This window comes from Rhinopithecus roxellana, chromosome 4, assembly GCF_007565055.1.
Source record: "Rhinopithecus roxellana isolate Shanxi Qingling chromosome 4, ASM756505v1, whole genome shotgun sequence".
NCBI lineage: Eukaryota > Metazoa > Chordata > Mammalia > Primates > Cercopithecidae > Rhinopithecus > Rhinopithecus roxellana.
The window spans coordinates 104,635,358-104,779,536 of NC_044552.1; the positions used below are offsets into that span (position 1 = coordinate 104,635,358).

At 38.8% G+C, this 144,179-nt stretch overlaps 1 pseudogene across 1 annotated transcript; it reads right to left on the minus strand.

Moving 5' to 3' along the window:
• Positions 1-55,079: 55,079 nt before the first annotated feature.
• Positions 55,080-55,587, minus strand: LOC104680810 (annotated as a pseudogene). The gene has a single exon (XR_750509.2). The product of XR_750509.2 is annotated as a 40S ribosomal protein S17 pseudogene (transcript).
• Between the last annotated feature and the right edge of the window lie 88,592 nt (positions 55,588-144,179).

A 144,179-nucleotide genomic window follows, 5' to 3' on the forward strand; every position in this document is an offset into this window, starting at 1 on the left:
TTTAGTTTGCTTCCACTTGTGCCTGTCAGTCTGCTTGGTCCTGGGCACATAAAAACAAATACTTCAAGGAGTTCGTGTTCAGTGGTAGAGATGAAGATAAAAACAGAGATTGAAAACCCTGTATTACGATGACAGAGGTAAACACAGGAACCAACTCAGGAACCACCAAGAAGGAAAAAGGGAAAAGAAAAAAGAGAGGGAAGCCTTCCCCAAAGCCTTCTTTCCTCCCTAGGCTGTTCTTTGGAAGGACAAGACATTGGCCCAGTGTAGAAGTTGTTGCCAGGCATTCTCAGTGAAACAACTGTTTTCAGACATTGGGCAACAGGTAGCACAGGGCTGTAGTCATTGAGAGAAGGAAAACTCCACATTCACCCTGGCTTCTGCCTGGACTTCCCAAACTGCATCACAGGAAAATGGGGCCCAACGACAGAGGAGCCTGTGGTATTGGCATTAAAGTAGATAAACAAATTAATAGAACAGAATAGTGAGTACAGAGTTAGACCCACGCACATATGGTCAATTAATTTTTGGCAAGGTGACAAACCCAATGAAGAAAGGAAAATCTTTTTAATCAATGGTGTTGTCATAACTAAATATCCATAGGGAAAAAAAGAACCTTGACCCCTATTTCACACTGTATGACACAATTAATTTGAGATGAATCATAAACCTAAACATAAAAGCTATAACTAGAAGGCTTCTAGAAGCAAACAGAATAGACTATGTTCATGACCTTGGGACATGCAGAGATTTCCTAGGGCATAGGATTTCTAACATTACAGGAAAATATTGATAAACTGGATTTTATCAAAATTAAATGTCCTGTTCATTAGCAGACACAATTAAGAAATGAACAGGTAAATCACACACTGAGAGAAAAGGTTTACAATACACATATTTTTCAAGGGATGTGTATCTAGAATATATAAATAACTGCTAAAATTTACTTGTACAAAGACAAAATATCTGATTTTTTCAAAAATAGGAAAATATTTACACAAAAACTTAACAATAGGAAAATATACAAATTGCCAGTAATTGCACAGAAAAGTGCTCAATATTGTTGTTCATTAAAGAAATGCAAGAAAGAGCCAAATGAATATCACTGTGAAAACACTAGAATGGCTAAAATTAAAAAGACTAATAGCATCAAATTTTTGCAAGGATGTGGAACAACTGGAGCTCTCATAAATTGCCTGTAGGAGTGAAAATGGTACCGCCAATTTGGAAAGTAGTATAGTAGTTTCTTATAAAGTTAGACACGCATTTACCCTATGACTCAGCAGTTCCACCCCCGGGTAGAAAGAGAAGAAAGGAGAACCTATGTTCACAGAAGATTTGTGAAAGAATCTTTGTAGCACCATTATTCATAAGCCTAAAACTAAAAACAAGCCAAATGTCCATAAGAGAATGTATAAGCAAATTGCAGTATAGTCATATAATAAAGTACTTAACAATAAAAACAAATTAAAGTACCAGCACACACAACACAAAGACAACTCAAACACATGCTGAGTGGAAGAAATCAGATACAAGTGTATAGACCATAAGACTCCATTGATACAAAGTTCTACAGTGAGCAATATGACACAGTTTTTAATGGACTTTACATGGATAATTGCCTTTTGTGGGCAAGGGGCACCATTTGACCAGGAAAGGGCATGAAGGAATTTTCTGAGGGTGTTTATATGTTGACTGGTTGTGTATCACACAAATGTAGCATTTGCTAAAATTCCTCAAACTGTGCACTTCAGATCTGTACATTTCACTGTATATAAATCATATTTCAATTTGAAAATCAGTAAATGTTGACAAATGGACCTACACTAAATACTTCTTTTCTCTATAAAATCTAAGAATTTTGACCTTCCTTTCTGTGTGTGTGTGTGTGTTTTACATAGATCATGTTGAGTAAGCTACTATATAAATTATATAGGTTGTATATGTTTCTTCATTGATTCTCACACAGACCTTTGAATTTTTTTTTTTCCTACCAAATTCAGTCGTTTAAAAGATCCTGATCATTCCATTTGTAAAACATGTCTGCAATTCACTCCCTCACCTCTGCCCTTTGTTCAGCCATCGTCATCTCTTGCCTGGACATCACATTGGTCTCCTACACAATGTTCCTGCCTCTAGTCAGTTCTTTCATCTCTCTTCCTTCATGCTAAAGACTTATTCTAAAATCCTAGTATGATATTCACTTGATTAGAAACTTTCGGTAGTTACCGCTGTCCACATGCCCATGTCTTATAGCACATAATTACACTTAAAATGAAGGTAATCTTAGAATGTGGTAGACAGCATGTCTTATGTTTATAATCCCATATTATCTGTGTAACAGCCTCATGCAGTGAGTGCACTCACCTCCAGCATATAGACGAGACATTTGACCCATCTGTTAAGCAGCTTGCCCAAAGACACATGACTGGCAAGTAGCAAAGTCAGGATTTAAAGCTATGCTCTCTGATTCCAGAGCCCAGATATACATGTGCTATGTACAGTGCCTCTTTTTAGGGTCTGCCTCCAGACTTTGTTACCCAAACTTGTCTCCTCCAGCCCTGGGTATCCACCCTCCATCCACAGCCGGCTCCTCTGTGTTCTTTGACACTTCCATCCTTTGGCTCCCATGGCTTTCTCTGAAGCTCCTGTTCCTTCTCACCTTGCAGACTCTCCATTGTTCAAGTTCCCAGTTAGGTGCTACTTCCTTGGGAAAGCTTTTTCCAGACTCCTCCAGGTCACCCATAGGTCTGTTCAGCCACAGCATGTTGGCCATGGGCCCATTCTTGTCTTTGCTATTTTTTCTTATTTTGAATATATCTTTTTTTTTTCTTTTTTGAGAAAGTCTTGCTGTCAGCCAGGCTGGAGTGCAGTAGCACAATCTCGGCTCACTGCAACTTCCACCTCTCAAGTTCAAGCGATTCTCCTGCCTCAGCCTCCTGAGTAGCTGGGACTACAGGTGTGCACCACCACGCCCAGCTAATTTTTTTTTTTCTATTTTTAGTAGAGATGCGGTTTCACCATGTTGGCCAGGCTGGTCTCAATCTCCTGACCTCGTGATCCGCCTGCCTTGGCCTCCCAAAGTGCTGGGATTATAGGCGTGAACCACCGCGCCCAGCCTGAAGATATCTTTATGTGTTTTTCTCCCCTCACTGGAGCACCTCCAGAACGAAGACTTCCCCATCTTTGCTGTTCCCAGCCTTTAACGTACAGAGAAGGCAGCTCATAACAACTGCTTGTTTAATGAATGTTTTACCACCAGGTAATCTAGCATCAAAGTTTCTTTTGCCTAATTTTGACCTGCCATTGTAACTTATTTAGCAGACAGTTATAAAACAGTTTAAAGCTCAACTGAAAAGTGCAAACAAATCAAAAAGAGGAAAAAAGGGAGGGGTAGTATCTTGTTTCTTAGGCTGGGTAACATTATGAGGTTACTCTTTAAGAGCACTAGAGAATGTTTAATTTTTTAGAGCTTAAAATGATTGGCTGAGATATTAAGCTGCTTTGCCAGCTGTTCAAAAATGGATTGCTCCCAGCATATAAATAACTACTGTTATGTCTCTATAAAATTCTAGACCTTGAATGGCGTATTTGATTAGAGTGAAATGAAAACGAAAGAATTGTTACAAACAAGAAGCTGAGATTAAAAAGGTGTATTCAGTAACTACCTATGGTGAGTTAAAATCATCTTTCCATGAGTGAACATAGAAAATTAAATAAAATACTTGCAATCTTGAGGGAACTGAAACATAGACCTTAGTGAAGTTTAATCATACCCATGGCAATCTCTTTCTTTCATCCTCTTCAAATAGGGTTTATTGCACAGGAGAATCAATTATATGTAGTTTAACAATTTCTAGCCCAGTTACATAAGTCTAACACCTTTAGTGTCTGCTTATGTGATATTTATTAAGAATTTTCTTTTGCTTATGTTAATATTAATTACAGACCAGATGCATCAGATGTGAATAGCAGCAGCTTGGAAATGCCCAAGTGCAGCATGAGTCTTCCATTTCCATTGTAAATATTGACAGTGGGTGTCTTTTTCAGTGTCACCCATTGCCCCATCTGATCTCAGCTATGTTTACATACAGGATGTTACTCAGTTCTATTCATTATGTTACATCATAGTAATGGAAATCCAACTTCCTTTATTGAAATGATGACAACTGATTTGAAAAGACCTAGTGTAGGGGAAATTGGCCAATAATAATGGACGTGTGAGAAGAATAAGAGAAAAGAAAAAACAACTTTGAAATAAATGTATTGTTTCAAGCTAGCAAGCATTTATTGAACACTGAATTGTGTGTCCTGCTCTATGTTAGATCCTGAAGATTCCATCCTGAAGACACAAATTCACAGATGAAAATATAGGATCTTCCAATAATCTCAGCAAGATAGAGTAAAAGCTGCAACGCATCGGAAATTAAGGAAGAGTATTGGCCGAGATCTAAAAATGTTTAGGAATTTCTTACCAGGTACAGTGCAAATGGAACAAAATTAAAAATATTGAAGAGGCATTCACAATTCACTGACCTGAGGTTGATCAACTTCATCAATGGGAGGAAGTAAGAGATATAAGGTAACAGATCCACTTTAAGTTCTGAAATTTGTAAGGAAAAGAATGAGCTTGCAATGCTGTTGGGTAGCATACCCTTCACTCTAGGTTTCATTATTATGGTCAGCTGCATCAGAACAGTTTCAGAGTTCACTTGGGTACCACGGCAAGCAGGAAACCATTTGTGTGCTGGAGACTTGACAGCAGCCAAGGGGAGGAACCAGGAAGACTCACAAGAAGTGTATGGCCTGGAGCCGTATCCATGAGAAAGACAGCTACAGAAATGGGGCTGATGCGTGGTATCTTCCAGGGCTACTTAGTGGGCTGGTGGATGAATCCGTGGGATATGTTTGTGCTAATGAGACATCCTTGGCAAGAGTAATAATCTATGCAGCTAGATCAACAGAGACACTAAGGGAAATCCACTTCAGAAATGAGTGCACGCGCACACACAAACACACACACTCATTGTGATGCATTTTCTGCTACTTCCAGTCACCTCCCTCACACCTTATCTTTGGTCTTGTCAGAGTAAAAACACAATAGATGTGTCAATTGCGTGAGTCACATCTTTCTGGCAGAGCCATGTACCTGTTTTGACTCATTGCCATGGTTTTCGGAACCAACTCCCGCATACCTGCTGGGACTGAGACTTCCTGGCATGCTCTGACCTCTAGCACATGCATGGTTCATCATTTCTAAACATTTGCCTGCCTATACCACTGAACTAGAACCCTCTTGATTGTCGGCTTCTGGCCAAATTTTTCTTTTGCCACATTTCTTGCTCTTAATGTTTTTTGCACCTCTTGCCTGCATTAAGTTTTGAGATCCTTCCCTGCCAAGCACCATGAAATCCTCTCAGCAACTTTGAAAGTGCTATGGATTGAATTATATCCCCCCAAATTCATATGTTAAAGCCCTCAAATCTAATAGAATCATATTTGAAGATTGTATTTGGGAGGTAACTAGGCTTAGATGAGGTCATGAGGGTGGGGCCCTCATAATGGGATTAGTGGCCTTGTAAGAGACGCCAAAGCACTTGCTTGCTCTCTCTTTCCACCATGAGAGGACACAGTGAGAAGGTGTCCATCTGCAGGGGAATACAAGAGTCCCCACCAGAAACCAAATCAGCCAGCATTTGATCTTGTACTTCACAGCCTCCAGAACTGCAAGAAATAAATTTCTGTTGTTTAAGCCACACAGTTTGTGGTAATTTTTAAGGGCAACCCAAGCAGATGAATACAGAGAGGAACTTTCAAATGAGAAAAACAAGACTCAGAGAAATGAAGAACTCTTAGAAGTTATTAAGTACTCCATTTTACTGAAAAAAAAACAAAAACAAAACTTTGCTCTTTTCACCACACAGTACTGCATTAAAAATTGGATAGTTTGCCCCACCCTCATACTAAACATATCATTACTAAAATAGAGCTAAGGTTTAAATTATCCATCATCCTTATGAGTAAGATGTTGAGGACCACAAGCTTAGACAATGGTTATACATCCCATATTTAGAACGTTTTGTGTGTCTTACTTGCATTTCTACCCAGGACTTACCTTTTTTCAATGTATTTGCATAAGGGCATGTGTATCCAAGTTGCTTCTATATCATTAGACTGTAGAACTTAGTCTGTTGACTTTCAATAATATGGCACTTAGCTAAACACCAGACACGTGGCTTCTGTTAGACAGTATCTAATTGTAATACATTTTTATCATATTTTAGTGATGTATATAAAGGTAAGCAGAAAAATATAAATAAAAATCTGATCCTCATTTCCTCCTCAGCCATACTGAATGTTTTCTGAAAGAAGAGACACTACTTTTGAGAGGCCTCAAAATGAGAGTCTAGACAGGCTGTTAGCATCATCCTTAGGAGAAACCTGTTGAGGTCTAGGGTCAATTTCATGAAAGGCAACCTATGGGAGGCCAACCACTGAACAACTTGTGGCTATAAACTTGGTCTTGCATTTTTGCATTTATTATTATTTTTTTGGAGACTGGGTCTCACTCTGTTACCCAGGCTGGAGTGCAGTGATGCAATCATAGCTCACTGCAGCCTTGAATTTCTGGGATCAGGTGATCCTCCCAGTTCAGCCTCTTGAGTAGCTAGGACTACAGATACATGCTGCCATGCCTAGCTAATTTTTTTAAGTGTTTTTTTTTTTTTTTTTTTTTTTTTTTTGTAGAGACAGAGTCTCACTATGTTGCCCAGGCTGTTCTGGAACTCCTGGCCCCAAGTGATCCTTCCACCTTGGCCTCCCAAAGTGGTGGGATTGCATATGTGAGCCACTGCACCCAACCTGGTTCAGCACTTTCTGTGGCCTCTAGGTGACTCGGTCTTAGCTTGTCGTGACACTAGAAGTAAGAGGGTGTTATATTTCCAAGGAATTATAAGAATTAACTTTGTATCTTTAGGATTGGATCTGTTTTAGGAAAAATATCTTGTTTAAAGTTTTGTTCTAGGCAAAAGTTCAGCTATTTTATTTTCCCAGTTTAAAAAAATGAATTGAATGTATAATATATTGAATCCTCGTAGTTCTGTTAATGTTATTTCATCAGCTGTATATGAAACCCATTCATCTCTGAGTTTAAGGCAGCTCTGCTTGCGTCAGCAGTTTAAAAGCAGAGCTGTGGATTTACAGACATACAAGGGCAGCGAGGCACCACAATAATCCATTTCCTTTTAGAATGTTTGTGGCCTAAACTGAAGCCCAATTTCCTCATATTAAGCGATCCTTTTGAAAGAAGATGATAATTCCATCTAATAATTATGCTGTACATTTATAAACAGACAGAAGCGAAGTTTATGACGTTAGGGCTTAATTTAATGGATTTGGAATTGCATGTATAGTGAGTTATGGGAAAAAGTAGAATTTAACATTTTATAGTAAAACAAGCGTTCATTGCCAGAATCACTCCTCCGTCCTGGAGACCTGTGCTTATCTTTTTTGCCATTTGTCAAAAGGAGGCTCTTTTTTTTTCCTTCTACATATTTTCTCTGTGTTCATTTCTCTACAGTAGATGGTATTTCCACAGTTTAAAAATATCAGTGCTTTTCCTTTATGTGGAAATTTAGATCTTATCCAGAAAGACAGTTCTGAGACAGAGTACAGATTTCTAGCTGCTGTAGCCTGGGCGTGGTGACACCACCTCCTCCCCAGCTTAAAAGAAGAGAGCACAAAGTGGCACTGTGGAGAACGGACCACACAGCTGTACCTTTCAGCCATGGACACTCCATGAAACAGGCTTTGTAAAGCTATTGTCACTTGGAAAATTAAAAGAAAAAAAAACCTCAGGGAGAATAATGTTTCAAATTATTTTCTTTTTAAAGAACAAATGCAATTAATGCAAACATGAAGGTAAAAGATTCAGGGAATTTATCAATGATTGGGTGGAATAACAGAAAGTTAAATGTGGAGCAGTGTTCTTCGTTTCTTCCATTGGCAATGGCCTTGTAGATGTTGATTTCACCTTCAGGTTTGGATACAGATTATCAGGAGTAAGTTTTCAACACCCTAAGTCTGTATCAGAGTTTCTTAACCTTGACATTATTGACATTTGTAGCTGGATCATTCTTGGTTGTGAGGGCTGTCCTGTGTACTATAAAATGTTTAGCAGCCTTGCTGGACTCCATCCCCCAAGATAGCTAAAAATGTCTCCAGAAAGTGCCAAATGTTCCCTGGAGGCAAAAATCCCCCTACTCTGATTAAGAAGCAGTGGATGTATTTCATCTTTCATCTTTGTACCACTGGTCCTCAGCCATGTCTAGCTCTAGCATTTACTTAGTAAATGTCAATTGAATGACTGAAAAGATGAAACTGGTGCATCTATGTATGTAACCTTTTTTCTTTGGTATCTGAATATGTCAATATGTATGGAGTTTATTTTAAAATGATAGGTATTTTGGGTTGTTTTTCTAGAAGACCTTTTATTATGATGATGATAAGTTTAATATAATTATTAATTCCCTTTTCTTCATTAGTTATAATCACATAATACATTTATATTGCACAGGTATATTCCTGTGAATTTCAGAGAGATTAGTATCAGTTTCTTTATTATTCTTTCCTCATGGCGTAGTGTTCTGGGGATGCCATGGTCCTAATAAAGTCTGGTTCTATTAAAGGGATGTCATGTGTCTTCCAGAAAGGCCGGTTAAAGGACATTGGTCCTTTCGGTTCCAACTGGCCCTCAGGAGCCTGTGACCCAGGAGCACCTTGGCTGTGTGTGGTGCGGGCTTGACCTTGCCCCAATGAGGCAACACAATAGTGGGCTGGTCCTGGTACCTCCTGGAGAATGTGACAGTTCTGAGTCACCTGTGGAGGAAATAGAGGCAGCAAATAGAGACAGTGGAAAAGCCAGGAAAGGAATGAAACATAGTGCTGAAGTGTTTCTTTTCTTAAGGCTGACACTTTCACCCTTGGCCTTTTAAGAGGAGCAAATAGGCAGCCATCAACATGGTTCACTCTTGGCCTTTTAAGAGGAGCAAATAGGCAGCCATCAACGTGGCAGCTCTTAACATAATTAGCATTTAGGTAGCACTGGCAACAGGGCCAGGCACTGTTCTGAGAACTCTGTTGGATTTACTCATTTAATTCTAATGGTACAAAGAATGCACTATTATTGTCCCCATTTTACAGAAAATAGTGGCACAGAGAGGTTCATCGATAAATTCAATAGACATCATTGGAGTGCACTCCCTGCCCTGGGTGTTGTGTATAGAATACAGTGTATTCATATATGACATTCTCCCTGACCTCAAGAAGCTGATATCTAACTGGTAGAGGAGATAATTAATACACAAAGTAGCAAGTGGAAACATGTTAAATGCCATAGAAGAAGAAAGACAAGGTGCTCTGCGTTGCTTGCTGTGCAACATTGGGCAAGGTATTTAACTTACCTAAACTTGTTTTCTCAAAAATAATAACACCTACCTGTGGGGTTGCTGTGAGTACAATGTTTGGCGTATAGTAAGTACTTAACTAATGTCATAGAGTAGTAGAGTAATAGCAGAATGAGACATTTGTTTACTTGGGTGTACCAGAGAGTTCTTGGAGGTATGATTTTAACTGAAGCTTGAAGGACTGGCAACACTTAAACATCTGGTAACAGGAAACCCATTCTCAAGGAAATAATATAAATAAAAGTATAGTACAGGGGAGCTCATGAAATAGGAAAATCCTAAGGTTTATTTATGGCAAGAAAGAGTATAGCAGAAGAAAAGGTAAAAAGGTAAGTTCTGAGGTCACATCATGACATTAGCCTCAGGTTAAGGAATTTGGAGCTTTTCATTAGGCAATGTGGACCCATGGATAGCTTTTGAACAGAAGAGTAGCAGTGCTTTAGGGAGATTTGTCTGCCATTCATATATGTGGGATGGATTTGATTGGGGGAGAGAGGCTTCCAGGGCATAACCAGGAGGCAATTGCATTGGAGAACATAGGCAGGGCTGATGGTGCTGATGACCCACCAGAGTGCCAGAGGAGAGGGGAGAGGGGGTCATATTGATGATGGAATTGACTGATCCAGTGGTGGTAGAGGAGGGAGTTGTCTCAAGACAAAAAAATATCAACAATGAACTTTAGATGCTGAGAATGAGTCCCTGGAAGGATTGTGTAGCAACAATGAAGATCCAGAAAACTCAAACATAAGCTGCAGGGGTGGCTAATGAGTTCACTTTTGACATCTTGAGTTAGAGGTGCCATCTGTTTGGGGCGTGCAACAAACATCTCCTTTCCAGAACAGAAATCTGAGCTAGAGACAAAAAACCAAAAGGTGTTTAGGTTGATGTGGTAGAAGGAACTGGAGAAAGGATATAAAGGACTTCACTTTTGGGGAGAGAGGGGAGTGGATCAACAAGCAGCCCTGCCTGAAGAGGCAGAGGAGGGCAGAAGGGAGGTAGCCGAGAACCAAGGAGAGTCTCAGAAGCCCAGGACAGAGTGACTCCAGGAAGCAGCGCTGATGAATGGATTCAGCTATTTCAGAGAGGCTGAGGAGGACCAATTAGGCTAGTCATGGGACTTGACAATCAGAGTATTTTTTTGTTAAGAGAAGATGTTTTGTTCTGTGATGGAGTAGGAAATACTGTGGTAAGGAATGAATGTTGGAAGAAAAGTCTCCAGTGCTTATATGGAAAAGGCTCGGCAAATTCACTTGCCCACCTTGGAAATTTCCAGTCTCGTGTCAGTTTTTGAAAAAAAGAGTGTGTTTGTTTGTGTGTGAGTGGGTGTGTCTCTCTGTGTGTAGTATGTGCATAGAGGAAGGGTATGGGGAGTGGCAGGGCTCAGGCATTCTTTCAGCCCTAATTAATTGTTGCCATACGGAAATGTGAGCCCAATCATACCAGCAGTTTTGATTTTTCAAATGAAGTAGGCAATCTGTTTTTTTTTTTCTTTTTAAGTGGGATCTGTATATTTAAAAATCTTAGCCCAAATTTTTAAAACCCCTGTCCAAGCCAAATAAAGCCTGTCTGCAGGTGAGACACAGCCCGTGAGGTTGTAGCTTGCTTCTCTGGAACAGGTAATGGACTCAAGAGACAGCAGCTCTAGAAAGGTGCCAGGCTTACCACAGGCATTAGATAGCTCTTTGTTGAATGAGGAACAAGATTGTGGGGAGATTATTTTTAGACAGGCAGAAACACAGGTCTTTAATTTGATATAGTTATGATAGTATATGTTGTGGATATAAATGACAATTTAAAATGCTGGTAAATTAAGCTATGAAACATTTCCATTCAAGAGTATTATTTTTAATTCCTTTGTCAATATTGGCCTCTCATTACCTATTAAAATGATTGGCTTCACACCACTGATAATGGTGACAGAACGCAGATCCATTTGCAGTATTGTTATTGTATCAGCACCACTGAAAATTAGTAGTGATTAGAACTTCAAGAGTAACTCCACTAAATCAGGAGACAAGTACTCCTTATCTGTTCTTTGTAATGTATTTTAAAATTGTCAAATTTCTCTGCTTGTGTTAAATTAAAACCAGGCCATGGACTTTCCACAAGACGCAGGTCGATAGGAAAGGAGGGAGGTAGAAATGTACATGAGTAGGTGCATCGGAGATGTTCCAGTTCAGGGTTCTCTGTAATTTCTTCAACTTTCTGCAGGTTGTTTACTTATCAGATTCAGATTTCTCCAAAGTACCTTCGTTCTGCTCAAACTCAAATAGAATTGAGACCACAAATAGTTTAATTCTAGATACACAGACTGGTTGATTGCTGAAAGTATTTTGTGACTACCAAGTTGGGAAATTGTAGTAAAACCTATCTATGGATTTGTCTGTGTTTTCATTCCCTCTTCAAATGCAAGAGCTATATAAGTATATATATCTTTAAGATAAGTAATGTTGCCCTTTGACAGATGAGAAAACTGAGGCTCAGAAAGGTCACATAGCCTACTAAACATCAGATGTTTACTTAGTTATACAGCTGGAATGTAATAGAGTCTGACCCCAATGCCTGTGTCTTGAGGCAGCTTTAGCCAAATTAAGGTCTGAGTAACTTGCTCCATTGACTTTCAGGAATAAAGCTCATGTTTTCTTCTTAAAGTAACAATATGCCTTCCTTTGCTCTAGCCTATGGGGACAGCTAGTTTTCTGTTCTTCTAAAAGTAATGGCAGGAGTAACTCTTTGAACTGAGTACCTGTGATTTCCAAGGGGAAGCTTATGGTTGCCCATCCATGTCTATATTTTAATTGTGAAGGCTATGGGACTTTTAATGTTTTACCTCTTTCTTTCTTTGTTAGACGATTTTGTTAAATTACCATTTCCTTATTGGAGTTGACCATGTGTGAATTCCTAGAAAGAGAAGTTGTGTTTACTCTATTCTTTGCTCCGTCGTTTTTCTTTGTAGTTAAAGCTGTCACATGGCTCATATTTTTCAGGATCTATGCAACTGAGAGGGAGATTTTTAAGACTATGTATAGTTCATCTATCCTTGTAGGAAGACTTCAGAAAGATACCTACATAGGCATAGGATCCAATGGAAAGCATTAGTATGCTTCATTTTTTGCTTCCAGAAACTCAGATGTGTCTCTATTCTTTGTCACAGTTTATTTATTTATTTATTTATTTATTTATTTATTTATTTTATTTTTTTTTTTTTTATTATACTTTAAGTTCTAGGGTACATGTGCATAACGTGCAGGTTTGTTACATATGTATACTTATGCCATGTTGGTGTGCTGCACCCATCAACTCGTCAGCACCCATCAATTCATCATTTATATCATGTATAACTCCCCAATGCAATCCCTCCCTCCTCCCCCCTCCCCCCTCCCCATGATAGACCCCAGTGTGTGATGTTCCCCTTCCCGAGTCCAAGTGATCTCATTGTTCAGTTCCCACCTATGAGTGAGAACATGCGGTGTTTGGTTTTCTGTTCTTGTGATAGTTTGCTAAGAATGATGGTTTCCAGCTGCATCCATGTCCCTACAAAGGACGCAAACTCATCCTTTTTTATGGCTGCATAGTATTCCATGGTGTATATGTGCCACATTTTCTTAATCCAGTCTGTCACAGATGGACATTTGGGTTGATTCCAAGTCTTTGCTATTGTGAATAGTGCCGCAATAAACATACGTGTACATGTGTCTTTGTAGTAGACTAATTTATAAACCTTTGGGTATATACCCAGTAGTGGGATGGCTGGGTCATATGGTACATCTAGTTCTAGATCCTTGAGGAATTGCCATACTGTTTTCCATAATGGTTGAACTAGTTTACAATCCCACCAACAGTGTAAAAGTGTTCCTATTTCTCCACATCCTCTCCAACACCTGTTGTTTCCTGACTTCTTAATGATTGCCATTCTAACTGGTGTGAGATGGTATCTCATTGTGGTTTTGATTTGCATTTCTCTGATGGCCAGTGATGATGAGCATTTTTTCATGTGTCTGTTGGCTGTATGAATATCTTCTTTTGAGAAATGTCTGTTCATATCCTTTCCCCACTTTTTGATGGGGTTGTTTGTTTTTTTCTCGTATATTTGTTTGGGTTCTTTGTAGATTCTGGAAATTAGCCCTTTGTCAGATGAGTAGGTTGCAAAAATTTTCTCCCATTCTGTAGGTTGCCTGTTCACTCTGATGGTAGTTTCTTTTGCTGTGCAAAAGCTCTTTAGTTTAATTAGATCCCATTTGTCAATTATGGCTTTTGCTGCCGTTGCTTTTGGTGTTTTAGACATGAAGTCCTTGCCCATGCCTATGTCCTGAATGGTACTACCTAGATTTTCTTCTAGGGTTTTTATGGTATTAGGTCTAACATTTAAGTCTCTAATCCATCTTGAATTAATCTTCGTATAAGGGGTAAGGAAAGGATCCAGTTTCAGCTTTCTACTTATGGCTAGCCAATTTTCCCAGCACCATTTATTAAATAGGGAATCCTTTCCCCATTTCTTGTTTCTCTCAGGTTTGTCAAAGATCAGATGGCTGTAGATGTGCGGTATTATTTCTGAGGACTCTGTTCTGTTCCATTGGTCTATATCTCTGTTTTGGTACCAGTACCATGCTGTTTTGGTTACTGTAGCCTTGTAGTATAGTTTGAAGTCAGGTAGCGTGACGCCTCCAGCTTTGTCCTTTTGACTTAGGATTGTCTTGGCAATGCGGGCTCTTTTTTGGTTCCATATGAACTTTAAAGCAGTTTTTTCCAATTCTGTGAAGAAAGTCATTGGTAGCTTGATGGGGATGGCATTGAATCTATAAATAACCTTGGGGAGTATGGCCATTTTCACGATATTGATTCTTCCTATCCATGAGCATGGTATGTTCTTCCATTTGTTTGTGTCCTCTTTGATTTCACTGAGCAGTGGTTTGTAGTTCTCCTTGAAGAGGTCCTTTACATCCCTTGTAAGCTGGATTCCTAGGTATTTTATTCTCTTTGAAGCAATTGTGAATGGAAGTTCATTCCTGATTTGGCTCTCTGCTTGTCTGTTGCTGGTGTATAAGAATGCTTGTGATTTTTGCACATTAATTTTGTATCCTGAGACTTTGCTGAAGTTGCTTATCAGCTTAAGGAGATTTTGGGCTGAGACGATGGGGTTTTCTAAATATACAATCATGTCATCTGCAAACAGGGACAATTTGACTTCTTCTTTTCCTAACTGGATACCCTTGATTTCTTTCTCTTGCCTGATTGCCCTAGCCAGAACTTCCAACACTATGTTGAATAGGAGTGGTGAGAGAGGGCATCCCTGTCTTGTGCCAGTTTTCAAAGGGAATTTTTCCAGTTTTTGCCCATTCAGTATGATATTAGCTGTGGGTTTGTCATAAATAGCTCTTATTATTTTGAGGTACGTTCCATCAATACCGAATTTATTGAGCGTTTTTAGCATGAAGGGCTGTTGAATTTTGTCAAAAGCCTTTTCTGCATCTATTGAGACAATCATGTGGTTCTTGTCTTTGGTTCTGTTTATATGCTGGATTACGTTTATTGATTTGCGAATGTTGAACCAGCCTTGCATCCCAGGGATGAAGCCCACTTGATCATGGTGGATAAGCTTTTTGATGTGCTGCTGAATCCGGTTTGCCAGTATTTTATTGAGGATTTTTGCATCAATGTTCATCAGGGATATTGGTCTAAAATTCTCTTTTTTTGTTGTGTCTCTGCCAGGCTTTGGTATCAGGATGATGTTGGCCTCATAAAATGAGTTAGGGAGGATTCCCTCTTTTTCTATTGATTGGAATAGTTTCAGAAGGAATGGTACCAGCTCCTCCTTGTACCTCTGGTAGAATTCAGCTGTGAATCCATCTGGTCCTGGACTTTTTTTGGTGGGTAGGCTATTAATTGTTGCCTCAATTTCAGAGCCTGCTATTGGTCTATTCAGGGATTCAACTTCTTCCTGGTTTAGCCTTGGGAGAGTGTAAGTGTCCAGGAAATTATCCATTTCTTCTAGATTTTCTAGTTGATTTGCGTAGAGGCGTTTATAGTATTCTCTGATGGTAGTTTGTATTTCTGTGGGGTCAGTGGTGATATCCCCTTTATCATTTTTTATTGCATCTATTTGATTCCTCTCTCTTTTTTTCTTTATTAGCCTTGCTAGCGGTCTGTCAATTTTGTTGATCTTTTCAAAAACCAACTCCTGGATTCATTGATTTTTTGGAGGGTTTTTTGTGTCTCTATCTCCTTCAGTTCTGCTCTGATCTTAGTTATTTCTTGCCTTCTGCTAGCTTTTGAATGTGATTGCTCTTGCCTCTCTAGTTCTTTTAATTGTGATGTTAGAGTGTCAATTTTAGATCTTTCCTGCTTTCTCTTGTGGGCATTTAGTGCTATAAATTTCCCTCTACACACTGCTTTAAATGTGTCCCAGAGATTCTGGTATGTTGTATCTTTGTTCTCATTGGTATCAAAGAACATCTTTATTTCCGCTTTCATTTCGTTATGTACCCAATAGTCATTCAGGAGCAGGTTGTTCAGTTTCCATGTAGTTGAGCGGTTTTGATTGAGTTTCTTAGTCCTGAGTTCTAGTTTGATTGCACTGTGGTCTGAGAGACAGTTTGTTATAATTTCTGTTCTTTTACATTTGCTGAGGAGTGCTTTACTTCCAATTATGTGGTCAATTTTGGAATAAGTGCGATGTGGTGCTGAGAAGAATGTATATTCTGTTGATTTGGGGTGGAGAGTTCTATAGATGTCTATTAGGTCCGCTTGGTGCAGAGATGAGTTCAATTCCTGGATATCCTTGTTAACTTTCTGTCTCGTTGATCTGTCTAATGTTGACAGCGGAGTGTTGAAGTCCCCCATTATTATTGTATGGGAGTCTAAGTCTCTTTGTAAGTCTCTAAGGACTTGCTTTATGAATCTGGGTGCTCCTGTATTGGGTGCATATATATTTAGGAGAGTTAGCTCTTCCTGTTGAATTGATCCCTTTACCATTATGTAATGGCCTTCTTTGTCTCTTTTGATCTTTGATGGTTTAAAGTCTGTTTTATCGGAGACTAGGATTGCAACCCCTGCTTTTTTTTGTTCTCCATTTGCTTGGTAGATCTTCCTCCATCCCTTTATTTTGAGCCTATGTATGTCTCTGCATGTGAGATGGGTCTCCTGAATACAGCAGACTGATGGGTCTTGACTCTTTATCCAGTTTGCCAGTCTGTGTCTTTTAATTGGAGCATTTAGTCCATTAACATTTAAGGTTAATATTGTTATGTGTGAACTTGATCCTGCCATTATGATATTAACTGGTTATTTTGCTCGTTAGTTGATGCAGTTTCTTCCTAGCCTCGATGGTCTTTACATTTTGCCAAGTTTTTGCGATGGCTGGTACCGGTTGTTCCTTTCCATGTTTAGGGCTTCCTTCAGGGTCTCTTGTAAGGCAGGCCTGGTGGTGACAAAATCTCTAAGCATTTGCTTATCTGTAAAGGATTTTATTTCTCCTTCACTTATGAAACTTAGTTTGGCTGGATATGAAATTCTGGGTTTAAAATTCTTTTCTTTAAGAACGTTGAATATTGGCCCCCACTCTCTTCTGGCTTGTAGAGTTTCTGCCGAGAGATCTGCTGTTAGTCTGATGGGCTTCCCTTTGTGGGTGACCCGACCTTTCTCTCTGGCTGCCCTTAAGATTTTTTCCTTCATTTCAACTTTGGTGAATCTGGCAATGATGTGTCTTGGAGTTGCTCTTCTGGAGGAGTATCTTTGTGGCGTTCTCTGTATTTCCTGAATTTGAATGTTGGCCTGCCCTACTAGGTTGGGGAAGTTCTCCTGGATGATATCCTGAAGAGTGTTTTCCAACTTGGTTCCATTTTCCCCCTCACTTTCAGGCACCCCAATCAGACGTAGATTTGGTCTTTTTACGTAATCCCATACTTCTTGCAGGCTTTGCTCATTTCTTTTTCTTCTTTTTTCTTTTGGTTTCTCTTCTCGCTTCATTTCATTCATTTGATCTTCAATCGCTGATACTCTTTCTTCCAGTTGATCGAGTCGGTTACTGAAGCTTGTGCATTTGTCACGTATTTCTCGTGTCATGGTTTTCATCTCTGTCATTTCGTTTATGATCTTCTCTGCATTAATGAGTCTAGCTGTCAATTCTTCCACTCTTTTTTCAAGATTTTTAGTTTCTTTGCGCTGGGTACGTAATTCCTCCTTTAGCTCTGATAAGTTTGATGGACTGAAGCCTTCTTCTCTCCTCTCGTCCAAGTCATTCTCTGACCAGCTTTGATCCGTTGCTGGTGATGGGCTGCGCTCCTTTGCAGGGGGAGATGCGCTCTTATTTTTTGAATTTCCAGCTTTTCTGCCCTGCTTCTTCCCCATCTTTGTGGTTTTATCTGTCTCTGGTCTTTGATGGTGGTGACGAACTGATGGGGTTTTGGTATAGGTGTCCTTCCTGTTTGATAGTTTTCCTTCTGACAGTCAGAAGGACTCTCTGTTGGTCTGTTGGAGATTGCTTGAGGTCCACTCCAGACCCTGTTTGCCTGGGTATCAGCAGCAGAGGTTGCCGAAGATAGAATATTGCTGAACAGCGAGTGTACCTGTCTGATTCTTCCTTTGGAAGTGTCCTCTCAGGGGTGTACTCCACCCTGTGAGGTGTGGGGTGTCAGACTGCCCCTAGTGGGGGATTTCTCCCAGCTAGGCTACTCAGGGGTCAGGGACACACCTGAGCAGGCAGTCTGTCCGTTCTCAGATCTCAACCTCCGCGTTGGGAGATCCGCGGCTCTCCCCAAAGCTGTCAGACAGAGTCGTTCGCGTCTGCACCGGCTCCCGCTACTTCCCCTGTTGTGTCACAGTTTAAAATAAGCATCTAGGGCATTGTTTTTTAAGTAAATGTATGTGTGTATTTGAATGAAAAGACAAAAATATTTAAATATATATTATATAAGTATATTCACGCATATTCAAATGCAATCGATGTTTCCCTTTAGACAGATGTTAATGAGATGATAAATATTGATATACGTTACAGGTATACAACTTTGTAAGATTCTCTATTTTTTAGGCAAAAAATATGTTCCTCTGCAACCATACCACACAGACTTAACATCTGTTTTAAAGTGTGTTAAAATCCTGCAACTCAATGTCAATTGGATCTGGCTTTACGGTATGCTTCCTTCATTATGGCTCTCACTGGGGGAGGAGAGCTTTCCGCTACCATCCAAACCTCCAGAGCACCATTGAAAGCAGCTGGTATTCTATATATTACATAATTATGAAGCACACCGTGTAGTTTAGAATACTTAAGAGGCACTAGGGGCCCACTTCTCAAAATATTTACAGCCTTTTATTCTTCCAAAAACAATCATTTGCATGCCTAAAATGATTTGTGTACCTTTGCCATGCAAATTTCCTTTAGCCTCTTTTTTCTGTTAAACCTTGCTCTGAAAATATCAATGTTTAGTAGTAAATAGGCCAGAGGGAAATGTAATTGGCAAGAATGGAGGTTTTAAATGTTTCCCCCAAATTTTGGGTATTCAAGGGGAAATGGGAGAAATCATGGAAAAAAGAAGGGCTGAGGGAAGGACCCCTGCTGAGAACAGGTACCAGATCTAAGGAGAGGCTCTAGGACAGGGGCCAGGCTTTGCATTGAAAGGGACAATGAGGGGCTGAGTGCCATCCAACAGGCCGGTTTTGGGGACAGTTACTGATTTAGAAGAACATTAAGAAAATGGTTTGGCTTTTTAATGATTGCCATTCTAACTGGTGTGAGATGGTATCTCATTGTGGTTTTGATTTGCATTTCTCTGATGGCCAGTGATGACGAGCATTTTTTCATGTGTCTGTTGGCTGTATGCACGTCTTCTTTTGAGAAATGTCTGTTCATATCCTTTGCCCACTTTTTGATGGGGTTGCTTGTTTTTTTCTCATAAATTTGTTTGAGTTCAATCCCAAAGTAAGGCAGTAAAGCAAGATCTCATGCCAAGGGTTGTTAAAGAGATCATTCTTGGAGCTCAGTGACTCTGATCACACAGAGGGTCTCCCCTTACCAGCCTTGTTCACTGCCCTCTTTCCAAATCTTGTCCACCCTTTAGAACTTTGCTCAATCAGCCATTCATTCGACAAACATGAGTTGCACATTCCATGTGCCAGGCGCTATGCTGGACAATGGGAATAGGAAAATAAATGTGATAGTGTAACCCTTTAGAGACTCTGTTGTCGAAGAGCAGAAAGGCATAAAACCCAATGAGTGTGCCCAGGTGTCTGTGGCATGGTAGTAAAACCAAGTATAGGAATAGAGGGCACCAAGGAGGAAGTGCTGTGTTCTACCTTATATAGCATTAGAGGTCAGGAAGGATTTTACTGTGGGAGTGATTCCTGAGGCAGACACAGCAGGGACAAGTGTTCTAGAAAGGATCTGGAGGCATGACAGGCCTGGGGGCCACTTGACATGCTCTAATGCTTTCTTTGTTTAATAACGTTGTCTTTCAACAGAGCACTTTGGAGCTTTTCTAAGCTTTCTCATTTCTTCTGAGTTATCTGTGTCTATTAGGGAGCAGGAGCTTGGTATTTGGTATTTACAGAAAATGTCCCAGATGGAAATATTGCCATCTTGGTGGAATGAGTCCCCTCCCAGGAGTCAGATGGGTCAGCGTCCTGTGAGTTATTCTCCAAATGGAAACTGTAACAGAGCATTCAATCTGGCTTCAATTTCATTTTGAAATAGATGATTCCAAAAATGAGTATACTTGATACTGGATTAAAACAAAACGAGCCCCTTTTGGAATTTAAGCTTACTATGCTTCTCTTGTTTATGGGACTATTCTAATAAAAATATATCAGAAAGAAGGCTGGGCACGGTGGCTCATGCCTATAATCCCAGCACTCTGGGAGGCCGAGCGGGTGGATGACCTGAGGTCAGGAGTTTGAGACCAGCCTGGCTAACATGGTGAAACCCTGTTTCTACTAAAAATACAAAAACTTAGCCAGGCATGGTGGCACGCACCTGTAATCTCAGCTACTCAGGGGGCTGAGGCAGGAGAATCGCTTGAACCTAGGAGGTGGAGGTTGCAGTGAGCCAAGATCATGCCATTGAATTCTAGCTTGGGCAACAAGAGTGAAACTCCATCTCAAAAAAAAAAATATATATATATATATATATATATATACACATATATATTTAGAAAGAAAAATTACTGAATCAGAGTATTGGTTAAATATACATCTTTAGAAGTGGTATTAAATATTAAACATGTACAGACTATATCTTGAGTGTAGACTATTAAGTATCTACAGAGTACTTATGTAATATTATCACATACAAAAGGCAGGCAGATAGGCCAGTATCTTAGTGATGGTTATTTTGGATACTGTATTACAAAAAGATCATTATTTATTTTTTATGATTTTCTGTGTGTTTACAAAACTATACAATGAAGCTGCATTCATTATATAAACAGAAAATATTCTTTTTTCCTATAATAAATTTTGGAGGTAACAAATTGTAAAAAGTCCTCCTTCAGGAAAGAACAATAGGGATACTGTTAGCCATCCCTAGAGGACCATCTTCTAAGATGAGGCTGCCCTCAAACTGTTGCACAGAAAATGATCCAATCTCTACTGTGTTCATTCATTCACCAACAAGACAGCCTCGTATGTGCTGATACCAAGCTATAAAAGATAAGTTTATCCATGGCCTCGAAGGTTCTGTAGTCTAGTTCAGATAAGAGACATGTAGAAAAAACAGGCAAAGATACATTACAAGTATAATAAAAGGTATCTGATCAGGTTACTAAGAGAAAGTGGTTAATTAAAATGGAGACATTACCTGGTTCATCATGAATTTTCTTGGGTCTGAAAGCCTTTGCTCTGAAAGCCTTTGCTCTATTCCTGCCAGGCTTCCCTTTTTTCATCATCATCAGACTTAAATGTTCTCTTGAGTGCCATATGCATTTCTGCCATGATGTAGATTCCCCAAGGGTCACATTATGTCATATTCATATTTATGTACCTCACAATACCTTGCATGTTGTAGAAATTCAGTACATATTCATGGGAAAGTGAATGGTCCAGCTATGCATACAGCAGTATTGTAATAGAAATAGTTCATTTCAGGCTCAAGCAAGCTATTTTATAAATCTGACAACTTCCTGATAGTGAAGGAAAATGACTACATCTGATTTCAGCAAGTACTGATTGATGCTTCTTCCTAATGCCATGTGGCAAAGGAAGAGGTTTCTTCATAAAGTTAGTAGCCTCTGACATGCATCACAGTGTCTTTTTCCTTAACAAACAGTCCTTTCTATCATGAGTTCATGCACCTGTTAGGCAGGAAAATAATATCACTCTTAGAAACATGGAAAGACAGACGTTTCCCTTTATTAAACCACAGCTCTATGGTTTGTTAAAAAAAAAAAAAAAAAAAAAAAAAAAAGATGCAACACAGAAAACAGTTGTTTGTGGAGGGTTTGGCTCAATTATTACAATCTCCATGGGAGCCTGAGTTTTATGTGGGATCCAGGAACTGCATGGGTGGCAGCGTCCACACTTGGTTCACAGAGCCCCATGCCCCCATCGTGAGTGTTATCATTCAATTTTCACACAGCAAGAGCGACAGGAGCTAATTCTTTGGATCCTGTTTGTGTCCTTCTAACCCCATGCAGTTGAGTACTTTATCCTCATCTGAATGGCCAGTTGGAGTTCTAATAATAGAGTGTCTAAGCTTGTATCTAGACTGTGCCAGAAAGGTTGGTTCCATATGGTGAAAAGAAGACACATTTCAGTGAAAAGAAATCTTTCTGAAAATTTACTTTATTTAAAAGGGTAGCTTATTTTTTTTGGAAGAAATCACTACTTCTAGTACATATCACATTAAGGTGTATTCTGAAGGTATGTACACATGTGAACACATTCACATCCACACACATGCATGCTGTCATGCACCTTCTTCAATGGAATAAGCTAAACCATTTTGAGCCTTGGACAATTGGAAACTTGAGTTCTAGGGACTTCCAGTGGATGGTTATGCCATATAGAATTGAACTGATGGTATTACTTGTGGTCCCTTTTGGAAAATGAAGCTGACAGTTTCTTCCATTGCAAGAATACTCAAAATTTTAGTGTGCTGATCAAAGGAGCACGAGGAAACTTTTGGGAAAGATGCATATGCTTACTGTCTTGATTGTGGTGATGGTTTCGCAGGGACATGCACGTGTCAAAACTTAGCAAATTGTATACTTTAAATATAAATGTATGCAGTTATTGTATATACTTATTACTTAAATAATTAAAAAGACAATTTTAATGTGCAGGACTGGAAGGCCCCTCCACATACCTCACAGGAAGAAGTTTGGTAGTGAACTAACACAAATGCCAATGTGTTAACCTGGCAAATGCCCACATGCATTATTTCTGTAATCATCCAACACTCCTTCCAGGATGTAGGAAAATGACTAATAGTAGGTGAGTTTTGTGCTAAACACGTGTGTATCCATTCAATATCTAGAATACCCATGGCCTGGACCTGTCTCTGGTCTGGAAAGAGACAGCAAGTTGTCTCATCACTGGTGAAGTTAGGAAATAATTATAATCCAGAATGCACAATAAGGACTGTGACACCAGCATGTTACAGTTATCCCTTGTGACCCTTCAATCCTACGTGGTTAATTTTATGTCTTAATGCATTTAATTGTCAGATTCAACCATTACATTTACATGTGGAAAGCAGTGTGGCGATTCCTTGAAGAGCTGATAACAGAAGTACCATCCAACCCAGCAATCTCATTACTAGGTATATACCCCCCAAAATATAAATTGTTCTACCTTAAAGACACATGCATGCGTATGTTCATCACAGCACAATTCACAATAGCAAAGACATGAAATCACCCTAAATGCCAATCAATGGTAGACTGGATAAAGAAAATATGGTACATATGCACCATGGAATACTATGCAGCCATAAAAAAGCCAAAAAAAAAAAAAAGAGATCACGTCCTTCTCAGGGACATAGATGGAGCTGGAGGCCATCCTTAGCAAACTAACACAGGAAAAGAAAACTAAATACTGCATGTTCTCACTTATAAGTACGAGCTAAACGATGAGAACACAGGGACACAAAGAGGGGAACAACAGACACGGGGGCCTACTTGAGGGTGGAGGGTGAGAGGAGGGAGAGGAGCAGAAAAAAAAACAACTGTTGGGTACTAGGTTGTGACACAAATTCACCTGTATAACAAAGCTGCATATATACCCGTGAACCTAAAATAAAAGTTAAAAAACACACAAAAAAATCAGATTAATTTACTTTTAGCTGCTTCCTGAATATATTCTTTTCTTGCTACCCACTGCAAGAAATATAGACAAAATTGTGGAAATAGAGTAAAAAAGAAAGAGTTTGCAAATTCCAAGTGAGTTTTAACAAAGGACAATGACTTGTGTGTGGAGAAGCCTCTTAGCAGTAGAAAAAGACAAATTCCAGTCCCAGCTTTCCCCACATGGAGACTGGAATGTGTCTTCAAGTTACCCAGCCCTGGACCACGGATAGGGGCTCCCCATATCTGTACCTGTTAGGTCCAAGCCTGAGAGCCGAGGCAGGGATTGGGACTCAAGGAGGTGACAATAAAAATTGCTAGAGTTGAGAAGAATGTGGGAAAAGAGAGGGCCTGAGAAACAGGCAGCTAAGGAGAGGTAGGGTGTCAGCAGGTATACACATAATTCTCATGGTCATGGGGCAACACCACACATCTTGGCACATGAGTAGGAGAGAAAGGAGGAACCAGGAGGCTGAGTGGGTCAGAAACATGGGATTTGAATGGAGAGGACAGAAGAGAAAAGGTGTGGCAGCAGCATTTCCAAAGTCTGTGGGAGGTTGGGTGTGGGGGATTAGGTGGCCTCTGTGCCTACTGAGAGTGGATCAGAATTTATTTGATTTTATACTTCGAGTTGGAGAAATTAGGTACTCCTGGAGTTTTTCTATATCCCTTCCTTTATCTCCATTATTTCTTATTCACCTGCTTTAAACGTGTTTCTGCTTCAAGCTGGAATCAACTTTTTAAGTTCAGACCTAGGTTTTAGAGGTGAATACTTGACAAACCAACACCCTGATATCCAAACGTTAAAAAGAACTTAAAAATTAAATGATGATATCTATTTTTCTGATCATCTGAAAAAGAAAGCCCAATTATTCTTTATTGTTGGAATATCCTATTATAATTAACTTTAATCCATACTAAATGAGCTTTAAGAAAACAGGCTTTTCTCACCTCAGTTCAATTTCATTTTTCAGTCTTAATGATTTGAGGTAGCTCCTGCTAATTTTTGTTAGCCATGCACAAATGCAAATGGTAATGAGGCTTTTGTGTATGTGTGTGAAATTCAAAATCCATCCCTACTCTATTAACTCTGTAAAGAAAGCTACACCGTAGGAGACCATAGTAGTCTGAACAAAAGGGCTTCTATTGTACAAAACCAATTTCCATGTAATCAAGTTGGGCGACAGAGTGTTTGCTCTTGAATGATATTTGTGCGGTGTTAGAGATGTCTGACCTGTGCTCTGTGCCCGGGAGTTCTATCACTTTGCCGGGTGAAAAGGTCAAAGGAAAGGATGTCTCCTGAGCGTCGGAGCTGAAATTGGGAAGCTTCACAATGGGCTCGCTCTGTGGCCACCTCAATTATTACTTTTGTCAACTAAAATCTGGCAAAGCTTGGGCATCTTTTAACTGATTTGGTTAGGAAACAGCAAGAGATTTCTGTAACTAAAAAAGTATCTCATTTGGAATTAGGACTCTTCTTTTTCTTAATGTGTGAAGTTTTATTAAAGTTCTAGTTATCAGTTAATGCATTTTTCCATGTTGTGCATCTAACTGCAGTGCCAGGTACACAGTAGGGACTCAGTAAATATGCATTTTTATTAAAGAATGAATGAGTAACAAATGAACCAAATGTCTCTTAAGCAACAGATGCAATATTGTATGACTTAATCATACCAGTCTAGGAAGCTTGACATATTTGATCTAAAAACATTTATATTCTGTAATTTTCTTGTAATGTAAAAATTAACACATAGTCTTCTTCTGTGGATGTGATATAAAGTTACTTTTTGTTTTTGAGTAGATGTCTTTGTAAGACTGGAAATACCATTTTGCAATGTAGGCAGCCGTTAGATGATGTTACACCCTTAACGGCATTTTAGCTCAGTGAAGAACCCCAGTGTCCTGCAAGACCCCTCCACATGGTTCTGCAGTGAAACCTCTGAAGGCTCCAAGCAGCAGCCTGGTTGTCACAAAGGCAGCAAACAAAAGCTCTCACGGTTTTGCCCCAGAATCAAATAGGAGAGCCAAGTGCTACTTTTAAGAAGCAGCACCACACTGACATGCTGCGGGGTTCTGCCTTATAAATCGATGCTGATACAATTCTGCAAGTCTGCAATCAGTTTGAGATTATGCTCTGGTGTGTTCTACAGCAGACGGATTGCAATTTTCACTTTAGTTTTCTAGTAAAACAGAAGATGATTGGGCAAGTTACCCTGCAGTATACTTGTTAGTGGCTTTAAAAACGGCATTAACTTTTGTTCATTTGGTTGCTACAAAACTGAAAAAGGCTCTGTGAGACTCTGACTTTTTCCTACCACGTCGTATTTTATAAGTATGTCCCCATTCCCAGCCTCAGACCACATGTTCCTCCAGAGAAGAGTCTGTTCAGGTATTAGATGTCTTTATATCCCTAGGGACTAGTGCAATGTCTAGATGTTTTTTCAGAATGAAGTAATAGAAACATATTTTTTAAAGTTAAAGAAGAAAAAAATTGAGCATCTTTACTGTTAACTCAAAAATGCATTATCTGATATTATTGGTTTGCACCATGTCTATAACCTTAAACTAACTAGGTATGAATGCCTATAGATAAACTCTTCTACAGTGAGACCAGACCAAATATACATGTTAAGTGCATACCAATTTATATGATCAATCCAGTTGGCACTGACATTATTGTAACGTGACAGGTGATGTTTTGTCCAAACTGGTGTAATTCTTACAGTGTTTAACAATCTGTTTCCACTTGCCAATTTGGGTCTTCCAATTTTGAGTATTATTATTATTTGACAATTATTCACAATTATTTGAACCATCATCGTTGTCTTGGTTATTATTCCTTTAATGGTGAATGGGAATTTAAATCACCATTTGTTTTGATATGCTAATTTAATAGATCACCTCAAAATATAATATTTATTTAAAAATACCAGATGTGGAATATTCTCAATTGCATGTTTATTTCTATACCTGCTATAAATTAAGTATATAAAGTTGGTATATCCGAGTCACAACATAAATATGGTGCTCATGACCATTGCAGGGTGTTCTGAATTTCTCAATGCTATGCCACCCTGTCAGAATTCAACACTCTTGGGAGTTTTCTCTCTAAAAACTTTGGATAATTTTATTTATGTGTCAACCCTTGGTTATAAGAAGTCATTTGGGTGATGCAGAATTTTAAATATTTCCCAGGATTTGCAAAACCAGTAATTATCCCTCTCATCCTTCGTGCCCCCAGGTTTAAGAAACACTGCAGTGAATGTACTCCAAGTGAGTGACTGAATGCAAAGCCATTAATGTGGCCTGATTTAGAATATTATTTATTTTATTTATTTATTTATTGAGACAGAGTCTCACTCTGTCAACAAGGCTGGAGTGCAGTGGCATGATCTCAGCTCACCGTAACATCCGCCTCCCGGGTTCAAGCAATTCTCCTGCCTCAGTCTCCCTAGCAGCTGGGCTTACAGGTGCCCACCACCGCACCTGGCTAATGTTTTATATTTTTGGTAGAGACGGGGTTTCACCATGTTGGCCAGGCTGGTCTCGAACTCCTGACCTCAAGTGATCCACCTGCCTTGGTCTCCCAAAGTGCCGGGATTTACAGGCATGAGCCACCAAGCCCGGCCTAGAATATTATTTAAATACAAGTCAGCATATATCCTTGTGTGCTTGACTTATTTATATTTTGCTATTTTTTGATTTGATGGAAATAATAAAGTTGGATTTCTTTAACAACTTAATATTTCTTTGGCAGGTTTCTGAAAAATACTACAAGTATTTGCCTGTAGTAAGCTTTGGGAGAACTTTAAGTTTCCTAACTACTCCTCCAAGGGTATCATGTCACCCCCAACAAAATTCTCCCAGGACTTAAGAGATTCCTAAAATTAAGAACTATTGGAATTGCTTTAACTCTTTAGTAATGCTGCATTTTAACTCCAGTGGCATAAAAAAACACAAAATCTAAAAATATAATTACAACTCTTTAGGGTTTAAATACCAGGAACAGAACCTGCAGTCTCATACCTGGATACCTACCTTTTAGAAAATAATTACAGCAAACCACCATGGCATACGTATACCTATGTAACAAACCTGCACATTCTGCACATGTATGCCGGAACTTAAAGTAAAATAAAATAAAGTAATTAAATTTAAAAAGTACCAAAAAATAAAGAAGAGAATTAGGCACTACAAGAACTGAATGTGAGGCTAAGGAGAAACAGATGTAAGCTAACGCTAAATGCTATTTTATCTCTTCTTTTTCCACCATGAGCATTTAATTATTTCTTAGCTTATTTAATTTTTAGGAGCTTTTAATAAAACAGTAATGCCAACAACATTAACTTACATTTATATATTTAGAGGTAAATACAATTCCAGGGTATACTTTTTACGTGCCTCATCTCATTTGATTCTCATCAAACCTGTCTTCATTGAGAGTTACTGTTTCCATTTGAAATCATGAATTTCCATTTGAATTATGGAATTATGAAATTATGAAGAGTTTAGGCTCAGAAAGGACTCTGACTTACCCAAGACCTCTCAGTGAAGCAGAGATGGAGGGGAATGCAGACCATCCCCTGAGCCAAATGGATTTCCTCCGTGCTCAGAGCCTGGCCATCTTCAACACTTGGGTACCTGGAAGTGTTTAGCAACTTGGAGTAGTCTACCAGCTTTTGAATTCTATCTTCAAGCTGCAGCTGGCATATTGCTTTGGAAAGCTGTGATAAACTGATCTCTCTTAAGAACCTAATTCTAATGCATGAAATTGTGGGCATAAATTTGATAACTGTGGTCACATTCTAAAGACTAAATTTTTAGCATCTTAGGGGAACTAAGATCAATTCCATGAAGTTTGGCTTAAATGTTTTTAAACGATGAGTTCAATATGCAAATGTTTACAGGCATGCCACTCTAAAAAACCTAATGGACACTCCAGCCTGGGGGACAGAGAGAGACTCCGTCTCAAAAAAAAAAAAAAAAAAAAAAAAACCTAATGGAGAGAAAATGACACAAAACAAGTAAACTAGGAATTGTTTAATTACATTTTAAAAAGTGGAATTTTTACTTTATAAAAAGGTCCTCAGGGCCCCTTGATGTGGTCAGCTCTCCCAGTGCATTTAAATATTTGATTGCGGATCATTAACCACTTGGTTAAATGGCTGGGGGAAAAAAAGAGGAAAAATTGCCAAAGGTTTGGGAATCAATACTAATTACAAAACAATAAAAAAGGCTGATAAAGTGTTTCTGAATTTTAAATGTAAATTTAAAATTTAATGGAGAAAGTTCATTTAAATCACCCCAATATAACTTATATACAATAATTTTGTGGAAGACACCTTTAGTAACCTGAGATTATTTGTTACTTAAATTACTAATGTGCTTCATTCATTCATTCATTCAGTGCATATTTACTGAGTGCCTAGTGTGTTCCAGGCATCATGCAAAGCAATGGTGAGTGCGGTCTCTGACCTCTTAGATTGTGCGCTGTAGTGTTTATTAATTTTGTTTTGAAGTTTTATGGGACTAGTAGATGTAAAGTGGCAATGAATAAGAAAGTTCTCTTTTTAAAAACTTACTCAGGACTGGGTGTGGTGGCTCAAGCCTGTAGTCCCAGCACTTTAGGAGGCCGAGGTAGTTGAATCATCTGAGGTCGCAGGAGTTCGAGACCAGCCTGGCCAAGATAATGAAACCCTGTCTCTACTAAAAATACAAAAAATTAGCCAGGCGTGGTGGCGCATACCTGTAGTCCCACTACTAGGGAGGCTGAGGCAGGAGAATCGCTTGAACCTGGGAGGCAGATGTTGGAGTCAGCTGAGATTGCACCACTGCACTCCAGCCTGGACGACAGAGTGAGACTCCGTCTCAAAAACAAACAAACAACAATGACAACAAAAAAACTTAGCTCCGTGTAGTCATATCTTTGCATTTTGTAGTGTATCTTCTTTACACACTTTCTAAAATACATTATTATAATGAATGATTATTATGTTCTGGATTATTTGTAAAAGATAAAGGGAAAAGCTTTTCTTAGTTTGGTTCTTGGCATATTTATATGGATGTTTTGAGGCTACAGAAATGGCAATTATCATAAATATTCCAGCTGGCACATTTTATCAGCACGAGCTCATATAACGTAGATGAATCAACCTGGCATTTTTTTCTTTTACTGTTCGGTCACCATAAGAATTGGTTCTATTACAGGTTGGTATTATGATCTTCATTTCCTTTGGTAAGCTTGAGTGATTTAATCTCATCAATGAATTATGAGCTGGAGATATATTTCAAAATTTTAAAATCCCATAATTTTTGTGAAGATTTCTCTCCCTTGTGAATTTAATGAAAGAAAGTCATCTACTAGTACTTCACATAGATTTACTCACTCATGTGAAAGTGTTACAACTCCAAACTCTGTTTATATAAGCTATCCATAGGAACTGATTTTAATTCATTTACTTTTACCATGATTATAACTTTTAGGTGAGCAAATATTAGACTTTATTAATCCCACCTGTGTTTCCTGCTGGGTAATAATATGTATTGGCACATATATTTAAGATTCTTCAGGCTTTGAACAAAAATGTTGCCATGGGAACCTGATTTCACAGCCCATAGTCCTTTGCAGAGCTACACCTGCCTTATGGTAGAGGTTTCCATGGCAACATTTTTGTTCAAGGAACATAGAACTTGAAGAATATGCTACGAGTCTCTTTTAAATATATGTGTTGAGAGTTGTGGTATTACTATAATTAATGGGCATTTTAGAAAGACAGGTGGCCCCTTGGTGGACCTTGCAGTGAAGAGCTTTCTATTGAGTTTAGTAGTCACAATGCATTGAATTAGGAAATTAGAGCAATTTTTAGCCTCTTTTCCTTCTCTCCGTCCTCTCCTCATTTGACCCTAGAGTGTGGTGAAGTAACCCTCAATGGCCAGCATTTCCAGAATAACCATTTGTGATCATGCAAAACTGTGAGAAAAAGATGTGTCACAATGTCTGGCCAAGCTCAGCAGGCTCTCTTTAAAAGGGCAGCATCAATCCTGGGAGCCTCTGATGCTACAGAATATTCTGCTAATGGTTCTTCAACCTCCTCCTATATACTTTACTCCTCAGAAGAGCACCAGATCCAATAACAAAGCATGACGAGGATGAGGTGAGAATTCGTTTTCATATTTCTGATCTGGTGTCTAGTCTCTCTATTAACTTTCAGCATTAAAAAGTTGACAATTCTTAAATGAAAGTGGCCCAGGTTCTTCCTTTGATCATCATTCATGTGTGTCATATTACAGTTATAAGTAAGGCCATGTGGGATGAATGTGCTGTTGCCCTGCAAGAGATCATCTAGGGTCACCACTGTGGTGTTATTATGGTCCTATCCACCGTTATATGTATCCTCATCCATCAGGACCATGCTCTTGTTGTTGCAGGTGTGCAGGCATGTCGCTGTTCCTGGCAGGTCTCAAAACATGCAGCAGTGGATTTTGCAGCAGCCTCAGAGGCTGCTCATGTCCTACAGAGGAGCTCAATGGGCACTATTATGAATGCCAATCATCCTACACCCGCAAGGATATCAAAGGGACTTTTAGAGACCACAGGGCTGCTTTCACAGAAACCCTAATCAGATCATCTTCCTTGATCAGGGAAAGGAATATAGGTAAATGAGTTAGGTTAAAGGAATTAGAACAAGTAAATGCATTCAGAATACCTTTATGACAAATTAGCTCAGAGTGCAAATAGAGATTGCTTTGTCTGATTGAGTAGAAGCATAAGTTAGAAGCCTGTGAGGTCAGTCTTCTGCCAGCTTAAGGCCTTGGAAAGTTAAATACAGGAAGGTGCAAAAAACTTGTGCCTTGCATACACATATACACAGAAAGAGGAAGGAAGGAAAAGGGAAGGAAGGAAGGAAGGAAGGAAGGAAGGAAGGAAGGAAGGAAGGAAGGAAGGAAGGAAAAACGGAAAGGAACAAGGAAGGAAACAAGGAAGGAATAATAAATATAGGCTTAGTGAAATGATAAACTCAGTAAGTCAACTGAGAAAAATGTCACTACAAGGGATGGGCAAAAAAAAAAAATCGCAGGTGAATTTCAATGAGGGGAAAGTACAAGCAATAGAGCAGAACCTGTACTGGACCAGGAGTCAGACAATCTTGGTCTTCCACCTCATCTAACCTCAGTTGCTTTTCTAAATTAAATAGTGGAGCCCGAGCCAAGATTTTGAAACTCAGTGTTCTGTGAATGCATCTGTCCTGTGCAGTGGCGAAGGCTCTCGGGAAGGGTTCTTGTCTCTGGAACAGCTATTTCTACTAGAACAGCTCTGCTTTTATATTATGAGCACTCTAATGAGCTTATATTAGAAGAAAATGCTTCCTGAATATAGGAAGTTTTGAAACTAACAGAATTGCTGATTTCCTAAATTCTGCCTGACCTAACATGACATTCTATACCCCTGTCTCTGCTAACCGTATAAAATGATGGATTTTAACCATTGTTTAAGTATAGTTATGAGGGTGTTAAACTCATGATCATTGCTCAATTAATATTTCTTGTGTTGAACTGAATTAAAATGGACCATACGAATTCTTTTCCTAAAATGGCAAAGAAATGCGCCATGTGAATAATCAGGAAGGCTGGTAACCCAAAGTAAACCTTGGCCCTGCTCTTGCAAAAAAAGCAGGTGTGATGGTTAATACTGAATGTCAACTGGATTGGATTGAAGGATGCAAAGTATTGTTCCTTGGTGTGTCTGTGAGGGTGTTTGTCAAAGGAGATTAATTAACATTTGAGTCAGTGGGCTGGGAAAGGCAGACCCACCCTCAATCTGGGTGGGCACAATCTAATCAGCTGCCAGTGCAGCCAGAATAAAAGCAGGCAGAAGAACGTGGAGAGACTAGACTGGTTTAACTCCTGAGCCTACTACATCGTCCTCCTGTGCTGGATGCTTCCTGCCCTCAAACATTGAACTCCAAGTTCTTCAGCTTTCAGACTCAAACTGGCTTCCTTGCTCTCAGCTTGCAAACAGCCCATTACAGGACCTCACCTTGTGATGGTGTGAGTTAATACTCCTTAATAAACTCCCTTTTATATATACATCTGTCCTATTAGTTCTGTCCCTCTGGAGAACACTGACTAACACAGCAGAGTTTGGCCACACCTGGGAGATTTTGTGCAATTTGGGCCACTGAAGTTCAAAGGAAGATAACAGCCTTAAAGCCCAGGGAAGCTGAAAACAGAAAGACACTATAAAAGGAGCCAGAACGCTCAAGTGAATAGGAGCCGCCCAGGCATCCCAGAAGAGGAGAGATGAAACCATTAGGGCTTTACCCCTTCAATATGGAGTCTCAAGGAGCTACGATCAAAGTCTAAAACCAACAAGGAACATGAATATAGTGAACACACATTTGTTCATCTAATCCTGGAATGTTATTACAAGGGAATCAACTCTACTTGCAACTTCAGAGAGGTAAGTTTAGGCCAAATAGAAGTCCTGTTTAACATAGGAAGTAGTTGCTAATATGGTTAGTTACTCTCAGCGTTTGAATAAACTGGATATTTAAAACTCAAGCCAGTGCAGCAAATGTAGTCCGGTGATAGGGCCCCTGCCTCCAGCTGTTTTCTGTGTGTGACCTGGCAACTGGGCCTGAGAATGCCAGGAGAAGCTCTGGGGCTCATAGGCTCTGCTCCCTGGATAGAGGGTTGTTCTACGCTAAGTTAGACCAGTGGTCCTCTCCTAATTCACAAACAATGGGCTTCATGCATGGCATGGTCTGTTTCAGTACCTGACTTCACAATTCAACCTACTAAGGGGAGAGGCAAATTTTCTCAGGATTTTTTTCTGAAATGACTGCTTTTTTTTTTTTTTTTTTTTTTTTCCGAGATGGAGTCTCGCTTTGTTGCCCAGGCTGGAGTGCAGTGGCCGGATCTCAGCTCACTGCAAGCTCCACCTCCCGGGTTCATGCCATTCTCCTGCCTCAGCCTCCCGAGTAGCTGGGACTACAGGCACCCGCCACCTTGCCCGGCTAGTTTTTTGTATTTTTTAGTAGAGACGGGGTTTCACCATGTTAGCCAGGATGGTCTCGATCTGCTGACCTTGTGATCTGCCCGTCTAGGCCTCCCAAAGTGCTGGGATTACAGGCTTGAGCCACCGCGCCTGCTTATTTTTGCTAAAATCTGGTAGATAATAATTTGGCACCAAAGTTTGTGTGCACGTATACACATGCATGAATATATATGCATATACATGAATATTACATGTGTTTATGTAGTGTGTGCATGTGTGCATGCATGCACAATTAGGTCAATAGGGCAGCATTTCCCAGTGGTCTACTAAGAGCCCTATGATTTCCAGGTGTTCTCCAGGTGGATAGACATGGAGACGGCAACACTTCAGGTCAAGGCAGCCATGTGAATTAATACTCACAGCTGCAAAACTGCCTGTGTGGTTTCCATTCTGAGGAACTGCAGATGGTTCTACACAGGCAGCTGGAACTTTGGGTGAAGATGGGCTGTGCCAGGAAGGGGAGTTGAAACATAATAAGGCTGGTAATCTAAATAGATGCCAGATAATCGGGGTCCTGGGATGCTCTATTATACATGTGTTCATTATTTCATAGGTAATGGGACACGATTGAAGACTTTCAAGCATGAGAGAAGCATGATAAATCTGTGTGTGAGGATGCTCACTCCAGATGCTGGGTGGAAAGTGGATTTGTTGCAAGAGTGAGGCCAAAGAGATCTCTGGGGTTAGAAGTGATTTGTTAATATTGGAGAGAAAAAAAAAATTAGGGCCTGAATTTACAACAGTGGCAATAGAATTGGAGAGAAAGGATAGGAGATGCTTTGGACTATTTTTATCTTCTACTCCCTCCCAATAAGCTCTTTCTTTCTTTTTTCCTTTTTTTTTTTTTTTTTTTTTTTTTTTTTTTTTAAGTGAATCTTACTCTGTTGCCCAGTTTGGAGTGCAGTGGTGCAGTCTTGGCTCACTGCAAACTCCACTTCCCGGGTTCAAGCAATTTTCATGCCTCAGCCTCCTTAGTACCTGGGATTACAGGTGTGTGCCACTAGGCCCAGCTAATTTTTGTATTTTTAGTAGAGATGGGGTTTCACCATGTTAGGCTGGTCTCGAACTGCTGACCTCAAGTGATCCGCCTGCCTCAGCGTCCCAAAGTGCTGGGATTATAGGCATGAGCCACCATGCCCAGCCTCCCAAATAAGCTCTTTCAATTTGCACTTCTTTTGTCGTAAGCAGAGGATGTTGCTAATAAGAGACAGGCAGATTGGGGAACTTTGTTTGTTTTCTACCTGCTTTCATCTGCTCCCCTTTTACTGCTTGTAACATTAGTTTTCTAGATAAGTGAAAAGAAAGAAAGGAAAAAATTATTCTGTTTGCTTAATAGCAAAATAACTAATAGGTTATGAATGAGCTGCGTTTATTTTTTCTTCACTAATACAGGATTTTCTGCAATGAATTTTGTCAGGAAGATCTAATTAAACCAGACTAACAGTCACTGGGAATAGTAACAAGAAACATGTTAAATAGATTCTTGCTATGCAATTTTTCCACGCTATTGTTACCTCTTCTAACCTTTACAAAGCACTTTCCCAATGGAATATAGTCTATGTACCAAGGAATTATTCAAGTACAAAGTTACATACATCTTACAAACATAAAAGCTTCAGCCCCTGGCACATGTAAGAGGAGCAAAGATCCCTGTAGAAATGTAGAAAATGTTCACTTTTGGTCTGGTGTGCAGATGAAGTTAAAAATATCTAGATCTGATTACATACCTAGTCTTGAAATAAACCGTAAGTCACAAAAGTCAAAGGTGAATGCAAATTGTTTTTATCTTAAGAATAAAACAAAAAAAAGATATTTATTATGGAATAAAACTATCAAAGCTCCAAATCCAATAAAAAGGTCGCATTGGGAAGCTAGAACTTCTCTTCCTGTTTGTACCACCACACTTATTAACTGAAAAATTTTCGTGGTATATTGGAGCATATGTGAATGGCGAGGAACAGAAAAAAGACTTTTCCACCCCAAACCTGCTCAAGTTATTAGCATTCCCTCTGCTCCTGCTTTTCTCTTTTTCTCCCAACATAACGTCTCACAGCTTAAGATGAAAAGACTTATTGGATTCTCTGTTGTCAATTGGACAAGTTCTCTCTGGGGTCCTTTCTGTCAAGATCCTCGGATTCCATTTGAATTTAAAACAGACCCATAGGCTTGGGAAACGTGGCAGCCCTGTGTTCAGGGAAACAGAGAAAGAGTTATTTTTAAAATATCTTACAAGATCTTCATTCCCAAGGCAAGTTAGGGGAAAACTGGTAGATGTTTCAGAGTGTTTGTTATCAACTAACTACATGTTGAAGATCCAGAAAGGACGTGATCACTTAGGACAGCAATTATTGAATGTGTACACTGAATTTCTCAGCTGAATTTTTTTTTTTAATTTAATGGACCAAGTCATTTAAGGCATCATGCATTATGTAGCTCAATGACATTTTGACTGTCGGAGCAAGACTCTTTTGATTTGGTAGAATATCTGGTTGTGTCTTCCTTTATTTCAAAGAACTACGATTTTAATCTCTTTTTATTAAAATCTAAAAGAAATGATCTTACACCACATTTTTCAAGAAGTTACTCTTTTTTCTTTTTTTTTTTTTTTTTTGGTTTTAGTGGCATCTCAATTGCCAAATCAGTAGGCTAATATTAAAATATTTTAAATTGTGTGATATGGTAGAAAAAGCAAGGAAGAGAAAATAATTCAGGCATGAAAAAGGGAAGAAAAACATAATACATAGGATGAAAGCAATCATTGTTAATAAATGCCTGTGGGACTTATAAAAAAATTAGGTATAAAGATTACATTCAATTGTAAGAATTTTTGTCCTTTCTTAAGAGTGTGCTTATTTCTTTTTTTTATTTAATGCTACCCACGTTATCTTTTAAGATTATTAGGGACAGGCATGAGTGTTCATATTTAATTTTACTCATATTGTTATCTAAACTGATACTTGTTTCCTTTTATTGACAGAGCTATAAAAAATAAAAACGATGTGAATGTCCTTGTCTTTTTATGTGTACTTAACTCCAATTGATTTTACTGACAAGAGTGCATTTAGGAGAATTTCTGCAATATGCCACCCACAAAACTGTCCCTGCAATCTGTCTAGTCTCCTGATGGTCCACCCCATTCATTAGCTTGATTCTTTCTAGACTGTGCATCCCCCCTCTGCTTAAATGTCTCTTCCTTCCTCCTCTCTAGAGAAGTCACACCCCATTCCAGACCTCGATCACTGGGCTCTCTGATGACTCTAATTACTTTTGTATTTCATCTATTGCATCGTTAATACTTTTCACTACCGTCCGGGTGCGGTGGCTCACGCCTGTAATCCCAGCACTTTGGGAGGCCGAGGCGGGCGGATCATGAGGTCTGGAGATTGAGACCACGGTGAAACCCCGTCTCTACTAAAAGTACAAAAAATTAGCCGGGCGTGGTGGCGGGCGCCTGTAGTCCCAGCTACTGGGGAGGCTGAGGCAGGAGAATGGCATGAACCCGGAGGCGGAGCTTGCAGTGAGCTGAGATCGCGCCACTGCACTCCAGCCTGGGCCACAGAGTGAGACTCCGTCTCAAAAAAAAAAAAAAAAAAAAAAAAAAAAAAGAAAAAGAAAAAAAAAACCTTTTCACTACCTAATTACTTTATCACATCAATATTTGCTGCTTCCTCCTCTAGAGGGTAAGTTCCTATAGCCAGGAATACTGTCTTCTATCACTTCTGTACTGCGGTACACACTAAGCATATAACCCAAGGCTCCCAAATCCTATTTTGTAAAAGAATTTTCCCCAGAATAAAAGAAAAAAAATGATAAGAATGCTGTGAGCTAGTCACTAAGCTCAACTTGTCTGATAATTTTTGTTCTCAGATAATGTTCTCTTGAATTTTTGGTGTTAGAATTTCCTTTATGGAAATAAAATACAGTGGTTTTAAATAGCAGATTTGTTGTTTTTACTTTTCTTAATAAAATAGCAAGTCAATACCAGTCCCTCAAATCTTTTGAAACTGAAATCCCAGTGCCTGCGAGCCACTGGTTGACAATTCATCCCCAGCAGGCCATGATAACTGTCCCCTCTGGAGACCTCCTGTAACTTTGTAGAACTCATTGACCATTCAGTGAGGCTGTGTGGCTCTTTATGCTCTTCCATATTTGCCTGTACCTGCAGCTAATTTAGAGCCCCATTTTATACTTATTTCTTCTTCTTTGTGGCACCTATTTATGATTACAATGTTGACAGCAAATCTCAAAAATATGCTTGTTGAAAAATTGAGTATTCAGAATTATTCCAAATTTGGGGAGCTAAAAGAAATCATGGATTTGGATGGATTAGTTTATATTAAGGGAACTAAGATTGTGTATTTTAGACAGTAAAAATAGCCAAATTATGATAAACTCTAAATCATACGTTAGACTGTGATTATGGAAAGGTATCAAAAAACACATTGATTTGACAAGCCCTTTGTAATATCCTTCTATAAATGCTTAAGGAAACAAAGAAGAGTATTTTTGCAGGACAGTATCATTTTCTGGTGAATTCTGTGACTGTAAAACGTTGTTGTGGTTCCAATGCAGAGTTCTTTTTATTCCTTATTAGGCGTAGAAAATAATATTTTTTTCCCTGTATTTGTAAACATAGTTTTAACATAATTTTTTCAATCAAGAAATACTTTTCTATTTTCTTCAATTTGTGTCTAGCTATCAGTTCCATTCTTACAAATATTCTTAGTCCATGGAACACATTTTCTGCTGAGCACTGTGAAATTTAATTCAGAAGTAGTGCTTTTATTGACGCTTCGTTTTTGTGACCTTTCCAGTCCTGTGTTGGTGACATATTGGTCCTCTGTCTCCAGTGCTTTGTGAATCTAATAGATAGGATGGAATGGGTCAGATAATGAAAGTCCCTGGTACATTAACTTTCAATTTCATGAATGTCTGAATATTGCAGAGAAGATGAATAGCAAGACTTCCTTTGCGTTTACATTTTAACATTTATAAGCTAGTTAAATTTCCCTTGTATTATCAGCAGCATAGTTCTAGTCTACAACATTAACACACACATTTATATTTTTGAGCAGTGGCATAAGAGTTTAAAATAATTTATAAACCACAGAGCAGGCAACTTACAAATGCATGCTACTAAAAGAGATGAATAAATAGGGGTTTCATCTCATATGAGTTATAGCTTATGAAGTATACACTGAAAAGCCTCCTTTATTTCTCTTTGTGTTGCCGACATAAGAGGGGAGTTGGGGTGTGTAGTCAGTCATATGACTGATCTGTCATTAGGTAGTTACAATCATCCCCAAAAGCAGTGTTATTGTTTTGAAGAAGCATTCATCTTCTCTGAAGACATTATACCAAGTGTAGCCATTTGAAAGAATCTGTTGAAATAGACTAGTCTTTGGATGAGGCTTAAAAGCACCGGAGTGATAAGAAACACAGGAAGAGCCTGAATGATTAGGCGAGGACAAGGATGAGAAGGCACACAGCTGTTCAATTGTTGGGGTTCGGATACTGATATGTGCACTCATTTCTATTCCCGTGGGTTGTTTTATAGGCATTGCATCATCTGTTCTTGCCCTAGTCCAGTCTTACCACTGTATTTATAGCAACCATTCTTATGAAATATGGCCAGACTTAGACAATACGGCTTGGCCTTTCGGATTGTGCTTGATATTCTAGCTGTATTTGAACACTTGCCCTATCTCATCATGGTAGGATAGCTGCTTTTGAGACCTTAGATTATGCCCTAAATGAGAAATGTATTCATTGGCTTGATTCAATGGGAAATGGGAAACTGTGACATGGAAACTCCACCTAATCTGGACTCCATAAATATGTGATTAAATGTAAATAGTACAATATGCTTTTATCTTTTGACACAGAAATGAAAAATGAGGCTGGGTGTGGTGGCTCACAGCTGTAATCCCAGCACTTTGGGAGGCCGAGGTGGGCGGATCACTTCAGGTCAGGAGTTCGAGAAGAGCCTGGTCAACATAGCGAAAGCCTGTCTCTACTAAAATATACAAAAATTAGCCGGGTATTGTGGCAGGTACCTGTAATCCCAGCTGCTTGGGAAGCTGAGGCAGGAGAATCACTTGAACCTGGGAGGTGGAGGTTGCAGTGAGCCGAGATCACACCATTGCACTCGAGCCTGGGTAACAAAGAGAGACTCCACCTTAAAAAAAAAAAAAAAAAAAAAAAAAAAAAAAAAAAAAAAAAAGGCAATATATGAGATTGTGCAGTGGCTGTTGTGTTTGGACCAGTTTCATCAACTGGTTTCTTTGAGAAGTTGTGAGCCTCTGGCTCCAGTTCCAAGGCTCTCCCATAGTGACATCTGCCTCCTCAAAGGGGGCATCAGTTTTCCTCAGCTGCTGTTTAATTTAAACAATTACAGAGGAGCCTTTCTCTCCAGCTCATCTTACTTCACTCTATGAATGCAGCCTCCAGTCATGATGATCTATGCCTTTACCCTCTTTAGAGCAGTGAAATGGCCTCAGTCGTCTATTACAGAGGTCACTATTGGCAGAGGCTTAGTGGCTTGGCTTTGCACTTTCCTGCCATGCCATTTCTGTTTACCCTGAGGGCCACTCCTCAACTTCCCAACTTTCCCCTCTTCTGCCCCATATCACAAGCAGCTGAGCCAACAGCCCCCACATTACTTGGAATTCGGGCAGGTTGGACCAATGAACACAGGAGGGAGACTGGGGAGAAGGAAGGAGAAACTGAGGTATTTCTTCCCCTCCCCTTGTCTTGGGCAGCAGCTCCAGAAGGACTTGCATCACCTCCTTGTCTCCAGCTCTCTCTAGATAGGTCCTCTAAGATACCAGATTTTCCTTCATGACTGAGGCCTTTGGTCCCCATCACCCCACACCTGCCTTCTGCCCCTCACTTCTAAGCTATGCTTACATGCACGTTCAATTACTATTCACATTAGGCATCTCACCTCTTGAATACCGTGTGAACAAGGCTTGGCACCAGCTTTATGCTTTTTAAATACAAAGAGTGGTTTCTATTTCCCTAGTTAGAGCCTAATATATCCATTCACTGTAACTACTTCCATGTACATCCCACCTCCCAACCCCACTATTCTCAAGGCAGACTGAACCCAGAATTTCTCATTAAGCTGATTCCTTTAGCCACATAGGCTCATCAATGAGTCTATGCCTCCTTTTTAGTTGATTGGTATGCAGATTCAGAAAGATTACTCTTCCAAATTCTGTTTAGTGCACATGGCCAGAAATTACCTGTCTGCTTATGGACTTTTAGAGTACTTTGTACTTACATTAAGACATATGCCAATTCTGCTTTAAAATGCATTATAGATGCTCCTTGACTCATGAAGGAGTTATGTCCCAATTAACTCATCATAAGTTGAAAATATAAGTTGAAAATGCACTTAATATGCTTAACCTACCAAACATTGCAGCTTATCCTGGCCTACCTTAAACATGCTCAGAACACATTAGCCTACAGTTGTGAAAAATCATCTAATACAAAACCTATTTTATGATAAAGTATTGAATATGTCATGTAATTGATTGAATACTATACTGAAAGTGACAAAAATAATGGTTGTATGGGCACTTTTAGTTTCTACTGAATGCAAATTACTTTTGTACCACAGTAAAGTTGAAAAAGCATTAAGTCTGAACCAATGTAAATTAGGGACCACCTGCATTTAAAAACACATCTTCTCAACCTTACTAAATTATAAGCTCTTCAAACTCAGTCACTGTATCTTCTCTGTCTATCTCCCTCATGACTCTAGCCCAACTTCAGGTACATTTTAAGTGTTCAAAAATATTTGATGAATGAATGGCAATTCAAACTAAAAATGAAGTTTATATAAAAATTCTTCTTTGTCAATAATGATAGATATTTTGCTCATTGCTGGGAAGAATCCAAAAGGAAAACAGAAGAGATTTGTTTCTCTAAAAAACTTGAGAGAATTGGACTACATATATAAAAAGCATATACCACGAACAATATGCTGGTAGACGTTGAAAATTTCAATATGCTCTTCCTAGAGATAGACTCACATTTGAGTTATCGAGAGTATTGACTCGATATTTTCTTGTATTGTGGTGGTGAATTTGTTACTTACTATTTAAGTGGATACTGTTGGTTGTTGGTGGTCCACTCAGTGTCTGCTTCCCTCTTCTTCCTTCCTAAGTTCCTCCTTCTCAAAGCTTCTTCTTAACCCAGAAGAATCTGGGATAAGATGACATTCTCCTCAGCTAAGGACTGGGCACATGCTAGTCCAGACCAATCGGGAAAGTCCCGTTCTCCTTATGTCTAGGTTATCTAAATGGTTCAGATAACTCAGACATAAGCCAATCCACTCACGGCACTCCTCTGGCCAAGCTGGACAGAAGGTAGCTTAAGAAAGGGCATATGACCTCATTTAGATCAGTGACACATAAGAGGAGAAATCTAAACGCTTCTGAGGAAACTGTTGGAAACAAAATGTTCTGTCCCCTTCTGCACTGTGTGGTTTGCAGATATGAAGGTTAGACCTGCAGCAACCATCTTTGCTTCCACGATGGCAGCTGATGTTAGGATAGAGCTGATTCTGTGGAAGTCAGAGCAGAGAGACAGAAGTTAACTGGGTCCTTGGAAATACCTTGGAGTGTCTGACTCACTTAAATACCATGGAGTGTCTGTCTCTTATATTTTGATGAGTACTACTCCTACTTCTAGGCTTCCCAGTTTTATGAGTCAAACTCTTTGAGTAGGGTTTTCTTTCAAAGCATTTTAAAGCATTTAAACTGTATTGCCACTCTGAGAACTAAAATACTTGACTCAAATGGTGAGTCAATGAAGTATCTAAACATGGGAGGCAAAATTAGCCTAGCAGTGATGGAACTCCCATGCCTCCACAGTGATTTAGCCTTCCTTCTTTCTTTCTTCCCCTTCTTCCAGTCACTGCCCTCAAGATGCTCAGAGTATAATGATCCACTCTCTATATGGAGTATTCAATTATCAAAATATGTATATTATTAAGTGTGTATATATAGGCAGTGCTGGTTTTACTCAAGAGACTAGGAAAGAATTTAAGATCCTCAAATACAGAGGAACTTCAAGGAGAAATTTGAGTGACGAGAAGCCCTACACTCATAAATTTCAGCAAGTATGGAACAGAAGAGTCTCAAAACTATGGAACTGTTGAGAGAGGCATAAATTAGCCATCAAAAAGTTCTGACAAATTCCATGAAATATGATATGAGAGGTAGGAGACTGAATAAGATCCTGGAGGCAGGTATCATGGTTAAGAACTAAGTGCATGAACCTTGGAAAGACCTTTCTGTTCAGTTCCTGATTCTACCTCTGCACAACCTTTGTCACCTGTAAAATGGGTAATAATACTGTTTAATGGTGTTGTAAGAATCAAATGAAATGTATATATATAAATGTCCACATAATATTGCCTAAAACACACTAGGAACTAAGAATAGCCTGCATGCCCCCCCCCCGCCATAGTTATTGTTTATATATTATCAATAAGCAATAACTGTTAGCCCTGAACTTTTTGTTCCTTGATGCAATTTTTCTGAGTTAGTTCAGTCAACCTTACTCTGCAGAAGTGAGACCACCTTGGCCACAGATTTGTGCTCATATCTGAGTTGACACATCCCAGGGACAGATGACAGAAAATGAGATTTATCTAGGGTCAGTGTTGAAGAAGAAACCTTATTAAACTAGATTTTGCAAGGCATACTCACTTGTTGGGAGTTAAGGGAAGCAACGCAGCAGCCCTCCACATATCATCAGTAAGGGCTGTGACACACTAAAGGTAAAGCACAGGCCAACACGGCTACGGAAGGAGGCCTGAAGCATGTGCAAGAAATCAGGGCAACAACTGAGCATTTCGGGGTCAAAGGCAAGGCCAACCGGGGCCTGGACTAAATCACATTTTTTGGTATTCACATCCCACATTTCTATACAGGTAGAACAAAGTTGAAATACATTTCTAAAGTAGTTCAAATGTTACAGTCTCTGAGATACCATCCACAGTTCTCCCAACCTTACTGACTTCCACCTACAAACCCTTTCTCACGCTGCCCATACTTCTGTGCTACACTCACCTACCCTGTTGTATTCAAATTCTCACATGTGTGCCCCTCATCCTGCACCAAACTGAACTCCTGATAAAAGGGACCGCATCTTATTCTTTTCTCATCGTCTTGAGATCCTAGCTTAGGATTTAGGTGAATGATTGTATGTCAAAGGATTCTACCTGGGCAGAGTCCTGTTGCTGTTTAGATCAGAGTTTAAGAGCTATCAGCTATCCAAAATAAATTTAATATAATGTTTTTTTTTTTTTTTAAGTTTCTAGATTTGTAATCAGCATATCGAGAATCTTATATTTGGATCAATTCAAAGACTTGTTGATTCTTAAAAAGTAAAACTTGGGCCAGGCACAGTGGCTCACGCCTGTACTCCCAGCACTTTGGGGGGCCAAGGCGGGTGGATCACATGAAGTCAGGAGTTTGAGACCACTCTGGCCAACATGGCGAAACCCAGTCTCTACACTAAAAATACAAAAATTAGCTGGGCATGGTGGCATGCCCCTGTAATCCAAGCTACTCGGGAGGCTGAGGCAGGAGAATCACTTGAACCGGGGAGGCGGAGGTTGCAGTGAGCTGAGATGGCACTACTGCATTCCAGCCTGGGCAACAAGAGCAAAACTCCATCTCAAAGAAAAAAAAAAGCAAAAACCTTAATAGTACTCTCATGAATTACAAAAGAAAATGATAGAAGTGACAGTATAAGTGCCTATTAGGTGTCCAAAGACACTGTGCAGACATTATCTCATTTGCCCCACACAATAATTGTGTGAGGGAGGTGTTATTAAGACTGTTTCAAAATGAGGAAACAGAAGCTCAGAAATATTCATAGTGTGTCTGAGGACACTGGCAGAGCTGAGATGGTAAGCCAGGCTTTTGATCCAAAACCCATGTTTTTTCACTGTATTGGTTCTGTTGTTTAATTTTTCTAAATTCATGTTCCTTTTCATGATGAGCTGTAGCATTCATCAAAGGAAATGTCTGTATATGTAAATTCCCTGCACTGATAGACCAAGTGATTATTTATAGCCTGTTGACATTTGTTGAGTTTTCTGCTCACATTTACATTAGCTTCACACCCTCTAGAAAAGGCTGGGAAATGTTTTGTTGGCATGTCAGAGATTTCCAAATGTAGATTCACTGACTCATTCTATAAACACTTATCGAATGTTTACTGTGTACAAGGCACTGTACATAGGGTGAAACATATACAATCTTTTAGGTGCAGTTGCATATAACATCTATTGCAAGAGCAACTATTCTTCAAGATCTATTCTGGGCAGGGGTTCAAAAATGCATGTACACGTACATTGTATGGGGATTTATCTGTGAGAAACAGATGTATTCCTGGCAACCCAAACAGAGACAATTAGACTTGGGAGAAAGGGCACCTGCTCTCAGCAGAAGAAAGAAGAACTCAACAGGAAGGATAAAAGGGCTGAAGTAACCTAGAAAGCATTTATAGTCAAAAAGCACTTTACCTGTAGTACTGGAAGAGCAAAGGATATGGAGTGGAAAGCAAGAATTCAAGAATTGGGCCGGGCGCGGTGGCTCAAGCCTGTAATCCCAGCACTTTGGGAGGCCGAGACAGGCGGATCACGAGGTCAGGAGTTCGAGACCATCCTGGCTAACACGGTGAAACCCCGTCTCTACTAAAAAATACAAAAAGCTAGCCGGGCGAGGTGGCGGGCGCCTGAGTCCCAGCTACTCGGGAGGCTGAGGCAGGAGAATGGCGTAAACCCGGGAGGCGGAGTTTGCAGTGAGCTGAGATCTGGCCACTGCACTCCAGCCTGGGTGACAGAGCGAGACTCCTTCTCAAAAAACAAAAAAAAAAAGAGAATTCAAGAATTATCTCTGCTGGTTAAGGAATATTTGCTGTTGAGCATATAACTTAATTCCTTCTCAGTTTCTTTATGGGTAAGAGAGGTAATGATACTTCTTTCAAATGAAGTTAATAACATTTTAGTAAAATATAAAGGGATATATGAATGCCAAAATGATATAATAATCAGGATTTAAGTTTTGTTTAATGCTCTGGAAATCTTGGAGATGAACAGAAGCAGACACATGGTCAAATGCATGCTCCGTGATTGACCAGGGATTCCATCATGGAGCTGGGAGGAAGGAGAGTTTTGTTTATACGTATATATCAACAGAGGTCAAATAATAGTTGGAAATTTGAAAGGAGTCTGGATTTTGAACTACGAAAGTCAGAAATAGTCATTCAAAATACATAGCACCGTTAAAGAGGAATGAGAAGAGTTATTTTTCTAGGGTATACATATGCTAGTCCTCATCAGAATTTAAGAGACAACTTTGGAGATGCAGATTAGTGATTCTGCAAGTGTAGAAGCTTTGGTTATATGTTCTGCTTCATTATCTGCCTTTTGATATAATCCAGAGGAGCATTTCTTGGTCTGAAGCAAAAACTATTTAATGAGAGTTTATTTAAGGTTAGATTCTCCTGATTCAGTGCCCTGCCATTCAGAGTTACCTGACTCACCTTTAATAAACTGGGAACAACAAAGAAGATTTTCTGTCTGAGCCAGCCAGCAAAAATAATAAATAAAATAAAACCATGCAGGTTGTTTTATTTGGGTTTGAAGATCAAGTTTAAAGTGGTCTTCAAAATGATTAAAGCCATCTAGATTTCGAGTTTGCATTTAATAGAATGAGAGCTCAGTTCTCTTTCTCCTATTCACATTAGTTTGGGCCCAGAGGATATTTATTAAACAAAGAACAGCAGAACAAACTAATGCTAAAGGAGGAAATTGGTTTTCCTGCAGTCTAACCTATTTTTAAATTAGCAGAAGCAAGTGCTAATATGAAACCCTCTGACCAGTAATCACATTTTCCTTTCTCTTTGTTGGAAAATCACAGCCATCCATATTAGCATTTCACACTAGTTAAGAGAGTGTGGTTAAATGGTCCAAGGAGACTGTTCAGGGTGAGAGCTGGGGAGGGAGAGGTGATTTGGGCACTGAGGTTTCCTGGGAAAAGCACCTCAGTAGGCAATTTCATGTGGAAGTTAAAAAGCCTTTTTTGGACATCAATTCAAAAATAAAGCACAAAAGACAATGAACATGGCTCCAGATGGAGGCTGGGTTATAGTTTACTCAGGTGTTGACAAAAAATCAATACTGCCACCACCTATTGATGATTTATTTCAGTAATTACTCTTGAACCCATAACTAAAATGCTGTCAAAATAGGACAACCTTGTGCTCCTAAATGCTTGTGCTTTCTTCTGTCACTAGATTAATTTACATGTAATAATGAAAACAGCACAGTTCTCTGATACTGATCAGTCAGCAATCTATTAAATGGTTTTAAAAACGGGAGAAAAAATTAACAACTGCTTTCAAACACCTTTGGCTTGGGTGACTCAGTTATTTTCCCATTGGTCTGGTTAAAATTGTTGGTCCATAGAACTAATCTGGAAGCATAAGGACCTAACACGCTTTCTCTCCAAAGTGAAAAAACCTCAGTGGTTCATGGGAAGTCTCAGCCATTGTCCATCACAACCCTCAGCCTTGTGTACCTGGTGAATGCTCTCCCAGGTTGTTGGAGAATTTTCTGGACAAGAAATGTATTTATTTACCAGGCAACAGAGGTGTATTTAGAAACAGCTAATTGTTGTAATGCTCTTTCATGATTTAAGCTGAAATAGAAATCATTTATTAGTGATAAATAGTATACTATCTACCAGCTGATCCTCACTTTACCATTTCTAGAACCATATGAAATAAATCAATTTTTTCTTCTAAATCAGTGAATTAGAAGACCTGAGATGCTTGAAATTGAATGAAAAAAAAAAATGCATCTTTATTTTCAATAACATCTGACTCAATCCATAGAATGTATCTGGATTGTAAATGTAGGCCAATAAGCCAGTAGTATTTGTGGTACCTATGGCTTTAAGTTCAGTAGAAATCACACACATTTTCATGAAATCTTAGTTGTTACACATATCTTGAAATAGGTTTTTGTGACCATCACCCTTTGAATTGATGATAGTTGCCCATCATATTGTTTAGATGTTATTTAACATGTCAAAAATATCACAATTTTTTTTTAGAAGGAGTCTCAGTTTGTTGCCCAGGCTGGAATGCAGTGGCATGATCTTGACTCACTGCAACCTCTGCCTCCCAGGTTCAAGTGATTCTCCCACCTCAGCCTTCTGAGTAGCTGGGATTGCAGGCGCTTCTCACCACGCCCAGCTAATTTTTGTATTTTTAGTAGAAATGGGGTTTCACCATGTTGGTTGGCCAGGCTGGTCTCGAACTCTTGACCTCAGGTAATCCGCCCACCTCGACCTCCCAAAGTGCTGGGATTACAGGCGTGAGCCACTGCACCTGGCCAGAAAATGTTTATTTTTAAAACATATGATAACTGTATTTATATGAAGTTGATTTCAATTATACTCCTACGTATTTTATGCTTTCAAAATATTTTTCTGAATACTTAGGAGTAAATTTCACCAAAGAAGTGAAAGATCTATATACTAGAAATTATAAAATATCGATTAAAGAAATTGAAGATGACACAAATAAATAGAAGGATATCCTGTGTTCACATATTGGAAGAGCTAATATTGTTAAAATGTCTGTATGGCCCAAAGTGATCTACAAATTCAGTGTAATTCCTGTCAAAATTCCAATGTCACTCTTCACAAAAATTTTTAAAACTCCTAAAATTTATATAGAACCATAGAAGACTTCAAATAGTCAAAGACGTCTTCACCAAAAGGGACAAAGCTGGGGGCATCATGCCATGAGATTTCTAAACATATTACAAAGCTATGGTAATCAAAACAGCATGATACTGGCATAAAAACAGACACGTCAACCAATGAAATAAGATAAAGAATCTAGAAATAAATTCACAAATTTACAGTCAATTGATTTTTTACAAAGGTGCCAAGAAAACAAAATGGGGAAATGACAGTCTCTTCAACAGTATTGGGAAAACTAGAAATTCACATGCAGAAGAATGAAAATGGTCCCTTATCTGACCCTTATGTATGAATCAACTCCAAATGTGTAAAAGTTTCATGTAAGACATGAAACTATAACACTACTACAATAAACATAGGGGAAAACCTGCGTCACATTGGTCTGGACAGTGATTTATTGAATATGATCCCAAAAGCACAAGCAACAAAAGCAAAAATAGACAAATGGGATTGCAACAAACTAAAAAGCTTCTGTACAGGAAAGGAAACACTTAATAGAGTGAAGAGACAACCCACAGATTGGGAGAAAATATTTGCAAATTATACATCAGATAGGGGGCTAATATCCAAAATACATAAGGAACTCAGACTACTCAATAACAAGAAAACAAATAATCCTATTACAAATTGGGCAAAGGACTTGAATAGACATTTCTCTTTTTTTTTTTTTTTTTTTTTTTTTTTTTTTTTTTTTTTGAGACAGAGTCTCGCTCTGTCGCCCAGGCTGGAGTGCAGTGGCCGGATCTCAGCTCACTGCAAGCTCCGTCTCCCGGGTTCATGCCATTCTCCTGCCTCAGCCTCCCGAGTAGCTGGGACTACAGGCGCCTGCCACCTCGCCCGGCTAGTTTGTTTTTTTTTTGTATTTTTTAGTAGAGACAGGGTTTCACCGTGTTAGCCAGGATGGTCTCGATCTCCTGACCTCGTGATCCGCCCGTCTCGGCCTCCCAAAGTGCTGGGATTACAGGCTTGAGCCACCGCGCCCGGCCGACATTTCTCAAAAGAAGACATACGAATGGTCAACAAGTATATGAAAAACTGCTCAACCTCTCTAATCATCATAGAAATGCACATTCAAACTACAGTGAAATACCATCTAGCACCTACTAGATTGGCTATTATCAAAAAGATGAAAGATAAATGTTCGGGAGGATGTGGAGAGAAGGGAATCTTTGTGCACTGTTTAGGGACATTGTAAATTAGTATAGCCATTCTGGAAAACTGTAAGGAAATTCCTCAGAAAACTAAAAATAGAACTACCTTATGATCCAGCAATTCCACTTCTGGTATATACCCAAGGGAATTGATACCAGTGTGTCAAAGAGATCTCTGCACTCCCATGTTCACTGCAGCATTATTTACAATAGCCAAGATACGGGAACAACCTACGTGCTCATCAATGGATAAGTGGATTTTTAAAATGTAGTATCTAAACACAACAGAATACTATTCTGCCTAAAAAAAAAAACCAAAAAACAAAAAAAACAGGAAATTCTGTTATTTGTGGCAACATGGATGAGCCTAGAGGATATTATGTTAAGTGAAATAAGCCAGGTACAGAAAGACAAATACTGTATGATATCACTTATGTGAATCTATAAAAGATGAAACTTGTAAAGAGTAGAACAATGGTTACCAGAGACTAGGGTGGAATGGGGTGGATGAGGAAAGGGAAGATGTTGGTCGATAGGTACAAAGTTTCAGTTAGGAGGAATAAGTTCTATTGCACAGCAGGGTGACTATACTTAATAATAATGTGTTGCGTATTTCACATAGCTAAAAGAGAAGCTTTCAAATGTTCTTCCCACAAATGTAAATATTTGAGGTGATGGATATGCTAAGTACCCTGATTTGATTATTCTGCAATGTATACATGTATCAAGACATCACATTGTACCCCGTAAATATACAATTGTTATATATCAGTTAAAAATAAAATAAAATTTTAAAGCTATGTTTTTTCCGATAGGCTTTTCAACAATGATCTTGGAGCAATTGACATTCATAGCTAAAAAAAAAAAAAAAAAATTGAACCTTGCCATAAACCTCACACTTTATACAAAATTAATTCAAACTGGATGACAGACTTAAATGTAAAACATAAAACTATAAAGTATTTGGCAAAAAAAACTATTCAGAACCTAGGGCTAGGTGAAGAGTTCTCAGAATTGATCCCAAAAGCATCGTCTATACAAGGAAAATTGATAAACTGGGTCTCATCAAAATTAAAAATCTTTGCTCTGTGAAAGGTCAACAGGATGAAAAGGCAATCAGACTGGGTGAAAACTTTTATAAATTTCTCATCTGACAAAAGACTTGCATCTAGACTACATAAAGAAGTCTCAAAACTCAACAATTTAAAAAAACAAACAATAAAAATGAGCAAATCCATGAGGAACAGTTTCACTGAAGAATAAATACAGATGGCAAATAAGAACCTGAAAAGATCAACATTATTAGCCACCAAGGAAATACAAATTAAAATTACGATGAGATTTCACTATGCACCTATCAAAATGCCAAAAAAAAAAAAAAAAAAAAAAAAAAAAAAAAAAAAAAAAGATAATACTAACTGTTGGTGAGGATGAGGGGAAACCAGATTACTCATACATTGTTGATAGGAAGAAAATGTGTCAGTCACTCTGGAACATAATTCAGCAGTTTCTTCGAAAATTCAACATGCACTTACTATACTTAGCAATTACCCTTTTAGGTATTTATCTTATAGGAATGAGAAACTGTGTTCACACAAAAACAAAGCATGGATGTTCATAGCAGCTTTATTTGCAATAGTTACTAGTTAGAAACAACCCAGGTTTCCATCAAGAGGCGTATGATTAAACAGCCTGCCGTTCATCCATACCGTGGGATGCTATTCAGCAGTTAACAGGAGTGAGTGATCGATACATACCATGACCTGGATGAACCTAAAAGGAATTATGCTGGGGAGGGGGGGAAGCTATTTTAGAAGTGTCATATAATGTATGATACCATTTATATAACACTTTAGAAACATTACAGAAATGAAAAATAGATTCGTGGTTTCCAAAGGTTAGGGATTTAGGGGATATGTGCTATAATGGAGTAGCACAAGGAAACTTGAACTGAAGGAATGGTTCTGTATCTTGGCTGTAGTAGTCATGACACAAAGCCACGTATTTAATTAAATTGCATAGAATTATGCACAGACATAATCACATGAGTACATGTATAACTACTGAAATCTGTATAAGCTTTGTGAATTGTGCCAATGTCAATATCCTGGTTTGCATACATAGATGTTAGCAATGGGGGAAGAGCCAGTAAAGGGTACACTGACCTCCCTGTATATATTTTTGCAACTTACTATGAACTTAGTATTATTTCAAAGTAAAGAGCTTTTTAGGCCAGGTGCGGTGGATCAGGCCTATAATCCCAGCACTTTGGGAGGCCAAGGCAGGGAGATCACTTGAGGAAAGGAATTCGATACAAGCCTGGCCAATGTGGGGAAACCCAGTCTCTACTGAAAATACAAAAATTAGCCTTGTGTGGTGGCACATGCCTGTTATCCCAGCTACTCGGTAGGCTGAGGCATAAGAATTGCTTAAACCTGGGAGACGGAGGTTGCAGCAAGCTGAGATCGGTGCCACTGCACTCCAGCCTGGGTGACAGAGTGAGACTGTCTCCAAGAAAAACAAAACAAAACAGTTAAGAACTTTCTAAAAAGTCAAAAAACCCAAACATGGTTCTCATTATGGATGTTGCCAGACTACCAACGTGTCCTAAGTGATAGAAAAATAAAGGTTAAACACTATTGTTAAAAGTCCCTATTATAAATGAATTCTTATAAATCATGAACTACTTGGTTGGTAGATATCAAGAAGTTAAATAACTGCTTTTGTTCAAAGAAAAATAGTCCTCTTGCTAACCACATACAAACAAGCAGATGCAAGCTCATTTATTGGGTCCTGACTTGCCCAATGGGGTTCAAACCAGTGAAGACCAAAGACAGCCTGCCTCCTTCGTCTCTTCTTCTCTCTCTCCTTCCTCCCTTCCTTCTTTTCTTTAAGGAAAAATCTCCCAGTTTATTAAGCAGGTTTGTGTATAATTTCTAGGTAAGTCTAGCTCCAGAGCAGTCTAATTCAAGTGTTCTCGTTTATAAGAGTCAGTAAACTCTAAGCAGAAACTGCTTCTGCTTGAAGTACACCATACACATTGTTGCTCACAACAAAGCAGATTTATTCTAAGATTTTTAAACCGTCAATGAAAAGCATTTCTTATAAAAACTTAAAAAAAAAAAAAAAAAACACCTCAGTATTAGTTTCTAGTGAAGTAGATAACTGATGTCAAGGTTCAGTATTTGGTGGCTAGAACAGACTCCTAAATACAAGAAATCAATTTTAAAACTCTCCTTCTTGCAAGAAAAATATGAGATCCAAAGAATATTACCTGGAGCCAGGTGCGGTGCCTCACTCCTGTAATCCTAGCACTTTGGGAGGCTGAGATAGGTGGATCACTTGAAGTCAGGAATTCCAGACCAGCCCGGCCAAGATGGTGAAAACCCCTCCACTAAAAATACAAAAACCAGCAAACTATCGCAAGAACAGACAACCAAATACCGCATGTTCTCACTTACAGATGGGAATTGAACAATGAGATCACTTGGACACAGGAAGGGGAGCATCACACACCGGGTCCTATTGTGGGGAGCGGGTAGGGGGAGAGGATAGCATTAGGAGATATACCTAATGTAAATGACGAGTTAATGGGTGCACCACACCAACATGACACATGTATACATATGTAACAAATCTGCACGTTGTGCACATGTACCCTGGAACATAAAGTATAATAATAATAATAATAAAATACAAAAACCAGCCAGGCATGGTGGCGCATGCCTGAAATCTCAACTTCTCGGGAGGCTGAGGCAGGAAAGTTGCTTGAACCTGGGAGGCGGAGGTTTCAGTGAGCTGAGATCGCACCACAGCACTCCAGCCTGGGCGACAGAGCGAGACTCCATCTCAAAAACAGAAACAAAAACCAACAACAAAGGAAAAACAAAGAATATTACCTGGACAACAGTGTCATGGTCTTCAGTCTTTTGACCACTGGCAGGATATGGCATTGTCCATTTTTGCAGAATAGGAGACAGAGAGGAAGCAGGCAGATTTAGCTTGATCCCTTAGTATCCGTTGTTCCCTCTTTCTCTATAAAATTATTTTTCCATAATGTAACTTTTGATGTCTAAAATATTGTTTCCAGAATAGAAAATGTGCTTGAAATCTCACTACAGATGGGCCTAGAAGGAAATAAGAAAATTCTGTTAGACTTGTCTTACATTAAAGAGCATTTACACAATAAAACCCATAGCAGTAGATCAAAAACTTGACAAATAGCTGTGCATTTGCCTCAGTTTCCTCACCTGGAAAGTGAAGGGGCGGTCTGGATGAGCTCTAAAGGTATTCCTGTTGCTTAATTTCTCAGGATTCTGAATTCTGTGATAATTCAGAGCCCCACATCCTGAAGCCTTAAATCTTGAGTCTCTCAAAGTTTTTAGTTAAGAAGACAGTGATGGTGAATGTCTACTGTCCATGGATTACACGCCGGACACTGTTTTAAGTACTTCATATGTCTTAATTTATTTAATCCCAAAGCAGTTCACTGAAGAAGGTGCTCTTGTTTTCAATATCCTCAATTTAAAAATGAAGAGACTACTGTGACTCAGAAGGTCAACAAACTCACCTAATAGATACTGCTAATAAGTGGTAGAGATGGAACTCAAACCATCTACCTGTAGAACTCAAGTTCTTAGCCACTAAACCCTGTTCGCTTGTGAAGTTAGGGGCTTTGCCCAGAAATGTTGTGATAAAGCAACCTTGTCCGTTCAAGTAGTTATAGACATAAATTGCCACACACTGCGAGACGTGATTTGGTCCACAATTCAGATCAGCCACAGCACTAACTTCCCCTGACTACATTTTCGGACTTTCAGCCATTTCATTTTTCTATATCAGGCATAAATTCCCTTAGGCATTTGAATCATTTCCTTCATACAAATTCAGAAATCTTGTCTATATATGAATTCTTTAGTTCAGGGATTGGCAAACGTTTTCTGTAAAGAGACAGATAGGAAATATTTCAAGCGTTGCCGGTAGTAAAGGCTGTCACAGCTACTCAACTCTGCTGTTGTGGCTCAGAACCGGGCTGTAGTTTGCCAACCCCTCCTTTAGAGAACTTGGCATTCTCTGTAATGGTTTCTTTGGATAAGCCAAAGGTGTAATAGTTGAAGATAAATTTCCCTGTTCTATACGATGAATTTTTTTTAACAATTCTGGATTTTAGAGCCTACCCTAAGCAGATGATCCCTTAATTTTTTAAAGAAGTTCCCATTTATATCAAAAGTAATTTTTTTAATTTTGAGAAAAAATTCACAAAGTGCAGTTATGTGTCTCATATAATCAAAACGAGGCAAAGTGCGATCTAATTTTGAAGACATTGCTTTTTTTTTTTTTTTTTTTTTTTTTTTGCTGTTGTCCCAGATTTATTGAAAATAATATAGCACTGCAGAAAAAATTCAAACAGGTCCCCGAGGCGTTTTGAAATTCATCCCAACTGTAGGCTGCGTGACCTGCAGGTTGGACAGACTGCCGAAGTCCAAAAGCTTCAGCATTTCCTTAGTGTCAGGATCTACTTCAATTATCTCCTGATCCAGGGCTGAGACCTCAGGAACGTAATTGTCTCTCCTTTCTCTCTCCTCCTCCTGCAGCTTGATGGAGATACCTCTTACAGGACCTCTCTGAATCCGCTTCATCAGATGGGTGACATAGCCTGCTATCTTGTTGCAGAGCTTCTTGCTGGGGATAATGGCGATCTCCTCGCACACGCGCTTGTTCGTGTGGAAGTCGTTGCCTAGGCGCGTGTAGTACTTCTCTATGATGACCCGGGCCGCCTTCTTCACGGTTTCGGTGCGAACGCGGCCCATTGTTGGCGGGTCCTTGGTAAAAGAGGAAACCGAAGACATTGCTTTAAAAATTATTTTTTTAATTTCCTCTGGTTGTTACAGTATACTAGTAAATATTCCAGTTTTTTTCTTCTGCTTCTGAAAGAAATACGCCCTTTTTTTTCTCCTAAGGAAGGTTCATATACAAGGGTTTTGATTTACTTAAGAGTAACGCTCAAGGTCATATTTAAGTACTATTAGTATTGCATTATGTTGGTACTAAAGTGCTTAATGGACGCTCAGCATTATTTTTTGTATCCTGATTTAGCACTAATGTTGGATTATTGCTGATCTATGCAGCTTTACGATTAATTGTCCAAATTAGGTCAAGGCAAGCCTCTGCGTGAAAAAAACGTTCATAACTCTGTATGTTACCAGAGTGCCGAGGGCACGTTCACAATCACCGTCTTCTATAAAGGAACAGGCTATGACCTGAGGCTTTTGTTCAGACTAGGGCAGACAGAACCCGGGCTGGAGGCGGGGGGTCAATCTAGACAAAGAGTTAAATATTTGGTATGCTGTGTAGCATTGAAGACAACGTCTGCATGCAGCTGTATTCAATTTTTTAGTTGGATGCTGGCACACAGTGACAAAGGCATTTTTCTGAAGATAAGAGTGACATACTTTGGGTAACCTAAGATGTGTTGTGATGAAAATGAGAGAAAGCAAATAGTATGATTTAAGAGCAGTCTGATCTTTTTGGCTTCTTTACAATGTATGCTTTAATAAATTTGTTTAAACTTGACTTGCATTCCTTGATATAAAAATTCATAGTGACTAACAGTGTCATGAATGCTGCTTAAATGAATCTGAAATCTAGAGAAAACACATGTATACAAATCTAGCAAGTGTTATGGTCTTTGGCTTTGCAAAGACAACGTGAAATAGAAAGTGCTTATTGAGTTAATTAAATGATAACATACCAAGACAATTTCCTATGGACATATTTAACCTAGTTTAAAAAAAAAAAACAAACTATGATAAAGTTAGAAAATCTAGGACTTGCTAGAGATGAAAATTAACTGGTTTTGAAATTAACCGGTAGAGGGCTATATCTGAAATTAAACTTATATTACTTTCACTAGATGAAATACCATGCAAGAGCTTTTCTAAACGAATCCTTTACTTATAGGAAGTTAATATTTCATAATGCCATGAGAAACACAGCAGTAATACATTTTCAGCAAGTAGGCACGTTTCGCCTTAAGACAAATAAAAATAACTTGTTAGTTATACAATCCTAAATTTTGTGTTGTTTTGATTTTGATTACAATAGTCCCCTATTATCCTTGGTTTTGCTTTCCTAGGATTCAGTTACCCAAAGTCAACAATGGTCTGAAAATGTAAAATGAAAAATTCCAGAAATAAACAATAAGTTTCCAACATTCAAATCTCATGCCATCCCACCCTGTCCTGCCCAAGATAGGAATCCAGGAATCATTCCTTTGTCCAGCGCCTCAGTCCTGTTTGTGCTACTGCCCATTTAGTCACTTAGTAGCCAACTCGGTGATTTCAGATCAACTGTGGCAGTATCGCTGTGCTTGTGTTCAAACCACCCTTCTTTTACTTAATGGGCCCCGAAGTGCAAGAGTAGTGATGCTGGCATATGGTTATAATTGTCTTTTTTTTTTTTGGAGACAGAGTCTCTCCCTGTTGCCCAGTCTGGAGTGCAGTGGTGTGATCTTGGCTCACTGAAACCTCCGCCTCCCAGGTTTAAGGGATTCTCCTGCTTCAGCCTCCCAAGTAGCTGGGATTACAGGCACCCATCATGCCAGGCTAATTTTTGTATTTTTAATAGAGACGGGGTTTCGCCGTATTGGCCAGGCTGGTCTCAAACTCCTGACCCCAAGTGATCGACCTGCCTCAGCCTCCCAAAGTGCTGGGATTGCAGGTGTGAGCCACTGTGCCCAGCCAATTATTCTGTTTTTATAATGAGTTGCTGTTAATTTTTTACTGTGCCTAATCTATAAATTAAGCTTTATCATAGGTATGTATAGATGAGAAGAAAACATAGTCTATATGGGGGTTGGTACTATCCTTAGCTTCAGGCATACACTGGCAATCTTAGAACATAACCCCCTTAAATAAGGGGAGACTACTGTATTATAAGGTTATACCGAATTCTGAATCTTAAACTATTTCACAAAATCAACTTTGAAAGGTAAGTATTATTTAGAAAGCAAAACTTCAAGGTGAAGGCTTGTGAATGGAATCTGAGTGTATATCACAGAGAATGAGAAACGATCATGTTCTGCCTCCTTAGCTCAACTCGTACCACCTCTTAATTTTTTTATGACCAAGCTCCAGGTAATTATTTCCCATCTGTTCTTGATTTAGTGCTCCTGAAAATCAAGGAATACTACTGACTTAGACTTTTAAAAAAACTTTTGAGAATATATTTACTATCCGGAGAGTACTGATAGATAATTAAGTAAGATCAACTGTCCCCTCCAGCCAGCCTTAAATCTGGGAGCAGATGGCCATCCCACAGGCCACATTAGTTTGGGTATTCCAATAAACTTTATAATGAAAAAGAATATCCAGAATTTTTTGTCCCCCAAATTTAATTTAAATTGTATTAGGAAATAAAATATTGCATTCCAATACACAGGTGCTTTTCTAACTCATGATGTAGTTTTACTTATATACGTTATACTCTTCAGGACAAAAACCAACACAATTGCTTACAGTCCAAAATACAATTACTAGTCAAATATATTTTCCAGTATCATAAAACTCCTAAAATAGATCTATGAGTACTGTACTTTTATACTTACTAGCATTTGTTTTGCAAGGCCCTAAAATTTATAGAAAATGTAAATCACTTTTACAGTTCATAACTATTCTTAACATTACTTGATATACAAGTATTTATTTATCTGGCATATAGAATGTTTCCATAAATACAGCTGTATTTATATAAATACCCTATCCATATATACCACATATGGATACCTCAACTTATGGTCCATATGGATCTTTATATTTAAACTCAGTAAAATAAATAATGTCAACAAGCTTTTAAAGTACAACCAATTAATAATATTGGTATATTTTTATTCAGACATACTTGAAGACCTGAGAATAATTACATAGGATTTCCTGAGTGTTTACACATTGTATTATGAACATGTGTTTAATTTTTTCAATAAACTCTTGGTACCTGTATTTCTAATAATAAAATTTTCTATCTTAAAAAAAAGGTGATTGCCTGGGAGTGTTACCATTAAGACTGAATTGATTAAATGCAAATTAAAGCAAGATGCAAGTAATAGTGCTTTTAAATAAGTACAGACCTGCATTGTAATTGAAAAATACTCACAAAGGACTGCTTCATACTCCATGCTAAATCTCCCAGTGATTTTATCAGTATGCTACATAACAGAAGAGCAATAGCCATGATGAGCAATGAAGATAACCAATTTCTTAAATTAACAAATACTAAGGAGATAGCAAAGAACTACACTTTTTCTCCTGAACCAACACATTGCTCTTTTCTGTTGCCTCTAGGCCAAGCCTCCCATCCATTCATTTGACTTAAATTACAGCCAACTTAACTAATTTGTTAGGAATGTTTTAAAGCATAAGCGCCATATACAATTTTTGCATTTATTTCTCATGGGCCCTTAAAACATTCGATTTGTCATCTCTTCTACATTAAAGAGGTGACTCACTTCCAGTTCACTGGTCAAGAATCGGTAAGACAGAAAACAAACCTATATTCCAAAGTTTAATTCAAGGTTTGTTAGATTGTACAGATTCTGATGTCTCCTTCAGTTTCCTTCTAAACAATGGAAAAGTTTGAAGCAATGCTCTCTGACAGGTCAAATCTGCGCAGGCCAAGGAGATATATATAGATGCCCTGGTGCCACAGATTTCTCTCATGGCCTCTTTCCCCTAAGTCTCAGCAATTGGATTGTCACTTGGGTCCCTGACACAGGAACTCTAAGGAAAGATGGCTTCTCAAGGAAGCGAAGGGAAAGCCCTGTGAACAATTAGGGTGATAACACTTCCCATGTGAGTTGCTTTGGGCTCCTTTGAAACTCAAATTCCAGAATGTGAGCCTGTGAACTGTAGCAGGAAGCTAAATTAATATCAAGCATGAGCTAACTTAGGGTTAATTCTCAACCACCACCAATGAGTAGACCTGTTAGGTTATATTCCTGATCAGATCAAGCAGAAAAGGGTAACGAATTATACTTTCAAAGGCGTGTCAAAGTAATAGAAGTAGCAAAGATACAAAATGTATCAATTATGCCCAAATAATACTTTCTTTTTCTTTAGGTAAATTACCTTTTGAAAAGCATGATAATTTTTTTTTACGTATCAATTAATGTTTCCTTCCAAAAGCTTCATTCATTAATTTCCTGCAAAAGAAAAACTTTGCTCTGTTGGATATGTTTCTTAATGACTCTGACCTTTTAGTTAGCACTGCATATGGATAAAATGCTTTATCATGGTTAATGAATTTTTCCGTGTAACAATCCCTTTACGTTGAATAAATAATATTATTCATTATCATTAATAGTCCTTACTGTCAGAAACAAACAGTACAAGTAATATCAAAACTATTCTAAATGTTCTTAAGTTACATTCTATTATTGCTTTTTTAAAGAGTCAATTCCCATTTCTATTGAATAGGTTGATTGCTTAAAAATACTCATTAAGAAACTGTTATGCACCACATTTTATTCTGATTTAACTGGTCTAGACATTGGCATTTCTAAAAATCTCTCTGGGTTTTTAGTATGCAGCCTAGGTTGAAAATCATTGCTCAGGAGGCCTGAGTCTGGAATGAGGACAGGAGGCTTTCACAGGATAGGTGACATTTGAGAGAGACCTAAAGAGAAAGTAGGAGTTTCCCAGAGGTTGAAGAATGGAGAAGAAACAAAGAGGCTTGACACAGCCTTGGTGGGACTGGACCATCTGTTCTTGGGGAGGTAAAAAAGGAAGTGACCAGAGGAAACCAGAAGGATTGGTCAGGGCCACACTGAAAAGAACCTTCACAGCCATGCTGACAAGTTGAATTTTATTCAACTGGTCACAGGGAATCACTATATCTTCACATTTTTAAGAAGCAAATATGGCCTGAGCTGATCTCTGTTTAAGATGAAAAACCTGTGAAGTGGAAGATGCATTAGAGCATGAGAACTTTGAAATTAGCAGAGGTTTGCATCCTTCAGGTGAGAGATGATGATAGATTATGATTGTTCCAAACTGACTTGCTCTATTGTACCTTGGATCACCAAATAAACATCATAGCTTCCTGTACTCAATTTTTAAATGTTATCAACAATTGCTGTAAATATCATGTTAATTCTATGCCCAGAAGATAAAAATATTTGGCAAAAACCACAATTAGTTTCGCACCAACCTAATAATATTCTTGATACACAAGGATTTCAACAACTAATTCCTTGGTACTAAAGAAGCAGAAAATAATTAATACCAAGTGTTCTTTTAAAAAAATCCAGTATTTACTCAACAGATTTGAATAAATGAACTAATCAGTAGTTGTACCAACTCAGTTATTAGTCCTATAGTAGACACTATAGAGAATGTACAGGGAGCACCAGTGGGTTGGAGGAACAAAGTTAGCCCAACTGAAATAATAGTGCACAGTTTTGTACTAATGCTGTGATGTAGATCACAAGTATAGGTGGCATTCAGAAGAAAATACAAAAAGTTTTGGAGGCTTCAGGGAGAATAAGGATCCATTTTATTTTACTCCTAGTGGATGCTCAATAAGTATTTCATTAATACTGCATTGTATGGTATAAATATTTGTTTAGGTATTGCTCATTGAATAAGTGAAATCAGTCTTCAAATTTGCTCTGAAGATGGGCAAGATTTTGGATTGATAACATAAAATAGGGCTTTTGAGATAAAGGAAATAAATGAAGACACTGATACAACATAGATGTTATAATAACCATATCAAGAATTTTAGTTTTAATGCTATCAGGACCACTGGAGGAATATTTTGCTTGCAGAAGATAAAATTTAAAATGAGAAATTATGTGTCTTCAAATATCCAAAAGCGAGGGAGGCTTTCACTGGAAACTGTATGACTTTCACAGAAAGCAAAATTATGTCCCAAGAGCAGATGCCAACGCTACACTTTCATGCAAACTGAAATTATATCCCTTGCCAGTAAATTTTTTTCATCACTTTTGGTTTTTACTCAAAGGATTAACTTGGTGAGAATGTTACAGAAGACTTTCAAGCATAAAATAAGGCATTGCACTAGGAGATCTTCAAAGTTTGTTCCAACTCTTATAGTTTAAGTAGCAAACATTAGAATTTGTTTGGGTTCACGTGGCTAAGTTTGGACCAAAACAAAACAAAACAAAAGAACCCAGAAGACTTCTGCCTAGCATATTAATAATTAAAAAGCAGAGTTTCTCACATTGGAATAAAAAGCACAACACAACTAAAGGCTGCCTATAAAAAACAAATTTGAAAGAGAAAGACACAAATAGATTCAATGCAATACCACCATTTTGGAAAATCGTCTGGCAGTTTCTTTAAAAACTTAAAAATACACCTACCATATGATCCAGTCATTCCACTACAAGATATTTATCCATGAAAAATTGAAAGCATATGTCTGTTCAGAAACTTGTGCATGAATGTACATGAAAATTGTATTTGTAATAACCAAAACTGGAAACAAGCCAATATCCATCAAGAGATGAATACATGAGTAAACTATGGTATAGCAATACTATGGAATATTGCTCAGTTCAATAAAAAGGAATGAACTGTTGATACGTGTGATAAGGGATGAACTCAAAATAATTATGGTATGTGGAAAAAGTCTATAACACAAAGAGGTGAACATATTGTAAAATTTTATATAAAATTCTAGAAAATGCAAACTAGACTTTAGTGAAAGAAAGTCAGTAGTTGTCAACGGGTGGGTGTGGTGTAATGAATGCAGATGGGAATGGGCAGGAGGGAGAAATGACAAAGGAGAATGATGAAACTTGGGGGATGCATATGTTCATTATCTTAATTGTGGCACTAATTTCATGGACATGTAAGTATATATATCAAATTGTATGCTTTAATATGTGCAGTTTGGCACACCATTATGATTAAAAAGTCAGAAAGTTACAAAGTAGCCATATAAGAATGTAATTTCAGAATTGATACATAAATTTTTTCTTTCAAGGGATGTAAGATAGGACAGGATGTGTAGAGTAGAATAGTGACTTCACACTTGATAGGAGACTCTCAAAAATGATTCTTGGATAAAGATTACTAGGACTACTACCAGAAACTATCTTCATGATCAACAGACCCTGTGCTAGATATGCTCGCTGAGCCAAAGGATGCAAAGCTGGCTTAATAGGTATAACCCATCTTCCTCCTTTTAACCATCAGCAGTCCAAGAATCTAGTGCTTTTTCATTGACATTTTCCAAATCCACCCATGTGGCTTAATGACTTAGTTTTTTGGAAAAAAAAAAAAAAAAAAAAAAAAAAAAAAAAAAAAAAAAGCTTTTGTTAAGCTTTAGGCTTTCTGAAATTCTGTAAGGATTTTTTTTTAGTAGCAAAAAATGTGTGCAACAATGCATCCTATGTTAATGTTAATTGGCGGAGGGTGATTAACTTCCCTTTTCCGTTGAGTTCTGCTCTCACTTCTGCAGGTGAAGAGAAGTAGCACAAAGGGAGCTGAGAAAATGGGTGCCGATGGATGCCATCTAATCGAGAGATTCCTGCCATCAGTATTTAAAGCAGAGCAGACAAATACTACCAGATGGTACCAACCACCATAGGGAACAAGACACAGTTGGAACATTAAGTCAGAACCCCAGAATTCCCAGTCACCCGCCACTCAGGCTCATTTTGGTCACTGTTTGCCTAATAATAACGCAACTATGGGCCAGGCACAGTGGCTTATGCCTGTAATCCCAGCACTTTGGGAGGCCAAGGTGGAAGGATTGCTTGAGCCTGGGAGTTCAAGACCAGCCTGAGCAACAAAGTGAGACCCTTGTCTGTACCAAAAATAAAAAAAAATTAGCCAGTCATGGTGGCATGTGCCTGTAGTCCCAGCTATTCCAGAGGCCGCGGTGGGAGGATTGCTTAAGCTCAGGATGTTGAGACTGCAGTGAGCTGTGACCATGCCACTGCACTCTGCACTCCAGGCTGAGTGACAGCGAGACCTTATCTCTAAAAAAAAATTACATAATTATAATAATGACGATGTACTGTGTATTTTATGCATTAAATTTCTTGGGCCCCATTTCTGCCAATATGGGTAGGTTTACTGTACCTCAGCATAAATTGTATCATGTATGTGTGCCTGTAAATGGGCTATAAACCTCACCTTAGAGTTTTTTCTTTTTTCTTTTTTTTTCTTTCATTTAAAATATCTTTATTGGAATCAACACTATGGAGGGGACAGCTTGTACTTTGTATAGTTATCAAAATATGTACAAAGGGCTAATTAATTGGCATAAAATAGGTAAAATAATATTTTTCCATGAAGTTTACCTCAAAGAACTTTATGGATACCACTGCCCTTACAGGCAAGCCCCAAAGCCAAATACCTATCCTGTCACCTTTGAAGTCTAGAGATAGCTTATTCTTATCTATCCCTTCCTCAATTTCCATCCCTGGTCTGATTATTGCCTCATCTCCTGTCAGAATATCATCATATATGCCCAGGGCAAACTTTTCATTCAGGGTGCTCTCAGAGGCATTTTTGTGGCTGCTGGCTAATGAAACATGGTACTTTTGGCAGAATATTGAGGTAAGCTTGCCTTGGTCAGAACCAATTGTAATCAAGTTGTGGAGGAGATCTGTAGCCCCCTATTTGCCTCTGATCATGGTGGTTTAGCATACAAGATATTTCCTAAATGAACCCTATCAGTGTTGCCTGCTCATATTACCATTGGTCAGTTAGCAACACTTTGTTAATAGACCAGATTAGAATTTGCAGTCCACTCCCATAAGTGCTAGTATAGTTCTTGGGCCTTCTTCAAATATTGCTTTCTGTTTTCATGCATCTTTTTAGGTTGCTCTGTTTGATGCTTTTCATAAGAATTGTTTAATTTGAGCTTTATTATTCTGTTCTCTGAGCAATTTATTGTATTTGTTTAGGGCCACTGGAGGCACCTGATCCTCCCCTAGTTGATTTATGAGGTCTTTAGATATTGTACACTTGGATAATGCTTCAGAAGTAATTAAGCAAAATGTGGCTTTGGCAGTTGGAGATAATCAATTCTCAAAAATGATAAAGTGTTTATAATGTACAGTTGACGATAGATGCTTGATTGGGTGGCCTAAAATAACAATCACCCATCAACTCTTCTGCTCACTCACTAAATCGCCCCATCAGGCCTTAGAAATATTTAAGCGTAAGTGAGAACTGTACTCATTCCATCTTGTAAATTGGTCAGAAGCTGTGGCATGGTGAATTCACTTCTCATGCTTAACAAGGAAAGCAAGCACAAGTCTTTCTTCTGTAGTTTATTTATTCAATAAGTAAATATTCAGTGCCTACCATGTGCCACGCACTATTCTTTGGGAATACAGCCGTGAACCATGGAGTCAAAAGTCTCCCTTGGAATTTGCATTCTAGTTGGAAAAAAGACAACACCATAAATAAGTACAATATTAGTATGTAGATATATGTTAAGAAGGAAAAAGAAAAGCAGGGAAGATTGAAACCTCAAAAAGGGAGTTTCTGTTTTTCACTAGGGGCCAGGGAGGACCTCACTATGAAGATGACTTGGGAGCAAAGACCTTTGTGTTTTGGGAATTGTCCAGTAAAGCAATGTTTACTACCCTCAGAGATGGGCATTCCCCCAGGTGTGCTTCCATGTCCCCGAGTGGCTTTGTGCACTAATCTACTGCCTGAGCCAACAGCATAGGGGGACATGATTTACTATATAGCTTGTCAACACTCTTGTCCTGGTTAGGGCTGAATTTTCTGGCTTACTTTCTTCCTAGATCTGAAGCATCTGGCCATGCCTACCATAGGAAACAATTGAAAGAAGAAAGGCAAACAAAACAAATTCTTTTCAAATGATATCACGTGGCTTACAGAGGAATAAAAGTGTGTCCCGCATAGCCCTGTTAAATACTGACGTCTGTTGATTTAGGAAAAGCTCCTCGTAAGGAAAGATAAAATAGAGATGATGAGACTTGGTTGGCTTTCCTTTATAAGTTACACATGAGTAGGCAAAACATTAGTGGCTAAAAGATAAAACAATTATCCAGTTTTGAGATAAACTTTGTAAATATTCATTTACCTTTGGGTTTCACTAATTGCTGTCCAACGAGAGAACCCAGGGTGATAAGTAGTCAAATAACACAACACACTTAAAAGCATTTTCTTCATTAGGTTGCATGTAAATCCCAGTGTGCAGTTCTTATTCTGTTTTTTTTTTTGTTTTTTTTGTTTTTGTTTTTTTGTTTTTTTGTTTTTTTAGTTTCCTCACCGAACTGCTGAAAATTTATCTCTGGCATTCACTTACTGGAATTTAGGGCAATTACGTGAGCATAGATCAGATAATAACTTGTGTCTGTCCATATTTAAATACAATAGATGTTACTTATCAGGCACCAAATAAGAAAGTCAGTTTTCTATTATGCAAATTAACTATCAAACTTGTTTTAAAATATTTAACCTAGTACTAGGGCTGTCATAACAAAGTGCCACAGATTGGGTGGCTTAAGACAGCTGAAATTTATCATCCCACAATTTAGGATTCTAGAAGTCTGAAATCAAGTTGCCAACAGGGCCTTGCTCGCTCGCTCTCTCTGAAGGCTCCAGAGGAGGATTCCTTCTTGCTTTCTTGGTTGCTGGAAACCCTTGGCATTCTTTGGCTTATAGATGCATCACTAATCTCATGTCCACTGTCACATGGCATTCTCCCTACGTGTTCCGTTTGTCTTCTCTTTTATAAAGACACCAGTGATATTGGACTAAGGTCTGCCCTAATGCCATAAAACTTCATTTGAACTTGATTACATCTGCTGAGACCCTATTTCCAAATGAGATCACGTTCACAGGTGGGAGTGGTGGTCAGGACTTTGACATATCTTTTCTGGGAACATAATTCAACCCGTAACAACTAATATCTTAGTGACTCCATTGCATGTTTTTAAACAGGTCAAATATTTTAAGCCACTCATTTATTGATATTCATGAAGATGATTCTTTACTCTGAAATCCTTGGAATTTGAATAAAATCTGCCTGTGCATCTTTGAACAGTAAAGATTTCACTAGTTGCCAGCAAGAGCCTTAGCAGCTATCATTCCTCAGGCTGATCACATCCCCACATGTACTTTGGATGAATTGGAAAAGAAGTCAGCGGGCTAGATACGAGAAACTTGACCTAGTATTCGCTTCTAATAGGAACACAAGAATTAAGAGGATGGTAAATAGCTTTCTTCCATTAAACTATGTTCTGTGTTTTGTTATCTTGTTTTGTCAAAACCTTACTTATGACTTTTTTTCTATGAATGGGTTCCGTAGGAATATGTAATTTCAAAATGGAAAGAAAATGAATTATTTGAATTAACTGAGTCATATCTTTCCTTCTCCGTATACAACAATAATTAAGAGATAACAGGAATACGTAGATAGTTGAACTGTAGAAAACGTATGTATAGTGATGTAAAAGCTAAGATTTCCCTTGCCATAGTAGGCTCAACAGTTGCAAAAGTAAAGCAGAAATTAAGTCACTGGCCTTCCCCACTGACAGGATGAATCACATCTGTAGTGAGTCTTTTCAGCTCCAATGGTTGGCAGTTGGTGGTGCACACAGAAAGCCCTTTCTCCATTTCTGCAGCTCACTGTGATTATTTCTTTTTTTTTTTTTTTTTTTTTTTCTTTTTTTGAGATGGAGTCTCGCTCTGTCACCCAGGCTGGAGTACAATGATGCGATCTCGGCTCATTGCAACCTCTGCCTTCCAGGTTCAAGCAATTCTTCTGCCTCAGCCTCCTCAGTAGCTGGGTGACGGGTGCCCGCCACCATGCCCAGCTCATTTTTTGTATTTTTGGTAGAGATGGGGTTTCACCATGTTCACCAGGCTAGTCTTGAACTCTTGACCTCACATGATCCATCTGCCTCGGCCTCCCAAAGTGCTGGGATTACAGGCGTGAGCCACTGCTGGGATTACAGGTGTGAGCCACCGCACCTGGTCCACTGTGATTATTTCTTTATATATATATACTTTATGTTCTAGGGTACATGTGCACAACGTGCAGGTTTGCTACATATGTGTACATGTGTCATGTTGGTGTGCTGCACCCATTAACTCGTCATTTACATTAGGTAGATCTCGTAATGCTATCCCTCCCCCTCCCCGCATCCCGCAACAGGCCCCAGTGTGTAATGTTCCCCTTCCTGTGTCCAAGTGTTCTCATGGTTCAGTTCCCATCTATGAGGGAGAACATGCAGTGTTTGGTTTTCTGTTCTTGCTTTAGTTTGCTGAGAATGATGGTTTCCAGCTGCATCCATGTCCCTACAAAGGACATGAACTCATCCTTTTTTATGGGTGCATAGTATTCCATGGTGTATATGTGCCACATTTTCTTAATCCAGTGTGTCATTGATGGACATTTGGGTTGATTCCAAGTCTTTGCTATTGTGAATAGTACTGCAATAAACATACGTGTGCATGTGTCTTTATAGCAGCATGATTTACAGTCCTTTGGGTATATACCCAGTAATGGGATGGCTGGGGTCAAATCGTATTTCTAGTTTCAGATCCTTGAGGAATTGCCACACTGTCTTCCACAATGGTTGAACTCGTTTACAGCTCCCCCACCAACAGTGTAAAAGTGTTCCTATTTCTCCACATCCTTTCCAGCACCTGTTGTTTCCTGACTTTTTAATGATCGCCATTCTAACTGGTGTGAGATGGTATCTCATTGTGGTTTTGATTTGCATTTCTCTGATGGCTAGTGATGATGAGCATTTTTTCGTGTATCTGGTGGCTGCATAAATATCTTCTTTTGAGAAATGTCTGTTCAATTCCTTTGCCCACTTTTTGATGGGGTTGTTTTTTTTTTCTTGTAAATTGGTTTGAGTTCTTTGTAGGTTCTGGATATTAGCCCTTTGTCAGATGAGTAGATTGCAAAAGTTTTCTCCCATTCTGTAGGTTGCCTGTTCACTTTAATGGTAGTTTCTTTTGCTGTGCAGAAGCTCTTTAGTTTAATTAGATCCCATTTGTCAATTTTGGCTTTTGTTGCCATTGCTTTTAGTGTTTTAGACATGAAGTCCTTGCCCATGCCTGTGTCCTGAATGGTGTTGCCTAGGTTTTCTTCTAGGGGTTTTATGGTTTTAGGTCTAACATTTAAGTCTCTAATCCATCTTGAATTAATTTTTGTATAAGGAGAAAGGAAGGGATCCAGTTTCAGCTTTCTACTTATGGCTAGCCAGTTTTCCCAGCACCATTTATTAAATAGGGAATCCTTTCCCCATTTCTTGTTTTTGTCAGGTTTGTCAAAGATCAGATGGTTGTAGATGTGTGGTATTATTTCTGAGAGCTCTGTTCTGTTCCATTGGTCTATATCTCTGTTTTGGTACCAGTACCATGCTGTTTTGGTTACTGTAGTCTTGTAGTGTAGTTTGAAGTCAGGTAGCATGATGCCTCCAGCTTTGTTCTTTTGGCTTAGGATTGTCTTGGCAATGCCGGCTCTTTTTTGGTTCCATATGAACTTTAAAGCAGTTTTTTCCAATTCTGTGAAGAAAGTCATTGGTAGCTTAATGGGAATGGTATTGAATCTATAAATTACCTTGGGCAGTGTGGTCATTTTCATGATATTGAGTCTTCCTATCCATGAGCATGGAATGTTCTTCCATTTGTTTGTGTCCTCTTTTATTTCCCTGAGCAGTGGTTTGTAGTTCCCCTTGAAGAGGTCCTTCACATCCCTTATAAGTTGGATTCCTAGGCATTTTATTCTCTTTGAAGCAATTTTGAATGGGAGTTCATTCATGATTTGGCTCTCTGTTTGTCCTGTTATTGGTGTATAAGGAGACTTAGACTCCCACACAATAATAATGGTAGACTTTAACACCCCACTGTCAATATTAGACAGATCAACGAGACAGAAAGTTAACAAAGATATCCAGGAATTGAAGTCACCTCTGCACCAAGCGGACCTAATAGACATCTACAGAACTCTCCACCCCAAGTCAATAGACTATACATTCTTCTCAGCACCACATCACACTTATTCCAAAATTGACCACATAATTGGAAGTAAAGCACTCCTCAGCAAATGTACAAGAACAGAAATTATAACAAACTGTCTCTCAGACCACAGTGCAATCAAACTAGAACTCAGGACTAAGAAACTCAATCAAAACCGCTCAACTACATGGAAACTGATCAACCTGCTCCTGAATGACTACTGGGTACATAACGAAATGAAGACAGGAATAAAGATGTTCTTTGAAACCAATGAGAACAAAGATACAACATACCAGAATCTCTGGGACACATTTAAAGCAGTGTGTAGAGGGAAATTTATAGCACTAAATGCCCACAAAAGAAAGCAGGAAAGATCTAAAATTGACACTCTAACATCACAATTAAAAGAACTAGAGAAGCAAGAACAAGCACATTCAAAAGCTAGCAGAAGGCAAGATATAACTAAGATCAGAGCAGAACTGAAGGAGATAGAGACACAAAAAACCCTTCAATAAATCAATGAACCCAGGAGCCGGTTGTTTGAAAAGATCAACAAAATCGATTGACCTCTAGCAAGACTAATAAAGAAAAAAAGAGAGAAGAATCAAATAGACGCAATAAAAAATGATAAAGGGGATATCACCACCGACCCCACAGAAATACAAACTACCATCAGAGAATACTATAAACACCTCTACGCAAATAAACTAGAAAACCTAGAAGAAATGGATAAATTCCTGGATACATACACTCAAGATTTTAGCAGGAAAAAGTTGAATCCCTGAATAGACCAATAGCAGGCTCTGAAATTGAGGCAATAATTAATAGCCTACCAACCAAAAAAAGTCCAGGACCAGACGGATTCACAGCCGAATTCTACCAGAGGTACAAGGAGGAGCTGGTACCATCCCTTCTGAAACTGTTCCAATCAGTAGAAAAAGAGGGAATCCTCCCTAACTCATTTTATAAGGCCAACATCATCCTGATACCAAAGCCTGGCAGCGACACAACAAAAAAGAGAATTTTAGACCAATATCCCTGATGAACATCGATGCAAAAATCCTCAATAAAATACTGGCAAACTGAATCCAGCAGCACATCAAAAAGCTTATCCACCATGATCAAGTGGGCTTCATCCCTGGGATGCAAGGCTGGTTCAACATATGCAAATCAATAAACGTAATCCAGCATATAAACAGAACCAAAGACAAAAACTACATGATTATCTCAATAGATGCAGAAAAGGCCTTTGACAAAATTCAACAGCCCTTCATGCTAAAAACTCTTAATAAATTCGGTATTGATGGAACATATCCCAAAATAATAAGAGCTATTTATGACAAACCCACAGCCAATATCATACTGAATGGGCAAAAACTGGAAGCATTCCCCTTAAAAACTGGCACAAGACAGGGATGCCCTCTCTCACCACTCCTGTTCAGCATAGTGTTGGAAGTTCTGGCCAGGGCAATCAGGCAGGAGAAAGAAATAAAGGGTATTCAATTAGGAAAAGAGGAAGTCAAATTGTCCCTATTTGCAGATGACATGATTGTATATCTAGAAAACCCCATCGTCTCAGCCCAAAATCTCCTTCAGCTGATAAGCAACTTCAGCAAAGTCTCAGGATACAAAATCAGCGTGCACTGTGATTATTTCTAAAAGTTGCTTGGCCAGTCAGAACCTCAGCTTTCCCTCCGTCACACCCAAGATGCCTGCCTGCACTTACAGTCTAGGTTTCTATGTAGAAAAGACAAACTCATTTTCATTAGCTCTCAGTTTGAACCTGATGCTCAGGGCCCAGGAATACTTTTTCTATGACCAGATTTCTTTAAAACCATCAAAAGGAAATGTAGGTTTCTGTAGGACTGGGAAGGATCTCTGCAGGTCCCTCCCTCGGGTCTACTTCCATACCGTGACTCGCCTTTCCAGGACCCACCCTTAAAGCCCAAGGGAGAATATGCCAAAAGAAAGCCCAAGAAGTAGAATCTCTGAGGGGATGCCCCTCATGTGAACTTGGGACAGATATTCCTTTCTGGCTCTGTGACAGCAGCTGTTATTCCCTGACACTGAGCTGAGAGCAGCCCAGCTGAGCATATCGCCTTGCACATAAATAGATACATTTCCATGCTTCCTGATGGAGATGACAGCTCAGAAAGGGGGAGGTCCAGTTTTGGGCCAGAAAGCATCCTCACTAAGAATGTTCTGAGGCTGTCCTTTGGTCTCCTGAGTTTTTACCTTCCTTTATATAAAAATTGCACGGATAAGTCCATTCAAAGCCACCATACATGATTGACAAATCAGATAAGAGATGGGATTTGTTGTTTAGTTTTTAAAAAAAAAAATAATTATTATTTTTATGGTTATCTAAATGCTCTGGAAATCAGGTTGAGTGTTGCAAGGAGGCTCTTGTTGCCGCTCTCCCTTGAGAATATGTTTCTAATGCCTGTCATGTGTGGTGGAAAACTTAACTCATGCTGCTGTTCCCTTACTGGACTTCAGTACTGCCTGGAAATCCTATCCTTTGACAGTTTCTAAGCCAAAGCTCTCTAGAATTTATCAGTTCTCTTGATTGAGGCTGGTTCTCCTTCTTACAGTTTATTTCTTCAGGCTTCTAAAAATGCGTGCCTACTACCAAGATGAAAAGACGCTGTAGGGGATGTGGAGCTCCATGCCCCCACTCTGCTCTCTAGGATGGACCCTGGCAGCCTCCAGATATTTCACTTGCACCCCGGGAGCTGGGAGGGATTTTGAAAGGCAAGATGTGAGGGAAGAGCAGTTTCTTATTATTTACAACTTATTTACTGGTATCAAATAGTGTAACAAATTTACCCTACAATAAGTATAGCATTTTTGTGTTATCAAATAGAGCTCACATGTGATAGCACATTACTATTAAACAAAATTTTGTGGTCAGCAAAATTCATAACTCCCTCTTCTTGTGACTTCTAAGAATAGCCTCTTTAAGGTCTCAAATGTGAAATTGTCTGATTTTGCATTTTAACCTAAATGTGGTATATATTCTCTAGAAAGGAGGATTTTTGTGATCAGCTTTTAGTTTGAGTCTAAAGAAAATTATCAATATAGAAACTGCCCATTGTACTGAATGTGCTTGACTATTAGTCTTAGCTTCCAAGAGTATTTCCAAAAGCACAATAAATGTAGGCTGGAGAATCATGGCAAGGGGTACAGAGGAGAGAATGAGAGGTCACAGCAGATTCCAACATATTTTTAAATGATTTCCCCTTACAAATTAATCTTATTTATAAGGATTAGGAGGAAGAAATCATTCACTTGGCAGGATCCTTGTCATAGGTAAAGGGTCATAATTTCAGAAGCAATATTTGTTGACATACTGGAAAGTAAATTCAGAGACTGGGCATCTTTACAGTTTTGCTGCATTCTTCAAACTCACGCTGGGGACTAAGAGGTCTCAGTTTACCCAGGCCTTCAGGAATATCTTTTTAGAATTGAGTCACATTGGTAAAGAAAGCTGGCAGGGGAGACTGGGCTATCCTAAAGGAAAACCCTCTCTGGTGTATTTCTAACTGTGCCCTGATTTATAATATAAGACATAACTCTTCACCAACTAGAAATCATAACAGAAGTTTCAAAACACCTTCCTGCCTCTCATTATGATGTGAAGTTAAAAGATTTTGTTACCTACTATAAAAGCCGCTGAAGCAAAAACTTAAGTAGAAGGTTGTTTATCAGATAGTTGTGAAATGGAGTTAAGGATTAAGCTGGGTAACATCTGCCCCGACCCCATTTTCTCCCCTTTTGTCTCTTTTATGGCATTTTTTTTTTCAGGCAGACATTTATAGGTAACATCCATGTCATCGTTCCAAATAGGACCCAAGGTCTGAGCTTTCACCATGAACCTGTCATAGTATCTCAGTGTCCATCCGCCACCAGTCTTTAGGTTTTGTCTGTCACTCAAACACTTGCCTTTGGAAGGTGGAAAAGTAGCCAGTTGTTTCTTTTCATCATTTCACTTTGATTTCTTTCCACTTTGTTTGTTTGTTTGTTTGAAACAGAGTCTTGCTCTGTTGCCCAGGCTGGAGTCTAGTGGCACAAGCTTGGCTCACTGCAACCTTCACCTCCCAGGTTCAAGCGAATCTCCTGCCTCAGCCTCCTGAGTAGCTGGGATTATAGGGGCATACCACAGCACCTGGCTAATTTTTGTATTTTTAGTAGAGACAGGGTTTTACCATGTTGGCCAGGCTGGTCTCGAACTCCTGACCTCATGATCAATCCCTCTTGGTCTCCCAAAGTGCTGGGATTACAGGCATGAGCCACCATGTCCGGCCAGAGAGGTTTGCCACCAAGCAGCATAAACATCATCTTCACCTATGTGTGTGCAGTAACTTGAATTTTCCCACCCTAAGAAATGTTCTGTTTGTGTTTTATGCTGAGGGACTTGGCTAAAAATGTCAGTTTCACTGTTTGAGAATTCTTAAGAGAAATTATACTGTAAGTTGTACTTAAAGTAGATATCATTAGGTTTCACAAATCTTTTCCTGTTTTCCTTTAAGAATATTTTGAACATAAAGAAATGATTTGGTCAATAAATAAATGTGGTTGTTGAACTGACCATCTTGTGCTACATCTCCGAATGGTGCCCTACACAGTAACACCCCAGAAAGGTGTGAGAAATGAGATGTCCTTTACAGGCAGCGTTTGGGGGAGATCACAGAATACCATGTTAGCTTTATAGATGCCAGGAAGGAAAGGAGCAATGCCAGACCTTTTACAAAACCTATTAAATCAGAGATCTGCAAAGGAATCTTGTGATAGACGAGAACTTACAATCACCTTTATTTAATTAACTTATTTGTTTTGGTGTGTGAATATGAGCCTTCATGTTTCAGTTTTTCAGGTTATATCATTTTTATAAAGCAAGCTCAAAGGGTCCTAGAGGGAAAGATGGTTATGGCCGGGCGCGATGGCTCAAGCCTGTAATCCCAGCACTTTGGGAGGCCGAGACGGGCGGATCACGAGGTCAGGAGATCGAGACCATCCTGGCTAACACGGTGAAACCCCGTCTCTACTAAAAATACAAAAAAACTAGCCGGGCGAGGTGGCGGGCGCCTGTAGTCCCAGCTACTCGGGAGGCTGAGGCAGGAGAATGGCGTAAACCCGGGAGGCGGAGCTTGCAGTGAGCTGAGATCCGGCCACTGCACTCCAGCCTGGGCGGCAGAGCCAGACTCCGTCTCAAAAAAAAAAAAAAAAAAAAAGAAAGATGGTTACTTTATGAACCTTGTGATATCTCACATATGTCTAGTCATATTTGATGCTTCCTAATCATAAGGTCCTCTGTGCTATGTATCATTTTCTGTGCCCTATAGCTGGTAGTGTATATAGTAAATAAACACACACTTCCAGTTTAAAACATTCTGGAGCCAAAAAGTTGAAAGCAGGCTTCACCTATGTGAGTGAAACCTGCAAGATTTGCAAAATTCTGCAAAAATTCTTCTGGAGCCTTACTATGCTAATGTGTATCAAAAACCTCCATTAGGGGAGTAAAATACATTGCTTCCCAAACCTACTTCACCAGGGAACTCTTCTCTGCTGGGCATCTATTGAGGCCAGTGTTGCATGAATCATATTCCTTCTTACTTTAGAGTGAACTGATGAGAATCAGTGGCAGGTATGTCAAGACTTGCATACAGAGTGTTGGGTTTCACCATATATGGTAGACACAGACTCTGACGTGTGTGTGTGTGTATGTGTGTATGTACATGTAGGTATATATGTCTGTGTGTATGTGTGTATGTACATGTAGGTATATATGTCTGTGTGTATGTACATGTAGGTATATATGTCTGTGTGTATGTGTGTATGTACATGTAGGTATATATGTCTGTGTGTATGTGTGTATGTACATGTAGGTATATATGTCTGTGTGTATGTACATGTAGGTATATATGTCTGTGTGTATGTGTGTATGTACATGTAGGTATATATGTGTGTATGTACATGTAGGTATATATGTCTGTGTGTATGTGTGTATGTACATGTAGGTATATATGTCTGTGTGTATGTACATGTAGGTATATATGTCTGTGTGTATGTGTGTATGTACATGTAGGTATATATGTCTGTGTGTATGTACATGTAGGTATATATGTCTGTGTGTATGTGTGTATGTACATGTAGGTATATATGTCTGTGTGTATGTACATTTGGTATATAAGTGTGTGTGTGTGTGTGTGTCACAGAAAAAGGGAGAGAGATAGAGAGGGCAAAGAAAAGGGAAAAAGAGGAAAGATGAATTGGCCCGGGATCAGGCCACCTGATTGTTTGAACCTAGGATTTATTTAACAGCTGCATAGATGTAACACGTTTGCAGGTTTTTGCCTCTTTATTACAACATTAATTTAGCAGCTTCACAATTCTAAGTATTGACATGTAATAAATTTTGTGTGAATTAATAAATGCATGAATGAATGCCTCGCAGGTCCCCGTTTTTGTGTGTGCTTTCCTGACATTTTCTGAAATGGCTTTGAAGGAGGGTTTTTCTTGGGGACCCGTGGATGCCAACTGAGGACAATTATTATGAGTATTTGCAAAGCTGAGCCTACAGTGTCAACTTCAGGGGTATTTTGAGGCAAAAGGAAAAAGAAAACTCTCTTTCATTTTGTTTTGCTGACATCTAATATGTTTTAAGTAAAAAATCCATTTTACACAGGCAAATAACTGGTTATTTGGAGCAGAAAATGTATTTATGCCAATTGATAACCTATTAATTTAGGTAGAAAATATATTTTCCAAAGCATATTTGAATAATAAGCACAATATAATACATTTTAAAGTTTTTTCCAACTGGTTTCTACTTCTGGTTTTTGATTAAAATACACACTTGAAACTTTTATGTTTTTAATAGCACTAAATTAAAAGAATCAGGTTTTCATTTATGCAATTATTTTTAGCATTAATTTTTAAAATAATCATTGTACCTTAGTGAGCTGGAATTTTTTTTCCCGATAAACTACTTCCAAGAATGCAGAAATACCAGGGTGTGTATCATACACCTCCAACCAGACATACACATGGACACATTTATCTTCTGTTGATCAATCTATAACTTGTCCACTGCTAAGCAAAAATCTTAGGGAGTAAATTAGACCTAGTTTCTTGAATTGCCATTGCTGAGGAGTTTGAAGCTTAATTACACGGGAAGGATACATTTCCTTTGTGTTACACCAACAATACATGTGGTTTTGATGAGTAATAAGCATTCTCTCAAGGAAGACAGGTAAGACGCCAAGACTACTAGAAAGTGCTCACAATGTAATGAAAAGTGGGATGGTAAAGATACTAAACTCTGGGAGGAAAGATCCTATTATATAATAGTGCATAGGAAAAAAATGAAAGTACACCAAAATGCCAATAAGATTATCATTGGTCGTTGGACTTATGGGCAGTTTTAACTATCCTCTGTATACTTTTCCTTATGTTCCAAATTTCTACAATGAGCTATGGTTACTTAGAAAACAAATGTTATGAAAAAAAACTCTCTCTTTTCCCCACTCAATTTCACTACCCTCTTCCTGCAACCTGGTAAAATAGTAAGCCATATAACTAGAGGCACTTTTATACTTCCACAATAGTGTAGATTCTGGCTAAAATCATTTTAAAAGAACACTAAATACATCACAGACGCAAAAAAAGAGAGAAGGGCACAGTAGCATTATATCCATGTGATTCTATTGGGCTTATTTCCTATAAAAACATATGGCTTGAAATTTTGTTAATATATATTGTTCATACAGAGCTGTTAAAGAAGAAATTGAGTTATTTTCCGGTGTGAAAAAGTCTATATGAGGAAGAAAGTTACATGGACAAAATGCTAAACAGCAACTATTTTATGAATGCTAAGATCCAAGCTAGGAAAAGGAAAATTTTCTGAATATTAATTTCTGTATCCAGATAAGAGTGAACTATAATTTACAGACACACTGCTGTTGGCCTGATGATGGTAAAAACACTTTGCCAAATATTTCTTCCCTATATAAATGATATGTCTGGCCCATGCTACTGTAATATATCTAATTCACTCTTATTTACTTTCTAACAATTGTGGGACAATTAACCATACTGTAGCATACTTAGTCAAAAAGGTTTTTTTTTTTTTTTCACTTAACACTGATAATGTTTTTATATTTTATACTCTAAAATATAGCCACCTGTGAATATATGGAGAGAGAAAGATCTCTTCGGACTTGCTGAAAAATCAGAAAATTTCCTGTGAAACCTGGGTGGAAAGATTTTTTTCTTAAGTTTTAGAAATAATATGTAAAATGCCTTTTACAGAAGTTCATGGTAAAGGCAATTCATTTGTGATGGGAGGGAATGATTTCCATTTTTGAAAAGAAAAAAATTAAGTCTTCCCCTGGCTGACCCTGCATCTTCCCTCTCCCAACCACTTTATATCATGTGATGCAATCAGCAGAGGCCGAAGGGCCTCCTTTCTATTGCCTATTGATTTATTTTAATAGTGTCATAGAGATTACGGCTGTAGTATGCACATTAAGTGGCTAAGGCCAAAGGAGGATTGGTCCTTCTAGTTGGCTTTTAAGTTTAGGTTTAAATGACCTCAGTATTGTACTTCCAGCAGGCCAATGTCCCAATAGTCGGCTTAAAAAATTGGTGGCTGAATATTTTGTGTCTCCCTTATTGCTGAAAAAAAACCACAAAAAATGGTATTGCTTCTGGGGTGTTCTCATCCTGAAAACAGAAGCCTAGAATAAGAATGTTTTTAAAAGATTCTCCACTATTACCAATGTGTTTAATATTAGAAATGTACTTATCCTTATTGCATAATTCTTTATGTTGCAAGAGGGTAGAGGGAATGTGAATTACATATTTTTTATAAGATGTTGACTAAAGCTAGAAATGTCATTAGAAAACTTACTTTGGAACAGATTGATTTCCCTTTACAACTATTCAAAGCCGAAAGAATATTGAGCAGATGCAGGTAAATGTGCAGGGAAAATTCCTTTTACCAAAGCATGCTTGTGAGTTCTTTTAGATGGCTTCTTGGGTTATATAACTTTAGTTTGAGGTCATTATATGGATAATTTGTTACTAAGTAAAGTAGTTTGTCAGGTTACGAGACATTAATCTTCCAATAGGTCTTTAATTAGGACAGATGCACTAAATAATTCATAGCAAGACTTGGCCTGGAAACATTTATAATACTCAATTATACCATTTTACAGGCAATGGCAAATTGTTTTTGTGTAGTCTGGAAATTGTGGGACTTAATTAATTACCTTCAATGTTTTAGACATCTGCTCTGCACTCTTTTAAATGCATTAAATTGGCAACTCATGAAATGTTAAAAATAGAGTTCAAATTCCCAGATGGCAAAGGGTGAAGATCAACTATGACAGAAAAGAAAAAGCCACTCTGCGGTGTACTGGAAATATGAAACCAAATTACATATCCAGTAACATTTGGCTTAGAAGGCTGTCAAGTGTGTGACAATTATTTTTAAAAGAATGAGAAATTTTCATGGTTTTAAAAAGCATTTAACTTGCCATTAAATACACTTCCTCCTGGTTTCCTTTGATAGGCTGCAGTAAACAAACTGGGAAACCAGGCAGAGTGCAGATAGAAAACACGTATCAATCTCTGTCACGTAAACACCTCTGAGTGAAATTTATTCCTGCACAAACAAATAACTTTGCCCCCATAAGTTGTACGAAAGACGTGACAAAAAATAAGTACTCTAGAAGTATTTGCAGAGGCATTTTCATGTCATAGATCATAAATGATGGAAAGGGGAATTAAGAGCTTATTCTATTTGTAATTAGATCACAGAAAACAGATGGTGATGGCTTTGCACTGGGTAGGAGGATGTGACCATTTAAGTAAACAAAAGGAAAAGGGATGTTCGTTTCATTTTTCATCCTAGAAATTTCTCTGAGAAAGATGTTATAAGGGTCCTGTGATTAAGAATAATACATGAATCAGTTACAGAGGATCTAAACACATTCTGAAAGCTCTAAATGAGGCATGAGTTTGCAGATGAAGGGATCCCCTCTGATTGTGATAGTCAGCTGATGCTGTGGCCCTTGGAGCCCAGATATCTGCAGCTTTCTGAAGGGCATTTCTCTCAAGGTTGTACAGTTTCTCCAGAGGGCTTGGGAGATGTTTTCTTCAAATGGGCATAGAGTTCAGGTCCTACCTCCAAAGCAGTTATGCTGGGTCAACATGTGGGATCACATGGAGGCAGAATTGTTTCCTACTTGAGTAGCTCCTGAATGGAATGGGGACAAATGGAATTGGCTGCCAACATGCTCAGTGAGTGGACAGGGCTTTGTGGCCAAATCCCTTAGAGAATGTAGACCAACTCTCTCTAGCAGAAATCCAGTGCAAGCCACATATGGGATTTAAAGTTTTCTTGGAGTCACAATTTAAAAAGTAAAAAGAAACAGATGCAATTAACTTCAATAACATGTATTTTATCATCTCCACTTGTAATCAATATAAGAATTATTATTATTATTATTTTGAGACAGGGTCTCACTCTGTTTCCCAAGCTGGAGTGTAGTGGTGTGATCAAGGCTCATTGCAGCCTTGACCTCCCAGGCTCAAGGGATCCTCCCACTTCAGACTCCTGAGTATTTTGGACCACAGGTGCTGACCACTACAACCAGCTAACTTTCTCTCTCTCTCTCTCTTTTTTTTTTTTTTTTTTTTTTAGAGATGGGGTCTCCTTGTATTGCATAAGCTGGTCTTGAACTCCTGGGCTCAAGTGATCCTCCCACCTCAGCCTTCCAAATGTTGGGATTTTAGATGTGAGCCACCATGTCCGGCCAATATAAGAATTATTAATGGGATTTTTTACATTCTTTTTTAAAATACTAAGTCGGCGAAATCCTATGTATATTTCACATGCATAGTACATCTCCACACTAATGAGCCACCTTTCAAGGAGCTCCATAGCTCACTGTGGCTAGTGACTACCATACTTCACAGTGCAGCTTTAGGTAATGAATGGGATAGCAAGGTAGCACATATGAACCTCCAGGGTATACATCTAGCACGGTGCTGGGAAGAAACTAAATAGCTGCTCATTATAAAGGCCAGAAGAATCCTTCCCACCTGCCAAGTATGAGTTAGTATTCTCAGAGGCCTTCCCTTATTTTCCTCCATCCCCATTTCCTGCCTCCAAGACAGAAGGTTGCCCTTTTCTATGCCACAGAAGCACTCTATTTTCCCTACATCCCCTTTGGTGTATATATATATATATATATATATATATATATATAGCTATTAATACGGCATCATAATTATGTCTTTACAATATTCTCTTAAGCAAATTTTAAGCATCTTGAGGACAGAGTTGGTGCCTTATCCATGTCAATTTCCTGACATACAAGGGGATGTTCCATAAATATTTGTTAACTTGAATAAAAAAATTCAATCAGCAATTCAGATGAGGGAAGAATGCCAAACTGCACATATCAAGACAGGGCAGAAATGAGGGAGAGGAAATCTGGAGGTGAGAGGGGACGGGCAGGAAGTGAGGAAGGGAGAAAGAGAGAGAAGAAAAGAAAAGAAAAAGGGAAGAGGGAAGGTAAGGGAGGGAGAGGGGAAGGAAGGGAGGAAGGAAGGAAAACTTTGAGGGAAACAGCTCATCCAGACTTATGAAGTAGCATTTCCCAGAATTGTTCCACTGAATTACTCTGCTTTTGAGGACAAAGTCCACATTTGTAAAACAGGGACGATAGATAGTTTGGGATTGGGGTAGCACTGGAAATACTTGTGCGTATGCTTGCTTGCCAGCCATAGTGAAGTTTGTAAAGGAAGGCTTTGATTCTGTTGTTTGGTGTAATTACTTGCTCCATTAGAAAACAAAACAATAAGACGCTTGTACACACTCTGGAGTGTTCTCCCTAGATCAAGTCACCGTTAATACAAACCTAATCTAAACATTTTCGGCAGTATTAAATTAAGATAATTTAATTAGAAATCTATTTCTTAACAGGATCAATTATTTTTTACTTTAACAGAATGAAAAGCATACACAAATAAACTAATATTTTAGAGTTACATATGACTTAAACTTTTTTCTTTAATTGCTACTATCAGAAGGGATACATTTAGGCTTAAGAATGGAACTATAAAAACTATACAAATTTACCATTGCACCTCTCTAGCTTTGATGTTATTAGACAGCTGTTTGAGGCTAATTTCCCACTGAAATAAAAAAAAAAAAGGACAAGACAAATCTCCTTAAAATGTAACCTCATTTTCAAGATGACCAGGCAGAGCCTCAAAATAAAAGAAGTGAAGAAGGCGAGACACAAAGGTGAGAAAAGTTAGGAAATTTTATTTGTCCTTCTCTTTCAGTTTATCAGAATAGCAAAATTAACACTATCATTCCAGTTTACTCCTTGGGTACCAGCAACATCTTATTGCTTATCTCTAGTACTATCTGGAACCTTAAGCAATTCACTTTGTCCTCCCCTTTGCCCTATTAGAGACATCAGGCAAGGCAGCAATATTAGGAAAAGGCATATTTGATTACACCATTCAAAAATCTGTCAGTTCTTTCCAGTTTTCTTTTAGACTTTCTTCCCCTACTGTAATTCCTCCTACATTCCAAATTTTATTTTCATGAGGCCAACCATTTGTTTCTAATACAGAGAATTAAATCTGTAACTCTCTTTCTTCAAAATAATTAAAGAAAGGGAAAATTAGCATTCAGAAAAATAATAAATACATATATGTAAATTTAACAGGAATCCAATGCTTCTAATTAAGAAAAGGAGAATAGTCTTACCCACTGAGAAGGATCATGAGCATTTCTCTAGTTTGAGACAACTTTATTCTGATTAATAAACACACTATATTATTATTAGTATTAGCGGTAGTATTATTAAGACCTGGTCTTGCTCTGTCACCCAGCCTGGAGTGCAGTGGCACAATCATAGCTCACTGCAACCTTAAATTCCTGGGCTCAAGGAATCCTCACACCTCAGCCTCCCAAGCAGGTAGGATTACAGGTGTGCGCCACCATGGCTGGCTATTTGTTTTCTTAGAGATGGGGTCTTGCTGTGGTGTCCAGGCTGATCTAAATCTCCTAGCCTCAAGAGATCTTCCCATGTCAGCCTCCCAAAGAGGTGGGATTATAGGCATGAGCTACCTGTGCCTGGTCTATTATTTAATCATTCTAAACATGCTCTGTGCCAAGCACTATTGTTAAGTGCTTTGCCTGAATTAACTAATTTGATCCTCATAGTATCCCAGTAAGGGTGGGTTATTATCCTCATTTTACAAATGAGGAAACACATCAGTGGGTTGGGTTCCTTGCTGAAGACCACATTGCTAGGAGGAGGCAGAAGCTGGATTTGAACTCATGTTTACATCACTCCTCTATGCTGCTTTTCCCTAGTGGAGTATGGAACAAGGATTCGTGGGGACTGACCTGGTGCTCATGGAATTGCTCACTTCATGGTCCCTGATGGAACAGGCATGAGGAAAATCCCTTTCCCATCACCTACACTCAGTCTGATGGCACTGTGTTCAGGCCACACTCATGATGGCTAATCAATGAGAACAAATTGTACAAACCTGTACAAATCAGTACGACCTGATGCCATATTGAAAAAACTAACTCAAATTGGAAATTCTGCTCCCTGACAAGTCCCATAGCTCCATGAAGAAAGGAAGTGTGTCCAATGTTTAAAAATTTTCCTTGGTGCTTTCTTTTTAATCAACTTCGGGGCCATTATAGTGCCTTCTACAGGTACATAATCAAGTGCTAACTGAATTGATCTATGCCTTGGTAGCGTTGCCCTTAAAAATTGCACTCTTAAATATGCTGAAAAACTAGCTGTATATTAAAAGTGTAATTTAAGGCCAGGTGTGGTGGCTCACGCCTGTAATCCCAGCACTTTGGGAGGCTGAGACGGGTGGATCACGAGGTCAAGAGATTGAGACCATCCTGACCAACATGGTGAAACTCTGTCTCTACTAAAAATACAAAAATTAGCTGGGCATGGTGGTGCATGCCTGTAGTCCTAGCTATTTGGGAGGCTGAGACAGGAGAATCGCTTGAACCAAGGAGGCAGAGGTTGTAATGAGCCAAGATCGCACCACTGCACTCCAGCCTGGCAACAGGGAGACTCTGTATCAAAAAAAAAAAAAAATGTAATTTAACAACTAAGTATATTTGTCTGGTATCTATTGTAAGTATGTAGTTTGTTGATTTTTCAATATTCTAGGGTTTAAAAAAAAGCATGTTGCTATTAATTGTAATGTGGGTTTTATAGAAAGAGGAAAAAGAGTAACCCAAGACTTGAAAATAAAATTATGTTGAAATATTCATATGATGAAGGAAGGTTTTCTGTGTATATATTATACTAATACTAATGGTACTTATTAGTTATATGGATTATTCATTAAAAGTATAAATTTTTATTAAGTGGTTCTAATTTTATAATTAGAGAAATTTTAAAGTACCTGAGTTAAAATAATGACTTGTTATTTAATTTGGCTTCCTTTCCTTGTAATTAAAAATTCAGTACTTTCTTTTTATCAGATTTATCTTTACTTCTTTATTCATTGGGCTAGCTACAGTGGTTTCTATGCATAGATTCTTTTAATGTCCTATATGCCTTCTGGAAAGTTAGAAAGTATTTTATGATGCATCACCAATGTTATTTCAAAAACCCCAAATTAGCAGCAAACTTACACATAGGAAAAATAGAATGAGTCAGTGAATTGTTTTATATTGTATGTCTCTTGAGAACAAGTCATCAAAAGTTACAGCATTTTAAAAAATGTACCATGTATATAGTAGAAATCTGTCTCAGCTGCTGTCTGCCTTTAGTGAACATGATATTATGCTTATTTAATTGCTCAAAAAACTTTAGGCAATGCTAAGCACGAATAGAAGGCTTTTTCCTAGGGTGGAGAAATATGCTGATTGGCTTTACTTCCTTAATTATGGCTTTACAGTTTAGGCATTACAGAAATATTACATATCTGACTCTTAAGATCTTTACCCATTTTATATTAGAGCTTAGATTTCTTCATCCCATTGTTGATCTAAAATGTCTCTAGCTTTCTCAGGTAAAGGAAGAACATGCCCATGTGTTGCATTAGGTAATTCCTATTATGGAAAAGCTGTGTTCAATCTAAAATGACCTTTTCTTATATTTATTGTCAAGCTAGCTTTGCAACCCACATTAAATTGAAGCTTTTGTATGAGGACTGAGAAGCCCACTGTTGCGTGTGCAATGACACTCTTAGGATGTTTGCTTAGGACAGCCAGCCCTCCAGCCAGCTGGTGGCAGGAGCCGGAGCATTTGGCCAAGTATTCATTGTTGCTTTTTTAAAGTCCACAGCAAAGACAGGGCATTGGGTCTGAATTTGGACTATAAAGAAAGATGGACAAGTGCTATGCAAAGAAAAAGTTCATCTGTGAAGAGGGTCTCTGTGCTTTCGTAATCGGAACTCACAGCATCAGTACTTTTGAAGATGTTGAACAAGAATTTTGGGAGGGGCAGAATGGAGATTTGGACTTTTCACAAAAATGAATTTGATAATCAGCATTGGTTTTACTTTAATTTTAGTGATCCTTTATGGTTATACATGTTTATAGTGACAAACTACATCTGTGGGATTCGGGCAGGACTTTGAAAATGGCCTGATTATGATGTTAAGCTGCGTTAAGAGTTTTCTGGGAGGTTCACATGACTTCACTCAGAGAAAATGCCCAAATAGTAAGAGAGGAACTCTCTTAATTGCCTATTTCCTGCATGCTACTGTTTTTTTAAGCAAAGATTGTTCATTTACTTACCTTTTAAGTTTGTGTTTGCACTTCCAAGTTGAATTTTAAAACCTCTTCATTTAAAATAATAATAATAGTCATTTTAAAATTCTCTCCTGATTAGAAAGACAATTTCTCAAATTTTAACACTAATTTTATACTTGCCAAGTTTATTTTGGTTTACATTATATGCACTATTTTTTTCCCCGAGACCTTAAAAGCATCCTTATTTGAGAAATGTGAATTATGTGATTAGAATGCCCAGTTTTACTAAACCCAGCAGAGCTCTAGCTACTGACCATACGCCAGCGGCCTCCACCACTTACAGCAATGACCAAGTAATAGCCCCCTCTTAACTCTTTTACTGTCTGTGAGTTGCGACCTTCTTTACACACCCACATGCCTCTAGTATACATTAAAGTCCAGCCTGCCCAGATCTATTAAGCAGCTATAACTAATATTTTCCATTTGACTATCTCATCCTTCTTCTCTTTTAGTCTCTTGTCAGCTGAGTGTTCTATCCCCTAGAACAGGGGTCCCCAGCCCCTGGTCTGTGGCCTGTTAGGAACCAGGCCACACAGCAGGAGGTGAGTGGTGGGCAAGCCAGGAAGCTTCACCTGTCCTCACAGCCACTCCCCATCACTCACGTCACCGCCCGAGCTCCACCTCCTTGTCACATCAATGGCCGCATTAGATTTTCACAGGAGTGTGAACACTATTGTGAACTGTGCAGGAGAGGGATCTGGGTTGCACGCTCCTTATGAGAATCTAATGCCTGATGATCTGTCACTGTCTCCCATCAACCCCAGATGGGACCATCTAGTTGCAGGAAAACAAACTCAGGCTCCCACTGATTCTACACTACACTGAGTTGTGTAATTATTTCCTTATATATTACAATATAATAATAATAGAAATAAAGTGCACAATAAATGTAAGGCACTTGAAGCATCCCAAAACATCCCCTTCTCCCCTGGTCCGTGGAAAAATTGTCTTCCATGAAACCAGTCCCTGGGTGCCAAAAAAGTTGGGGACCTCCTTTGTTTGCCCTAGAACACTAGAGGAAGAAAAGGGTCACTTTCATGGGTGTGCAACTTACACACTCAGAAGATCCCTCGGCCTGGCCGAAAGCTCTGCTGTTGCCATCTTAAAAATATTAGTAATTTTTAAACAAGGGGTCCTGCATTTTAATCTTACGTTGAGCCTCACCTTCTTCCTTGCTGGTTCTGAAAGAGAAGAAGATGTGAGGAACTGGGAAGGCCCTGAGCTCTGCAGACTCTCTCTTCATCATTGTGAATTTCATTTTGGAATAGCTGGTCACTAGCCTCTAGTGCACTGTTTCAAAAAATATGTCAGTGAACATTGATGCAAGAAGCACTTACTAAAAATGGTAGATTCCTCAGCCCGGACAAATGAATCACAGTCTTGAGGGATGGGGCCAAGAAGTTTGTATTTTCATAGACTTCCCATGATTCTCAGTTCACTAAAGGCTGAGAACCTTTGGCTGGTGAATTGCACCGCTGAATTGACACATCTCTAATTCTGTGACTCCATATTGGTGGGTTCACAACTAAAGGAGAGGAAACAAAAGAAAATAAATTCTGTTAGCTCCAGTACACTTTATGATACATTGTCAGAGGACAAAAATACTGGTTTGTACTAGAAAAAGAACTCTGATTTGGCGGAGAATTGTGATGTCTTCATTTGAGGCTAGGTTATTTTAAACCACTTTTTTGGGGGAGTTCCTATTTTCACTATTTCTGCTACCACCATTAGAAAATGGAATATTTTAGTTAGGCAATTATGGGTGATCAAACAGCTATTTCAGCCAGTCGCTGGCCCTGTCAGGGACTTTGCAAAGATCAATTGCAATGACAAGGATTGTTGTATTAAAGTCAGCTAACCAAGGCATCAATCATTATTTAAAATAGCGTTTTTGCAGATAGCAGAGTTTAGTGGTTGAGAGGCTGCATTTTGGAGGCAGACAGGCCCCAGTGGAAACCAGACCCATCATTTAATAGTGGGACCTAATGCAATTCTTTTTTCCCAACAAATCCTAGGTTTTCATTTAAAAAAAATCATTGATAAGGATATTAACAGACCGTACTTTATAAGTTGTTTTGAGAATAAAGCAAGACAGTCCAAGTGAAATCCTAGTGCACAGTACCTGGTACATAGTATTAAATATTAAATATTAAATAAAATATTATTTTTAACTGTCAAGAAAGATTTAAAAATGAAGGTCTATGAAAAGTTAAGAACTGAAGCCAAACTAAATTCCTGTAATCAAATAAATTCCAGGTGTAATAGATAATCCTTGTATATTTTTCCAAATTGTGTACATGATAAACTCATTAATTCAACCTTACAACAGAGAAACTGACTTCAAATTAGCAGGCAAGCAAGCATGGAAGTACAAATGGTTATGCATAGGAAGACAGAAATACAATGTCAAAATGTATTTGACACATTTGTTTTGACAAGTGCAATGATTAATTTTCTGTGTCAATTTGGCTTGGCTGATTCCTTGCCCAGTTATTTCGTTACAGGACAGTCTAGGTGTTTCTGTAAAGGTATTTTTTGGTGTGTTTAATATATAAGTCAGTAGACTTTGAGTAAGACAGATTATTCTCCATCATGTGGGTAGTCCTTATCCAATCAGTTGAAGGCCTTAAGAAAAAAGACTGAGGTTTATACAAGAAGAAAGGAATTCTGCCTCCAACTCAAGACTGCCAGCCTGCCTTGCAGATTTGGGGCTTGTAAGCCCCTACAGTCACTGAACCAGTTCCTTAAAGTCTGTTTCCCTCTCTCTCTTTGTATAAATACACACACACACACACACACACACACACACACACACAATAGATAGATAGATAGATAGATAGATAGATAGATAGATAGATAGATAGATAAATTTTTTTTTTTTTTAGAGACAGAGTCTCACTGTGTCACTCAGGGTGGACATCAGTGGTAAGATCATTATCTCACCATAACCTCAAACTCCTGGGCTCAAGTGATCCTCTTACCGCAGCCTCCCAAAGTGCTGGGATTACATGCATGAGCCACCATGGCCCAGCCTATGTATGATGTATTTATCATATATATATTAATTTGGGCTGTGATAGCAACAATACCATAGTCTGGGTGGCTTGAAAAACAAACATCTTCACAGTTCCAGGAGCTGGGAAGTCCAAGATCAAGATGCTGGTAGGTTCAGTGCCTGGTGAGGATCCTCTTACTGATTCATAGATAGCCATGTTCTCACTGCTGTTTCCTCACATGGTGGAAAGGAATGACAGGGCTCTCTGGAGTCTTTTTTATAAGGACTCTGTTCCTGCTCTATCAAGACAACCCTTACCCCTCTAATCCCATTCATAAGGTTTTACTATCATGGCCTAATCACCTCCCAAAGGCTCTACATGCTACTACCTTCACTTTTGGGGTTAGAGTTTCAACATACTACATATCTATATATAGATTAGTATATAATATTAATTACATATAGATTATTATTAGTAATCACAGTTCTCCAGAGCAACAGGAACTATATATAGATATATATATACACATGATATATCTCTATATAGATATATATACACATATATCTCTATTTACAGAGGTTTATACGTATATCTATATATCTATATGTAGATGTATTATCTAGTATATAGGTGTATCTAGTATATATCTCAATATATCTATATATAGGTCCTACTTTTCTAGAGAGTCAGTACAACACAATGACTAATATAACACAAGCTTTGTTGCCCAGGCTGGAGTGCAGTGGCACGATCTGGGCTCACTGCTAGCTCCATCTCCTGGGTTCATGCTGTTCTCCTGCCTCATCCTCCTGAGTAGCTGGGACTACAGGCATCTGCCACCACGACCAGCAATTTTTTTGTATTTTTAGTACCTTTTACTTTTTTATTATCACACAGTATTGATGTGATATTCCATTGAGCATTTGGCTCACAAAAATAAATATTTTGGAATGCAGTTATTTTAAGGAAGGACTTGGATATTGAATCCTCACTGTGATATCCGATGAAAACACTTTCCTGTAATGGAAATTAAAGACAAGATGTTGCAGATCAACAAAGAATGTGTGTAGAGTCAGGACTGTTACTGCCCCCTGTTTTGTGCTTACCTCATATGCATTGCTCTGCCCTCCAGGCTGCGCTGAAGAAGCTGCGATTTCACAACTGCTTCTGCACAAGCAATATGGATAAAGAATTTTGCCTTTCCATGAAATGGCTCAGCCAGGGTAATTATTTATCTGTGCAGGCTGATGCCTTAAGCTTAGTGCCTGTGAACTCCTCCGAGAGCAGAGATGGGCGTGATTGACAGATAGCTGAAACTCTGTCACCTGGGTAAAACCCTGCTGGTAATGAAGCATTCATACTCAGACCTCACCTTTCTGGACCTGCCAGGCTGCATTTGCTGGCAGCAACTCTGAAAGCCTTCCATGGGAAAATGATGTTTCAAAGGTGCCAATTACAGCACATATGTATTTCACCTTGAGAATTTCAATTGGCAAAGATAATATCATGGATTGCCCTTATAGTTTTGATGGGACATTCATTTGTACTAAGAGATCTGATCGAAATGCAGTTATTAATGGAGGCTTTTGAAAACAGTGCATGAAAAGCAATGGGGGATTGGTTTTTTTAAAAGCATGTCCTAAAGGACCATTTACCAGCTAGTGCTCAGCAAATGTTTAAAGAATAATGGTGTGCAAATAAGCATGTTCACCTAGAAACCAACTGGATTCTGATTCCCTGATGAAACATTGTATGTAAATATAAATTAGCTTGTTCTAGCCCGTGGCATTGGACACCTAGACGTGGCTTCTTTCCTTTTGCACAACACGGACCTGAGGAGAAGGAAAACAGAGCTTACCTTGTTCCTGCTCTGTCGAGACAACCCTTACCCCTTTGTTATTTTGCTTCTTTTTAGGATAACTCTTAGGCAAAATAATGAAGCCAGAAACCAACATGGTCATAAGTGAATGTTTATGGAACATCTACTATGGGTCAAGTGTTTTACATATGTCGTTTTATTTAATCTTCATAAAAATCCTGTGAAATATGAGAGAAGAAGCATTTTTGTTTCCATTTTCTCTAGAAGAAACAGATTCTAAGGTGTCAAGTAATCAGTCCAAGGTTGTCTAGATAGGTAAAGTTCCAACGACTTTGTCTCTTTGCATTTATTTCTTCTCATGTAAGTACAAGTCAGTTCCTCTCTCTCTCTCTCTTTCACACACACACACACACACACACTCTCTCTCTCTCTCTCTCTTTCACACACACACACACACTCTCTCTCTCTCTCTCTCACTGTGTCTTGTCTCTGTCTCTCTGTTGCTCTTTCTCTCTCCCCTTCTCTTTTTTCTCTCTGGGTCTCTCTCGTACACACAAGCACATGTACACACACACACACACACACGCAGATAACCTCTGCCCTCTTCTGTACTTCCAGACCTCCGTTGTACTGGGTGAAAACATTGGATAAACTCCTTCACACTCAATTGGTTGAGACTTAATATACTGTGCCTTCCCTGAGCATTTTAATAGAAGAGGTCAGGGAGAGGGTGAAGCTTAGTAGAAAGAATTGCTTTGTGAATGGATTCTCAAAATCTGTAAAGAATGTGGCTTTGGACTGAATGCTTTCTCAGAACCCCTCAGACAATCCCACTTGGGAACTTTGTCCTCTCCCCCAGCTCGTGGGTGGTTTTAATGTCCCAGCTTCTTGTCCAGCTGCTGCTCTGTGTCTCCTGGGCAGCTCCTCCTTGTCGTTCAGCCTTTACATCATGCAGACTGTCTGTCATCCCAACAACTCAACAGATACTTTTTGAAGGTACAAATAAAAATTTTGGTTAGATTCTTGGTAAAATGGTACTAGATCCTGAAAAAAACATCTGATTTTGGAATTAACCTTAACTTGGTATGCTTCTCATTGTCAAGGGCCTTTTCTTTGGGCAAGGATGTTAATCTGCGGGCCTGACTACCCTAGACACTGGGCTAGATTCATTCTTCCTTTTTAACTTTTTCTTGAGCAGTTTGACACAGGTTTTAGATAAGCTGAGAAGCACGTCCACCTGCCATAGCAAATAGGAAGACAAGCACTCTCTTCCATATGGATGACCCAATTCTACTCTCTCAACCCAGCAGTGGCAATAGAACAAGCAATAGAACCCCTTGGCTAGTTATTTTCAGAAATGACAGCTCTGTAGCAATTATGGAAAAACTAGGATCTTTGTTTTTGACAGGAACTCTTAACATTCAAAGGGAGAGTGAGACCCAGCAACACAACAGGGTGGGGTATTTCATTATTTAGGGCTAACTTGGGCAACAAAATCATTCTAACAGGATCATTTAGATGCCACCCGAGTCAAAATGAAACTTTCTCCAAGCCCCACATCAAGGTTCCCCACAGCAGAGGTGGATAAGTGGTACATCAGACCCCACATTCTTCACTGGCCTTGTCGCATCCTCCCTAGGGACATAATACAGCATTGGAGCATCAAAAGTCCAAAACCGCTGCTTGCCTGTCATCTTCCTGCAGCCTCCACACAGTAGAGGTGTTCCTCCAGCAGTTGATTTCCAAAACAAAGCACCAGCTTGACTCCTGCTTGTCAGAGTCGGAAGCCCCCTGAGCTCTCTTCCTTACAACAGCACACAATAGCTGCTGGCTGTGTTCTGCATCTCAATTCGGCAGTGTTTGCTCCCATCAAATCCTAGTTGAGAGAAACAGCCCACCAGGCCTGCCAAAATCGACTTCTTGCGAATTCCTCATTTTGGGAGAATCCCTTATTTCAAGAAGTTGCATAGGTACTTGGAATGTGTGACCTTAGCTGTGCCCTCAACTGAGCTATGAATTTAACGTGATGCCCTTGGCTTTGATCTGGGGGGTCGATGTGAGAAACTACCACAGGAAGAATGCCCTGGCATTTTGCAGAGTGGCTCTGGCGGGCCCCATCCATTACATTGTCCAGTCCCCCATATGATTGCATGAGACTTAGACTTAGACTTAGACTTCCGGGCTCACCTAAAAAGATTTTTCTTCTGATGAAAAGGTGTGCATCCATTTATAAGATAATGAGGGCTCTTTAACCTATCATGTGTCTCTCCTTACCTGAGCTGCAAAAACCCAGGGCTAAATTTTCTTCTCAGTCGTAGCAGCTTTCTTTTACTTAAGCTTAGGATAGAATTATTCCTACTCTTTTTCCTCTTATTACTTGACATTTTGGTAGACATAGAGTTAGACATTATCTTGTTGATTCTCACAACCACACCCAAGAATATCTACTTATTATCATTATTTTATAGAGCAGGAAAATAAGGAGAGAGAGATGAAATGATTTGCCCCAGTTGACAAAGTCCCATTAGAAACTTTGTTAGTTATAAACAGTAAACAAAGGAATGGAAAGGTCACAGTGTGTAGTCATAGTGCATGCTCTGAGTCTATCTAAAATGTTTTTAACCAGATGTGGTGATGCACACCCGTACTCCCAACTACTTAGGAGGCTGAGGCAGAATGATCACTTGAGCCCAAGAATTCTAGGCTGCAATGCGCTACGTTTGCCACTATGAATAGCCAAGCACTCTAACCTGGGCAACAAAACAAGACTCTGCCTCTAAAATTAAAAGAAAAACGTTCTTGTGGTTGTTATCGTTGTATAACCCTGGCGAAGCCACTGACTGTGTTGATATGGCACTTGTTCAGCAAACCAGCCCTTCTAATGTCAGGTAAGCCATGCCGGTGTGAGGGCCGAGAAAAATGTTTAAAACAAAAACTTACCATAACATTTTAAAGCTTCACATGAAAAGATATAGATCTTGTGTACATATGTTTTGCCCTGTTATTAGGAAGCAAAATGTAGAAGACAAGTAATTATAATTTAAGTAATTTGTTTAATACAATACCTGAAATTACTGTCAGATAAACATTTCTCGAGAAGATCAAAATATATGGTTATTTTACATTTGCCCATTTGGATCTCTTTCAATTTCTGCAGTTTATTAGCTTGGTTCAGTGTCTTTGAGCATTAGTCAACATTTAAAATGTAGGTTTTTATGATTCTGGAAGAAGCAATTGCTTCTGAGGGAGAAAACATTCTGTAAATTACATGTAAATGTTTTTACTTGGATGAGTTCTTTTGCATCTGTGCAGAGGATCGTTTTAATTTACACAAGAATGAAGGTTTTCCATGATTGAATGTAGTATGCACGCTTGTGTATCTAATTTCCACTTCATTTATACCAGAGTCTAGCAGACACAAGGGGCATTTTGTTATAATGTAAGTGCTACTTAAAAATAAAATAAAATTATAATAAAAAGCTAAGGATTAGTGTGCCATTTCTAATTTTATTTCAGAGCTGCCCCTTGGAGTGGGTTGGAGCAGATCTGAGTCTTGTAATTTGGCATTATGATGCTCTAAAGATACAGACCATAAAGACTTCATCCTAGGAACAAAGCAGATGAGAAACTCAGAGATGCGATCGACTAAAAACATCAAACCGTCTCCCCTTTCCCTCACAGCTATACATTTTAGAGTTCAGTGTATTTTTCCTATATAGAAAACTGTTCTATAAATCATTTCTATTTCTTTTTCCTTAATCTCTGAGATTATGTAGCCTTTATAAAAATCGGGTGTTTGAAAATCCAAAGGATTATAAAGGCTTCAGCTAATTCAGCTTCATCTCTTTGCACCATTAAAATCTTTCAGAGAAATAACCAGCTTCTAGTCATTGTTTATTGACAGTGAAAAGGATGTGACATGTTGACATTAATCAGTTGCTAGGCTGGAGACAAGTGTATAGGTTTTGATGTTCTAATATCACTGCAAATGTAATAATAAAGGCCACTGAAATGTGGAAATGGGTGTGAATATTTGCCTCTTCCTAACTGAGAACTACAAGACTTCTTTTTATCTTATTAAATCCACGTTATTAAATGCCCTAAATTAATGAAAGGTTATTGCTTAAGAATTCAAATTTATATAGAATTCAAAATTATAAGAATAATTTTGAATTAAGAATTTTGAATTAAGAATATAATTAAGAATTCAAAATTATAAACAGCCAGTTCGAAGCTTTTAGTCTCCGAGCCGCTCTTTCCTCTTTACAGCTTCTTTGTTAGGCACAACTACATTTTTAGCATTTTTCTTCTATAGTTGTTTTTAGGTTTTGTTTTTGTTTGTGTTTGTGTTTTTTTCATGCTGTCATTTTTCCCCTTGGCCGTCTTGGGAAATAAACTGGTGGAATTTCTCCTTACAATAGAAAGTACTGAGACTCTGGAAGAGTACAGACATCTTACCTAAGATGTACAGTTGGCAAAGAGAACTGATAGGGTCCCATTCTCTAGGGAGGGCCGGCACATTTAAACAGGCATGGTCCAAGGTGGAATGGAGGTTAATGAGCATTCATATGTTTCCTTTGCATCCACCAAGATGCCTCCTGGGTGGACAGGTAGAGAGCTAAGGCAGCCCCAGGTTGATTTCCCAGGACAACTACAGTTGCAGAGTCTTTGGGAAGGACTTGTGTTTTCAAATTCTGAAAGCTAGGTGCCCCAATCTCAGATATTCTGGTCAGTTACCTGCCTACAGAACCGTAATACCTCCCCTAATGGATATAATTGATTACAATTTAATTTTGAGCTACTTTCAAATTCTCTAAAGCACAGGTAATTTTGAAGGTACTTATAGGATGTTGCAATGAATTAATCACTTTAAGATAGAAGGAAAGGGTGTAAGATAGATTTTTAAAAACTTTCAACCTTATGTTTATTTTCTTATTAATATAGGTGGCTTTATTTGGCTAATCTTATTTTAATTTAATTATTTTATATTAGATGTGCTAATTATATAAACACTAATTACCTGAATCTATTTAATTCTGTGGCATTCATGGTTACCTGACAAATACTGAATTGAATGACAACACCTAAATAAAACTGCATGACTTAACTGTCTGGTGTAATATTTGCATTATTAGGGAGTTGTCATCTTGTAAAGAAATAGAAATCATGAACTGTTTATTTACCATAGCTTTACTTAATAATACAATAGGAGATATTGCTATCTCAAGACAATGTAGCTTCTAATCTTGGTTTAGAACCAGGATAGCATCCTTAAGATTTAGAAAACTTTGAATAACCTTTTAAAAAATGTTTTTAAAATCATATGCTGTGCCAATTAATTTTATAAGTCTAATTATCAATATATTGCTTCCTAAAAGTTCATGAACTGCCAGTATTGCTTTTGTCTCTCAGATGGATTCTAAGGCAGCTCTTACAAACTTGTCTATAGGCCAGTTGTGATCACTCACCCCTCTGATCCCAGCACTTAGGGAGGCCAAGGAGGGGGAGTCATTTGAGGCCAGGAGTTGGTGACCAGCATGGGCAACATAGCAATAGTAAGACCTCATATCTACAACAATTTATTTTACATTTATAGTATTGTAAGTGTGAAACACATTCAGATGTACATCCAAAGTTTTAGGACTTTCACTTAATAACAAATTTTATCATCTAAGTTTGACACAACCCGTTTTTCTTTAAAAACAAAATAAGATTGGGTCAAGATGGCAGTTATAACAAAATATTTTGTTTCCTCTCTTACCCCAAGTTCCCTCAAATTAAAAAAAAGTAAAATTTTTAATAATTAATACTTCTGGTAAACAAGAACATGTACCATGAAGAAATAAGAAATTTTAAGGAAATGCAAAAATTTAAAAGCAAGCTGGATTAGATCCACAAAGGAAAAGAGACTGTAAAAAAGCAAAGCAAACATAACAAAACAAACAAAAACGCTACCCAGATTAAATATGAGAGAATACTACTGCTGAGAATTTTCTAGGGGTACTCCAAGCTCATGACCAATGAACACAAGTAATGGGAGAAATCCTTGGAGCAATGATCATGGTGATTGTACAGCAACTGTATTTGGGGCTGCCCAGCCAGTCAGCCATTTTCCATCCTTGGCTTTTTTGCTCTGTGGGCAGCAGAAAAGCCAAGATGATTTCATGGGAAAATTCTACCATATGTCTAAAGAACATATAATTTCTATATTATACAAATAGTTTCAAAGAGAAAACGTAAAAAAGTTTTCCAACTCATTCTTTAGGGCTAACATAATAATGTACCATAAAATAGAAAGAAAGCTATAGTCTAAGCTTATTTCTGAACTTAGATGCAAAAGTCTTAAGTAAAATACAAATGAAATCCAACTGTGTATTAAAAAGAGCATTTCCTAGGAGTACAATCATGACTCATTATTGATACTTCACTAGAATTTATTGAAAATTACTATCACCATATTAACAGATTCTAAAAATTCAATCTATATACTCAGCTCTATTGATGCCAAAACTGCATTCGATGTAATGGAATACCAAATTCAGACCACAACAGTGAAACAAAAAAGAGAAACACGAATCCAAAACAAAACAAAATACCTCTCAAACCACACTCAGAATACAAAGAAAACTTGATAAAGGGCATCCAACAAAAATGAAACCAAAGTTTTTGAAGAATTTCCCATTGAAGTTACTAAGGAGAAGAGGAGAGAGGAATATCTGTCTAACACCCAGATTCTGAAGTGACCTCTGCCTCTTGGTGGTCCTGCCTTTCTGTAATCCTCTCCCCCTTGAGTGTGGGTGGGACCTGTGACTTGCTTCTAACCAACAGAATATGGCAAAGATGATAGGAGGTGACTCCTAGATTACTTTATGTTGTATAAGACTCCATCTTACAAGCAGACTTATTCTCTCTCTCATTCTCCTACTGGCCTTGAGGAAGCAAACGGCCATATTATGAACTGCCAATGGAAAGAGCCACATAGCTTGCACAGTGGCAGTATCGCAGCCAATAAGGTTTATCTGAAGGTGATTACTGGTAATTGGAAAGGGCCACATGACAGGAGGCTGTGAATGGAATTGAGGAGCTGAGGGAAGGCTCTGGCCAACAGACAGTTAAAGCTCCCAGCCCTACAGCTACAAGCTATGAGGAGATGAATTCTGCCAATAACTTTAGTGAGTTTGGAAATGGATTCTTTTCCAATTGAGCCACCAGATGAGAATACAGCCCAGCTGACATCTTGATTGCAGCTAGTGAGATCTTGATGCAGAGAGCCCAGCAAAGCAGTGCTCATGCTCCTAACCCACATAAACTGTGAGAAAACAAATGTATGCTGTTTTAAACTGCTACGTTTCAAAAAAAATTGCAGCAATAGATAACAAATACAGTCTATTCTCACCACTACTTTTTATAACATTTAAGGTTTTTATTTAATGATGTGATATAGAACATTGACATACAATGAACTGTTCAAAGTGTACAATTTGATAAATTCTGACTACAGATACACACAACTGTGAAGGCACCAAAATGATTAAGATAAAGAACACAACCATCACACCTAAAAGATTCCTCGGGTCCCTTTGTCATCTCATCCCTGTCTTGACCCCCATTACCAGCCAACCTCTGATTTGCTTTCTATTGCAGTAGATTAATTTGCATCTTCAAGAATTCTAGAATGTACTCTTGTTTTGTCTAGCTTCTTTCACTCATCCATTGAGTGAAATCTCTCTCACATTGAGATTCATCCATGTGAGAACATGAATTAATAGTTTATTTTGTTGTTGCTATTGAATAGCATTTCATTATACAGCTACACCACAGTTTGTCTTTTACCCTGTCGATGGACATTTGGGTTGATTCCAGGTTTTTACCATAACAAATAGAACTCTTTGAACATTCATGTGCAAGTCTTTGTATAGACATATGCTTTCATTTCTCTTGGGTAGACACCTAGGAGCCAAGCAAGTGGGTCATATAGTACCTATGTTTAAATTTTAAGAAAATGTCAAACTGCTTTTCGAAATTGTTGTACCATTTTATGTCTCACAAAAAATGTGTGAGAGTTTCAGTTCCTCCACAGCCAGCATTTGGTATGATGAGTCTTTTTAGTTGTCACCATTATACTATGTGGGTAGTGATATCTCATTGTGATTTTAATTTGTATATCCTTGATGACTAATGATGTTAAACATCTTTTCATGTTCTTATTTTACCACACTTAGTAAAGTGTCCGTTCAAAATCTGTAGCGTATTTTATATTGGATTGTTTTTTATTACCAAATTTTGAGAGTTTTTTATATAGTCTAGATGAAACTCCTGTATTCAACATGGGATTTGCAAATCCCGTTTTCTTTCTGTGGGTTGTCTTTTTATTCTCTTACTCTAAAGAGCATCATTTAATTTTGATGAAGTTCAATTTATTATTTTTCTTTTATAGATCATGCTTTTGGAGTTTTATCTAGGAAAACGTTGCCTAACCATAGGTCACAAATATTTTCTCCAGTAATCTTTATAAATTTGTGTAAATCAAGTTTTCACCTGTTATTATTTTCTTCTGCTTGATATACTTTAACATTTTTTGGAGTGCAGGCCTGATAGTGATGAGTTCTTCTAGCTTTTGCTATCTGAAAACATTTTCACTGAGCCTTAATTTTGAAAGGTATTTTCACTGGGTAAAGGACTACATTTGCAGTGTTATTAGTTGTATTTGCACATTATTATTTTAGTACTTTTCATGTTGTTGGGGCATTGTTTTTTAGTTTGCATTGTTTCCTATGAGAAATCTGTTGTCATACTTACTTTTATTCATTGGTACATAATGTCTTTTTTCTCTGGCTGCTTTTAAGATTTTCTTTGGCTGGCCACTGCAGCTCATGCCTGTAATCCTAGCACTTTTGGGAGGCTGAGGCAGGTGTATCACCTGAGACCAGGAGTTCGAGACCAGCCTGACCAACATGGTGAAACCCCATCTCTACTACAAATACAAAAAAGTTAGCTGGGCATGGTGGCAGGTGCCTGTAATCCCAGCTGCTTGGGAGGCTGAGGCAGGAGAATTGCTTGAAGCTGGGAGGCGGCGGTTGCAGTGAGCCAAGACTGTGCCACTGTACTCCAGCCTGGGCGACAAGAACAAAACTCCGTCTCAAAAAAAAACAAAAAACAAAAAACAAAAACAAGATTTTCTTTTTCTCTCTGCTTTCAAGCAATTTGATTATGATATGCCTTGGTATAGTTTTCTTCATATATTTCTTATGCTTCTAATTTGTTGACCTTCTTGGACCTGTAGTCTACAACTACAAATCAAATTTGGAAAGGTTTTGGCCATTTTTTCTTCAAATACTTTTAGTTTCCTCATCCTCTTCTCACCTTTGTATATTCCAATTACATGTGTGTGTATTTGGTCATTCGAAGGTGTCCTTAGCTCATGGATGTTGTGTTCATTATTTTCTGTTATTTTCACTCTTTGTTTCATTTTGAACAGTTTCTGTTGCTGTGTCTTCGTGTTCACTATTTTTTTTTTCTGTCATGTCTAATCTTCCATTAAACCTATCCACTGTATTTTTAAACTCACATATGTATTTTTAATCATTAGAAGTTTTATTTGGGTCTTTTTAATATCCTCCCATGCCTCTATTTAATGTGTTCACTCCTTCCTCTAGCTTCCTGAACACACAGAAGGCAATTGGAACAACTGCCTCAATTTCCTTGTCCACTAATTCTATAATCTGTGTTATTTCTGGGTCTGTTTTAACTGATGGATTTTGCAGTTTCCTGCTTCTTTTTATGCTGTATAATTTGTTATTAGATGCTAGACATTTTGAATTTTACCTTATTGGTTGCTGGATTTTTTTATTCCTATAAATATTCTTGAGCTTTGTTCTGTCACATAATTTGGGTCAAAGGATTCTTTCCCATTACTGAGGTAAGACAATTCCTAGTATCCTAAATATGCTCCCCAACAATGACGGGATTATGAGCCACGAGTAACCTGGCTGTTGAGAACACACACTACTCCTGGCTCTGTGTGGACTCCAGGCATTTGTTTAGTCTGATCTTCGGGGCGAACATTCTTTCATGGGCCTCAGATAGTTTCCTCAGACGTATGCATTGATCAGGACTCTGCTGCGTTCTGACAGGAAACTCTCTGCAGGTCTCTGGAGTTTTCTCTCTGTCCAGCTCCTTCCTCTCTGATATCCTGCCTCTAGCACTGGTGTCCCTAAACTCCCAACTCTGTCATCTTAACTCAGGAGGGCTTCCAGGCTCTGCCTAGGAATCCACTCTCTGCACCATGGCTTAGAAACTCTCTTGAGACAGTAGACTGGGGCTATCATTATGTGCTTACTTTTAATAATAGAAAAAATTTTAAATATTTTGAACCAGGAAGGAACACAATACTATAAGCAAATATAAAAACAAATGTGAGATTGAGGAAAAATATTTTTTACATGTGTAGCAGAAAAAAATACTACTATTAAAAATAAATGAAACATAAATCATTACGAAAAAAAAAACCCAAGCTAATAACAGAGTCACAGAAGAAGAAACATACATAGCTAAAATGCATATAAACTCATCCTTGACCTAATTAATCACCAAGGTAATGTAAATGAGGTATAGTTTTTTCAATTATCTTTTTTTTTTTTTTTTTTTTTTGAGATGACATCTTGCTCTGTTGCCCAGGTTGGAGTGCGGAGGCGTGATCTCGGCTCACTGCAACTTCCACTGCCTAGATTCAAGCAATTCTCCTGTCTCAGCTTCCCAAGTAGCTGGGACTACAGGCACACATCACCATGCCCAGCTACTTTTTGTATTTTTAGTAGAGACAGGGTTTCACCATATTGCTCAGGCTGGTCTCAAACTCCTGACCTCAGGTAATCCACTCGCCTTGGCCTCTCAAAGTGCTAGGATTACAGATGTGAGCCACTGTGCCAGGCCTCAATTATCTTAAATGGTAAAAAGGTCAATACATTTCAGTGTTGATACAGATGCAGGAAAATAGAGACTCATGAAGGCTACGGATATTTGGATAGTTTTTTTTTTAAGCGAAGTTAAATAATTTATGTTAAAGATTAGATGTACATCCTCTTCAACTCAACCATATCAGTTCTGGCAGTCCTATATTACTAATTGCACATGTGTGTACAAATTTTCAAAGAAGGTATTCACTGAAATAAAATTGGAAACAACCTAAATGACCATCAATTGAGAATGGCACAGTGCGCTATGTTACATCCATATTGCAGAAAATAAAAGAGCTACTAAAAAAAGTGGTAGCCCTTTATGATTGCATATGGATATTTCTAAAATATGTTGTTAAGTGAAAAATATTACAAATGAATACATCTAGTAAGATCCCACAAATGTCTTCAAAATAACCTTACATAGGAGAATATATTCTTATGAAGATGTAAAAGCAATAAAAAATATTGGAAGGCTATGAATTCAATGTCAGCCATGATTACCTCTTGGGGAGGAAAGGAAAAGGGAAGCCAGTTAGAGGGAGAATTGCATACTCTACATAACTTCTGTATCACTCAAATTCTTAGAATAAAAAGTCTATGTATTATTTGTGTCATTATAAAATTAAAACATGGGGAAAACTCATGCCAAAATGAAAGAGAAAAAGAAGATCAAAGGGAAAATGAAAAGAAGGAAAAAAATTCTATTTTGAGATTTATGGCAGACTGGTGGATATCATGTGGCATACTCAAGTTTTTTTATTCACTCGTGGTCTGTTTTGAGGGGGATCATAGGACATAGAGGAACATAATAGAATTTTAGGGGGTGGTAAGTACTCATTATTCATTGGTAAAATGTGGATTTGGGGCCCTATGATGGGATTAAATGTGTAAGAGAAGCAATTCCATTTGAGGATAAGGGAAGACAGAGGCTTTCACATTTCCAGCTGATTGTTAAGGACAGACAGGTAATATTATAAAAAATCTAATGTAAGAAAATGTAGTTTAAAAAATGAGAAATCCATTTCTGAACTCATTTAAGTTTTCTCCCCAGATCTAAGATGAAGGCTCATCAGCTGTAAATACTCAGTGCTTTCCACTGTGACAAAGTTTAAATTAAAACAAAACAAAACAAAACCCCCAGAGCTTGGCAGGAAAGCAGAGGTCCATGGTATGAGCCTGTGGCCAGACGTGCCTGGAAGAAAAGAGCAGAGGCTGAGTTTCCATCAGGTCTTGCTTCTCCTGGCTGTAGCCCTCTTGCAAATTCTGGGTTTCTATGGAATGGTTTGTTTAAGCAAGAATTTGTCAGTGGTCCAACAGCCCTCTCCAGTGAGGAGGATGCATCAGGCTGCTGATGCCGAGTTCAGTCACACTGCATGGCTAGCCTTAGGCTGACAGTGCTAGATCAGTCAGGCTGTCTTGGGTTGCAAATACTAGTTCCTGAAACCGTCCTTCCTCTCTCCCTGTCTTACTGTCTCCTTTCTTGCCTCCTTCCTTCCTTTCTTCTTTCATCCTTTTATTCATCAACAATTTATTGAGCAGTTACTGTATCAGGCAGTGCTCTAGTGGAGATTCTGGAAATACAGCAGTGACCTCAACAGAGAAAATGCCTTCGTGGCTAACCTCCTTCATTCTTGGTCTGTTTTCAGAATTCAAACTTCTAAATGTAAAAGTTGACCGCCCTATCAGGGATATTATTTACTGATTGTGAATTTCTTGCTGTACTTTCTACGGGTAATTGTAGTATGCATTGCAAATGAATTATCATTTTGATTGATAAACCAATCCCTTATTATTTTATTTGATATGAATTAAACTCCCTAGGTAATTCTGTGTGTACTGACAAAATTCCATTTAGGGACCTGTACATCTAAGTGTTACATCTCCACTTCTGCTGCCCTGAAGGCCCCGCCTTGGTTCCTTCCTTGAATTACCTATTTTCCCCATCTCTCAGATGTAATACTTAATCCTTAGTGAATGACTCCAGTTGCTAATTAACTAAAAAGGAAATATTCAGAGAACTTGGAATAAGAGATGGTATGGGAAAGACAGCTCCTTAATACACAGCAGAGGGGGTTACTCCTAGAAACATCTACCATCTGCTCCTGCATTTTGAAATTCCTTCAGATTAATTTAGGTTCTGCCCAGAATCTATTGCCACAACTATAATACTCATCTCTCCATTAAAAAAAATAATAACTGTAGGTCTCTTCAATTACTGGCACTTTTTGAATAATAAAAGCTAACATTTTAAAAGTAATCAGTATGGACCAGGTACAGTGGCTCATGCCTGTAATCCCAGCACTTTGGGAGGCTGAGGTGGGTAGATTGCCTGAGGTCAAGAGTTCAAGACCAGCCTGACCAACATGATGAAACCCTCTCTCTACTAAAACTACAAAAACTTAGCCGGGCGTGGTGGCACATGCCTGTAGTCCCAGCTGAGGCAGGAGGATCGCTTGAACCTGGGAGGCGATTTTAGTGAGCCAAGATCGCGCTGTTGCACTCCAGCCTGGGCAACAAGAGCGAAACTCTGCTCAAAAAAAAAAAAAAAGAAAGTACTCAGTGTGTGTCAGGAACTGTGATTAGTATTTGACATTCTTATACTTGTGGGTATTACTATCCCCATTTTACTTATGAGGAAATGGAGGATTAGAAGAGTTACATCACTTGCCCAAAGTCATTTAGTAAGTTATGGACCCAGAATTTGAAGTGAGAATCTGACTCCAGAGCTCATGAAGCACTCTGCATTCCACCACCTCTTGGTTATTATTATATAGAAATACAGAACCATAGTAAAACATAAGAATGGAATGCACAGGATTGTCATAAGGATTAAATGGCCCGCTAGGTGGAAAACACTTAGCAAGAGGATGGCTGTTGATCTTCCTTCGCTGCATAAACTCCATTTTTTTTCAGCCTTTTTCTCAACATGTGGTAGCTTCCACCAGGTCAGTTCTAAGCAGCACAGGACCTGTTGACACTATTGCTTGATATGTTCTGTACTAATGCTTTGTCTTTTCAGCAGCTTATGAATACATTATTTTTTAGCATTCAAGGTAAAGTTGCTGTTCATATTAATTTTATAGTCATCTAAAATTTATCTTTAAAAGATGAACAGTTCTTAAGTAGACCTTATCCCATTTTTGTACTCACATGGGAGTAATTTGGATGTATTTCTTTCTGGTCTTTTCTCTAGACGTAAGTTTGCGTAGACAGGTTTAGATAAAAATGAATATATACATTTTTGTTTAATAGCCTACTTATTTTTCATAATATATATCATGACTATTTCTCCATGTCATGCAAGATTCTTCCAAAACATCATTTCAAAGGCTGCATAGTATTCCATGATACAGATGTACTTTGTTTAATTTATCATCTTTTAGGGGATTTCTATGTTCTTTTCCATGTATCTAATGCCATCTTTTTTTTTTTTTTTTTTTTTTTTTTTGAGATGGAGTCTCATTCTCACCAGGCTGGAGTACAATGGCATGATCTCCACTCACTAAAACCTCCACCCCCGCCGGGTTCAAGTGATTCTCCTGCCTCAGCCTCCCAAGTAGCTGGGACAATAGGCACATGCCACCACACCCAGCTAATTTTTATATTTTTAGTAGAGACAAGGTTTTACTATGTTGGCCAGGATGGTTTCCATCTCTTGACCTTGTGATCTGCCTGTGTCGGCCTCCCAAAGTGCTGGGATTACAGGTGTGAGCCACCACACCCAGCCTAATGCCACATTTTTAATACTGACTCCATAGGTCACCCAGAAAAATAAGTTCCCAATCTGCCCAGTTCCTAATGATACAGTTCTGAGACTTGTCCTGATGCTGCTGTTCAATGATGCCAGCAGTGCATCCATGAGACCTACTGGGGGGAAATATTTTGCTAAGCAGTATTTATATGCCCTCTTAAGCAATTCTTTAGGAAATCCCATATTAAACACAGCAGAAACAGACCCCATTTATCTCTGAGGACGTGAATATTCATATGCACTCATGCAGGCAGTTGTTCTATTTGCATAGAATTTATATTTTTAGTGTGCTTTACTATATACAAGATACATACACGATCTCATTTGATACTCAAGAAAAGCCCATTTTACCAATTAAGTAACTGAGGTTCATTTTTTTGGAAACTACCTCTCCAGCAAGGGGCAGAAAAGGAATTCACATCGAAGTCATGATTCTAAACTCTGTGCTCCTTTCTGTCTATTTGAGGATTAAATTTTGATTCATTAGCGTTTCAGTAATAGGAAGTATTAGCATATCAGATTTGCTCAAGGCAAAGTGGAGTTTTCTCATCTCACCTCTCATTAATAAAAATTATTCTGCGGGCAAGAATTGCTGCAAAGCTTGATTAGTTAAAAACCAATAGCCTAACTCTAACATCAAGATACATAGGCATCGATTTTATTTGGTGAAAAGCTTTGGAGGAGCCCAGGCCAGCTGTACGCACTGACCCTGCCTTTTCTTGCAGATGCTGAAATGCTCTCTTTAATGTATTGTCATTTAGAGGTGGCAAAGTCCTTAACAGCCATGAACATTACAAGTGCAACAATAAAACATGATTTTTCTCCCCTGGAAAATGTCCTTGTTACAGTGCTCCAAAAATCAGTTAGAGATGATTTCCTTGTTGCCCCCATAAGACCTTTAACTGGAATATATTCAAGGCTTTCTGTAGCTTGCATCCTTATAAATTTATTCTTGTCAGGTCTAGCCATGTATCTACTCCCAGAGTGAAATATGAGAATGAAAATGGAAGCAGCATCAGATGCTGACACATTTGCCAGAGGAATTCAGAGTGAGGGAGGCTGTCCAAGGTGAGGAGGTGAGCCCAAGATAGAGCATTGCAGGTGGCATCCACTGTTCCCTTCCTATTCCTGCCATTGTTCAGATCCTGTAAAGCCGAGCAAATGAGAGTAATGAAAGGCTTGATTCCATTACACTGCCTTGACTTTGCTGCCAATCATATACCTCCAAATCCTAATAAAAGCACATGGCACTTCAACACAGGGATAGAAGATCGAAGAAAGAGGCTGACTGGTTTGACCTCGGCCACATTAGAAAATCAAGTGGCCTCTAAGATCCCTATAGCAATCAGATTTTGTTGTGGGTAAAGCCTTCCCCTGTAGACAGAGACACCGTACCAAATAAGCCATGCTATTCCCAAGAAACTGGACCTGGAAATGTTGTCTTCAAAGACAATTTTTGGAACGTAGGACTCCAAAGTCAGGGAAATTGAAAGAGACAGCTGGTCTTAAGCACTAATATTTGATTAGTGAAGGCAAGAGGGAGTGTGTTGCATGTGGCATAGCTTCCACAAACTTATTTTATCTTCAAAGGTTTTATTCAGGTTTTATGGAACCTCTCTGTGATTAAATTGTTCTCCTGGTAGTCCTGATAGTGCACCTGAGGCCTTTGGGGAACTTTGTTATTTTCTTGTTACTTTCTACATTCTCCAGAAAGGTCACATTACTGTCCTTGTCTTTTAATTCAATTTGATCTGTAACACATATGTTGAGTACATTGTGTGGTGGGTGGGGGTGTGTGAGGGATAAGATGGCCAAGGCCTGATTCCTGCCCTCATGGAGCTCAGCATCACTGCAGAGACATTCAGAATAAACAACTGGAAATCCCTGAGATAAGGGCTGGACTCTGACCTGGGGCTGGGGTTGGGGGAGCTCAGAGACAGGACAACTCATTCTGCCTGTGGACTTGAAGGAAGCTTCCTTGGTGCTAAATGGGCTGATCTCAGAGCTCTGGAAGGAGAGGAGGTACATGGTCCAGTTCGGGCGCCGGAGTCTTTGCAGGATGGTTTGCCACATGATCTGACCAGCGGGGAGGAAAGGTGGATGTGGGGACGGGATGTGCAAAATTTAACCCAATAACAGAAAGAGCAACAGATTCTAATTTTTAAAGTAATATTATTTAAATTAAAATGATGGTAGTAAAAATTCTCCAAGTGGAAATATTATAATGTGGGAGGTTTTTTTTTTTTTTTAATTCACTGGAATATAGAAAAGAACATTAACCAAAAAAAAAAAAAAAACGCATCACCAGCAAAGTGTGCAGTTTGGGGATTTGGCCACAATCATTATTCCCAAGTCTTCATAGCGCCAATATTGAAGTATTGAGCCATGCAGAGCATGGACGGGCCTCAAAAGAACTGCACTCAGCAGTCGAGGCCAGTCACAAAAGACAATGTATTGCATGATTCCATTTATATGAAATATCCAAAAGAAGCAAATCTGCAGAAGCAAAAAGTAGATCCGTGGTTGTCTGGAGGTGGGTTGGGGGGGAAGTGACTGCTAATGGGAATGAGGTTTCTTTTTGAGGTTAAAAGAAAATGTTCTAAAATCAAAGGATGATGATTAGATTATACTCTAAATATACTAAAAATGACTGAAATGTATATTTTAAATGGGTGAAGTTTATGCTATGTGAATTATGGTACAATAAAGCTGTTTAAAAAATCCTATGGCCCCAGCTTTACATGCTTAACCACAAGCTTCACTTGCAGGTTTAGACACAAACTAGAGAGGGGGAAAGAGAACCTGCTAGGCTGTACTGTGCGTGTGTTGAAATGCATCCTGGGTGGCAGCAGGCAACCCTTCTTGAATTGCATCACCAGCCTTAGCTCTGGGCTACTCCGGACTGCCCAAAGGAGAGCACTCTTGGAGGAGGGGCCAGGTCAGCTCCTGTACTTAGACATTTGTGGAAAATGATCGGAGCGTGAAGGTCATTGCTAGCAGTAACAGCAGGGCAAGGCTGGAAAGCATGGTGTGGTGGAGAGAGAAGTGGCCTCATAGGAGCGATCGAGGTCATGACCCAGCTCAGAGATGTGCTTACTAGTTGTGAGGCTTGGGGCAAATCGCCTCATTCCTGGGGGGCTTCAATTCTTCTCTAGCAAACGGAAATTTGGATTATAAAAAAGTAGTCAGACCAGGTGCAGTTGCTCACGCCTGTAATCCCAGCACTTTGGGAAGCCCAGGCGGGTGGATCACTTGAGGTCAGGAGTTTGAGACCAGCCTGGCCAACATGGTGCAACCCTGTCTCTACTAAAAATACAAAAAAAATAGCCCAGCATGGTGTCACACACCTATAATCGCAGCTACTTGGGAGGCTAAGGCAGGAGAATCACTTGAAGCCAGGAGGCAGAGGTTGCAATGAGCAGAGATCGGGCAACTGCACGCCAGCCTGGGCAACAGAGTGAGATTTTTCTTAAAATAAAAAAGAAAGAAAAAAGAGTAGCCAGGTGAGGAGCATGTAGGATGCCAGCTGCAGGCTGTCAGGATCCTTCAGAAGATGACATTGACCGTGGCAAGTGGATCCCAGCTGAGGGCCTGGTATTTGGCTTGTCAGGCTCCAAATCTTAATTTCTATGACTTTGAAGCCGACCCTTCCCTCAGTGGCCGATGCTAAGCATGCCCACGGGACTTGGACTTATATGCCAGCTTATCAATTTATAAATTTACAGCATGATAGATGACTGCCAAGAAGACTCAATCTCAATACTCACTTCTCCCAGCCAATGCATCTACTCCCTTTAAAAATATCTAGATCAAATGCCAAATTATGATCAGAAGGTTACTCAGTGAGCAACCAGTGAATCGCAAGAGCAGGTTCTGGGCTCTGGTAAGCCAGTGGGTTCAATTTGTGATAGTCATTTGTTTATCTCCCTCTAGGACAGAACAAGCTGAGTTGTGTGCTTAGGTCAGAACTGGTTTTCCCTAAAGTGCCAGGATGGGCACTTCCTCCCCGCACAAGCATCTTTACCAAACTCACCAACACCCTCACTACCAAAAGATCAGTATCCTGTTATGTTCAGTTCTTTATCCTGTTAGAATATAGCTAATGGTTTGCTTTTTAAATTTCTGACTCAGGAAATATTATCTCCAAGGTCTCCTTTTTAATAATTTGGTCTTATTCATTGCATATAATTTCTGTAGTTTACCTTTAAGAATTTAGGGAGAGCCTTGCTGTATCATATTATAGCATATAATCATATAGTATTATCATATGTAACTTATGTATTCATATGTATACATACATGTTCTTATATATATATACACATATATAATCATGATCAAGCAGATAATAATATATCACCCTATAACCAATAATAAGAGTATGCTTGATTGATGATTATGAAAATCAAATAAGATAATGTGTGTTGGCCGGGCGTGGTGGCTCACGTATGTACTCCCAGCACTTTGGGAGGCTGAGGTGGGCAGATCACGAGGTCAGGAGATAGAGACCATCCTGGCTAACACAGTGAAACCTCCTCTCTACTAAAAATACAAAAAAATTAGCTGGGCATGGTGGTGGGTGCCTGTAGTCCCAGCTATTTGGGAGGAGACTGGCGTGAACCCAGGAGGCAGAAGTTGCAGTGAGCCAAGATTGCACCACTGTACTCTAGCCTGGGTGACAGAATGAGACTCTGTCTCAAAAACAAACAAACAAACAAACAAAAAAAAAAAAAAAAAAAAAAAAAGATAATGTGTGTTAACAGTGCATTGAAAACTGTAAAGCATTTTCCTCATGCAAGTTATTAATGAGCAGCCTTGGGACCCAGATCCAATTTGGGACTATCACTATACCTAACCTAAATATATAAGAGTTGCGGGGCTTGGGGCTAAGGACCAGCTGGAGAGAAGATAATTGCCAAAGTCTCAAACTGCATGTCCTGGGAACAGCTCAGGCCCACAGTGTGTTTTTGTAAGGCCTACAGAGCGTTTTTAGATTTTCGATTGATTGCCAAAATTTAAAAATGAGACGAAATCACAGAAAAGGAAATATTTTTCTCCTTCTGTGGAAAAAAATAGACTATCTGTCTAGCAGAGCTAGGCTAGTATTCTTCCATAACTACAGTGGTAGCATCCTTAGAGAAGGCATGAGCTCGCTAGCATGCAGTAGACATCACCGCTCCCTCTTGTCTTACTCCAGCCTATTCTATTCATTCACATTACCAGAATGGCATCTGTACGCATTTGAGTTGTGACCTTTGTGTGTGGAATAATTTCAGGGTTTCTGGGAAAGCTCTCCCTTACAAAAGCCTCTACTATTTCCTCCCTGATAGTTGAAATTAATTTACACAGACCAAAGGCTTGTATTCCACAATTAGTTAGAAGAGCTCACACTCTAGGTAGAGGTAAATTATTCATACCAAGTGGTAAACTATTTGATCTGGGTCCTTTCCCTGGTATAAGTTTTGGATGAGTTGAGGGAGAGACTGTCCAGCTCCAGGGAGGCAGGCCAGTGAAGGAGTCCCAGAGAGAGAAGGAAGAAGGGAAGCAAGAAGGTAAACTGGTGATGCTAAAAGCAAATGTGAATCTATCTGATAGTTTCATTGGACTTTATTTCTTTTAGGATAGACCCAGTCTCCATGAAGTCTTGAAGACTAAGTCCCAATCTACAGCCCCTGGATGTCCTGTTGGTCTTGAACCAGTGCAGTTCTGTACTAGGGAATGATTGTAACAACTGTAGAGCAAGGATCGTTCCCAACTTGTCAGGCCCCATGGAGGATGGGTCAAAGGAGGGGGAAGGCTGTGACATGTCGCTTCCATACACCAAAATGGCTCACATGAAGCAGAGATTATGATCATTTTCTCGATGCTGAGTTGATAAAGCCATGATACACTCTGAAACATGCAAGGAATTTGCAAGAGCTCACTGGGAAATGAGCCAGTTCTCCTATTTTGTCTTTCATCATTTTGCTGGAGACGCAAAAGTCTACACACAGGTCATTCGTATAATGAGCAGTGCTGCAGTAGTAAGACCAGCCCCATAATGAACAGGGTTGCCCCAGCCCGTGATGCTGACGCAAGTGAGATAGGAAACAGGAGGCTAATGGGTGCTTGGTCGGCAGTTCACCTGCCAAGCAGGAATGAAGAATTGCAGGAGAGTCACCTAGATAATTCTGGGAAAACAGAAACCCTCTCTGTTTTCTCACTGTCACTAATTGTGCCAGTTATCTATGTCGCTTTGAATGTAAGCAACTTGCCTACTCAAACACAGCAGGTCAACCTATTGCTGGAAGAGTTAAGGAAGGAGGAGGCCAGGTGACTCCCCAGATTAGATGTAATGCCACCTGTCATGTTTTTATTATGATTTTCAAAAGCATAAACTTTTAGCCTGTTCTTTGGGAAGTTATTATGAATGTTTTGCCCTATCTCGTTTTTTCTATTATAAAACAAAAAGGTAGGGATTATTTTAGAATCATGACAAAATTTATTTGAATACTTAGGTAGGGTCTAAGGGCTCAGAACCTTATTTTTCTAAAGGAAGCAATGCACATAGAAGAAGTAGCATTAAAAGCTTAAGAGTGTGTTGGTCAGGGTTCACATCACAGCTTCATCAATTACTAGCTGTATCACTCTGAGCAAGTCAGTTAACATCTCTGTGCCTCAATTTTTTCATCTGTAAAATGGGATAATGATAGTACCAGTATTATAGAGATATTATAAGGATTAAATAGGTTAAGATACATAAAGAATTGAGAATAATGCCTAGCCCACAGTACGTACTTGGTAAATGTTACCTAATTTATGGTTTATACATCCATACACATCTATGTGTTTATACAGAAGTAGGATAGTTAATTGAAACAGGGTTATTTAAAGCATATTTATCTCAATTATGTAAGTGGAAAGTAATTTTATACAAATAAGAGAGTTCATCAGGTGTCATTCTTAAAGACTGCAAAATGACAATTTGGTATGGTTACGTAAGAACTAATCTTATCTTCTCCTTTCCTAAAGTTCATCCTGTATTCATTTGTTGTAATATGTTAAAAGACTATGTGCCCTTTCGAAAGTAGTTTTTTTTCATGCTGGATTAAATAACTTCTTTGTAGATCATTTTCACATTTGGATGTGACCATTTCTATTATACTCAGGGTAGTCAGAAATCTGCCAGTTTTCTGGAACTAAAAGTATGAGGATAGGCATCTGTATCCGAAAGAGTGGAAAAGAATCAGAAACTTGACCACAATAATGGAAGCTTTGATATAATCACTTATTTAGCATTTATTCCATAGGCAGCACTAGGAGGCATTGCTAAGACTTCATGTTACACTTTTTATAGGTAGAATATTATTAAGCAACCCTTCACATTCATGTATTCGTGTTGATTTCCTTACACTTCATCAGGAATCCCCTACCAGTATCCCTGTTCCATTTCCTCAGTTTCCACCAGGTAAATTAACTTCTGAATTATTAAAGATTCTCGGCGCCTCAGCCCTAACATGATACTTAATGATATTCTTTATTTCCAGAATGGCCTTCTCTCCTCATTCTTCATTGGCTTAGATACTGTTTCTAGTTCAGAAATCAATAGTCTCCTCTTATGACATAGGGCCTGAATATTTTCTGATATTACATTGCTTTTGTAATTGTGGCTTTCCAAAAGCCTTGAATAGTATGGAGGGGAAAAAAATCAATCATTCCTGGTCCAAATGACCCTGCACATCTCTCAAAGATGGCTCTAAACCCTTGTTAAAACTGTGTTCATTTGACATTTGTCACATTTGTTGCATTCAAAAATGCTATGTATCAAAGCCACATTATAAAATCCAGTTAGGGTTTTAACTGTCCCTAAGGTACAATGTGAATGAAACTACACTGAGAAAGTTTGGACCTTGATTTAGTTTTGAAAATTCTTTGTTCTGCATCTTCTTTTTAGGGATTCATGGAGCTTATTTGCATACCCTTGTGCTCCCAGTAACACATGGTAATGACATAGAGTTAACCTTATTTAACCTAGTATTTCTCCAACTAATTTTTTGACCATGGGAGCCTTACTTTTTCTCAGAATTTACATGAACCTGTCACCAAGCAAATCATCTGCCCACACTTTGAGAAAGCCATTCTAAAGAGTTCACTGTGTCCTCCTAGCTACCTGTATGATTAATGCCAATTAAAGATTTAATTCTTCTCTTAATTCTAATTGATTCTAATTGTGAGAAATATCCTGTGATCCTGTGTTTCTTACTCACCATCCTGACATTTTGCACTGAGTTTCTAATCATTCTTCAAAGAGTGGCTTAACTACTATGATCTTCTTGAAACTTTTTCTGTTCCTCTTCCAGTTTACCCTAAAAAGCAATTTCCTGCAGCCCTCTTATCACATTCTGATTTTTGTCATAATTATGTGCACACCTGTATATTCTGAAGTCAGAAACGGTGCAAAATTCCTTTTTTGATTTCCTATAAAACCTAGTTTAAAATAAGTGTTTAATAAATTTTTTTTTGGCCACATTGTAAGGCATCAGTTTTTGTACACCTTACAAGAATTCATTTGCCAGAAAAGATCTTTTAAAGCCACAGCCTTGGTCATCTATAATATCAAAAGGTAAGGAGTAGTGTTAATTATTTCTTCTATGAGGTCAGGCTTTCAAGAGAGGTAGCAAATCCTTGCGCATGCAATTATAGTCGAGTCACTGTTCCATGGCTAATTACTTATTAGTCATTTCATTGCTAATTTAATTAATCACATTAATATAAACCTTTATGTTGATTTTGTAAAATGCATTACAAGTTAGGTCAATATCCTGGCCCTCATTATATGGATGGGGAAAGAAGACATAAAACATTGATCTGATTGATTACTTCAAGGTTATTCTTTATGGTAAAGATAGAACAAAATAAAAACTCAACCGAATCCATTTTTAATATCCTGAATATCTTCTTATTGTAACACTAGGACTAAGGAAATGCATGTTTTTGCTAAATGTGCACCTGTTCAGTACAGATTCAGAAGTGAAGCATGGCCAATGGCATCGTCTAACAGCAGTCATTTCAAGATGGTGGACTGACCACAAATGGAAGCTGATTCGCTGTCAAGTATGTGTGGATAATGCTAGGAAGGTTAAGCAGATATTTCTATAAACATTAGATTTTTTTTTTTATAAAACTTCTAAGATCAGCCAGGTGCGGTGGCTCATGCCTATAATCCCAGCACTTTAGGAGGCAGAGGTGGGTGGACCACAAGGTCAGGAGTTTGAGAGGAACCTGGCCAACATGGTAAAACCCCATTTCTACTAAAAATATAAAAATTAGCCTGGCTTAGTGGCACATGCCTGTAGTCCCAGCTACTTAAGAGGCTGAGGCAGGAGAATTGCTTGAACCTGGGAGGTGGAGGTTGCAGTGAGCTGAGATCACGCCAATGTACTCCATCCTGGGCGACGGAGTGACTCCATCTTGGAAAAACAAAAAGAGCTTCAAAGATCACTTAATATTCTAACAGGCATTGTGAATTCCCAAGGTGGTCCTAGAGTATGCAGTCTCCAGATTTCTTTGTCTATGAAGCAGACTGTACAAATGTTGCTATACATTCTCCACATTGTGTTTTATCACTCTGCTTCCAGGAAATGCCTCCTAACCAGTCTCTTATTAGCTGTCTCATTCCTGTGGTTCATCCTTCTGTGGCACTAACTGCCAGCTATTCACTAACATTGGTTCCTCTCTTCTTTAATAGCAGCTGGATCTATGACTGACCAGATGCATATAACAGCCTCCTATGTAGCCAGAGGACTAGTTTTCCCCATTGGCATATGCGTGAAAGTGATATGTATAACTTACAAGCCTGGCCCCAAAAAGCTTCCAAAGGTGCTCCAGTATCCTCTTCCATGGACTCCAGCTCTAGTCCTATGGCTAGACCAGAGCTACCAGAGGAAGTCACATGTTTAAGATGGCAGAGCTAGTGCCTAGCCTGGGTCTCGGAAGAAGTGCATGGAACAGAGCCTCTGCCACTCTTGTCACCCAGATTGGACTATGTGAGAAAGAAAAACATTCTAATGTGTTTGAACCATTACAGTGTGGGTCTGTTTGTTACAGTCATTTGCCCTGCCCTCATACACGTATACTCATGATTTCTCTTCCCCAAGCCAGACTCCTTTGTCACAAAAGTCAGTGGCTCCCCTCACACCTGGTTGCCTGGGCTGATCTTCCTGTAGCCCCTGCAAGCTAAGCTAAGGAGCTTGGGACTCCTGACTGCTTTTCCCACTTCTGGTTGCCAGCTTTACCAGAGATATCTCTTTCCCCCATCAGATACTCTGAATTTGGAAGAAATTCTACTGTTTTGTCCAAATTTTTACATTACACATATGTGTATATTCTTCATTAGAACATAACTCAAAATTAACATAATGGTTTTAAAATAGAGTTTATGCCTTTTTTTTTTTGAGATGAAGTTTCGCTCTTGTTGCCCAGGCTGGAGTGCAATGGTGCGATCTCGGCTCACTGCAACCTCTGCCTCCTGGATTCAAGCAATTTTCCTGCCTCAGCCTCCTGAGTAGCTAGGATTACAGGCATGCATCACCATGCCTGGCTAGTTTTGTATTTTTAGTAGAGATGGTAGAGCTAGTGCCTAGCCTGGGTCTCGGAAGAAGTGCATGGAACAGAGCCTCTGCCACTCTTGTCACCCAGATTGGACTATGTGAGAAAGAAATTTTTGAGAGGCCTCTCAAAGTGCTAGGATTACAGGCATGAGCCACCATGCCTGGCCTTTTTTTTTCTTTTGAGACAGAGTCTCACTCTGTCACCCGGGCTCTAGTGTAGTGGCACAATCTCTGCTCAGCCTACACCTCCCTCCAGGTTCAAGTGATTCTCCTGCCTCAGCCTCTGGAGTAGCTGGGATTATAGGTGCATGCCACCACGCCCAGTTAATTTTTGTATTTATAGCAGAAACAGGGTTTGCCATGTTGGCCAGGCTGGTCTTGAACTCCTGAGCTCAGGTGACCTGCCCACTTTGGCCTCCCAAAGTGCTGGGATTACAGGCATGAGCCACTGCACCCAGCCTGTGCCTATTTTTTATTCCAAATGTTTAGAAATTTTAGAAAATATAGATAGGCAAAAAAAAAAAAAAAAAAAAAAAAATCACCTCTAATCTCACCACCTAGATGTAATCACTGTCAATGTGTTGGTATGTAATTCATGACTTACTGATTGTATATAAAATCGTGAAGTTGAACATGAAAACTCAGGTCTACTTAAAACCACGGATCTAATTTTCACATGAATAAAATACACCAGGGAGCTCCAGAAAATTAATTGATTTCAAAGAAGGGTAAATATCAACTTTTAGATGAGTTCTAAAAATGTGTGGGTCCACAAGATAATTTTCTTATAAATTTCCACTATGCTCAATCAAATGCCAAAGACTCCTATCCTCTGAGGCTTGCCTTTTATTGGGCCAAAGGGATTTGTAGTTGTTTTGATATGTTGCAAAGCTCCATGCTCTGAAACCCACTAGACAGTGAGCAATTTGAGGGCTGTGTGGGGCCTTTTTTCCTGCTGTCCCAGCACCTGGCCCACAGCGAGATCTCAGGAAATGCTTTTTGAATTAGTGGCCCTGGACAGTTTATAAATTATAAATTGTGTCCTCAAGTATTTCTTATGGAAATAGTAACACAGCATCCCAATGCCAAATTGTTTGAGATTTGAGAACGCTTTTAATGAAGAAAAAAGGAAAAATAATTTCTGAAGATTTTTCACCATAGATACTTTTACTTGAATTTTTGCTAATACTTTTTTTCTCTATTTTGATTGCCTTTATCTTCTTTTCTGCCTTTTGGCGACATTGGCAGGGCCTGGAGCTTAGCCACGGACAGAAAATTAGACTACAACGAATTTTTACCTTGCACTTTTGAAGATATATCAACTTTCTTCTCTGCCACTGGGCTTATATTCTTCATGGGTGAAAGTAGAAGGTTGGATTCAGTGGCCTCTGTCATGCCTTCCTTCTGGCTTTTACACCCCAGATTCTACAGATCCTGTTTCTGGCCAACAGAACACCCTTAAAATTACTCAGGAAAGAAGAGGATCAAGGCTGAAAAGAAACCATTTGGTGATGGCCATTGACAAGTGCCTGGAGCAGTGATTTATTCTTGAAGAATGCCCTTTCTCTGTTGATGCTTAGTCAGCAGGGACAGCTGCTGGAAGAGGCATGGGTAGGATAATTTGTAAGTCATTTTTGGTAGAATATCAGGAATCAGTGCTCAATGAGGTGGGAGAAGTCTACATACTTATATAAAATCATAAACTACCTTAAGAATAGATCAAACAACATGCAATGCACACTTCCAGAAAAGTCTTGCGGCAGGTAGCATTTTAAGTCTTTCTCCTAATGTCTGTATAACACATTTCTTTTGACATTCCATAGGAGAGTAACCTTAACTTCAGCCGAAATCGTTTTTAAGTTTACTATTTTAGGCTGAGAGCTGCAGCTTAAGGATTTAGGTGGCTTTATCCTGACGAATAGTTTTTTCAAAGGTACTTTCTTGTAATAGCCAGTGAGTGCAGTAGCTGCCTCACTCTGCTTTTATGGAACATTTTGATGCTTGACGTCTGCCTGAGTCTGATTAATCTTCCTTTTGCCTCAACACTGGGCACTGACTTCACAGAAAGTCAGAGGATACATGAAGAGGGCCTCCTCTGAAGCTTCAGTTTGTCTCCAAATCTCTGTCAGTCTGGAAGAACCCAGTAGTCTAAAGTAATCTTCACTCTTGCAATTGAGGTGGTTTCCCATTTAAGATCCTGGGTCTGGCAGGGTACAGTGGCTCGTGCGGTGGCTCACGCCTGTAATTCCAGCACTTTGGGAGGCAGATGCCAGCGGATCACTTGAAGTCAGGAGTTTGAGTCCAACCTAGCCAAGATGGTGAAACCCCATCTCTACTAAAAATACAAAAATTAACGAGGTGTGGTGGTCCACGCCTGTAGTCCCAGCTACTCGGGAGGCTGAGGCAGGAGAATTGTTTGACCCCAGGAGGCGGAGGTTGCAGTGAGCTGAGATGTGCCACTGCACTCCAGCCTGGTCAACAGAGTGAGACTCCTTCTAAAAAAAAAAAAAGAAAAAAAAGAAAAAAGAAAGATCCTGGGTCCAACCAACTACTTTAGTCCACCCTTGACGAAATTGAAGCTCTAGAACCTCATGAACTCAATCTGCTTGGCACCTCTGGGCTTGCAGCTAATCCCCTGATTGTACCTTTTTAGGTTTTCCATTGAAAATTATTTTTAAATGTTGCTGGAATTTGTAGGAAGTAGGTAATCAATGGGACAGGATGCTTTATGATTAAGAGAGGTTTGAAAAATTCTGCTTGGATGTCTCCATGAATTTTTCCAGTCTTCAAAGTTAGCCAGTCCTCTCATTAAGAGATGCAGACTTACATGGGCCTATGGAGGATACTGTAGGCCAGTATCCCCCAAGAAGGATACTCAACAGCACCGTGAGAAGCAGGCTTTTATTTCCTTCTTGTGTTTAGAAAGACAGAAAATTGAACAGATGAGAAAAATTGATTCAATTAAAGTGAACTAGCTAGAAATGAGGCTCAGAACCTGGGCAGTGCCCCACCCACAGCATCTATCCTCAGTCCCAGGCTCATTCTGCCCCCAAACCTTGGTGCATGCTGCTGTTGTACCAGGGAAATGGATGAGCATCACCCACAGCATAGATAGGCTGTGTTCACCTGTGGTGTCCCACCCCCTACCCAACTCTACCCACCTCTCCATTGTTCGTTTTTCTTTCCCTTTGCATTTTACTTACATCTTTTTCCTTCTTTCCCAGTCTGGATGCTGTTAACCTCTCCCCCAGTCTCACAACAAGAGGAAAAACATGATCATGATTTAGTTGTTCAGCCAATCAGTCAATTAAAACCTACTTCAGGTATTTATTTATCCATACACTAGCATGCCAACTTGTAAAGCTATGACTAATTAACACAGAGTCCAGGAAGACAAGTTGGGAGCTATATGGAACCTGGTACGAATGGCCTGAAAGGATAGAATGCTGGTATGATACAATTACTTTTCCTGATTTTATAATCACCATTTTTTATCCTCTTACAAACCTTCAATTCATGCTATTATGTAGAGAAATAAAAGTCAAATCCTGGTGGTTAGCAAATCGATTTGTAGGACAACTTGATGGTAACCTATGCATTGCTAAAAAGCAGAGCCTCAGTCTGTAGATTTGAAGGGCAACATCCTGTAGAGCACCATGAATGTGACATTAATAATGGGAGATGAATACCACCTACCAGTGTTACCCCTTGCCCCTTGTGGTTTCATGGGTGAGTTCCCTGAACTCTCTGAACTAGTTTCTTTTCATATAAAATAGAGATGATAACACCTACCCCATAATGCTACTATGACAAATAAAGTCACACAGCAAGAGCTCAGTAAATATTCTCTCCTCCCTTCTTGTTTTTTCCATGCTGGGCAATGGACATCAAATCTGCACATAGGTTACAGGATAAGAAAGAAAAGTGTTGCCCATATTATTAGGTTGGTACAACAGCAATTGCAGTTTTGCCATTACTTTTAATTTCCCATTACTTTCAATGGCAAAGATGCAATTGCTTTTGCACCAACCTAATATCTACCCTGGGAATATCTCTGTGTTCACGTCGGCACTGCGCTTGGTAGGTGATAGGGAAATTTAACTCACCTTTTGGAGCAAATAATGTGGGGAATGCAGACCCTACAAACAGCAGATGACCACTGGCTCTGAGACACAATGAGGACATCAGCCAGGACCCCACAGGGGTGGGAGGGATCTTTTCCTCTGCCCGTGATATCTTGGATTGTACTCTTAAAGAGTTATTCCTTTGACTGAGGCCTTTGTTCCCATAAAAATGCAGATATTCCCAAGAGAGCAGCACATGAAACCTTATCATCCACGTGCACAGTTCATTTTTCAGTTGTGCTGATATTCTCTGTAATGATATTTTTTTACCTGTATGAAATCTCACATGCTCAGGTGCATTCATTTTATAGAGTTTTAAAGCTGATAACCTCAACCAAAATGCATATTATTGGTGTTTTATTTTCCCTTCCTTTTTTGCAGTAATTTCAAAGGTGTAACTGAGCTTAGCTGTAAATTGCTGGGTTTAGCTCTTCATGGCAGGCAGCATTTGATCATTGACAACTCTGTTTTCTTCATTGTTTCCTGACTAAAATCTCCACAGCCTCTATAAATATGTAAATTATCCAAATCGCTAGTTATCCATTATTTCTGCCCCTAAGCTGCTTAAAATGTTTCTATATTCCTACATTTGCAGTGCAAAACAGAGCAGCAGGTGACAGCTGAGTTTGACTCTATTATGGAACCTCTATTTAGCAGCTACTTGTTTCAAAGTTTCTGATAATAAATTTTATCCTAGGGTGGGCTCCGTGTCCTGTACTGAGGCTGGCAAAGGCCAGAATCCAACGGAACAGGAATGCAAAGATGAGTGTGTGTGGATGCAGGGCCTGTGAACATCTCATGCTACACGAAATGCTGCTTGTGAACTCTGGTTTTATGACAGTGGAAGTAAATGGGATTCTTTTTATTGCCTTCCCTTCCATTGGCAAGACTCAAGTAGTGAACCTAACATGGTGCCTGCATATGATTTTGTTATCCTCTTCTGATTCATTGTCCATTAAGTGAGTCTGTCATGAGCTGGATCATTGGGTCTCTGTGTGGGCTTTTACCACTTTGCAACAGGGAAAGAGAACAACTATATGTTGCATATATATTCCTATGGATTTATATAGATACACATATGTGCATACAACTTGAAAGAAACCAACAGAGAGAGACACTGAAACAACCGGGGAAAATTTTAGGAAATGGATCATTGACAGGAAAGCTTAACGAAGGGATCTTGGTGTTTGTTTACCCAATTCAAACCCTAGTGCTAAGGATGAGAAATAGGTTTCCATAGTGACTGCCTCACGTGACTGAAGCTGACCCAAGAATGAATGTATATTTCAATACCAGATGCAGGCTAGGCCTGAGATAGGCATCCATCTAAACTAGGCCTTGGGCTGGGCACAGTGACTCATGCCTATAATCCCAGTACTTTGGGAGGCCAAGGTGGGAAGATCACTTGAGCCTAGGAGTTCGAGACCAACCTGGGCAACATAGTGAGACCCTATCTCTACAAAAATTTTAAAAATTAGCCGGCATAGGGGTGTGCACCTGCAGTCCTAGCTACTTGGGAGGCTGAGGCAGGAGGATCACTTGGGCCTGGGAGGTTGAGGCTGCAGTGAGCTTTGCTTGTGCCACCACATGCCAGCCTAGGCTGGAGACCCTGCAACAAAAAAATAAAAAAACAAACAAAAAGAAACTGGACCTTGATGTGGAGGGGCAGGAACCATCAATCTGTGGATGTGTTTATTTGAATCTTTGAGGCTGCTTTTGTAAAGTCAAGTCCTCGAAGAATCTACACTAAATTCATGTCAGTAATGTTGATCTCACTGATAATGAAAGCTCATTATATTTGTATGGTATTACACACCTTTGAAAATGTTTACGTGGTAGACTCTGAAAATCTGGAGGGTAAAGAAACTGGTAATGTCTCCACTTGACACACGAGAAGAGAGATTCAAGAAAATTAAATAAAACATAATTATTAAATGGGAAAAGAGCTCAAATGGGGAAAACATACTGGCAAGCTATGACCATCCATCTTTTGTCTGTCTTTTCTTTTCTTTTGTGCCATCTGTCCTCGTAAATAAAGTTCGATTGGAGCTTTAGGGTGGAATAGTTGTCCTCATTTGTTTGTGTGTTGTCCATGCCACTTTCACACTGCAGTGGTAGGGTTGAGTCGCTGTGACAGAAAACTTATGCCTAAAATATTTACTATCCAGCTCTTTAGAGAAAAAGTTTGCTAACCACTGAGCCGAATCACAGGCCTCCCAGGAATGCCCATTCAGTCTACGATGACGAGGCCTGTTCATGTTACACCCGAGGAATTTGTCAGGTGTTTATGTGGACCTGGAGCATGATGTTACGAGGCTTTCATTATCCCCACCTGAACTCATTCAGCACTCCAGTGTCTTGATGTATGGTGACAGTTTGGGGGAGGAGCAAAGGATGTTTTAGAGAATTTGGTTTTCATTCATAGAACTTCTGGAAATTATCATCTAATCCCTCAAGAACCATTTCCCAGTCTGGTAAGAGAATGTGATCGGTAGGGTTTTTTTTAATGTTCTCAGTGACCACACTTGGCCCATTTTAGTGACAGATATTCCCCTCAAATAGAAGGAATCGCTTATTCACCAAAGCGAATGTATCCTGGTGGCCCTCAGTTCTCATTGCCTGCCCACCCCCAGGCCACCCAGGGGCTAGGGCTCCTGGCAAGTGGTGTATCTGGAGAAGAAGATGCCTCCTAAGGTCACACCGCTCTCACTTGCAAAGGGGTTGGCAAGAGAAGTGAGAAGGGAGAGAATGAGCAAGAGAGAACTGGGACTATATCTCTGCTGCCACCTGTCTCTCTCTCCGGGCACAGCAGTGCCCTCCTTACTTCCCAGCCATTTTCTTAGTAACCCTGCTCTTGCCTTTCTAAGTAGAAAATGCCACTTAAAAGGACTCAGGGCACATGGAAAACTCCCTGCAACAAGTCGAAAGGCTCACGTTGTTTGATCTAAAGAGAACTATTATAAAGTGACCCAAAAAACCTCGGATCCATATGTGTCCGGGTTGCAAATGAGAAGAGCCCATTATCTGGGATCTTTCAGACTTTTACACAATACAGTGGAGCTGTGTCATGCCAGATAATTTGTTCTGGCCAGTCTATATGTTATTTTCAAAAAATAGAGAAAAAAAGAAAGATTTTTTTCCACCTATACAACAAATCACATATAATTAATGACTAGTTATATTTTATTTGGAGAAATAGCAGTTTTACAAATATATTTTGTAATGATGTTTTCAATGATCAGGATGCTCAGCACACTAGTGCATACAAACAAAACCTGGATTTGTTTGATCGCTTGACAGACAGGACTAATTGTTGATGCTAGTCACATTTTCAGAAATAGAATACATCTCTTTATGGTGTTTTCTCAAAAATTGAATGTTCTGTCAAATACTATATGAGATCCTTTGAGGTGGGTGAATATTATTCATCCTTGACTTAGCTTGTTACCTCTGGGCAAAATTATTTTTTAAAAGCCTGCATGTAACTGAACAGAAATGCTTACAAAGGGATAAAATTGTGGAATGTTCTTCTATGATCTATTTTCCTGAAAGTGCCCATAGCAAATGAGAAGGAAGCTCCCTTTGGACCCTACCTTAGCTGGACGGCTACATCAGTGCTGCAGCAACATGGTTGTTTAGCAGAGGTAAACACTGCCTGCCTGCCTCCTTATCTTACTGCCTTCCGTTACCTTCAAAAGTCAGGATTCCTAGGTTAACTCACCAAAACTTTAGATCTCCACCATATGAAATTAACACATCAGCTGACAAGTTAGAGTGAAATGGAACTGAAGATTTGGCTCCTCTTCCTCCTTTATACGTGAAGATGTCATAGCTCAGGGACTCTGAGCTACAAAGCCAAAACTGGGATCCAAATTTAGGGCCCCTGCTCCACACTCCTGAGATCTGTGGGGCAAAATATGTTAGCAGTCTCTGACCAGCCCTTTCCCTGTTCAATCCAATAGTGTCTTTCTTAGAAATGCCTTTCCCTTTGACCAAGATGACCCTTTTGCACATTCTAGGAGATCTGGACAGAGTTACCTTCACGACAATGCCATGCCTTTGCTGTACCAGTTATCTATTGCTGTTTAAGAAACTACCCAAAAACTTAGTGTCCTAATATTACGACCATGTGTTATTATTTTTGAATCTGTGGGTCAGCTGAGTGCTGGTCTGAGCCAGATGCAGCTGATCGCAGACAGACTAGCCATGCACCAACTCTCAGCTGCTGGGTCGACTGGGGCCTGGCGGATCTAGAAGGGCCTCACTCACCTGTCTGGTGATTACCTGGTTAAGAGTGATGGCTGTAACTAGACCATATGTCTCTAGCCATTCATCATGCTAGGACAGGTTTTTCTTTCACAAAACAAGGACAGAATCTCAAAAGAGTGTGTGGAAGCATGCAAGGCCCATGAGGCCCAGACTTGGACCTGATGCACCATTACTTCTCCTTTTGGTCAAAGCCAGTTCAATACAAAGGGTGGGGTAAAGATTCCACTTCTTAGTGGGAAAAACTGCAACGTGTGAGTGGAGAATTGGAGCTATTTCTTGCAGTCAGTTTATGTAGATATGAACCTAGGCCTGGAGCCCTAACATGTGAATCATTTAAAATTGGAAGATATGTTAAATATCATCCAGTCCAGCCACCTCAATTTATAAGTGAGGGAACTGAGGCCCCCTCCAACACACAGTTCCTGATTGTCTGCTTTGAGCCAAGGCCAATCCAGTGAACAAGCTGCTTAACCTTAAATAGCTATTAGATAGAGCATAAAAGGGTAAAAATCATCTTGGGTCCATTTCTAGCTATCTAGGCATTATCCTTCAATCTAGCAATTCAACTTTTAGGAGTTCACCCGAGCATACACCTCCAACAATACGAAAGTACATATACACAGGTTATTCATTACAGCAATATTCGTAATTTTGCAATATTGGAAACTGTCTAAATGTCCAAGCATACAGAGTGATTGAATGGCCTGTGGTACATATATACACAGGATTACTATGCAGCTGGAAAAAATGGTATGAGAATGATCTCCAGAAACTGATACAGAATGATTTTCAGGATAAGGTGTTAAAGGAAAACAGTGACATACAAAAGAACATAGGCTGTATTTTATATAAGAAATAAGGGAAATTATTAAAATATATGTACCTTTGCTTATTTTACAAAACAAAGCAAAACTAAACTAAAAAAACAAAAACAAGAAAAATAATCCAGAACACAATGAAGCTGGTTATCCTCAAGGAGTGGGAGAGAACAGGATGGAAAATATACAGTAAAGAGAAATTTTTTTCTAAGTATACCTTTTTGTACAGTTTTCACATTAGGAAGCATTACTCTCTATCCTTTCAATCCTCAGGTTAACTAAGGAAGTACATAGTGGAAAAATATAATTAAATCTTTAGAGAGGAGAAGGATTTGAAAAACCTAAAAATGAAAGCAAATTGAAACAAGTCAACCTAATTATATTTTAAAAGAATATCCCAACCACAATAAATGTGGAAAAAAAAGAAAGGAAGAACTAATCCAGGTAATTTGAGAACATAGTATCTGACTACCTGTCCTCAGTATCAGGCAGATAGGGGTAGGGGCAGAATTTCAAGTAAATATTGGTATGGGTGAAGCAGTTTCCAAACAATTTTAAATGTATCATAGGATTGATGAAACATACATACAAATATGAAATGGGGGCTGGGGGCAGTGGCTCATACCTGTAGTCCCAGCACTTCGGGAGGCTGAGGTGGATGGATCACCTGAGGTCAGGAGTTCGAGACCAGCTTGGCCAACGTGGAGAAACCCTTTCTCTACTAAAAGTATAAAAATAAGCTGGGTGTGGTGGCACATGCCTGTAATCCCAGCTACTTTGGAGGCTGAGGCAGGAGAATTTCTTGAACCCGGAGGGGCGGAGGTTGCAGTGAGCTGAGATCACGCCATTGCACTCCAGCCTAGGTGACAGAGCGAGACTCTGTCTCAAAACAACAACAACAACAAAAATGAAATGGGGAAAATAAGAAATGTTGTGTGGGATGGACTTGAATTAGATGTATTTATGTGAACTATCTCTTTAAAAACATGCACACACATGCATGTGTATATATGCATTCACCTACATGTGTGTGTGAACGTATGTATGTGTAACCAAGTGTGTGGGTTCATGTGCATGCTTCCTAATTCACTCACCACTGAAAGACACCCATGAGCAGTGAGCACACACAGCATCCAGATCTTGGTCTTTCATACAATTCCTTGCTCAAAGGAACCAAGGCTCCTTGGAGAAATGGGTGATTGCAGTGGGGTCCTGGTTAAGATGAGGCTAGAGCAAACTTGTCCAGCCTGCAACCTACAGGCCACAGACAGCCCAGGATGGCTTAGAATGAGGCCCAACACAAATTGATAAACTTCCTTAATACATTATGAGATAGTTTTTGTGACTTTTTTTGTTTTTTTGGCTCATCAGCTATCATTAATGTTAGTATATTTTATGCATGGCCTAAGACAGTTCTTCCTGTTCTAATGTGGCCCAGGGAAGCCAAAAGATTGCACACCCCTAGTGCTAGAGCATTTTATCATGTTAGGAAGGAAAGAGGTGCTAAAAGAAAACAACAACAACAACAACAACAACAAAAAGATAGCCACAGGCATTGAAGTCAGCTACTAAGGAGTTTGTTTTGACCACAGCTAGGACAATTTGAGTAGCAAAAGAATTATAGTAACTAATCACACAGAATTGGAAAAAACTAGGAATGCATGCCTCCGTATCAATAATAAATTGATAATTTAATGGCAGAAAAGGGAGGGTTGTTGCTTGCGGTGAACTTGGACTGGAAGAAGTGCTGAATTGGAGAGTCAGCCTTTTGCAGCCATCAAAGTAAAGGTTGAATAAGGCAAAAATCATCAAGCATTGCTAAATGTAGGGAAAAATTTTGATGCGGAATATCTTTGCGTTGACCTACAATATCTCTCCAGTGACTGCTTTTTAGTTGCAAGGGGAAAAGCAGTAATTATATAGTGGAGTAATCAGTTCACACCTTGACTAGGTGATCAGAATTATTGCCATCAATGAGACCTGTGCCTTCAGGTGCAATATCGTAAGAAAGACATAATGTCACCTGTAATATTCAGGAGAGAATGATAATCATGATGAAACATCAGACAAATGCAAAATCATGGACTTTTTAAAATAAAAAATTGGAGCAGGAAGTCTTCATTTTCAGAAATTTACATACCATAAAAGGCAAAAAATAAATACTGAGAATCTGTTCCAGATCAAAGGAGACTAAAGAGACATGAGAACTAACCTCAATATCTGACCCTAGACTAGGTCCTGTACTACGGGGGAAAGAAATGTTGTAAAGGATAATATTGAGTCAATTGATGAAATTGGAATATAGACAGTAGATTAGATAACAGTATTGTATCAATGTTAAGTATACAGAAGTTAATAGCTTTTCTGTAGTTAAGTAAGAAAACATCTCTATTCTCTTGAAGTACATGCTGAAGTACTTAGGAGAAATGGCTAAGATGTATGTTATACCCTCCAATAGTTCTGAGTACATAATGACATATGATTTCTGTATTTATAGAAAAACAGTCTGCAATAATAAAGCAAATGAAGTCAGTGTTAGGTGGACTATGTTTTTGCCATTTTTCTGTAAATTTGAATTTATGTCCAATTAAAACATTTTTTAAAAAAGACAAATGAGTTTGAATACTGGTCCACCATCTACTAGTTGTGTAACCTAGGACTCTACTTGATTTCTCTGATCTTTGGTTTCCTCATTAGAGAAACAAGAATATCACCTTTCTTGTCTTCTCTAGAGGATAAGACATTGCACATCAAGTGACTAGCAAAGTGCCTGGCCCTACAGAGTATGCATTCAATAAATGACAGCTTTTCCATTCACATCTAAACATACTTAGCTTATCTTTACCTCAACTGCTTTATTGGTGAAGATTCTCTTTTTCAAAGTAGTCTGAAAGCTCCAAGAGGAAAGATTTGCATTTTCTGCGTTTTTTTTTTTTTTTTTTTGAGATGGAGTCTTGCTGTGTTGTCCAGGCTGAAGTGCAGTGGCATGATCTCGGCTCACTGCAACCTCCCCTTCCCGGCTTCAAGCAATTCTCCTGCCTCAGTCTCCCAAGTCCCAAGTAGCTGGGACTACAGGTGCGTGCCACCACACCTAGCTAATTTTTTGTATTTTTAGTAGAGACAGAGTTTCACCATCTGAATGAATTTAGTCAGGATGGTCTCAATCTCCTGACCTCACGATCTGCCTGCCTTGGCCTCCCGAAGTGCTGGAATTACAGGCATGAGCCACAAGAATTGCATTTTCTAACTCCAGATGACTAACATATCATGGGCCCAGAATTGAGTTAAAATAAGGAGGACAATCCAATCTAGGGATAGGGAGTAACTTAGTTTGGGTGCCTTATCTGTCCCTTGGCAAATGGCATAGTTTACACACTTGTCACTATATTATCTCATTGGTCATGGAGATGGTTGAAAAAAGGCACAGCACTTTAAGAAGCCACGTGTTACTGATTGGTAATGCATGAGCCAAGCCTCTGCCCCATCAAAAATCTGGAGACTTCACGTGGGGGAACCAGGCTACCATCATGTTCATCACAGAAATCTTTTTGTCATGGTGAGTTTCACTTGTTCTCATAGAAAGTGAGTTATAACTTGTGGGATATCATGTTTTTTAATATTTGAAATGAGAAACCATGCTCCAGCAGTTAAATTCTTCAGGGCCTGGCAGAAACAAACACCAGAAGACAGTAAGCATCAGGAGGCCCCACTGATTTATGGTGAGCAAGGAGAATGAGATTTATGACCCCGAAACATGGCAAATATTCATTGGCATTCGCGTTCAGAATATTCATGTGTTGCCACTCTTTCATGTTAAATACCTGCTTTAAGCTCTTTGGGGAGGAAAAAACCACAATACTTTCCCTTTGGACGGCCTGACCATATTGGCTGATTGTCTGAATACATGTGGAATACCAATTCCCGTTTTTGAACTTGAGTTTTGTCTTGACTTTTAAAGTTGGTTCATGTTTCTTTTTTCTTCTTCCTTGTCTTCATGAGTATCATTCAAGGGATGTAAAATCATAAAACTTTACAGCTAGAGAAAATTTAAGAGATTATCACATCTGTCCTCCTTTGAGGCTAGGGAAGCAACGTGACCTCATAAGGACTCAGAGTTAGTGAACGTCATAAAGACACTGAGAATTCAGTGCCTCCTGTCCAGTGCTTATTTTAATATTATACATGGTTTTTACTAAATCCCTTTTACACCAACCACTGTGCTTGTCATTCGATTTGATTTTCAACATCCCTTTGACTGAACTTAAAAATCATTTTAGCCAAACTATTTGTGATGGTTACTGTTGAGCGTCAACTTGATTGGATTGAAGGATGCAAAGTATTGTGTCTGTGAGGGTGTTGCCAAAGGAGATTAACATTTGAGTCAGTGGACTAGAAAAGGCAGACCCACCCTCAGTCTGGGTGGGCGCCATCTCATCTGCTGCCAGCACTGCTAAAATGAAGTAGGCAGAAGAGCATGGAAGGACTTGACTTGCTGCGTCTTCTGGCCTTCATCTTTTTCCCGTGCTGGATGCTTCCTGCTCTCGAACATCAGACTCCAAGTTCTGCAGCGTTTGAACTCCTTAGACTTACACCAGTGGTTTGCCAGGGACTCTTCGACCTTTGGCCACAGACTGAAGGCTGCACTGTCAGCTTCCCTACTTTTGAGGTTTTGGGACTTGGACTGGCTTCCTTGCTCCTCAGCTTGCAGACGGCCTATTATAGGACTTCATTTTGTGATCGTGTAAGTCAGTACTCCTTAATAAACTCCCGTTCATATATACATCTATCCTATTAGTTCTGCCCCTCTACAGAACACTAACTAATACACTATTTAATACCAAATAATTGTAGACTGTAAACCTCAATCTTTTTTTCTTCAGTTTTTAAAAAATAATGATTTGGAGCCATCCATCCAAAGAGCTGATGCTGGTAATAATAAGGACAATAAGCAAAGAACACTTGATTCAGAAGCCTAGTTAGCTTCATGGCATTACTGTTCAGGCCATGGTGTTCAGTTTGAGTCTCTGAATAGAATTAGTTTTCAGGAACAATATGAAAACACTGTAGGTGGTGAGTACCATGTTAGATAATGACATAAAACAGGACAAAATTCTATAGAACTAAAATGCTTCTTTGATTACCCATAGCTATGATATCCACTGTGCTTTCATCTCTGTTACAATTATTTTACAAATAGAGGAAAACGCAAAACATTCTTGAAAATCTCAAACCTAACTTGCCTGAATTCAGGCCTTTAGACATTTCAACATTTCTTTAATTCATTCCTTAGCCACATTATTATTGAAGCAACTATTCTGAACCAGATGTTGGTCTAGAATAAGATACTGCTGAATAGCCAGTATCCTCATGGAACTGAGAGTTGAGAAAAGTCAGGCTAGCAAGAAATTACAATCAAACGGAAAAACCACTGACTATGGTTCTTTATAAAATCAGTGATTCAATCACCATACCAGATAACACTTTTTTTTTTTTAATTCTTTTTTTTATTTTTATTTTTTATTATACTTTAAGTTCTAGGGTACATGTGCATAACGTGCAGGTTTGTTACATATGTATACTTGTGCCATGTTGGTGTGCTGCACCCATCAACTCGTCAGCACCCATCAATTCATCATTTATATCATGTATAACTCCCCAATGCAATCCCTCCCCCCTCCCCCCTCCCCATGATAGGCCCCGGTGTGTGATGTTCCCCTTCCTGAGTCCAAGTGATGTCATTGTTCAGTTCCCACCTATGAGTGAGAACATGCGGTGTTTGGTTTTCTGTTCTTGTGATAGTTTGCTAAGAATGATGGTTTCCAGCTGCATCCATGTCCCCACAAAGGACGCAAACTCATCCTTTTTTATGGCTGCATAGTATTCCATGGTGTATATGTGCCACATTTTCTTAATCCAGTCTGTCACAGATGGACATTTGGGTTGATTCCAAGTCTTTGCTATTGTGAATAGTGCTGCAATAAACATACGTGTGCATGTGCCTTTATAGCAGCATGATTTATAATCCTTTGGGTATATACCCAGTAATGGGATGGCTGGGTCATATGGTACATCTAGTTCTAGATCCTTGAGGAATTGCCATACTGTTTTCCATAATGGTTGAACTAGTTTACAATCCCACCAACAGTGTAAAAGTGTTCCTATTTCTCCACATCCTCTCCAACACTTGTTGTTTCCTGACTTTTGAATGATTGCCATTCTAACTGATGTGAGATATAGACCAATGGAACAGAACAGAGTCCTCAGAAATAATACCACACATCTACAGCCATCTGATCTTTGACACACCTGAGAGAAACAAGAAATGGGGAAAGGATTCCCTATTTAATAAATGGTGCTGGGAAAATTGGCTAGCCATAAGTAGAAAGCTGAAACTGGATCCTTTCCTTACTCCTTATACGAAAATTAATTCAAGATGGATTAGAGACTTAAATGTTAGACCTAATACCATAAAAACCCTAGAAGAAAACCTAGGTAGTACCATTCAGAACATAGGGATGGGCAAGGACTTCATGTCTAAAACACCAAAAGCAACGGTAGCAAAAGCCAAAATTGACAAATGGGATCTAATTAAACTAAAGAGCTTCTGCACAGCAAAAGAAACTACCATCAGAGTGAACAGGCAACCTACAGAATGGGAGAAAATTTTTGCAATCTACTCATCTGACAAAGGGCTAATATCCAGAATCTACAAAGAACTCAAACAAATATACAAGAAAAAAGCAAACAACCCCATGAAAAAGTGGGCAAAGGGTATGAACAGACACTTCTCAAAAGAAGACATTCATACAGCCAACAGACACATGAAAACATGCTCATCATCACTTGCCATCAGAGAAATGCAAATCAAAACCACAATGAGATACCATCTCACACTTTCTTAAAACAAAAGAGTCTAAAACACACACACACACATCAAAACCAGAAGAAGAAGAAACAGGTAAGTCTTACCAAAGAAGAGCCAAGGAAACATGTTCGTATTAGGATAGTTGTTTTGTAGGAGTCTATGAGAGGTTAGTGCTGCCACCACAGCCCTCACAGCTAGTGCAGCAGTTCTCACTTCTTAAAAGGGTTAAATAGTCTCATGACTACACTAGTGTCAACTCATAGAGTTAAGGTTTTAAACTGGAAGGTACTAATAGAGGTCTGTCTAGTTAAGTCCATCATTTTCCATTGAATGGACTCGGGACTTTTCCAAGACCACACAATAATTGTGTTTAAGCTGCAGATGTTAGTCCTGCTTTATCCCAAACCTCCGTGCATTGGGAGGTGGTAGTGTTGAATCAAGGTGATTCTGTTTTGGAGGGCAACCACCCAGCTGACATTTCTTAAGCCAGAGCCCAGCACCCCCTGGCCTGTTGCCCATGGTGCTGTCATATACCCAAAGTGAGCTGAGACCTCAGATGTATTCAACTCTGAACAGAGAATAGTGTTTCCATATAACCATTTACTGTTAAAGGAAGAATCATTTTGAAAAATACTTCATTATGGGAAAAACAATACAAAGTTAAACAATACAAGCAAAGGATAGAAGTATTTTATATAATGGTCAGAAATTATCCTGAAATGATACTGGAACATATGATGGAAAACATAATTTAAAAATTCAGTTGCATTTCATCTTAAAGCATCATAACAACTCAATTCTTTTTTGCTTTAGATACAGAATCATGTTCTCCTAGATTACTTCCCCAGTATACCCATTCTCCTGACTTGATTGAGGTCCTGCTCTGAGTCCACAGGTCCCGTGTGTGTCTCTGTCATGGCACTCGGGACACTGTGCCAACATTGTCTCTTCATCTTGCTGCTCCCCTCACGAGACTTAACCCTCTCCATGCTCTGAGCAAACCGATTTCCACTGCTTATTAGCACATCTGACAGTATCTGGTACAATCTAGTACTCACGAGAACTTTGGAGGGAACTTAATAATTTAAAGCAGTTACAAGCATTTGCATGCTCTTCTAACTAATATTATTGTTAACATCTTGTAATGTGGGAAAAATACAGTTCTGGGTGTATGTGGGTTGTTAGGAAAAATTTCTCTTGTTTTAAATCTTAAGATGGATCTACCCCTCTACCCTAAAAATCAAAAAGAATGTATTCTTACATGTATCTGCTGGTTTAGAATCCTTACTAAAATATTATGAGTATGAGTGCAGATAAGATAAGGAAGGATATTTCTTGGATAGTAAAGTGGCATTCCCCAATCAGTTCTGCTGTAATTAATTTAGAATTTAAAGCTAAAATTCCAGACGTTAGATGATGTGTTCAATAACTCCTGCTGGGATCTATTTTTTCAGTAAGGCTTATCTTTCCAAGGGGCATAGTTAATTTCTTCAGTACTACTCTGTAAATTATTACAGAAATTACAAATCTACTAAAAAATCAATACAACTAATTGTAAATTAATAGATTTCTAAGTGTGAAGGAGTGTGTAATAATGGAGATGAGTTCTTTAAGAAAATGCCAGTTCCAGTATCAAGGGCTCAGGGCTCCAGCTGTTTCATGTGACATCTTCAAGTGTAAACACATTCCTTTCCTTCCCCCAACTCTCACCCTCCGCCCCCTCACTTCCCACTGATTTAGTCTGCCACTGCCGCGAATAACATTTCCATTAGCCACCTACTGTTAAATCGCAGAGTAACGATGATAAAAAAAAATTCCAACATGCAAACAAACCAATAGAGAAGCAACTGGGGTTACCGTCTGTCTCAGACATTTTTTATGGGGCCCACCAGTGTTGAAACTAAAGGCAAACAACATGTGAAGTTAAACAAACTGGATCGAATAGGGAGCTCCAGAATGCAGGTTTATAGCAAGTGCAGATCTGAATGCCATGCCTTTCTAATTCTATATTTGATATGCGGAACGAATAATCTTTACTATTGTACTTATGTGTCCATGAATTTTAGTGCGAGCTTAGTTATTTCTATGTATATATGCCACATCATTGCCAATCAATTTTAGGCAATGATGGACTTGTCAATAAAAAGACCAATAATTATCACCATTATTTTGAATTAATCAATGAGAATGTGCCAAGGTCCTGTTGTCCTGTGCACTTAGATGAATTTTTTAATGCTATAATTTGACATTAATTTAGCACTTCACAATTTACAAAGTGCTTTCCGTTTAGATTTTGGTCTCAAAACAGTAAATTAAGGCAGATGTTAATTATGTTCTGCAGGTGAGAAAACTGGTTGAGGGAAGTTCAGAAACCTACCCTGGATCTAGAGCTAATTACTAGTCAGGATGCTTTCACAGAACCAGTTATATAGTAGTATTCTATTTCAGTACATGACATGGCTGCAGAATTGTACTTGAACTCTGATAGCTCAAAGTAAAGCTCCAGGTTTACACTGTATAGATGGTGCCTGGGCCAGCTGATGGGAGAAGCTGGAGAATCCTCAAGGATGCACATCCCAGGAAGGGGCAGCTGTCACCAGCAAAGCTTCTGGGCATATATAGGCCTAGACACCCCATCTTGCACAAGTCTTTCTTTTAGCTTACAGGAACCTGGAAGATGGTCAGGTTTGAGTGAATCTTCTCTATTCAATGATTAAGGAACTGGCTAGGTACCTAAAACAGAGATGCACAAGAGGTATCTGTGGTCCTTGCCAGTGGGGTGAGTCAAAGGTTCCATGACTGCCTGCTTCCTTTCCCCATATACCTGTGTTATTTGGTTACTTCCTGCCCTCATGGCAATTTTGGTATATATGCAGATGGTGTGGGGAAGTGGGACCTTGCAGATGGGGGGAAAAGAGTTTGCTCACTCAGCCTTAGGCTGAGAGGTGAACCTTAGGGTGCTCATTCTTACTAAAACTGATCATAACAAACACTAGTTTAGCAGGGGGAACACTGTAGCCTCTTTGGTTTACGCCTAAGCGAATCTACAGTGTAAGAGAATCTACAGTGTAACTGAACTACATTTTCAATTCATCAGTAATGAGTAGGCTTATAGGGTACACTGATGATAAAATTTTAATTTAATGTAATTTAACCAAGTTATAAAGAGTCTTCATATTACTATTATTTGACATTTATGGCCTGTAAATGTGTGTGCCGTGTGCTTTTCAGAACATAAACCTGATCTGAAAATTTAAAATTTTAAATCTAAGTTGGCATATGAAGACAGTCAATTAAATCCTTTATTAACTTGAACTAGCTTATTTTTTTCTAGCATTTACTATTCATAGGAAGTAGGAAAGTTCAATATACAAATAAACCAAACAAAATCAAAACAAATCCACAAAACTAAAATAATATATAAATAAACTAAAGTAAAATAAAACCACATTCATAAATTATATATATAGATAACCAAGCAAAACTAAAATAGATCTCGTGAGGATAGGTGTTTTAATTTTGTCAAAAATAAATAAATAAATAAATAAATAAATAAATAAAATCAACTTCAGAAACTAGAGCTGGAGTAAATACTTTCAACCCCATCTCCTATTTCTTTCAGATCTTTAATTCTTGATGATATGTAAAATTTAAAATTGTGACCTTGAGGCATTGTGATTGACTAACCACTAAGAGAGGCTAAGTTTAATGTCTTATATTTACTCAGGCATGGAACATTTCTAAACAAAAAATTTTTGAAATAAAACTTTTCAATTAAATACCACTTGGTAGGGAATAAAGTTAGTGTTATGGACTGAATGCTTATGTTCCTGCAAAATTCATATATTGAAATACTAACCCCCAATGTTGTGGTATTAGGAGATGGGGCCTTTGGTAGGTAATTAGGTCATGAGGGTGGAGCCCTTGTGAATAGGATTAGTGCCCTTATAAAAAGACATGAGAGAACTTGCTCGCTCTCTCTGTCTCTCTGTGTCTTCACCATGTGAGGATACACCAAGAAGAAATCCAACTGCAAGTTCCAAAGAGGGTCCTTCCGAGGAACTGAGTCAGCCAGCACTTTGATCTTGGACTTTCAGCCTCCAGAACTGTGAGAAATACATTTCTGTTGTTTAAGCCACCAGTCTATAGCATTCTGTTACAGCAGCCCAAACTAAGTTGGCTTCTCCTAAATAAGTAATAAGTACTTGTTATAGGAACTATGGAAAATTAAGAATAGAATTTTTTTAAAATTCAGAAGTTCTAGTATCCTGATTGTTGTCTAACCTATTGGTATTCCGTATGTTTTTGAAATTCTCTTTTGAAATTTTAATAGTTACATAATATTAAGGGACAGTCAATGTTTGAAAGATGTTCAAAGAATTTATATGTTCAACTATTCCCCTCCATAGGATTCTGACTGAGAATTCTTTTTTTTTTTTTTTTTTTTTTTACTTTTATTTAAGAGTCATGGGTACATGTGCAGGTTTGTTATATAGGTAAACTTGTGTTGTCAGGATTTGTTCTACAGATTATTTCATCACCTGGGTACTAAGCCTAGTACCCAATGGTTGTTTTTTTCTGCTCTCTTCCTCCTCCTGCCCTCCACCTTCAAGTAGGCCCCAGTGTTTGTTTTTCCCTTCTTTGTGTCCACTAGAAACATCTCATCATTTAGCTCACACTTATAAAGTAAGAAAATGCAGTATTTTGGGTTTTGTTCCTTCATTAGTTTGCTAAGGATAATGGCCTCCAGCCCATCCATGTTCCTGCAAAAAACATGATCTTGTTCTTTTTTATGGCTGCATAGTATTCCATGGTATATATGTACCACATTGTCTTCATCCAATGTGTCGTTGATAGGCATTTAGGTTGATTCCATGTCTTTGCTATTGTGAATAATGCTTCAGTCAACATTCATGTGCATGTATCTTTATAGTACAATTATTTATATGCCTCTGACTTTATACCCAGTAATGGGATTACTGGTTCAAATGGCAGCTCTGTTTGTAGCTCATTGAGGAATCGTCACACTGCTTTCCACCATGGTTGAGCTAATTTACACTCCTATTGATGGTGTATAAGCATTCTCTTTTCTCTGCAACCTCACCAGCATCTGTTTTTTGTTTTTTGTTTTTTGTTTTTTAATTTTTTGCTAATAGCCATTCTAACTGGTATTTCCTTGTGGTTTTGATTTGCATTTTTCTAATGATCCATAATACTGAGTTTTTTTCTCATATGCTTGTTGGGCACATGTATGTCTTCTTTGGAAAAGTATCTGTTCATGTCCTTGGCTCACTTTTTAATGTTTTTTTTTCTTGTAAATTTTTAAGTTCTTTATAGATGCTGGATATTAGACTTTTGTCAGATGTATGGTTTGAAAATATTTTCTCCCATTCTGTGGATTGTCTGTTTATTCTGTTGATAGTTTCTTTTGCTGTGCAGAAGTGCTTACATTTTATTAGATCCCATTTGTCAATTTTTGCTTTTGTTGCAATTGCTTTTGGTGTCTTCTTCATGAAATCTTTGCCCGTTCCTATGTCCAAGATGGTATTGCCTAGGTTGTCTTCCAGGTTTTTATAGTTTGGATTTTACATTTAAGTCTTTAATCCATCTTGAGTTGATTTTTTTATATGGTGTAAGGAAGGGGTCCAGTTTCAATCTACTGCATATGGCTAGCCAGTTGTTTCAGCACCATTTATTCAATAGTGCTTCAGCCATTGCTTGTTTTTATCAGCTTTGTCGAAGATCAGATGGTCATAGGTGACCTTATTTCTGCGCCCTCTATTCTGTTCGATTGGTTTATGTGTTTGTTTTTGTACCAATACCACGCTCTTTTCGTTACTGCATCCCTGTAGTATAGTTTGAGGTTGGGTAATGCTTCAAGCTTTGTTCTTTTTGTTTAATATTGCCTTGATTATTCGGGCTTTTGTTGTTGTTGTTCCATATGAATTTTAAAATAGTTTTTTCTAGTTCTGTGAAGAATGTCATTGGTAGTTTGATAGGAATAGCAACTGAATCTGTAAATTGCTTTGGGCAGCATTGTCATTTTAATGATACTAATTCTTCCTACCCATAGGCATGGAATGTTTTCCCATTTGTTTGTATCAACTCTGATTTCTTTGAGCAGTGTTTTGTAATTCTCATTGTAGAGATCTTTCACTTTTCTGGTTAGCTGTATTCCTAGACATTTTATTCTTTCTGAGGCAATTGTAAATGAGATTGTGTTCCTGATTTGGCTCTTGGCTTGGCTGTTGTTGGTGTATAGAAATGTTCATGATTTTTGCACAGTGAGTTTGTGTACTGAAACTCTGCTGAAACTGTTTATTAGCTGAAGGAACTTTAGAGCTGAGACTATGGGGTAAATCATATAGATATCTACAAACAGGGATAGTTTGACTTCCTTTCTTCCTACTTGGATGCCTGTATTTCTTTCTCTTTCCTGATTGCTCTGGCTAGGATTTCCAATATGATGTAGAATGGGAGTGATGACAATAGCAAAGACTTGGAATCAACCCAAATGTCCATCTGTGACAGACTGGATTAAGAAAATGTGGCACATATACACCATGGAATACTATGCAGCCATAAAAAAGGATGAGTTTGCGTCCTTTGTAGGGACATGGATGCAGCTGGGAACCATCATTCTTAGCAAACTATCACAAGAAGAGAAAACCAAGCACCGCATGTTCTCACTCATAGGTGGGAACTGAACAATGAGATCACTTGGACTCGGGAAGGGGAACATCACACACTGGGGCCTATCATGGGGAGGGGGGAGGAGGGAGGGATTGCACTGGGGAGTTATACATGATATAAATGATGAATTGATGGGTGCTGACGAGTTGATGGGTGCAGCACACCAACATGGCATAAGTATACATATGTAACAAACCTGCACGTTATGCATATGTACCCTAGAACTTAAAGTATAATAATAAAAAAAAAAAAAGACATACCCCCCCCCAAAAAAAAAAAAAAGAATGGGAGTGATGAGAGAGGGCATTCTTGTCTTGTGTGAGTTTGCAAAGGGAATGCTTACAGCTTTTCCTCATTCAGTATGGTGTTGGTGGTAGGTCTGTCATAGATGACTCTTATTATTTTGAGGTATGTTCCTTCAATATCTAGTTTACTGAGAATTTTTAACATTAATAAATGTTGGATTTTATCTAAAGCCTTTTCTGTATCTATTGACATAATTGTGTGTCTTTAGTTCTCTTTATCTTTCTCTTTATCTTTAGTTCTCTTTATGTGATGAATGACATTTATTAATTTGTTCATGGTAAATCAAACTTGCATCCCAGGGATGAAGCCTACTTGATCATGGTGGAGAAACTTTTTATGTGCTGCTGGATTCAATTTACAAGTATTTTATTGAGGAGTATTGCATGAGTGTTCATCAAAGATATTGGCCAGATGTTTTCTTTTTTTGGTTGTGTCTCCACCAGGTTTTGGTATCAGAATGATGCTGGCCTCATAGAATGAGTTGGGGAGGAGTCCCCAGTTTTGGGAAATAGTTTAAGTATTAATGGTACCAGCACTTCTTTGTACATCTGGTAGAATTCCACTGTGAATCCATCTGATCTTGGGCTTTTTTGGTTTTTGGTTGGTAGGCTAGTTATCACTGATTCAATTACAGAGCTCATTATTGGTCTGTTCAGGGAATCAGTTTCTTTCTGGTTCAGTCTTGGGAGGGTGAATGTCTCCAGGGATTTATCCACCTTTTCTGAGTTTTCTAGTTTTTTCACATGCAGTTGTTTGCAGTAGTTTCTGATGATTATTTTTATTTCTGTGGCGTCAGTGGTAGCATCTTCTTTGTCATTTCTATTCATATTTATTTGGATCTTCTCTCTTCTTGTTTATTAGTCTAGCTGGTGGCCTATCTTATTATTTTTTTGAACTACCAACTCCTGCTTTCATTGATATGTTGAATGGTTTTTCATATCTCATTTTCCTTCAATTCAGCTCTGATTTTGGTTATTTCTTGTTTTCTGCTAGCATTAGGTTTGGTTTCCTCTTGCTTCTCTAATTCTTTCAGTTGTGATGTTAGGTTGTTAATTTTAGATCTTTCTAACTTTTTGATGTAGGCATTTAGTGCTATGAATTTCCCTCTTAACACTGCCTTAGCTGTGTCCCAGAAATTCTGGTATGTTGTATCTTTGTTCTCATTGGCTTCAAATAACTACTTGATTTTTGCCTTAATTTCATTATTTACCCAAAAGTCATTCAGGGGCATGTTGTTTAATTTCCATATAATTACGTGGTTTTGAGTGTTTTTTAGTCTTGACTTTCATTTTTATTGTGTTGTGGTCCAAGAGTACATTTGGGATGATTTTGGTTCTTTTAAATTTGCTGAGGATTGTTTTTCATGGTAGTCTTTAACTACAGCAGTCACTCAAATGCATTCAACATATGTGTCACAAAGAACCACACTGTCCCAGTTCCAAAATACTTATTTTGCCCAGTAAGTTCAGCCGTCTTTGCTTTTTTAGTGGATTTAAATATTCTCAAACCTAAACTAGTGTCAAAGTCAGGTAGTCGAGATTTAAAATTAGAAGGTGCTATAGAGACATAGTTCAGCCAATCATTTTCCACTGAGTGGACACGGGGAAATAACATCACTTCTCTAAGACCACATAATGGTTGACCTAGACAGCAGGAAACAAAATCTCTTGATGCATTATTTTATTTACACCAGTGGGTCTCAACCCTATCACATCTAACACTCCTTTTTAATATAAATATTTTCTAATTTTATCTTGCCCATCTTGAAATGTAATTCATAAATGATATAACTAACATACATATATTTTTAAAAACCAACCTAAAACTTACCAAAATGAAGAAATTAAAGGAAAAATTATAATACAATAATATGCATTGCAATCTGTAATGCTCAGACTTTGCATCGCTGTTGGGCATAATTATGTCAGATGGTCACACTTGTATGTAGAATGACTATAGAAGTGACATCTACAAATGCAGACTGATGTAGTTGGGTTATGTTGGCAACTTATATTCTGCTACTGGATTATCACTGCTGATGGGATTTTCTGAATTGGTGAACAAATCTTGGTAAAACATTGGAGGAAAAAAGTATAACTCTCCTTTGATATACATAGTACTTGAATTCCTAGAAAATTTAGTGTAGCTGAAAAATTAGAAATGATTTATGTTTGAAATAGTTTGATTCTGGGTTAAGGTAATTACAAACCAGTTTTCACCTACATAAGTGTCCAGTAGAGCATTTGAAATGTATGTGAGGAAAAATCCTTTATTGTATGGCACTCTCCTACACACTGTAGATTGTGCAGCATCCCTGGCGTCTGTCCACTAAATGTCATAGATCTTTTGCTGTTTAGAAGTTTCTCCTATCAGACACCCTAGATTACCCCTCTTAAGTTCAGCCATCCACAAAACTCTAGTGCATGGACACAAGGCAGCCAAGTACTTTGCTATGCCTAGTAAGAACGACCTTTGTTCCAGTTCCCAATAAGTTCCTCATTTCCATCTGATACCTCCTCAGCATGGCCTTTCCTATCTGTATTTCTATCAGCATTTTGGTTACAACGACTTAACTCGTCTCTAGGAAGTTCCAAACTTTCCTTCATCTTTCTGTCTCCTTCAGAGTCCTGAAACTCTTCCAACCTTTGCCTGTTACCCAGTTCCAAAGCCACTTCCACATTTTCAAGTGTGTTTATAGCCACTCCTCATACCAATTTTCAGTCAGTCTCTCCAGAGAGACAGAACCAATAGGAAACATTGGTTTCCTGACACACATGTTTCTATAATATATAAATAAAGGGAATTTGTTAGGGAGAATTGGCTCAGAGGATTAAAAGTTCCACAATAGTCCATCTATAAGCTGGAGAATGACAGAAGCATGGCTTTTAGAGAAGTTTATGGTATGGCTCCTAGGGAAGGCAGTAGCATGGCTTGGTCCAGTTCTGAAAGCCTCGAAACTAGAGAAGCCGACAATGCAGGCCAGAGGCCTGACAGCCCCTGAAAAGCCACTGATGCAAGTCCCAGAGTCCAAAGGCCAAAGACCCTGGAGTCTGATGTGCAAAGGCAGGAAGAGGAAAGGGTGTACTGCTACAAAAGAGAGAAAGAGAATGTGAGCAACAAAAGAAAAGAAAGCTGAATGTCCTCCTTCTTCCACCTGCTTTGTTCTAGCTGTGTCTACAGCTGATTGGATGGTCCTCACCATGCTGGGGGCAGGTCTTCCTCTCTCAGTCCACTGACTCACAAGTCAGGGTCCTTCCACCCTCACAGACACACCCAGAAACAATTCCAGCCCTCTGGGCATCCTCAATCCAGTCAAGTTGACAGCTAATTATTAACCATCACAGGAGGTATCAGTTTTCTTAAAGAATCTCTGAACTAAGGTCATATTGCCTCTCTTTGCTACAAGAATGACAGAAGAACTTTCTAAATAGAGACTTTTGGAGAAAAGTTTTGACTTTCCCAGTGCAAAAGAGTTTTCTTTGTGAGATAAAGTATAATAATCGTGAATCATCTATTTTTTCCTACCCTTTAAAAATATGATGTGTAGGGGTGAAAATGATGCAGAGGATGTAAATCTGGGTTGGTTATGATAAAAACAGGATGTGATAATTATCTTATTTCTAAATAAAATAATATCCCCTCCTTATTCAGCTCTCTCCTTCAAACATATTTCAGCACATATATCTTGCATTTATATTAAAATGCCCTCATTTTTCAAAATTGTTTACTAGAAGTATAATCTCTGTCTTGTCTTTTGCAGAACCTAAGTCCAGTACAACTCAGATCCAAACTCAGGCTTTGCCTGACAATCCTGTCCCTAAGGTTACCTCCTGTATCATATGGGTTTCAAGATGGACATTCTAGAAATTAATAATTGGGCTGTTTAAATCACATTGACAAATGCATTTCTCTCTTTGATGCCATGTATTTCTGAACAAGAAGTGGCAAAAATCAATAAATTCATACTTAACTTACAGAATGTCATAAAAATTTTTGTTGTGCTGCAGAGCAAGGAAACATGCTGCCAGTCTGTTCATTCTGATAAGAACATTCTTCTTTGAACTGCAATTTTATTATGTATTTATCTGTATTATACAAAAGCCTGTGGCAATCAGAGGAAGATGTTTGCATCTTTGGTTTCATAGAAATTTGCATATCAAAAATATGCCATGCTGTAGTGATATATTGCATAGAAATATACAGCTCAATAAGCATAGTATTTTTCTTGGCACTTTTGAATGAAATACTTCAAGCAGTACTTTGCCTGAGTTCTAAATGTTTTTCACAGAAATCCTCCACATCTATCTTTCATTTCTATTTTATATAAAGAGGTAGAGAAATGTCGTGATGTAATATTTTCTTGTATAATAGCATTAAATTAGTCCCTTTCTTCTGGAATGCTAAAAGCACTTTTCTGTTTCCTTGTTTGATCGTTGTATATAGCATATTTGTGGAACCAGATAAGACAAGCATTATTCCTATTTTGTAAGTAAACAAACTGAAGTACAAAGGCATTAAATAGACAAGAGCAAAGACCGGCAACAAAATACGTCAGGGTAGAGGGGACTTTTCAGAGAGCTGGATTCTAGGGTATCCTGAGAGGGAAAGCCAGCGGATTCCCTTGCACCTGACTCACAAACAATATAAGCTCAAGCATGGCTTGGAGGACCCAGGAGTGTCAGCTGACTTAAATGTACTCAGATACCCCACAAAGTGGTGTGCAGGTATGTCATTAACCGTCTTCAAAGGGTATTGTACTTTTCAATAGCAACACTGTGAATGGTAATACTTTAACTCAGGCAAATGCTAAAATTTAACACAGCAAACACTGTGAATGGTAATACTTTAACTCAGGCAAATGCTAAAATTATTGTCTTCCCAACTCTTCCCCTCTCTTCTTGAACTGAAAATCGAGCTGTATCAGGTCTTAAAGAAGTGTGTGTGTGTGTGTGTGTGTGTGTGTGTGTGTGTGTTGGGGTAGAGGAATGAAAATAAGGTGTTGCTCAATCTTAGGGGAAATGAGGCACACCACACCTGCACCAGCTGAACTTACAAATGGCTGAGTAGCCACAGAGAGTATTTTCCCTTTACTTTGGTGTTTGTGGTAAACACTCAGGCAGAGTCTGCTGACTGATGGAAAGAATGGGTTTGCTATTGAACATTATCTGAATAACCGTTTGGTGACTGATGTGCTTTTCTTGAACTTCAGTAAATTGATTTCTGTAGCAAAATCATGATGATTATGCAAAAACAGTATTTTAAACTACACATTAAAGGGGCATAAGATTCATCAATTTTTGCAAATCCGATGAGGAAAACGACAAGCAAGACCTAAACCAGCTTGATAATAGCCTTTCTGTTTAACTGAGGATCTTTGACCAAGAACAGAACCACTGGACAGCTTGCACATTTTCTTCTT